This window comes from Diuraphis noxia, unplaced genomic scaffold (genome assembly GCF_037042655.1).
Source record: "Diuraphis noxia isolate RWA-SAM2 unplaced genomic scaffold, SU_Dnox_SAM2 contig0011, whole genome shotgun sequence".
In the NCBI taxonomy this organism is placed as follows: Eukaryota; Metazoa; Arthropoda; class Insecta; order Hemiptera; family Aphididae; genus Diuraphis; species Diuraphis noxia.
This window is the reverse complement of record NW_028301721.1, coordinates 18,396-138,130: the sequence shown is the minus strand read 5'-3', so window position 1 is coordinate 138,130 and position 119,735 is coordinate 18,396. Positions and strand designations below refer to the sequence as shown.

At 32.1% G+C, this 119,735-nt stretch overlaps 5 protein-coding genes and 1 long non-coding RNA gene across 6 annotated transcripts; 3 read left to right on the top strand and 3 right to left on the bottom strand.

Moving 5' to 3' along the window:
- The first annotated feature begins 21,102 nt into the window (after positions 1-21,102).
- Positions 21,103-23,082, top strand: LOC149054122 (uncharacterized). The gene has a single exon (XM_089230634.1). The coding sequence runs from the start codon at positions 21,103-21,105 to the stop codon at positions 23,080-23,082; it is 1,980 nt and encodes a 659-aa protein (XP_089086760.1).
- A 1,485-nt stretch (positions 23,083-24,567) lies between these two features.
- Positions 24,568-30,786, bottom strand: LOC149054121 (uncharacterized). The gene has a single exon (XM_089230633.1). The coding sequence runs from the start codon at positions 29,758-29,760 to the stop codon at positions 24,568-24,570; it is 5,193 nt and encodes a 1,730-aa protein (XP_089086759.1). The 5' UTR covers positions 29,761-30,786.
- Positions 30,787-31,846: 1,060 nt separating this feature from the next.
- Positions 31,847-34,078, top strand: LOC149054120 (uncharacterized). The gene has a single exon (XM_089230632.1). The coding sequence runs from the start codon at positions 31,847-31,849 to the stop codon at positions 34,076-34,078; it is 2,232 nt and encodes a 743-aa protein (XP_089086758.1).
- An 18,957-nt stretch (positions 34,079-53,035) lies between these two features.
- Positions 53,036-53,530, bottom strand: LOC107171868 (uncharacterized). Its single transcript, XM_015522125.1, has one exon. It carries the CDS (start codon positions 53,528-53,530, stop codon positions 53,036-53,038), a length of 495 nt encoding a protein of 164 aa, XP_015377611.1.
- Positions 53,531-57,164: 3,634 nt separating this feature from the next.
- LOC107171866 (ATP-dependent DNA helicase PIF1-like) lies at positions 57,165-57,829 on the bottom strand. Its single transcript, XM_015522124.1, has 2 exons — positions 57,644-57,829; positions 57,165-57,566 (listed from the first exon to the last, which is right to left on the bottom strand). The coding sequence occupies exons 1-2, from the start codon at positions 57,827-57,829 to the stop codon at positions 57,165-57,167; spliced, it is 588 nt and encodes a 195-aa protein (XP_015377610.1).
- A 3,186-nt stretch (positions 57,830-61,015) lies between these two features.
- Positions 61,016-90,504, top strand: LOC149054119 (uncharacterized). The gene is made up of 3 exons (XR_016192343.1): positions 61,016-61,092; positions 83,315-83,347; positions 90,411-90,504. It is a non-coding gene; the product is annotated as an uncharacterized LOC149054119 (long non-coding RNA).
- The last annotated feature ends 29,231 nt before the right edge of the window (positions 90,505-119,735 follow it).

Here is a 119,735-nt window from a genome sequence, read left to right as displayed (position 1 = left end):
GTGTGTGTGTGTGTGTGTGGACACATAGCGTCGAGTTTTGTATTCTTGTTTTACCGTTCGTAAAAGGCGCATGGCAGCTCAGCATTTTTTAAAGGCTTTTAATAACTTTTAATAACCTTTTATATCGTGTGATATTGTTGTCCATCAGAAGATTCTATTCTTATTACGACAAAGGCCGCTCGCCTCCTGTTTGGCAGTTCGTTATTCATTCCAGTTCGGTACGTGGTAATCTTCCTGTTACTACATCAAGTGCAGCTCGCAGCGTGTGTGGCAGCTCGTCGTCCAGTCCAGTTCGGTCCGGAGATTATCCTTCCCCCTTTGTGTATTATTTATTGTACGATCAGTTGTCTCCCCCTTTTTATTATATTATTTGTATTAACTCAGCATTTGCTATATTTTTATGTATTACCTCCCAGTAGATTGGCCATCACTGGTGGGTAAATGTTGTCAATATTTCATATTAGCATAATTAATATATATATTTAGAGGTCTTATAAAAAGATATTGTTCTATTTTTCAATCGTATACCATATATTATGTTCACTATCCCTTAGCAGCTTTCCAGTTTAGGTGCAAGTCGCAGACGCCAACCTCATGGCAGGAGCAGTTGTGGCGAAAACAATATCAATAAACACATCGTAACTGTATTATGCAACAATGTTAAAACATGGGCTTTTTGCCTTCTTATTGTTACTATATTATGTGGCAATCAAATAGGATAAATTATTTCTATTATAAAAAAATCAAATATACTATTATTTAAACGGGTTTTGTAATATACATATTAATAGTGTTTTAAATTTTTAGAAAAACTTAGGAATATAAAATACAACCAGATAGATGGAAATTTCACATAATTGTTACTAACCTGCAATCTGCATAAATCTGTCTTCAGAAAAAATAGAACATTAATTTATGAAATTAATAAAAAATAGTTTCCTTGTTCCACCAAAAATCATAAAATTAAACTAAACTCATTAATTAATGAAGATAGGTAGGTACCTTTATTAATATAGGTGTGTAGTTAATATTAAATTAATAAAACAATGAATAACTTTGATCATATTTTTTTTTAATTTAATTTTTAAACATGGGTAGGTACTGCTTACTTTAGCTTACTTGTAAACTATAAATTTACTACATGTATAATTATTTTATACAACACCTATAACCACGTCGAAGTGTACATTATCTATATTTCTTAGATAAATGCATCGTTCAGTATGATAAATTGAGGTTTTTATTAAAAAGTTGCCAAGTATTTGTTACTGTTGCATAAACGTAAATTTATGGTTTTAATAATTGAGTTGCAGTAAAAATCTCAACATCAGATCCCCAAATACCTAGAAAAAAATCAATTTTACATTATCCAAAATGATTTTAACAAATAAATATTTATAAATTATAAGTAATAATTATTTTTTGATAATTTTATTGAATTAATGTTGGTATTATATAATAAATCTTACCATCATCATCTATTTTATTTGTTTCTAAATAAATTCCTATTTTATCATCCCCGCCGACGTATTGACTGATATTTATTTTAGTCTTAACCACCTAGAGTAATTTAAAACAAAATTGTACAAGCAAAAATGTTTATTGTTTCTGCTGAATCACTTAAAAAATGTCCTCTTCTTTTAAATTTCAGGACTTCAGTTAGGTTTAGTTTTAATTGTTTGCATTTAACTCATTTAAGAATCTGCCATGGTTTTGCAATTGGATTAAATACTCGACGTTTATCTATTACTGAAAGCCTTGTACGCACTACATCCTCATTATCGACCATTTTATTATTTATTTGTTTTTCAGTATCAGCTTTATTTTCATCAAATTCTGCTTCCGTCATTGTTGTTAGTCCATCACATTTTATTCTTCCAGCTTCTTTATTTACCTCTTCATATACTTCTTCATGCAGGTCTTCAAACTCCTTCATTCATTTTTTCATTGTTTTCCTTTATTAGTTTTTCTTCAACATTATTTATTAAGTCCACATCCTTAATACTAGAAGATTCTTTAAAATACTTTAAGTTACTTAGATGTTGTTTTTTCGCTAAAATTTTGTCCTTGGATTTTAATGTATAGTATCTCCTTTATTAATCGATACAATAGTATAAGGTCCTTCCCAAGGTACATAATTCCAACCACCCTTTCGGTCATCTCTCCTTAAATTTCTTACTAATACTTTATCATTTTCTTTAATATATAACCGGTGTTGTGCCGCTTTCCATATGACAGCCGTTGTCGTTTTTGAGCCTCATTAATATTTTTTTTTGCACGGTTTTCCATGACGTTCCTCATATTTATCATTTTATTTAATGTTTTATCAAAATCATCTTGGTTAAATGCATTTTCTATTGAACCATTATCACATTTTTCTTCTTCGTTTTCCGAACTATCACCAGTATCATCAACATCAATTGGGAGTATAGCTTCAAGTTGGTATAGTATTTTAAATGGAGAATAACCTGTAGAGAAATGTTGTGCAGTTAGATGAGCAAATAAAACTCCCTGTAAAATAGAAGGCCATTTATTTACATTGTTTAGCAGTACTTTGAGTAAACAATTTTTAATTGTTCGATTTTGACGTTCAACTAAGCCATTTGCCTGTGGATGGTATGCTGATGTAACTCTTTGTTGTATCCCAGTGAAGCGCGAAAGCTCATCATTTAACGAATTTAAAAATTCTCGTCCTTGATCGTTAATTTGAATTATGGGACATCCATGTCGACAAATGATATCATCATATAGAAATCTCACTACCGAAACCACAGTTTTATAAAATAATGGCCTAGCTTCGGACCATTTCGAAAAGTAGTCGATTGCCACTACAGCGTTTTTATATCCGTCAACTTCTGGAAGCGTCATCAGGCCAACTCCAATTTGTCGGAACACCTATAATATTCAACTATACATTTTTATTTATTCTATTATAATTCTAAATATTTCATGTTTTTAAACTGTTTGTAATAATTTTCTTATTAATATTTTGCTAAACACAATGCAGTATAAAATAGTTTTATTTCAATGTCAAACATAAAAAAAATTCAATTTACATTATAATTTTATTTATTAAAATAAGCGCATTTTGTAGAGCATTTTTATTTTTATTAAGAAGTCAATAGAAGTTTTTATTGAATTAAAAATTTTTTTAAATTTTTTTAGACATTTTTTTAGTTATTTTTTTTTTTTTGATATTAAGGCAAATTTTTAAGACATTATGTCGTATTTTTTTATGAAATTTTTCTTATTTTTTATGACATTCAAGTCCGTTCTCTATACTACTCTACTTATTACCATATATAATTTGAATATTTTGTCCTCATTCCTCATCCCTATAGGCTTATAAGCTATAATTACGCCCCTAAATATAACCTTAAATTATTTATAATATCATCACCTGTTTTGGAACTTTGATAGATTGTAATTCTGGAACAATTTTCAAAGTAACTGGATTCACTTTTTGGCAAGCTTCACATTCTTGAATAAAAGTACGAACATCATCAGCCATATGAGGCCAAAAGTATCTAAATATTGTGACATAACAAATAATTATTTCAAGAATACTATATACTTATATTTTTCTTCTTCTTCTTCTATCTTCTATATAATAAAATTAAGTGGCGGGATATTCGTGATCATTTTTCTCAAGAGATATTAGACTGATTCAATTTTTTTTTTCAATACATTATTTTCGTCGAAAAGAAGAACGTGTCGTCAATTCTATTCGTGTCGGAACGCCACTGGTAGGTGTTAAAACGGGGATTATGAGATTTGTGATGGAAATTATATATATATTATATAAATTATTTATTGAACATTTGCCCTGGGTTACTACATTGTTTTATAGGAATTATCGCTATATTGTTGGTTGAAAACATATTCTTATAGATCTGTTGTTATATATACTTATTTATGTTATATATAACATAAATGTTTATGTTATTATTATGGGAAAAAGAAAATTTATTGGAAAATCTTCATATATTCTTTCAAAAAAAAACAAAAAGTACAAGAAAAAAAACGAAAGAGAAGTAGATGAATCTCAAGAAAATGTTGAAGATGGTATCACTAATGTTTACAGTAGTGAACGAACCAGACAAAGAAAATCAAAGTTAGAACAATTTTTAAAAATGAAAGCATTTTCATACAATCCAGAAACCGACAATGAATTCGAAAATTATATTTCAATTGGGTTAATGGATAATGAATGTACTTATTGTCAAGCATTAAAATACAAAAACGAACCAACTGGTTTATGTTGTGCAAATGGAAAAATTGAACTACCAATCCCAAGGAGTCCAGTTGAACCATTGTTATCATATTTAATAAGTAATACTTCTATAGGAATAAATCAGCTGATAAATTAGAAAAAACTAAAGGTAACATAGGAGAAATCGTCAAAAACAAATTTGCCGATATCATTGGAAAAAATAGACAGGGCTCTCTGGACATTGAATTCACTCCTTCTGATATAGTGAACATTGAACATGAATTACGCCCCGATCACATCTGTTGACGTAGAACGGTCATTTAGTCAATATAAGAGTGTTCTCCGACCAAACCATCGCAATTTGTCATTTGCAAACCTTCAACAATATGTTGTTTCGCATTGTTATGTTAAAGAATAATACTAGTTTTATATACCTACATCGTTTGTATTACTTTCATTTATAAAATATTATTTTTTGTAATTTTCAATATCTACTAATAGGTTTTTTCGATATACTTTTTAACTTTTTTTTTACATATTTTAATATTTTTTTTACATATTTCGATAAAAATAATTACATATTTATGTATATATTTTGATTTTTTTATTATAATAAAATCCGTTCCCTAATTATAACTAAGAACTCTATTTTAAATTAACCTCAAATGATTTTTTTAACCTAATAATTTTGTTTTGAAATTTAAATTTTTCCAAAAAACTTGATAACTCATTGCTAACATTTCAGATAAATCATTTGATTTTCCACTTTAATCATAAAATTTTATGAAAATCTTATAATAAAATTAGTAAATATATTATACACTTATTAATTATTATCTGGTATTCTCTGCCTATTATAGTACATCGTAAGTTGATTAAATTTTTAATAATTATTGTATTTTACACGATTTACAATATGCATCATAAATATATTTAAAATTTAATGTTATTTTTATATAATATTCATTATAATTTAGATAAGAAATGTAATTTAATTTTTTAATTAAATACATTCAATTTTCCGAGTTTTTAAAACAAAAAAAAACTATTGGTTATAATCTGTTATAATTAAATATTAACCTTAAACTATGTGTTTGTAATTTATAATTCTATGCATGGCCTGATAGTAGACATATAAGTTTGAAAATGTTATAACTAAAATCTCTATTTCAAATAAATCACTTGATTTACCATTTTAATCATAACATTTGATGAATATTTTATAATTATAAAATATAGTATACACTTATTAATTATTATCGGATATTCTCGGTCGATTATAGAACAACGTAAGTTGATTTAATTTGAAATAATTATTTAATTTTACACGTTTATAGCAAGAAGTGTAATTTTATTTTTAAAATATCTGCATTCAATTTTCCGATATTTAAAAAAAAAAACTGTTAGTCATAATTTATTAGAATTAAATATAAATCTTAAACTACGTATTTATAATTTTTTTAATTCTGTGCATGGCCTGATAGTGAGATATAAGTATGAAAATGTTATATCTATGAACTCTATTTCAAATTTATTGCTAATGATTTTTCTACACTAATTAATATGTTTCGAAATTTATATTCTACCGATAAACTTGAAGATTCATTGTAAACATTTCAAATAATTCATTTGACTTTCCACTTTAATCATAACATTTGATGAAAATCTTATAATTAATAAATATATTATACACTTATTAATTATTATCGGGTATTCTCTGTCTATTATAGTGCAACGTAAGTTGATTTAAAATTATATAATTATTCAATGTTACACGATTTATAATATGTATCTTAAATATATTTAAATATAATCTTATGTTTATATAATATTCAACATAATTTAGATAAGAAGAGTGATTTCAATTGTTAAATATCTGAATTCAATTTTCAGAGCTTTAAAAAAAAAAAAAAAATTGTTAGTTATAATCTATTAAATTTAAATATATTCTGATAGTAGACTAAGTATGAATATGTTATAAAAATGAAATCAACTTCAAATTAAGTTCAAATGATTTTTATACCCTAATTATTATGTTTCGTAATTTATATTCAACCAATAAACTTAAAAATTCATTGCAAACATTTCAAATAAATTATTTGATTTTCCACATTAATTATAACATTTGATGAATATTTTATAAGTACAAAATATATTATACACTTATTAATTATTATCTGATAATATCTGTTTATAATAGCAAATAGTAAGATAATTTAATTTTAAATAATAATATAATTTGAATTTAAATTATGTTTAAAGTTTAATCTTATGTTTATATAATATCCAACATAATTTCAATAAATAGTGTGATTTTTTTTTTAAATATCTGCATTCTAACAAAATACAGCCGTTAGTTACAATCTATTAAAATTAAATTTTAATCTTAAACTACGTATTTATAATGTTTAATTCTATTCGTGCCCTGATAGTAGACATATAAGTGTGAAAATGTTATAACTAAGAATTTTATTTCAAATTAAGTTTAATAATAAAATATATTAAACACTTGTTAATTATTATTAACCGGTATTCTCTGTCTGTAATAGGTCATGGTAAGTTGATTTAATTTTAAATAATTAGTTAATTTTACACGATTTAGTAGTAGACATACAAGTATGGATATTTTATAACTAAGAGTTCTATTTCAAATAAAGTTCAAATGATTTTTCTTCCCTAATTATTATTTTTCAAAATTTATATCCTACCGAAAAACTTGAAAATTCATCGCAAACAGTTCCAACAAATCACTTGATTTTCCACTTTAATCGTAACATTTGATGAATATTTTATAATTATAAAATATATTATACACTTATTAATTATTATCGGATATTCTCTGCCGATTATAGAACAACGTAAGTTGATTTATTTTGAAATAATTATTAAATTTTACACGATTTATAATACGCATCTTAAATATATTTAAAGTTTAATCTTATGTTTATATAATGTTCAACATAATTTTAGATGAGAAGTGTGATTTTATTTTCAAATAATTTTATTCAATTTTTCCGATTAAAAAAAAAACTGTTATTTATAATCTATTATAATTAAATATTAACCTTAAACTACGTATTTATAATGTTTAATTTTATATATGGCCCGAGAGTAGACATATATGTATGAATATATTATAACTAAGGAACGGATTTTATTGGAAATACATATTTTTATTAGAACGGGATATTTTAAATCTGATAAAAAATATATACGATTTAGATCATTCTAATTAAAATAAACCCAAATATATTTTAGTATAAATACATATTTTTACATATTTGGTAAATAGTACCAATAAGTTACTACATATTTTAGTAATTTTTAATTCTCGACGACTTAAACATTATCTGCTTCGTCTAAATTAACAAGATTAATCATTTTTTACGACCACCAAATATTATCGTTAGGTCTCATAATGGCATTTACGTACTTATTTCCGGCACGTGGCATGCCACTATATAGATTAGAACTAGTTCAGTTAATGTCGATCTTGGTAATGCCGGACGATATAAATATAAAAAAAGGAAGTGGTACCTACATACTGGACAACCGCTTTTAGTAGCATTCGTAGTTTTTACGCGAAATCTTGTGTAATAGTTGACGTCTAGTTTCTAATTTTTAAGATGCCAAAAGTTGTGAAATCGAAATAAAATCTTAGTTTTATTTAAAAGAGTTTCCTAACGAGACATTTAAAAGTGATGGAGAAATATTATTATGTTAATGATTTAATTTTAAATAATTATATAATCTTACACGATAATTATAATATGTATTGTAATGGTTTTTACGCACAACAGAAAATAAACGTACGCACCAATTTAATATGAAATAATGAATTTATTTATTAAATTGTTAGTAAAAAATATTTAAGTATATCTATAAATTGTAAATCAAACACTGGTTATATTACGACTAATCGTACCATGCATGTAAAATGCTCTGGTTAGGTATACGTAGGCTCGGTTCTAACTACTACTGACTGACCCTCTGTGTGTTGTCGAGACGGTGCCCCGTCTCACATCAAAAACCCTTATTCAGCGGTTCCCACGGTGGCAGCGTCGAATGACACACACACTTTGCATTTTGATTATAAAAAATACCTCTATATATGTATTAACATATAGATGTATCAAAATCAACTGTGTCGTAGTTATGGGTTCTTAACAGTATCTTAAAGGACCATGAAACAAAAAAAATGACTATGGTTCAATTAATAGATAATTAGTTAATATAACTAACAGTGGTACTAAAATGTGTATACGTCGATTCGTTAAGGCACTAGAGCCAAAGAGAGATAGCCGCGTGACGTCACAAGATCACACAGCGCGGCGGCGGCGTATACTTTTACACGGGAATCGCCGAATCGGTCTTGGTTATTTTTTGTTATATTCAACAAAAATTAAAAATTAAGACAATTATCATAAGTCTGTGGGTCTTAATAAATGTTAGTGTACGTTTTGTCGTTTTACTAAATTTAAATGTACGTAATTAATTTTTATTACCTTTATTAACTATGATATTAGAATTTAGAATAGAAATTGATGTAATATTATTTTGATATATCACATAAATATATACTTTTACATAGATGATTAGATGGATATAATATATTTATTGTTCTAAAAACTAAAAATAACATTCAGAACATAATATATTACAAAATAACATAACATAACATATTATAAAATTAAATTGTAAATCTCGAATATCTTTTAGACCGTATTTCTTTAATATTTGGTCTTGGTATTGGAGCTATGGACTTAGGAATTTCAATTTCTTCTGGTATTGTTATGATATTATATTCGTTCGTTTTTTTTTTTTTGCCAAATCAAGCACTTTTTCCATAATTTGTTTTCGCCAATCATTATCAGTACGCTCATATACATTTTTTATTGTGTATTTCCCTAACGGTTTCGAATATACCATTTTATCACCTACTACTTGTTTATTTGTATTGTAATTATGGTCCAATATAGCCATGATGGATCTTATGTACATACCTCTATATTTTAGATGAATTCGTTTTGGCATGTATTTTAGCCTTACATTATGATAAGATTCCAAGCGGCCAGTATGCACAAAATGTTTTGCATGTGGCAAATCTTTTATAAAATCTTTGGCAGTTATAATTTTTTTTAATGCATAGTATGATTCATTATTGGATTTTAACCATAATTTTTTATTTATTTCTTCGTCTGTTAATGGATCATGATCGCATGTTTTTGTTACTCCATTTTCTTCCCATTCATGTTCATTTTTTATGTGATGTAGTAGAGACGTGAATTTTTCAACTAATAATTGACCGTCACCTTTGCAGTTTTGTGAAGCCCACCAAAGATGATTATTAATACTACTTTTCCATAAATATGCATCTTCATGTTTTTTTTTCTAAGGTTTTCATTTTTTTCATCAAACTTTTAGATAGGTGCCACACATCAAATTCATGTTGTATTTCAGGATGTTGTGTTCTAATGTAAAAGCGAATTCCTTTATGACGATCAGTAAGAAACAATTTAATATTAAAATTTTGGTTTTTGGTCAGATCATCAAGTAATAATTCACAACCTTTTCTTTCTAAGTCTCCTTTTACCATACCTTTTTGAACAAGTTTAAAGTCGACTATTTTTCCACTACGTAAATCCATTACTGAATAGATGCAATACTTGGTACAAAAGCCTGGAGAGTCATACTGCCCATCTCCAGCTAACCAAATATCATTTTCTGAATTTTTAATACTGTAAATAGTACTTTTCTTTGGATTTTCCCAAATATTACAGATGACTGGTCCAGTATAACACTTAATTATTTTATCATAAACCGGACGAGAAAAAAATGATAGTTTTAATGAATCACAGAAAGCTACCATTTGTGTGTACAGAATTCCGGATAAAGTCAAAGCAGATCCAATCAATATATTTCCTAATGGACGTTTATTACTCTTATTTTGTGAACGCCAAATTAATTTATGGTTTCTATCACATATAGTTATAACAGATAGTAATGCCCCTTGGATATAATGTTGGACGGATACAACTGTAGAATTACATTGACGGCAACGATTAAAAAGTGGCAATAAACAATCCCAAAATACAAAAAAACAAGAATTATCTTCTATATTTGATGATGGTTTTTGCTGTGTCGGTTTACATTCATAAATTTCTTCTTCTTCTTCTTCTTCTTCTTGGTTTTCTATTTCAAAAGATATGTTATTTGTAGGCTTATAAAATGTGTAGCATTCATTGCCTAAATCACACTGTACGCCTTTTTCATTCGGATTATCACTGAAGTAAATACAATTAGGATCATCAATATCTAGTACATTATCGTCTTCGGAATCAGATTCATTAAAATTGTTTATCAAATTGTCAACTTTTAATTTTTTTATCGATGTGTTTGTTGAATTTTGTTTAGATAAAATATCTTTAATATCTTCTTCGTTTCTTTTTCTGGATGTTCTTATACTCCGAGGTGTTTCGGGTCTAAGATCATCGACTTTGTAGATAGTTGGTATAGAATCGGAATTTAAATATAACTTTATTTTTTCATTTGACAGTAACTGTTTTTGTAGTTTACTCGATTCTGTAAAATCTTTTTCTTGAAAATGTTTTGAACATATTCTAGATCCACTACCCGGGACAAAATCTTTACGTTTACAAAACACTAACCATTGTTTAAATCTAAGTGGTGATTTATTTCTTTTTGGAAAATTATAAAAATGTATATTTTCAGATTGGCTGCAAGTTGCCCTTTTCTTATCATTATTCGAATTGCATCCAAATACAGAACAAAGAACCATTTTATCCCTAAAATAAATTACACCATTTTATTTTAATGTGAATAATTTTTAATTTTAATGTATGTACTTTAATATCAAAACATAAAATATAATATAATATTAACTGATATGGTTATAACTTATAACTTATAGGACATAAAGATAATATTATAAAATAGGGGCATGTACATATTAAAATATATTTATGAATATTGTATGTTTAAAAATTTAACTATAAGAAGTATTCTCATTAATATTACAAATATTGAAATATTTATATTTTATATAATAGTTTATTACATAATTATGTATGATAAATGATAAAAAGCTTATAATATAATATGTTTACAGTGTACATGATTTATAACCAACATAACAACCGTCTTGTTCCGGATATTTCTGCCGAATTTTATTTACAACACACGATGGAATAACAATACGATTACCTATATAAAACCAAAAATTTAATCACTTGTATTTATACGTTCCTAAACATATTTAAAAGCATTTAAAATTTAGTTAACATATTGCATTATATTATCAGTGGACTTGTAGTCATCCTACCTTTTCCTATAGAATTCCACGAGTTTATCCAATAAGTAAATTGTTTATAACAAATATACCTCCACATCTTATTTGTTGGTTGTGATGAAGATAACGTTTTTTTTTCGATTTAACAATGATTTGTTGTCGTGTAATATTGAGAATCTAATAAACGTAATAAAAAAATCGAGGAAAAAATTAAAAAACTGAATCTACTTTGTGTTATGTAGGTACCTAATCTATGACTTACTTCTTCATCTAAAATAATTTTTGAAAATGAGCTTATCTCCGTTATACATGTTTTTTTGTTACTATGTTGTAGTAATTTATGTAATTTTTCCAACTCAAAACAACAAATACACTCTTGGTCAGTACTAAACCTAATACATTTATTACATAAACACCAATCGTTTACATTAATTTTTGAACGACCCTCTAATTGTTCTTGTATATCGGGTTTATTTTTACCAGGCTGAATATCAGCCATATCAATATCGTTCACAGAGGGCTCAAAACTATATGGACGTATTGACATTTTTAAATATTTGTAATACACTGTCAAAACAAATAAAAATTTTTATAAAACATATTTTGCTTATGCGAGAACACTTCTTATAAATTATAATATAATTTAACATAATATAGGTAGGTACTACCTATTTCAACTTTATATAAAATATATATGTAATTAACAAATTATTATTATTAATAAATAAAATAAAAATGTTTATAATTTATAATACATTAGTATATTACTTTACCTCGTAAAACAAAATTCCAACGATGAAAATTCGAAGTTGAAAAACATGTCCGTTTACGAAGACGTATAAACGTAAAATGCGGTTGATCGACGTTCGTAATCGTAAACATAGAATAAGTCTTATTTTAGATAAAAACATAATTAACCAAATAGTGTATTTGTATAGACATGTCTGTTCATTGTTGTGTTTACGAAGTTATTTATAATATAAATATTGAATATAACAAAAGTTATAAATAAATAATCTAGACCGCGTCGGCGATTCCTGCATAAAAGTATACGCCGCCGCCGCGCCGCGTGATCTTGTGACGTCACGCGGCTATCTCTCTTTGGCTCTAGCGCCTTAACGAATCGACGTATACAAATTTTAGTACCACCGTTAGTTATAGTAATTGACTAACTATTAATTAAGCCAAAATCATTTTTTTGTTTCATGGTCCTTTAAATATGTTTAAAGTTTAATCTTATGTTTATATTAAATACAACATGATATAAATAAGAAGTGTTATTTTATTTTTTTAATATCCGCTTCTAATTTTTCCGGGTGTCTAAAAATAGGTTACAAATGGGTTACTGTAATGGATGGAATTAAATTTGAATCCAATGATATTATATCATTGTATACCGTATACGAAAAACGATTTTGAGCGAAGACGTTTTATCTGTCTAGGATATATTATAGATTATTAAAAATTTTCAAATCTTAGATTTAAAAAGAAAATTTTTTATGAATTTCTAGTTTGAAATAATTTGCGAATTTTCGTGATTTTTGTGATTTTTACATATGTTGTCAAAATTCAAACTTTGAATGCTTGTAAAAAAAAATTGTGACTACGAATTTATTTTATTTTTCAATTGCTATTGTAAAAATATGATAGGAGCTATGTATTAAATTGTCAAATCTTAGATATAAAAGGAACATTTTTTATGAATTTCTAACATAAAATAATTTATGAATTTTCGTGTTTTTTACGTATGTTGTCAAAATTCAAACTTTGAATGTGTTTATTGCCTTTGATAATTTAGTATTGAGCTAATTTCCATTATTTGGTCTATTCACATGCAAGATAGTTTTTATATAAAATGCAAATTATACATTATAAAAAAAATATATCCCAGAATACCTATATTTATAAAAATATAAAAGTATAAAAGTCAGGTACGCACTATGAATAACGGGCTCTGGGCCTCTAGCCTCGCATCAGATTGGCAATACAGGACTCACTTCCTCGATGCACAAAACATTGTAATATTAGTCTGATGTAGGTTATTTGTCTAATCAAAATAACTTTTGATTGAACTTTAACCAATTGTTTTTTTAGTATACACAGATTTATTTGTAATTATTTATTTTTATTGAAACGAAAACCTTAAATGATAGAAGCATTGTAAAAATATATAACTAAAAAAAAAAGGAATGTGTAAATAGACCTTTAACTACTTTAGTGTTCGAGCGCCTCAGTCGATGTATAGCCAATACGTCTATGAACCGGTCGTGCCGTTCCCCCGCCCGTCTAGCATGCTGTCACCGATAAGTGAAAACGCACGTCCGCCGTAGACTCTGTGAAACGTTGACCTAGTTAGTTCAGTGTTGCCATATTTGAGGATTTTTCCTTTTTCTGGGGATTTTTGGTGTTGTTGGAGAAAACAGTGAGGATTTATCTACTTTTGAGGAAATCTGGAGATTTTTTCATAAATTTGTTAAATTAATAATTAATCTGAAGAATTTTGAATTTTTACACAGGTATGCAAGAATTTGAGTCGTCAAAATATCAGCGCTAATTTCTTATCACCGGGCCGAGTTTTTATCACGTGACCAAATTGTCAAAATTCATATCTCACGAGTCACGAATCACAATATTATCAATTATCATTATCCTACTTAAATACTTAATAGTTAATACTTTCCCATTTTCTTTTTAGTCTTATTAGACGTACTTAGTACTAGTATTTACTACTTAATACTTAATAGTTTCCTACTTATTACTTAAATTGGATATTTTAGGGACTGTTTTAATATGTCATCGAGTGATGAAGATGCATCTAGAGGCTGGCCAAAAAAAAAACAATATGTTCATAAATACAGAAGTGCTTGGGAAAATATCCCAGAATTTAAATGCATCAGAAGCAAATTTTATAGTGGGGATATCTGGGGATTATTGAGTGTAAATTTCGAGATTTATGACATTTTCATCTGGCAACACTGAGTTAGTTACCCAACGATCTTTGTCAACGTACGGTCCGTCATTCTGTCGTTGCTCTGGCCGGCTTGCGGTTAAGCGTTGCCTGTGCTTCTGTGATCGCGACTTGATTTGCCGTTCACGCGACGCGTGCCGCCATATCAGCGCCGTAATAATCGTATTATAAATATCCGTTGCCGTAACCTCCATAGGCTGTGTTTCGCCGCTCCGTTAATCGTATTAGTGTCTTTGATACGGTGCCCGGTCGTCCGACATAGATTATATTCACGTGTTGTTCGTGCGACCTGTGGTGATATTGTTATACGGTCGCTGTTTGGCAAGCAGCTGTGAATCGCCGGTAATACGCGTGCGTTCGGTTATGATTAAACCGAACCCACACCGGTAGTCTCTGATATACGTCATCTTAGCCGCCGCACCCAATGATGAGTGCTACGTGTGGACTCAATCGTCAGTGGTCATAGTGTCGCCGTACCTGTTATCAATTCAGAGTTGGCAACCACCAAGTGATCACCAACGGTCGCAGGAGACGCGCGTAATTATTGTCATAATATCTTGTGTTGTATTATTCTTTATCATAATCCGGTGTTGATTATTATTATGATTACCTATTATTACTATCATATGTGTTGATAATACTATTTATTATTTACTTATTGATTATTTTATGTTATTACTTATACCTTGTATTCCTATTGATTGGTACTGAGGCGCCGGTACCGAGTCACTAGCGAATGATTATATTATTATTATTTCTTGTATATTTCATCAATAAATTATTGTATGTGCCTTGCCATACGTGCACGTTATATATCTCAGAGTATAGTTGATGAGGTCTTAGTCTGAAAATCCTAATATCACACTGGTCCTGGTATTCCTTTAAACTGTTGACTTTCGTTGATGTAGTCAATGAAGCCGACCACTAAATTCGTAGGAGCTTCTTGACTAAACATTGGTAGCAGAGCGTGGTTAAATTAATAGTATAGTCACATCAGCGATTGACACCAGTGAATAAATTTGGTTACTTGATTAGTGTGAGTACATGTTTGTGATTTTGGGTTGTTAGTTACGCGTTCTTCTGGGTAATTATTCTGTGTTGTAGTACGCACCAATTGGGATTGCTTCCTTTCTCAGCTCACACATTTATTGTGTATAGGTACTATTGTTTATGCACATTATATAACACCTTATTGCTTATTGGTGTTACATTATTATAGTAAAGTGAGTTTTATATTTAAATATTTTTAATTTATATATATTGAATTAATATGGTAGAGACAAGCGAAGAAAAGGCTGCTCGTGAGCAAAGACTAGCAGTTAGGGCTAAGACTATTTCAGTGCTTAACCGTGAAGGTACTATTAACCGAATTAAAGCATTAGCTACGACAGCGGCTCGTGTCAATGATAATTTAGAGCTGTTACCTAATTTTTTAATTGCTGCTGGTGATCTGGATTCATTATGGACTTCTTTTATGTCACATAATCAAGCTGTTTTGGATGCATTATTGGATTTGGATCTTACATCTGAGTTCTCTACACATTTAGAAACCGAGATTCGTTCTCTGTACATTAGTGTTGTAACTGTAGTTGAACAACACACACCTAAAAATGAAACTGTGTCATTGGACGGTAGTGCCAATGGGTCCATACATCATGTGCCTGGCAGCACCTCAGTATCCCGTCTACCAGAAATACCATTACCCTCTTTCAGTGGTGATTTGATCGAATGGCCTGTTTTCCGCGACCGGTTTCTTGCAAGGGTGGGTCACATTCCTAACCTGCCAAATATTGATCGGTTTTATTATCTCCTTGGTTGTCTTAAGGGCGATGCTCTTTATACTATTAAAAATATTGCGGTTACGGAGAATACTTATAACCTAGCTTGGTCCACATTATTTGAACGGTATGATAAACCTAGACAATTAGCGTCACTTATTGTGGACAAACTTATTTCAGTCCAGTCTCAGTCTCAAGAATCATTGGATGGACTGAAGCAATTTCTGATCCTGTTTTCCGATCAAGTTGCCATGTTAAAATCGTTGAATATTCCTGACTTGGGGGAGTTCATCCTGTTATGTATTATAAATATAAATAATAACATAAACGTATTATATAGACATTTATTGTTGACAGTATAAATCGTAATGACGTACAATATATTTCTACTCGCTAATAACCGATGGACAGTCCCCACCGATCGTAATATGATACTTATGATTATTGTTAGTATAAACAGTATAGGTGTAATATCATATAATATAAATGCTGAATATGCAACATCTTTTTCCTTAAAAAAAAAAAAAATATATATATATAAGTAGTATTTTGTGTATTGCTTAATCGCTATGTTAGTGTGTTAGTAAGTTTAATTACATTAATTATAATCACTTGGAGAATATCGCTGAGGTGGTTTTCTAGATCTAATTGGTCTGGGTGTTTTATTTATTATTATAGTATCAGGATTTTGTTTTGCACCTACGGTTTCGATATTTTCAGTATTTTCATTTATTTGTCTAGTGGGTGTAAGTGAAATTGAATTATTCGCTGGTGTCAGCGATTTATCAATGAGTAATTGATCATTGTGTCTCTTCCAAATAGTTCCGTCATCGAGCTCTACATCGTGTGTATTACAACTAATGGATTTGATAATTTTACCCTTTTGCCATTTATTGTTATTATTCCTATAATCTCTAGCTAAAACATTATCACCTGTATTGAATGATACTATCCTATTACCACCATTGTTTATTTGTGATATTTGTCGTTCAATAACCACTTCACTTGTATTCGGCATTAACGCGTCAAATTGTAAACGTGTTGATCGACCTAACATTAGTTTAGCTGGCGTTTCTCGTGTTGTTGAATGAGGTGTATTACGATACATCAAAAGAAATTTATTTAATTGGGATTGTGCAGTCGAGCATTTTTAAAAAAAATTTTTTATTGTTTTGACTGCTGATTCCGCACAGCCGTTTGATTCTGGGTGAAATGGAGCGCCTGTCATATGCCTTATACCTAGATTTTTGCAATATGCTTGAAATTCAAAACCAGTGAAACATTTTGCACCATCTGATGTAATTGTTTTTGGAATTCCAAATCGTGCTATCGTTTCTGAAAATTTTTGAATAACAATTTCTGCTGTCATAGAATTTATTTGAAATACTTCTAACCATTTTGTGGTTGCGTCAACAATGACAAAAAAATATTTATTTTGAAATGGACCAAGAAAATCGCAATGCACTCTAGTCCACGGTTTTTCTGGCCATTTCCAAGGTGATGTTATAGATTTTGGCGGATTTTGCCTGACATTAATACAATTGTCGCAACTTTGTGTGATATTTTCGATTTCTTTGTCCATTCCTGGCCACCAAAAGTATGATCTCGCTAAACTTTTCATACTGGAAGAACCCATATGACACGAATGAAGTTCCTTGAGTATATTATTTCGAAATTTAGCTGGTATAATAACACGGTAACCCCATAATAGACATCCCTGTTCCACTGCAATTTGAGTTTTTCGTAAATTATATGAATTAAGTTCTAAATTTTTAGAAAAATCACTATTCCATTCTCCTGTTTTGACTGCGTTTAATACTTTGGCGAGAATTGTGTCTCTACTTGTTTCAATTTTTATTTTAGACCAGTCTAATGTGAAAGGTGATTGTTCGTGAATAAAATTAAGACTAATACATTCTTCATTATGATTTTCAATTTTTAATTTTGAACTTTTTATTCGTGATAAAAAATCGGCTGTATTATCTTCGGATTTTACATATTTTATGTCGAAATCGAATGATGATAAAACATAGGCCCATCGTTGTAATCTATTAGCCGCGTAAATTGGGATACCTTTCTTATCACCGAAAATATATATTAACGGTTTATGGTCGGTTTCTAATAGAAAATGCCTACCATATAAATAGTCATAAAATTTCGTAACCCCGTAAATAATTGCTAAAGCTTCTTTTTCAATTTGTGGAAATTTACATTCTGACTCAGATAGAACTCTTGATGCATATGCTATAGGTTTTTCAGTACGATCTAGGTACACATGGGAAAGAACTGCGCCTAGTGCATAAGATGATGAGTCTACAACGAGTTTAATCGGAATATTATGATCATAATGTGCCAATACGGGTTTCGAAATTAAAATTTGTTTGACTTTATTGAATGCTTGGTCACATTTTGGTGTCCAATTCCATTCACTGCCGTTACGTAAAAGAGTGTACAATGGTTTTAAAATATTTGCAGCGTTTGGAATAAATTTTATATAATACGTAACTAAACCTAAAAATGATTTTAGCAATGTTTTATTTTCTGGGACAATGGCATCGTTTATAACATCTGTGTGTTTTGTTAGTGTGTGTAAACCATTTTCATCTAACCTGTGACCCAAATATTCAATTGACTTTTGCATAAATTTGCATTTATTCAACTTTACTCTTAAACCTGCATTTGACAATACATTTAGTAATTTGTCTAAACGAGCATTGTGCTCTGTGATAGTGGAACCTGCAACAATAATGTCGTCTTGGAATATATCTATGCCCTCAAGACCTGCTGTTGAAGTTTCCATAGCTTTTTGAAACTCCCCTGCTGACGACTTTATTCCAAAAGGGTTGCGTGTATAGCTAAATAAACCTTTATGTGTGTTAATAGTGGTATATTTGCGATCAGATTCTTTAATAACCATTTGTTGGTATGCGTCTTTTAAATCTATTTTCGAAAAATATTTTGAACCACTAATATTTGCATATAAATGTTCTATTTTTGGAAGAGGGTATTCAGTCCCTTCTAATACCGGATTTATTGTTATTTTAAAATCACCGCAAATTCTAACCGTGCCGTCTGGTTTTAATATTGGTACTATTGGAGTTGCCCATTCGCTGTGGTCGACGGAAACTAAAATATTGCTTTTGATTAAACGCTCAATTTCGGTTTCAACTTTTCCCTTTAATGCTAATGGAATAGACCTATGTTTGTAAAATTTAGGTACTGCCCCCGCTTTGATATTTAATGAAATTTCGTATTTGTTAAAAGTGCCTATTTCATCTTTAAAAACATTGTTATATTTTTTTATAATACTATCGACACTTACGTCATTTTCAATACTAAACAAGGTAAAACATTTTATGTTTTTTATATCATTTCGACCTATTAATGGAGGACCACCATTGTCGATAACATAAAGGCACATTGTAAATTTTTTATTTTGGTACACCGAATCGACAAATATTTTTCCTATCGGTTTAATGTCGTTGCCGACGTAATCAGATAGCGAAATGTCATTTTTTTTTAATTTGATATGACTAAACAGTTGATGATATAATCTTTTTGAAATTACGCTATGTTGTGAACCGGTATCAATTTCGAAGCTTACATTATTGTTTTGTACAATTAAATTAACTGTAAACGGTTTTACCGCTTTATTTTGAAAATTTTGATCAATTATGGAAAAAAAAGTATTCGAAAGATCATAATTAACTGTTTCGTCATCATCATTATTATCATACAAAAATTTATTTTGTGTTTTTATATTTTTCTTTTCTTTCTTACCCTTTTTACATACGGTGGACAAATGACCTTTTTCACCACAATTGTTGCACTCGAAGTCCTTGTATCTGCAGTCTTTTTGAAAATGATTGGAACGGCCACAAATCCCGCATTTGATTTTTGACTCCTTGTATGTGTTGAACCCCTTCTTGGCAGTATGTCCATTATTTTTTTGTTGGTACTTCAAGTCTGCGTATTCTTCTTTTTTCCAGCCACTCTTGTCATTTATTGCAGCTTCTTTGGCTGTCGCGATTTCCATTAGATTTGAATATGTAACTCCAATTTTTGAGGCATCCTCTTCTAACAGACGATCTTGGATTGGTCTTGAACCCATTCCGACAACAAATATGTCTCTAATGACTGTTGTTAGTTCCGACGAAAACCCACATTTTGAAGCAAGATTTTTGACACGTGCACCCCATTGGCACACCGATTCATCTTGTCTTTGTTTAGCTTGATAAAATGTATACCTAGCCGCGAAGTACGATTTTATTGGTTTGAAATATTTGTTCAAACTTTTCATTAGAGTTTCATACTCAACATCGTTTGGCGTGCTAGGAACACATAAACTAAAAAGTACTTTGTGAATTTCCTCACTGACTGATGATAATAGAATGGCTCTTTTTTGAATATTATTTTCGATGGCATTTGCCAAAAAAAAAATTTGTCAATTTTGACTCAAAAATTGTGATATCCATACCTGTTTCAAAGTTTCCAGGTGACCCAATAACTTGATTGAAGTTCGTTATGGATTCTGTCTTAGGAGTTGCCATTTTGTATTAGTATGAATACAATACTTGAAACTTCTAATGCACTAGTGATTACGATTAAATTATTATTTTCTTCGTTGCCAATTTGTTATGTATTATAAATATAAATAATAACATAAACGTATTATATAGACATTTATTGTTGACAGTATAAATCGTAATGACGTACAATATATTTCTACTCGCTAATAACCGATGGACAGTCCCCACCGATCGTAATATGATACTTATGATTATTGTTAGTATAAACAGTATAGGTGTAATATCATATAATATAAATGCTGAATATGCAACACATCCTATTCGCCTTGTCTGTTCGTGGCCTATCGTTGTCAACGCGCAAAGGTTTTGAGGCTGCTAATTCATGTGAATTCCCACTAGTTTCGGACTTGGTCACCTATGTCAAGTCACGTATTGCAGTCTTAGAAACTTTCACACAATCGAGTAACGCGCGCAGTTACAACCAACCTCAGGATAAGACCAAACCAATTCATCGACTTGAAAATAAAAGGTCTAAAGTTGCCTTGTTGTCTTCACACGCCCCTGTCGCATCTATTTCCAAATGTCTTTTTTGCTCTGGCGAACATTCTACAGTTAAGTGTGTAACCTTTTCTGACATGTCTATGGATGATAGATATCAAGCGGCTAAGGACCGTAAAATTTGTTTCCGATGTTTGAATTCTACTCATTGGTCGACTCGCTGTTTAGCGAAGACATGTCCCAAGTGTAATGGTCGTCATCATGTTTTACTCCATCGCGATTTTGAATCTTCCCGAAAGCCGTCATCTTCCACTGATCCTCCAGCCGTCCACGTTGGGTCACTGGATCGGCCAACTGTTTTACTCGGGACCGCCCTCATACATGTTCGTGATTACTGTGGTCGCGCCCAACCAGTCCGTGCATTGATCGATTCGGCCTCACAGGTCAGTGTCATGACCTTGGCGTGTGCGGATCGCCTGGGTTTAAAACGTTCCAAATGGACAGTGCCTTTAACGGGTGTTTCTGGTGTTCAAGTTCCCAAGTTGAATGGTGTGGTCCATTGTACCATCGCACCGCGGTATGATGAGAATACGAAAATCCAGGTGACAGCTTGGGTCCTGCCCACGATAACTACTAACATGCCATCTCGTCATCTGCCCAAGCAGTGCAAACTTCATTTTTCGCATTTGGCTCTAGCTGATCCTAGTTTTGATCTTCCGGCACCTGTTGACTTGTTGTTGGGAGCCGATGTGTTTGCCCAGATATTAGACGGAAAACGTGTTGTCATAGACAATTCATTAACCACTGCATTCGGATCTTTATTCGGGTGGATTCTAATCGGCCCTGTCCCTGAACAAGAGCCCGATCGAGTCTGCTCAAATGTTGTGTCACTCACGGTATCACTTGAGAATCTGGTCGAACGCTTCTGGCGTGTTGAAGAACCTGACTCTGCTCCAGTTACATTCACTGAGGAAGGCAAGTGTGAAACCATCTACTTGACCGAACGTGTGCGTGATGATAACGGTCGATTCGTGGTTCCGTTGCCCTTCATGGAATCCGGCAAGGAAGAACGTTTTTTAGGATCTCGACAAATGGCTTTGCGTCGATTCCAAAACCTAGAGTGGAAACTTCAAGCTAATCCAGCTTTGAATCAGGCATACTCAGCTTTTATGAGTGATTATGAATCACTAGGGCATATGTCTATCGCTTCCAGTCCTGGTGACTACTTCATACCTCACCATCCTGTCTTTAAAGGTGATGTTGCAACCAGTAAAATTCGAGTGGTATTTGATGCTTCGGCCACTACTTCATCCAACCGTTCCATGAATGGTCTTTTTACTGGTCCAAAGCTTCAGCAGGATATTGTTGATATCATGCTCCGATTTCGTATACATCAATTCACCTTCACAGCAGACGTGTGTAAAATGTATCGACAAATACTGGTACTTCCACAATATCGGAAATACCAACACATCTTATGGCGTGTGTCACCGTTGGATGAACTTAAGGAGTACCAACTGAACACGGTTACTTACGGAGTGAACTGTGCTCCTTACCTAGCGTTGCGAGTTCTGAAGGACCTTGCCGACAATGGTTGTGCAGAGTTTCCTGGTATCAAACAGGCATTAACTCACCAAACTTACGTTGAAGATATTTGTGTTGGCGCCGACAGCACAAGCCAACTGTTGACATTGAAATCTGTTCTGAGTACCGGTGGTTTTGAGCTGAAAAAATGGTCTAGTAATGATCCTCAGATTCTAGCTACTTGTTTGCGTCGACGATCCTGACTAGCGGTTGTCGTCTGACACACGGTCCTCGGGATAAAGGCGGGGCAGGGCAAATATTAAATAACAACAATTTGAGTTTTAAAATATACAAATACTAGCATGTATTGTTCCACATGAGCAGTAGGTAATTGAATATGAAACAATATTACAATATTAATACGGGGGGGGGGAAACGGTGATCACCGACTGAGCTGCCTCCCTGGCTGGTGTCTTGAGCTGATGGACTGTAGATGCTGAGCTGCTGAACTGGAGATGCTGAGCTGCTGAACTAGACCACGGGTGCGAGCGGATGCCCCGTTGTGTCGTGGAGCAACGAGCGGTTAGCTGCACACGTGGACGCTAAGTATGAAAGTAGATAAAACTACACGGAGCTGTTGTTATGAGCTTAACGATTCACAACTGAATCACAGACTGGACGACGACAGTCAATAGGCCGAACAACCACGATGTCTAAAGAACTTTAGAACACGTTTTCCGGAGCACACTTCCAAACGGGAAAAGATGGCTGACGGACGAGCGAGTAGAGCAAAAAAAAGAACCACAGAGCTGTTGTATACTCGTTGAGCAAGAAAAAAGAGTGACGCGGACGACCGAGCTCGCCTGCGCCGAGCGCCGGTAACGGTCACCGGTAGTGTTGCCAACATTGCGGCTGCTGGCGCGCAGCGCCCACGAACATGGTTACTGATTACCTATTCGATTACCGTGGTGGTCAACACAGCGCGACCACCGGCGGCGGCAGCTTCATATCAAACGGATCGAACATACTCCCCCTTGCAAGTTCAGCGAACTTGCAACAGACTTCGATCAACCATGATATAGGTGGCCGAGCAAGTGACCACTTGAACAGAGCAATTGAGCTGTTGAACGGAGCAGTTGAACGGAGCAGTTGAACGGAGCAGTTGAGCAGTCGAACGGATGAACGGAGCAGTTGAGCTGTTGAACGGAGCAGTTGAACGGAGCAGTTGAGCAGTCGAACGGATGAACGGAGCAGTTGAGCTGTTGAACGGAGCAGTTGAACGGAGCAGTTGAGCAGTCGAACGGATGAACGGAGCAGTTGAGCAGCCCAGAGCAATGATCGGGTTTTTTTACAAAGGGGCAACATCATTAACAGTCTTTTTTTTTGCAAAGAAATAAATAAATTTAATAACATTAACAATGGTTAGAGCAATAGCTGGGCTAGCATTACAACATTTGACAATAGGAGCAAAAGTTAATTAATATCACAAACAAAGTCTTTAGTTACATTTTTTTTTTATATACAAATATTATAACAGCTTAATACCTGAAAATATAACAAAAGGTAAACAATAAAAATTACCATACCTCACCTGATACCCGAGGCAGAACAGCCGACGCAACAACCAGCAGCAGGCGTGATGATGGCTGGTAAGACAATTAATTATTAACATAATGAGCATAGCAATAACATACAAACATAAAGTGCAAATGGATACAGAAAGCAGGGACACGGGGGAGTCTCAATATCTACGGATCTGTGGGGAGAGGTACTAGTTTCACCACCGGTCTAGTAAACACCCCTTGTTTGGTCATAACTTTAGCTACCCGTACCACCTTATCGGTTCCTGGATACACCTCAATGATTCTTCCTAATGGCCACGATAGCGGGGGCGCGTCATTAACCTTGACGATAACCATAGTACCAACTTCGAGATTGGTATCAGTCTTCGTCCACCTACCACGAGCTTGGAGGGTGTTCAAATACTCTCGAGACCAACGTCGCCAGAAGAACTGGAAGGACTGCTGGAGGAGCTTCCAGCGAGCCTGCAGTCCCACTTGTGCACTGACACTGACAGGTTCTGGGATAGACAACAGAGGACGACCAATCAAAAAATGACCGGGCGTTAAACATTCTAAATCATTTGGGTCAGATGATGCTGGTACTAGGGGGCGCGAATTCAAGGCAGCCTCTACCCTACACAACACCGTTGTGAACTCTTCCAAGGTCCAAATTTGGGAATCCATTGCACGAACAAGCAATGACTTCGCCGACTTAACGGCAGCTTCCCAAATTCCTCCAAAATGGGGAGCACCAGGAGGGTTGAAATGCCAGTCGCACGCAATATGACCTGACAACTGATCTCTACTATCCGGATTGTTGACCAAAAGACGCAGCTGCCTCGCCGCACCAACAAAATTGGTGCCACAATCAGAATAAATGGACGACGGTAGACCACGGCGAGCAACGAATCTATCTAGCGTCAACAAGAAGGCCTCAGTCGAGAGAGCAGACACTGATTCTAGGTGCACCGCTTTGGTGGTCATACAGACAAAAACCGCAATGTAAACCTTTACGATGCGCGCCTTTCGCAGACTGAGTTCCTTCATCTGTAAGGGACCTGCGTAATCTATGCCGACTATTGAAAACGGATGAGCTTCTCGGACCCGGAATCCTGGCAAAGCAGCCATGATGGGTTGTGGATGATTAGCCGACATTTTCGCACATAACACGCATTTGCGAATCACCCGATGAACTGTCAGGCGAATGCCGATGACCCAAAATCGCTGCTGAACGAGAGCGATGAGCAACCGCGGTCGAGCGTGACATGCATAAAGATGCCAATGACGTGTAATCAGAACCGCTAAGTGAGACTCTTTCGGAACTAACATAGGATGCTTTCTTCTCTCCGACCAATTGGAGTTCTGCATCCGTCCGCCAACGCGGATTATACCGTCTGAATCTAAGAACGGGCACAGACGGGCTAGCGCTTTGGACTGGACCGGGCTCCCCCGACGCAGGCCAGCTACTAGATGACTCAAATAGCATTCCTGAGCGCTTCTAACGATCACGAGCATAGCCTCATCCAATTCAGATTGTTTCAAAAACCCTAACTCAACCTTTCTCTTTTGACACAACCGAATGAACCGACGTACCTGAGCTACTACGCGGATCATCTGATGAAAGGAGGAGAACCGAATAAACCATTCGACCGGAGGATCTTCACGAGTCAATAAACACACTGGTTTTACTTCCGGCAGCTCTCCCAATTGTAATTGTGGGATTTCCTGAGACCAATCTTCAACTGGAGATCGCAAGAAGGTCGGACCCCGCCAATAGAGCTTGCATCGCCTAAGCTCGTCAGGGAGGAGACCTCGAGACGCGCAGTCAGCCGGATTATCCTCGGATCGCACATGTTGCCAGCGGCAACTAGGTACTGCGGACTGGATCTGAAATATCCGGTTCGACACGAACGTCTTGAACGACGTATGCGGGATGTTCAACCACGATAAAACTATGGACGAATCCGACCACGCGAAGACATCAGAAATTCCCAACCGGAACTCCAAAATGCGCTTGAGCCTGGCCAACCATGATGCAAGGAGCAATGCACCACTTAACTCCAGTCGTGGTATCGTCATGGTCTTCATTGGGGCTAGCTTGGTTTTAGCACCCAGGAGGTATGTGGCCGTAGCTCCGGACGGATCAGTCACGCGGAGATACGCTACCGCCGCATATCCCTTCTCGGAGGCATCACAGAAACCACAGAGAACGTAACTACAACCAGTATAGCAACCGATGTAGCGTGGGATTTGGATGTCCACCAGCCAACCCAGTGAATGGTAGAAGCGGGTCCAATCATCCACGATATCCGTCGGGATCCGACTGTCCCAGTCAACCTGCGCGAGCCACAGGCGTTGCATAATCGTCTTTGCATAGAATATCGTTGGCGACAGCATACCTAGCGGATCAAAAATCCTGGCGATCATGGACAGGACACCTCGCTTTGTGAGAACCAATTTAAAGTTGTTGACGGTGAAGGAAAAATAGTCCAAATCATGGTTCCACAACATGCCTAACACATGCGTGGCATTATTTTGTTCGAACGATAACGGGCTTCCAGAACGATCTTCCGGATGCAGATGGTCCAACAACTCAGGAGTGTTGCTAGCCCATTTGCGTAGTTGTAAGCCGGATCTGGCGAGAGTCTTGATCAGGTTGGACTGCAAAGCTTTGGCAGCTTCCAATGACTCCGCGCCAACACATATATCATCCATGTACGTTTGATTGTACAACGCTCCCTTCACGTCTGGCTGATCTGCGCATTCCGTGTCGGCGATGTAGCGGAGAACCCTCAGAGCTAAATAGGGAGCACTATTTATCCCATATGTGACGGTGTTCAGGGTATACTCTTGGACAGCGACTTGAGGTGATTCGCGCCACAGGATGTACTGATATCCTCGATATTGCGGCAGTACCTCAATCTGTCGATACATCTTACAAATGTCCGTTGTGAATGCCACTTTATGCACCCTGAACCCAACCAGAACATCAACAATGTCCTGTTGTAGCTTTGGTCCTACCAACAAACACTGGTTGAGGGATATTCCCGAGTGACACTTCGCCGAAGCATCAAACACTACTCGAAGCTTGACATCATCCCCTTCAACCTTCTGGACCGCATGGTGCGGAATATAATACTGTCCGACACCCTCTGCCCGGGTCATATGGCCGAGTTCCTCATACTCGGACATGAACTTGCGGTAGGCTGCATATAAGATGTTATCTGCCGCCAACTTCCGCTCTAGCGGCAGAAACCGATTGAGGGCTACCTGCCGAGAACCCGGAAAGGACTTCACTGGTTGACCTGAGCGAAAAGGAAGTGGAACAGAAAATCGGCCCTGCGAATCCCTGTTGACTTCCGAGTGGAACAACTCTTCACACAGACCATCTTCCGTGAATTGCTGCGGAGCTGCGTCCGGTTCCTCTACTAACCAGAATCTTTCCATAAGAGCTTCCATTGAAGACACCAAGGACACCAACATCGACTGAGCTCCAATATCTGGATGTTCTTGTACCGGACCAATCAGGACCCAACCGAAGACCGAGCTGTACACTGATGGGAATCCTGGGCCTAACGAACTGCTTTTATCATTCCAGACTTGTGGAAAGATGTCGGCGCCGATGAGCATATCGACGGGAGCAGGTTTGTCAAAACTCGGATCTGCCAGAGTCAAGTGGCTACACTTAGCCCGGACCTGAGCGGGTAATTGCCGAGCTGGCATGTCGGTAGTGATCGAAGACAGCACCCAAGGTTTGACGCTTATTGACGGCGTAGGGCGATTTCGTGGCTGGATCGTCAGCTGAACAACGCCATGTACATCCGGTACCCTTTGACCAGACAGTCCTGTGACGGGTACTGTCCAACGTGATGGTTTGAGTCCCAAACGCTCACAGCATTTTGATGTTATCGCGCTTATCTGCGAAGCCGAATCGATTAGCGCACGTATAGTGCGGCAACTCCCCACTGTGTCTTGTACTTGGACCAGAGCTGTCCCTAGTAGCACCGTTGGGGATTGTTGCCGACCAAGCATGGCAGCTGGAGCACTGACAGGCTTCGAATCCGAGTCACGATGTAGCAATGTATGATGACGGCGCTTACATGTGGCACATGATGACGGACGCTTGTATGACATATGACCTTCACCAAGGCAAACCATGCACAGACGATGGGTACATACGACCTTATATCGTTCATCGACAGACAAGGCCTTGAATTTTGAACAGTCAGCCAACTGGTGAGCACCAGAACACGAGAAGCACTTCGTGGAAGATGACCTTGCTTGGGTCGTTTTGGACGATGTAGGTTTGGCAGCTGCTGAAGGCTTAGCAGCTACTAAGGTTGTCTTAGCATCTCGCCGGAAAACAGGTTTCTTGATACTGGCCGGTTTGGACGAACTTCCTGACGGCTGTACACCAGCATTCTCGATAACCTGGATCCTTGCCTTCACAAACTTGATTACACTCTGGATCGATGGATACTCTTCAGTATTCTCAGACTCGAACTGACGTCTAGAAAATGTAGGTAAGCACCGAGCAGCCAAAGAAAACAACAAGAACGATGCTAAATCTGGAATCTGAAGCGATTCCAAGATCGCAATATTTTCATCAAACACTGACAGGAACTTCTGCAGAGCAGCATGATTCTCCGAACTTGCGACAGGAGCGTTTATCAATTTGTCAATGATTGATGACGCCAACCTGCGCGGTTTGTCATAGCGTTCGGCCAACGCCTCCCAAGCGAGGGTGAAAGACTCGTTCGATATGAAAAACCCTTTGACCACTTCCTGAGGATCAGGGTGTAGACACCCGACCAAATAATAAAACTTGGTTACATCAAGAATCCTGTCATTATTGGCTACCAAGTTTCCGAATAAGTCCCTAAAGGCTGGCCAGTTCTGGCATTCACCGTCGAAATATGGCAGGGGAATTTCGGGTAATCTCATAGGTGCCAAAGGTAAAGGCGCATATGGTGCTGGATCAACTTTGGACGACCCCGCAGAAGTACTCGAATTGTCACCAGTGGTCTCATACGTCACTCGCTGAACGGTACCAACGCTCACACCTAAAACCGGTTGCGCTTCATTCCACACAGCCTTAATTTCCACTACTAACGATCGGATCTCAACATCCAACCCTACCGGAAACTCTGTCAGCAAATTCAAATTGGATAGGATTGACAACAAATCATTATTTTCTACCTCGAAACTGGCCCACAATGCATCCAGGTCCTGAATAGCAACAGCTAACTGAGGCCGAACAGCCTGGTTAGTTGCTAAACTAGTAGCCAGTTGATGAACATGGCGAATCCTAGCCACTACACCATCTCGACGCAGTATCGTTCGCTCCTTGGCTCGAGCATCCCGTTCTACGTCACCCATGTTACTAATACACTAGTAAGCACAGAGGCGCCTAACCACAATAATCAATCGAAGCAGAATATGATTAGTTGTTGAACGTCAATACGATACAGAACAGATCAAATGCAAGAGCACGAGCAAGCTCAACCAATTAAAATAATCAATATGAAGTCACACAATGCACAACGTTGATCAACGACGCCAAATGATAATGATTAAGCAGTAGCAATTAAATTGGTTACTTAAAAGTCAGAAGACTTAATTGATATAGGCAACACCTATGCCATCACCAACCTACACTAACTATACAATTGATAAAATACAATTATAGATCAGACGGTGAACAACGTCAAACAATAATAAACAAATCAACTAATAAAAATATAATGTGAAAGTTGGTGTAGGCAATAACTAGACAAGCAACTAATTCAACGCTAGCTCACACTCAATAAACAACTAATGACAGTTAAGACAAATTAAAATACTCGGGGAGCACCTACTATTATAATTTAATCAAAAAATCAGGTGTGACCGAACAATGCAATACTAGTTATAATAATTAAATTGATTAGAATAACTATGAACTAGAGAAATAAACAATTATGTAACATATAACCCTTACACTTCAGTTGAGCAACCTAAAGAGGATAATATAATAAAAACAATAAAGTAATAATATTATTATATAAAGTTATAGTACAGTACCTGAGCAATGGCACGGCCCACGACGCACACCTAAATCTTATGCTATACAAATATATAATAAATATAATAACTAGGTGAAAGTGCTACTATTAAGACTCAACTGTCAACAGCAGACAATAAAATAATAATAAACAACCCAATTAATTAAATAAACTATAATCACTAAGATAGGTGTTCACTAGACCAGCAGTCAGTAAGCAAGGACCTATAGCTATACCCAATATTAAAAAACAATAAATAAATTCAACCCAGGGAGCACCGGTATGATAACATAATTTATCTAATAATTATTGTAATAGGTAACTAAGGTAAATTTAAATTAATTAATTATAATAACAACCTAGCCGCACGAACACGGTTACAGTGAATATAACTCAACACTAAAATAATAAGTTTAATTATTATATATAATGTAACAATAACTGAGCAGTCGGTTGAGTTAAATTCTTATACCTATATTCTACTGAAAAGTACCCACACTATATATTATATTAATATTGAGACCCCATAATCACAAATATAATATAATAATAAGCAAGCTAGTAATCTTAATAGCTAAGAGCACTAAATAGGTAGGAATTAGGAAAGGGATAAATAAATTTATACACTTTAAACTCATATGCTATAGCTACAAACAAAATGCACTACTCACATGTATCCTGAGTACCAGATCTGTTGATGGACCAATCAACCACGCTCTGCTACCAAATGTTTGCGTCGACGATCCTGACTAGCGGTTGTCGTCTGACACACGGTCCTCGGGATAAAGGCGGGGCAGGGCAAATATTAAATAACAACAATTTGAGTTTTAAAATATACAAATACTAGCATGTATTGTTCCACATGAGCAGTAGGTAATTGAATATGAAACAATATTACAATATTAATACGGGGGGGGAAACGGTGATCACCGACTGAGCTGCCTCCCTGGCTGGTGTCTTGAGCTGATGGACTGTAGATGCTGAGCTGCTGAACTGGAGATGCTGAGCTGCTGAACTAGACCACGGGTGCGAGCGGATGCCCCGTTGTGTCGTGGAGCAACGAGCGGTTAGCTGCACACGTGGACGCTAAGTATGAAAGTAGATAAAACTACACGGAGCTGTTGTTATGAGCTTAACGATTCACAACTGAATCACAGACTGGACGACGACAGTCAATAGGCCGAACAACCACGATGTCTAAAGAACTTTAGAACACGTTTTCCGGAGCACACTTCCAAACGGGAAAAGATGGCTGACGGACGAGCGAGTAGAGCAAAAAAAAGAACCACAGAGCTGTTGTATACTCGTTGAGCAAGAAAAAAGAGTGACGCGGACGACCGAGCTCGCCTGCGCCGAGCGCCGGTAACGGTCACCGGTAGTGTTGCCAACATTGCGGCTGCTGGCGCGCAGCGCCCACGAACATGGTTACTGATTACCTATTCGATTACCGTGGTGGTCAACACAGCGCGACCACCGGCGGCGGCAGCTTCATATCAAACGGATCGAACACTACTATTCCACAAGATGATCGTGTCCAAAGAATTTTACAGTTCGACGACCCTGAGGCAGGAGTGGTCAAGGTTCTCGGTTTAAATTGGGACTCTTCCGAAGACACTTTTGGCTTTGAAGTCTCTTCTTCGTGTGATGTCATGACCAAACGCGCCGTTCTGTCAACCATTGCCAGAATCTTTGATCCAATTGGCCTTATTGCTCCAGTAATCTTCTATGCCAAGCATATATTGCAGAAAATCTGGAAGGCAGGTTTAGGTTGGGATGCGCCACTTCCGTCCGACTTGACTGAGGATTGGAAAATCTTTGTCCAAGATCTCCATACATTGACTAAAGTCAAGATTCCGCGTTTTCTGGCTACAAAAAATGGTTCCCATGTCCAGCTCTGCGGCTTTTGTGATGCTTCAGAGCAAGGCTACGCAGCAATCGTCTATCTTCGTTTGATTCAGCCAGATGGATCGGTCTCCATTTCCCTTCTAGGGTCCAAGACAAAAATGGCGCCCATGAAGAAGATCACTGTACCTCGACTTGAATTGTCTGCTTCTGTTCTATTGGCACGATGGATGGGTCGCGTCAAAGCGACACTTGAACTTCAACTCGTTATCACTAATGTTTTTGCCTGGTCTGACTCACAAATAGTTTTGTCTTGGTTGATCAATCCACACTCCTTGTTCAAAATATTTGTCTCTAATCGAGTGCACCAGGTGCATCAATTGTTACCATCGTGTAAATGGGGATATGTACGAACTGACGATAACCCGGCTGACTGTGCTTCGCGCGGAATGCAGCCCTCAGCCCTTATGCAGTTCCCCCTGTATTGGTATGGGCCTAAATTTTTACGTCATTCTGAAGATACCTGGGACCTTTCACCTTGTATAATGTCCTTAGAAGAACTGCCTGAAACAAAAGGCGTTTCCTTAGCTGTGCAACTCGACACTGAGGGTGAATGGTTCTCACGTTTTTCTTCATACACCAACATGCTCAGAGTCGTCACATGGATGCGTCGTTTTATCGGATTATGTCAAGGTAAGACGTACTCCAATGCCTTTCTATGTCAATCGGAATTGACTGATTCCCTAACAGTTCTTGTCAAAGCGTCTCAATTACAGACACTGGGGAAATTGCTACACAATGTGCAGCATGATCAAGCGCCACCTCGAACCTTTGCAGTGCTCCGCCCATTCATTGATCCATGTGGCTTGATTCGTGTCGGTGGTCGTTTGGCACATGCTGATTTAACAGAAGCTCAAAGGCAGCCAATATTACTGTCGAAGACATCTTATCTTTCGTTACTTATTGTCCGGCATTGGCACCTTGTGACGTGCCATTCGGGACCTAGAGTTATAACAGCTTTAATCGCTCGTCAATTTTGGATTGCGTCTGTGCGGTGCGTGATCAGGAAAGTCATTGGCTCATGTACCATATGTGTCAGAGCAATTGCTCAAACTCAAACTCCCCTCATGGCTGATTTGCCCGCGGTACGTGTTCAAGCTTGCCGACCGTTCTCCCGTGTTGGGATTGACTACGCTGGTCCCTTGCCAATGCGCGAATGCCGCTTGCGGAAGGCAAGACAATATAAAGTGTATGTCGCTGTATTCGTATGCATGGCCGTGAAGGCGGTGCATTTAGAAATAGTATTGGACTTGACTACTGATGCGTTCTTGGCCGCATTCGATCGTTTCGTTGCGCGACGTGGTCTTCCTTACGAAATATTTTCAGACTGCGGGACCAATTTTGTTGGAGCGTCAAAACAATTGCGTCAATTAGTGAACAATCCTGAAAATCATCACAGACTGTCTTCCCACTCTGCGTGTACGTGGATTTTCAACCCACCAAGTGCTTCGCACTTCGGTGGATTGTGGGAAGCTGCCGTATGCTCGTTCAAGACTTTGTTAACCCGTGTCATGGGTAGTCATAATCCGTCACTCGAGGAACTGTCTACCATTCTATGCCGCATCGAAGCGATCTTAAACTCGCGGCCACTCACTCCGATGTCATCGTCGCCTCTTGATCTCGGCTACTTGTCTCCGGGACACTTTTTAATTGGACAACCTCTGCTCGCTGTTCCTGAACATCATATACCCGAGGACAGCCGGAAAATTGTCAATAAGACAACCAGAGCCCTCCTACAGCTTGGCGTCTAGGTCGGGTCTTGAGTGTCATGCCTGGAGCTGATGGCGTTGTGCGTGTAGCTAGAGTGTTGACGGCCCAGGGTGAGCTTACCAGGCCAGTTGTAAAATTGGTGCTGCTGCCCACAGAGTAGTTGCCTTTTTTTTTTTTGAATTTGAGTAATTTAGTGTCCCATGTTATTTATTTGTGCTTGCTGTGTCGGGGTAATTGAGTTATTCTATTCCTTAGTGTCTGCCTGCTGCTCACCAACCATTCTGGATTGTCAGGTTGACCACATCAATTATACTCGGGGCACACCCTGGCAAACCAGGTTAATTGTTAAACTTTGAATTTTATTTATGTTATTACTCATGTGTTATTTATGATGTCATCACTTGTATTTATAATCTCAAGATTTTGAGCTATTGTACTATTATCTTATTATTTTTTTTCGTACCAATGTCAGGCTCCGCGACCGTTGCTCGTTCTCAATCTTCAATGCTCCAGCGCCTGCCACGTCTCATGAAAACCAGGGCTTTTCATTGGGGGAGGATGTTCGAGTGCCTCAGTCGATGTATAGCCAATACGTCTATGAACCGGTCGTGCCGTTCCCCCGCCCGTCTAGCATGCTGTCACCGATAAGTGAAAACGCACGTCCGCCGTAGACTCTGTGAAACGTTGACCTAGTTAGTTACCCAACGACCTTTGTCAACGTACAGTCCGTCGTTCTGTCGTTGCGCTGGCCGGCTTGCGGTTAAGCGTTGCCTGTGCTTCTGTGATCGCGACTTGATTTGCCGTTCACGCGACGCGTGCCGCCATATCACCGCCGTAATAATCGTATTATAAATATCCGTTGCCGTAACCTCCATAGGCTGTGTTTCGCCGCTCCGTTAATCGTATTAGTGTCTTTGATACGGTGCCCGGTCGTCCGACATAGATTATATTCACGTGTTGTTCGTGCGACCTGTGGTGATATTGTTATACGATCGCTGTTTGGCAAGCAGCTGTGAATCGCCGGTAATACGCGTGCGTTCGGTTATGATTAAACCGAACCCACACCGGTAGTCTCTGATATACGTCATCTTAGCCGCCACACCCAATGATGAGTGCTACGTGTGGACTCAATCGTCAGTGGTCATAGTGTCGCCGTACCTGTTATCAATTCAGAGTTGGCAACCACCAAGTGATCACCAACGGTCGCAGGAGACGCGCGTAATTATTGTCATAATATCTTGTGTTGTATTATTCTTTATCATAATCCGGTGTTGATTATTATTATGATTACCTATTATTACTATCATATGTGTTGATAGTACTATTTATTATTTACTTATTGATTATTTTATGTTATTACTTATACCTTGTATTCCTATTGATTGGTACTGAGGCGCCGGTACCGAGTCACTAGCGAATGATTATATTATTATTATTTCTTGTATATTTCATCAATAAATTATTGTATGTGCCTTGCCATACGTGCACGTTATATATCTCAGAGTATAGTTGATGCGGTCTTAGTCTGAAAATCCTAATATCACACTGGTCCTGGTATTCCTTTAAACTGTTGACTTTCGTTAATGTAGTCAATGAAGCCGACCACTAAATTCGTAGGAGCTTCTTGACTAAACATTTAGTCTTGGCTCTTAATCCTGAATCCAAGTACATAAATTATACATTTGTATCTGTATATTTATGAATTATTTCTCTAAATACATAGAAATTGTTGATTTACTTTGTTTTAAAATTAATAAATGTTATTTGTTTATTATAATCATTTATGTACTACAGCAATTGAAATACACCATATTGTTTAAAAAAAAATATTTATTTTGTAATTTACTAGTCAATCTGATATGAAAATTATAAGTTATTTTAAATAAATACATAATATGTACTATGTATAATTGACAAATAATAAACTTAAATCAATTAACAAATTATACAAAATAATATCTTCTTAACATAAAGCATAAAGCATTGGGTTTTCCAAATTAATATAATTTTAGTTACTTAAGTTACATAGGTACCTACATATCAATATTAAACATAATTGATTGAAAGATCAATATGACATGTTTCACATAGGTAAAAAAGATAAAGGTACCTTTCCTATATTTATAGTATTATTGGTTTTTCAAATTTTATCTGTTCTCCATTGAGTTAACATCTTACAGAGTTACTTTTAAATATATTAACTTACTGTTAGTTATAAAAGTTAAATATTTTATTTCATTAAAAAATATGGGTAAGATGGATAAATTTTCAAGTTCATTTGAACTATTTTTAAAAGTTCATAAAAAAAAACTGTATCTGATGTGTTTGAATCAGAATTTTATAAAGAGGGCTATTTATTTTTATTTTAAATCAAAGAGACAAATATTGATTATGATTTTTTAGATGTTATGGAGGTTGGATTATTTGTTGAAAATGTAAGCTATTATATAGCTAGTTTTGTGAGTAGAGCAATTGAAAAAAAAATTAACTGTGAAAACTGTAAGAAAATGTTTTACATAAATACATCTGATAGCAATTCAAATAGAAGTCGGTAGCTGCTTAGTCAAAAGAACTGTGGAGCATTGTATAAGACCAGTCATACTATTATAAAAATATGCTTGGAAACGGAGTTTTTAGAAGCTATTACAATGTTAAAAATTACAAGCAGACAGTTTTGTTTTTAACTACTCAAGTTAAAATGAATTTATATCAATACAAGAGAAGTTTCCAATTAAGTGGCTGTGATGATAATCATTCTATTGTTGATACACATAAAGATAAGTTGCCTAAGTTAGTTATTCAGAAACCTAACGAAATGACCAGAACAAAATAAGATCAAAGTATACCAAACTGATACTTTTCAAAAACCAATGACTGTCAATGAGGCATTAAACAGTGAACATATTATATTCTGTGATATTATATGATAAATAAATAATAATATTGAATACCCATTTGGTTTTTATTATAAAATTAATTTTTAAATCGTACTTTAATTCAGAATAATTAGGTTTAATAATTAATTGATTTTAGCTTATAATAATGATTAATATTTAATATTTAAAAAAAAAACTCCTCACTTTGTTATCAGTTTTGGAACAACAATAAGAATCTGATGGTCTATCCATTTATTTATTATTTAAGAGTTTATCTACTAATACGTGATAAGACCGTATACCAGGAATAAGTAACCAGTAGGTACCTACTATATTTTGTAACCATATTGGTAAATTGCAAAATGTTATTTTTATACTTTATAGCTGATACATTTATAGCTGATTTATTTTATGGTATAAGTGTAATAATGCATGAAATGCCTATACAATTAAGGAGATCTCCTTATTATAAGGAGCACAAACATCGAATAATAAGTAGATACAGAATTTCAGTAGCAAATTATTAATGAAAGACTCATTTTGAGTCATTTTGCTGGCTCCCCCAATAAAGATTCCTTGTAGCTTATTAGGGGTTGTAACATAAAATATGATCCATGAGCACATCTCAGCACAAACGAAATCTTTAGTAGTTAAAATTTAAAGTCTAGAGATGGGATGCCAGGAAATTGTATTTTTTAGATTCTGAGCGGAGCGATGAATGTATTGATTTTACCATGATGTGTGTTTTTTTTTTTTTTTGTTCTGTCATCACGTTTTGGGGCAGTAAAAATGCTTCGATTTTTGACTTCAGTACCTCGTTCGATCAGAAAGTGAATCTAGTTGGTACTTTGGGGGGTCAAAAGTAAAAAATTCTTAATACTTTTCTTAATAATTGAGAGAAACAAACTAAAAATTAAGGGAAAAACGGGAAATTTTACGCACACTCATTTTTCGACAAAATCGATTTTGGTTTTTGATGTAACTTTAAAACAAATGACCATAGATACATGAAATTTTCACCTAATGTTTATATAAGTATATTCTATCCACCATTCAATTTTCAAAAAATTTCGACTTAAGTTGAACTATTAATAGGCATTTCAAATTTTCGATCATTAATAGTTTTTTTTAAATTAATATCGATAATAATTTATTTGTTAGGCAGAAAAGCTTGAAAATTTAATACAAGGCTCTTAACATATTGTTACAATAGCAGTTGAAAAGTAAAAGAAATTCGTAGTCACAATTTTTTTTTATAAGCATTCAAAGTTTGAATTTTGACAAAATACGTAAAAATTACGGCAATGTTCAAATTATCTTAGATAGAAATTCATAAAAGTTTTTCTTTTTAATTCTAAGATTTGAAAACTTAATACAAGGCTCCTAACATATTTTTACAATAGCAGTTGCAAAATAAAAGGAATACATAGTCACTATTTTTTTTTTAAGCATTCAAAGTTTGAGTTTTGACAACATATTATGTAAAAATCACGAAAATACAGAAATTATTTTAAGCTAGAAATTCATAGGTTAGACAGTTCGGCTGGTTGTGATTATAGTGATTATATTATTATAGGAAATTGGGATTTATCAATAATATTTTGTAATTTCCTATAAATCTATAAATAGGAAAAATATGTTTTGTACAGTCGTTGCCAGATATATTGAGCAGGCGGCGGCGGTACTTTTCGGTGTATCCCAAACTAGTCGCGGTGTGTTTTGACCGCGCGGCGCACCACAATTGCGTACCCCTGGGCCCTGGGTCTTTCGTTATCGCGCCGCCGCCGCCGATGCCTGCTCAATTTATCCGGCAACGACTGTTACCATTATTTTTCTGTACATGTATAAATTGTTCTTGGAAATGTCACTACCTATATAATACACCTAAATAAGACGTCTTGTATGGCGTGTCTTGGCGATGCGGGTTGCGATAACTGTTAAACATACTCATTACTCATAAGTTAATAATATTTTATAATTTTTAAATGACAAATAAATATTTTAAAAGAAAAAAAGTTCCAAATAGTTCGGCCACGGGCCCGGGGCCCATTGTTATGATTTACAGGGGGCCCGGGGGTTCTTTGCACCCCTAGCACCCCCGGTTGTTGCGGCACTGTGCACAAGTATTATTATTCTTGCGATTAGGAATTGCTATTATTATTATTATTATTATTATCGTCATAATTGCTGCGCGCTAGATTAGCAATAACTGGATAATCTACAAAGTTATGTCTCCACACACTGCTTCCCCCCCTCTATTCGAAAGTTCAGTTGCGACACAATAGCTGCCGGTCGGATTGCACCGTCGTTCGAGGAAGACGTGCCACTAGCGGTACCGACAGTGCAACCTGTACCCACATAATTGTGAATACCCCTAATTATGCGATACTGACCTGCCCCACTCACACAATACGACGTCCACAACCAGCGGCTGGACACCACCGAACATCGTCTCAAAGCATTTTTTTCTTTTTCTCTTCAAAACCGGTGAGTGGGCACAACGTCTGAACGATCACGGCTATCGACTCTACCACATCCGTCTCGCGTCTACGTTCATTACATTTTGTCCAAGACCGGCTAATCAACGATATGATGGGCTAAGGACACTACACGGGCCTAATGAGGACCAGAGTTCCGGTCAGCTACTATTTTCGGCAGCACGACGGGTGATGCCACCCGCTTGGGTGTTGGCGGTTACTCAGCCCACCCGTCCCGCTGTCAAAAGGGCCACAGCTCAACACGTCCGGTGTAACGTATCAACATAATATTCCCCCCCCCCCCCCAGGTCCTTCTCACTTATGGCTGTTATATTATATTTCTTTAATTATTATTTATAATTATTATTTTCGTTTCAATATCAGGCGGTAACCCAATGGTGGCCATATTATTATTACTCTTACATTATTATTAAGATCACCACAGGTGATGGCGGGCCTCGTGGGCCGACCTGGTATTATTACGCACTAGTCGTGTGTGCCCTATTCCTATAACTGCCGTGTGCCAAAACAATTATGATTTCAAAACTTTTTAAATATTGTAATCTTGTGTGCGGGAGCCACACCATACCATTTAACCATTATTATTGTCGTGTTTGTTGTTTAATATAAATTATTACTATTATTATTATTACCCTAAATTCAGTTTTTATTATCTATTTACTAAATGGCGTTTCATTACCCCATATAGGGTTAAAACCTACGAGTTCCGCCGCAACAATCTCAGGTTTGTTGTGCGGCGCGGCTCGTAGGTCACAGCTTGAGTGTTCCCCTCACGTTGTGGGTGGTGTGCGGGGCCCTCCGAAAGCTCCGTATTCTCACAATTTTTTTTTATAAGCATATAAAGTTCAAATTTTGACTAAATACGTAAAAATTACGGCAATATTCAAATTATCTTAGATAGAAATTCATAAAAGATTTCCTTTTTAAACCTAAGATTTGAAAATTTTTAATAATCTATAATATATCCTAGACAGATTAACCGTCTTTGCTCAGAATCGTTTTTTGTATACAATGATATAATATCATTGATTCAAATTTAATTCCATCCATTACAGTAACCCACTTGTAACCTACTGTACAGCAGAGCGACATACATGACTTACCCGCTTTTTTAATTATTATTTTGTAAACTTAGTGCAACCAATCAGTACTACAGCTGTTGAAATCTGTTACTGTTACAGTCAGTTATAGAAAAGAACCCATCTCTGTATATGTTATAGTGGCCATTGATTATCTTCTAAGTGAATATGAGTTTTATTGAAACAAATACTATTATGAACTAAGTATTTTAATTTTGTTCATATTAATTTGCTGTAATTAACTAATAAATCATGAATAACCTAATCTTAAATTGTTTATATCAATATAATACTTATACCGTAAACCTAAATTTAAATCATGTGGTTGCTTGACTTCTATCGTTTGATTTTTGTGAAATTCTACGAAATTAAATGTTTTTTAGGTCATATTAGGTCATCCATATAATAAAATTTGTGTGTATTGTGATCTAATAAATAATATATTTATTATTTTCTTTCTAGTTAATTCGACAGATGCAGAAAGTAAGTGAATATTGTAGTATTTTTTTATAATTTTAATTCTTAAATAAAATTTGTGTGATTTGTGTTTGATAACTTTTGTAAAGATTACCATTCTCAAATCTTTACTTACTTGATGTGTACTATTGTAGTTATGAATCCATTCAGTTAGGCTATTCACCTTATTCAACAATATTTTGACTCTTGATTCATGAACTATAAAAAAACTATGTTTCGTTTGATTTCAAATAAATCAATTAACTTTATATTTTAAAAGTGTTTATATGTATTAATCGATTCATGGACACTTCCCCATCTGCCATTTCCAATGACAATTTTTTTTTTACAAGCATTCAAAGTTTGAATTTTGACAACATATATAAAAATCACGAAAATTCGCAAAATATTTCAAACTAGAAATTCATAAAAATTTTTCTTTTTAAAACTAAGATTTGAAAATTTTTAATAATCTATAATATATCCTAGACAGATAAACCGTCTTCGCTCAGAATCGTTTTTCGTATACAATGATATAATATCATTGGATTCAAATTTAATTCCATCCATTAAAGTAACCCACTTGTAACCTACTGTACAGCAGAGCGACATACACGACTTACCAGCTTTTTTCTTTTTTTATAAATATCGATAAAAATGTATTTGTTCGGTAGAAAAGCTTGAAAATTTAATACAAGGCTTTTAACACATTGTTACAATAGAAGTTAAAAAATATTAAATATTCGTAGGCACGATTTTTTTTTATAAGCATTTGAAGTTCAAATTTTGACTAAATACGGAAAAATTACGGCAATGTTCAAATTATCTTAGATAGAAATTCATAAAAGTTTTTCTTTTTAATTCTAAGATTTGAATATTTAATGCAAGGCTCGTGACATATTTTTACAATATAAGTTGCAAAATAAAAGAAATTCACAATTTTTTTTTTACAAGCATTCAAAGTTTGAATTTTGACAACATATGTAAAAATCACGAAAATTTGCAAATTATTTCAAACTAGAAATTCACAAAAAATTTTCTTTTTCAATCTAAGATTTGAAAATGCTTAATAATCTATAATATATCCTAGACAGATAAACCGTCTTTGCTCAGAATTGGTTTTTGTATACAATGATATAATATCATTGATTCAAATTTAATTCCATCCATTACAGTAACCCACTTGTAACCTACTGTACAGCAGAGTGAAATACATGACTTACCCGCTTTTTTAATTATTATTTTGTAAACTTAGTGCAACCAATCAGTACTAAAGCTGTTGAAATCTGTTGCTGTTACAGTCAGTTATAGAAAAGAACCCATCTCTTTATATGTTATAGTGGCCATTGATTATCTTCTAATTGAATATGAGTTTTATTGAAACAAATACTATTATGAACTAAGTATTTTAATTTTGTTCATATTAATTTGCTGTAAATAACTAATAAATCATGAATAACCTAATCTTAAATTGTTTATATCAATATAATACTTATACCGTAAACCTAAATTTAAATCATGCGTTTTCTTGACTTCTATCGTTTGATTTTTGTGAAATTCTACGAAATTAAATGTTTTTTTGGTCATATTTGGTCATCCATATAATATAATTTATGTGTATTGTGATTTATTGAATAATATGTTTATTATTTTCTTTCTAATGAATTTGACAGAGGCAATAAGTAAGTGAATATTGTAGTATTTTTTTATAATTTTAATTCTTAAATTAAATTTGTGTGATTTGTGTTTGATAACTTTTGTAAAGATTACCATTCTCAAATCTTTACTTACTTGATGTGTACTATTGTAGTTATGAATCCATTCAGTTAGGCTATTCACCTTATTCAACAATATTTTGACTCTTGATTCATGAACTATAAAAAAAACTATGTTTCGTTTGATTTCAAATAAATCAATTAACTTTATATTTTAAAAGTGTTTATATGTATTAATTGATTCATGGACACTTCCCCATCTGCCATTTCCTCGTCACGCGTTTCCCCGTAACCACTTCCTCATAAGATATTTCCCCGTCCAATACGTTTCCCCGTTCGACAGATCCCCGTCTATTATAAGTATATTCATAAATATAAAATATAAGTAATAAAAAACAAAAAATTACTATAAAATATTTTAATGTCGTAGTTCTGAATTATGAGCGATTCCAATTATTCAGTAGGTACTCATTTAGATCACGTTCATCATTATGTAGACACGATATTTTCTATACGTCTAAATTTCACTATTTTATTGTTATATGTTTTCAACAAATATTTTTCGTATTATATTTTTATGAGGATTTGAAATTTAAATTTTTACAACATTGGATTTTCACTGGATTTCACATTTAGTGATTTTCTTATTTTGTTGTAACTCTAGAAGTCTAAAACAAATGACCGCAGATACTTGAAATTTCCACTGAATGTTTATATAGGCATTTTATATATTTGATAAAATTTTCAAAATATTTAGATTTGTTTTGAGCTCTTTACTGACATTTTAATTTTTCAACTTTTTTAGTTTTTTTTTAAATATCGATAAAAAATTATTTGTTCGGTAGAAAAGCTTAAAAATTTAATACAAGGCTTCTAACAACTTGTAACAATAGCAGATGAAAAATAAAATAAATTCGTGACAATTTTTTTTACAAGGATTCGAAGTTTGAATATTGACAACATACGTAAAAATCACGGAAATTCATAAATTATTTTATGCTAGAAATTCATAAAAAAATTTCCTTTAATATCTGAGATTTGAAAATTTAATACATGGCTCCTATCATATTTTTACAATAGCAATTGAAAAATAAAAGAAATGCGTAATCACAATTTTTTTTTACAAGCATTCAAAGTTTGAATTTTGACAACATATTATGTAAAAATCACGAAAATTCGCAAATTATTTCAAACTAGAAATTCATAAAAATTTTTCTTTTTAAATCTAAGATTTGAAAATTTTTAATAATCTATAATATATCCTAGACAAATAAACCTTCTTCGCTCAGAATCGTTTTTCGTATACAATGATATAATATCATTGGATTCAAATTTAATTCATCCATTACAGTAACCCACTTGTAACCTACTGTTCAGCTGAGCGACATCCACGACTTACCCGCCATTTTAGTACTTATATTTTATTAATTATACTACACATATTATTATATTTACACGATCTCGGTATGGTTTGAATATTTCAGAAATAAATACAATATGGACGGGGAAATGTCGTACAGGGAAACGTATTGGACGGGGAAATATCTTACGGGGAAGTGGTTACGGGGAAACGTGTGACGGGGAAATGTCAAACGGGGAAGTGACCAGATACTGTATTAATCAATCCGTATCTATGATATTACGGTAGGTCAACTAATAATATCCCATAAATAACAAATAATTATTATTTTCTTTTTTAGGTATTGTTGATCGTACGTGTAATATATTCAATTTAAATTATAATATGTAAAATGTATTTATAGCATGAGTTTAATTTTTCAACAATATTAAAAACAATTTTAATTTTATTAATTTTTATCGTACTTGTCTATGATTTATTTAGGTATTTAAATTTATTAAAAACTAATATCTATATATATATATATATATATATATATATATATATACTACTATATACAATGAAGTCGCTTTTTTTTGTTCGGGATAAACTCCGAAACTACTTATTCAATTGTCAAGCAATTTTTTTTAAATTAAAGAGGACATCACAGAGAAGGTTTAAGGCAAAAAAATAGTCCGATTAAGTTAATAAATAATTAGTTATTATTAATTAAAATAAACGTGTAAATTGTATACCTATATATTGTATACTACTAATAACTAAGGCAGGTATTGTGCGCTCGCGTCGCCTGGCAAATATATAAACATTGTTATTTTATTAACTGTTAATTGTTGGCTGGTTTAATCATTTAAAGGCGTAATTGATTGTACTACTTTCATTTTTAAAATGCTTAGACTAATGTTAAACATTGGTCGATCTCAGAATGATGCCAAAAGAATGCGTGTAGTACGTAGAGAATGACAGTCAAATAATGACGAAGTTGTTAACGACAGAGATTAATGGTCGAGAAAAGATTATTCTGCTATGAACTATGAGTTAACGGTGGATTTCAAAAATAACCCATCAGTTTTTATAGGAAATCCTACAATTACATAAAAATATCATAAATGCCCATAACGCTCACCCGAATAAGGTGAGCGTCAAAAAATAGAAATGAAATACAAAGAAAACAATGTGCAAAAAGATCAGACAATTGAAATGAAATAATTATTAAAATATTTTTCGCAAAACTTATAATATTAATAATTAAAAATTGAAATGCAATATTTCCCCAAAAATATTTTTCACAAAACTTATGAAATTAATAATTAAAAATTGAATTGCAATAATTATTAAAATATTTTTTATTTTTTTTACAAAACTTATGATATTAATAATTAAAATTGAAATGCAATAACTATTTAAAAGAAATTGATATACCTTAGTTAAAGGAATTGAAATGTATAATAAAACAATGGATACAACTATCAAAGATTTTAATAAATTACAAGAAAATGAAATGCAAAATGAAATAGAAAAATCAATATTAAATAATAAAATATTTGTTAAGTTTTGTAAATATGAATACTATATTACTAATAATAAAAATATTAAAATCATGAAATATAATCTAAATGCAATTCCTATTTTAAAGGAAATATTATAATCGTCGATAATGGACACAATATTTCTGGAAATGGAAAGCCTTATGCTTCTAAAATACTAGAATCACCAACTTGGCTCGAAATTTGTAAGATAGCTAATGATTTAATAATTACAACAGGTACTTTTTTATTCAAATATCTTCATGATATTTGTGTTTTTCAAGATTTAGGAAATATTAAAATTTGTTGTCTTGACATGGGAGGTAAAGATTCCGATCACAAATTGCTTAGAATATAACTAAATAATCGTCATTTTTTTAATAGAAATATTTCTAATATAAATATCTTAATATATTATATTTAAATAATTTTTTTATAATTGTCAATAAATTCTAAACATAAATGTCCACATATAGGAGGATCATTATAGTTTTGAAACTTGTCATTGTTATACCACAGATTATCATCACCTAAATAATTTAAAATTTCAGGAGGAGGAGTACTCGAAAATGAATCAAAATATATTTTATTTTTTTTTATTTTTTTCCATGCAACCCAATGAGAACCATTTTGAGTAGAATTATTTAAATTAAATATCCCACATTCATTTAACCAAGGTTTTTCAGGTAATTCATTTATCATGAAACAACCTCTAAAATTTTTTATATTATTTCCAAATTTTATTATATTAAAATTACTTAACGGTTCAGTATTTATATTTTTTACTTTACTCCAAAAAGTTGTATAACAACCTGGATAATTTTTAATGTTTTTTCTAAATGTTGATATATCGAAATTAATCATTTTTTCAATTTTTTTTTTTATTTGTCTTCCATCCAGAACCTTTATTTTTTTCCATTTCCTTTTTGTGTCGAATTATTTCCTCTTCTATTTTTTTCATATGTTTACTATCTTTATAACTATCATACAATGCAATAAAAGCTGGAGTAGCTACTGCTGCAGCTTCTAGAAAAGGTAAAATTAATGGTAAAAATCCACCTTTAATTTGCTTCGGTGTAATCTCCAACCTTACTCCAGAATTTTTTTCTTGGCATTTTTTAATTTATCTATTTGATTTTGATCTAAATAATATTTATTTTCTCCTTTATATATTTTATCACTAGCAATATGAATTGTTGCATTATAATTTTTTTTATGAGCTTCAGCCAACTTTTTTTTATGGTTTTCAGTTAATTTAAAATGCATTTTATTATACAAAATATTTATTTAAAAAATACTAAATTTTATTAAAATATTAAATTCATTCCTAAATATCTTTTTGTTTTCATTACATTTGCAGTTGTCAAAGCAGCAATTTTTTCATTCAAAGAACTATCAGAAGCATAAAATCTTTCCATTGCTTTTTGTTGTAAATTTTTATCAGCGATATGTCTTGTTTTATTATCTTTATGATCTTTATAAAAATAATCATGTTCTCTTACATATTCGTCTAACTTGTTAAACGGGGGAATATTTTCATCTAAATTTGTAAATGGTCCTAGATAATTATATCCAGTCCAATGTATCGGAGGTAATTTTGAACAATTTAAAAAATCATTAAAAAACCCTGAACCTTTTATAATATCCTTTGGTAAATGTGAAATATACGACATTAAATATTCTACACCTTTAACGGGAATATCAATTATCTTTTCTATTTTTTTAATACAAAAATTAAGAATTTCAAGTTTTTCATCATGATAAGTGTTTTTCCCCGATCTTTCTGCAGGTGATATAATATGTAGTCTGTCAATTAATTGTTTAATATTATATTCTAACTTATTTGTTGATTCTTTTGGTAAATTTAACAAAGATTGTAGTAAATATTCAACACCTTTTTTGGGAGTATCAATCAGTGTTTCCATGTTTCGTTTAAAAAAATGAACAATACCAAGTTTTTCATTATGAAAACCATAATTTCCCGCTATTTCTTCTGCTAATATAAAATATAGTCTGTCAATTATTTTTATTATATTATCAATATAAATAAATTCAATAGGATTATTTGTATATTTTATTAAACCTTCTCCTTTGGGTAAACTTTGTGATTCTTTCAGTGTTGGTGATTTATCTTTTTTTGATGTTTTTGGTTTACTTTCTTTAGTTTTTATTGATGTTAGTTTAATTTTTTCCCAAATAGGTTTAATCATTTCATTATATTTAGCACTTCCACTTGATTTAGGTTTTCCTGTGTTAATATCATTATTTTGGTATATTGAATCTGTTTCAATTAATATTTTTCATAATTTTCAAAATCTTCTTTTGTATAAAATTCTGATTTTGTAACATCTGTATGAGTTAATAATCTCCACATACCTGGGGTTAGTATATGTTTTTTTCCATTAAAAATGATATCATCAAAGTCAAATATTATAGGGTATTTTCCGATCATGAATTCATCAGTTTTACTACTATGATATAATCCAAATGGATTAATACCTCTAGCTTCATTTGATAAAGTTGGTAAATATTTTTACGCATTTTCACCTAATATTATTATATTTTTAGGCTTAGGAGATTCATTTGTTGTTATTCGTGGAGAACTTTTAGGTGTTTTCATAATATCTTGATATTCTGTTAGTCGTAATAATTCTGGATTACGAGGTTTATAAGGAGTTGTATAAGTAGGTTTATAAGGAGTAGGTATTATCATTTTTTGAATATCATTATCAGTTTTAATAGCAACCTCTTTAACATCATTAACAGATGATTCAACATTTGATAAGGCTTTTAATATTGGTTCATAATGTTTTACTTTTTCTTCTGATGTATATTTATCGTTTAAAACTGTTTTTCTATAGTTATTTTGTAAATTTTTTTTAAGATTAATTATTTTTTGGATTTCTTTTGGTGTATATTCAACGTGTGCCTGAATAGGACACGCGTAAGTATTGTCACCTTCATCTTCATCTTTTTTTTATAAAATTTAACTTTTTTTCGGATTGTTCTAAATCTGTTTTTTAAAAGTTTTTTTGTAAATTTTGTCTAAGATGAATAATATGTTTCATTTTTTCTGTTTCGTTTTCTATGTTATTTCCTACCTTGGAATTGTTTTGGTCTTCAAATGTTATTTTTTTTTTAAATTCATTTTGAATTTGTTTGATATCCATTTATTACATAAAAAATAATTTTCATCGTTCATCATACTTAAAATATCATTACCTTTATTGTCATAGATAAAATTTTTTATTATGTCTATTGTTATGAAACCATATGTTTTTATTTTATTTTTTTTATCATATGTTTTACAATAAGTTCTAAAAATGTCTTTAAATTTGTCTAATGGTATAATTTTGCTAATAAAATCGGACCATATTTTTTCAATATAATAATTTGACTGATTAAAAACAATTATAACAGTTAAATTATTTCTTATTGTTTTTATATCTACTAAAGTATAGCTTTGTGTTAAATAAATAACACTAATATTCTTTGATCTCGATCTTATAAAATATTCCATTATCAACTTTTGATCTTCTAAAAAAAAATCATCAATAACCACTACACTATTAGGTTCACAATCATCAACAGATATTATATCACCATCAGAAAAATGAATGTTTATAGAAGATATTCCATCAAATATTTTTTTAAATTTTTTATAAACTGGCTGATCAATATTTTTTTTTAAAATATATAGATTTTTATATGGAATCCAATAACTTATAATCATATTATACAACAAAGTTGTTTTACCACAGCCAGATGCTCCTACCACTAAAACTCGTGAAGGTATTTCAAATAAAGATTTTTCTTTACTATCATCTTCAATATATTTTTTTACCATTAATTTATTCATTTAAATAAAAAAAAATATATATATTTGCTATTATAAATAATAATGTATAATATTTTTAAAAAATACGATCAATATTTTGAAAGATCTCGATATAAAACTTTTTTACCTGTGAATAATTCACAACTTAATACACCTAATAAAACTACAATTTTTAGAATAGATAATATGGATGATTTTCTGAGCATTAAAGATGCAAAGTTTTATATTTATGGTAGATATTTGCAAAAAGTTGGAAAAGATTATCCTAAAGAATCAAAAATACAACTAATTGATGGTGTGTTAGATTTTTCTGTGGATCCAAACGGACCAATTATAAACTCAGGATTTTCAAGCAAATATAAAGGTGGAGGTCGTTTTAATTTTATGGGTAAATTATCACAATTCGGATTAGGATGGTTTAAAGACCAAATATATCCTGTTTTCCTAGGTGATATGGAAATAATTTTTACGAGAAATACAGATGATGATGCATTGTTAAAAAAACTTGTTATAGGAACAGAAGATGGAAAAATTATTATTGATGAATTTACACTTAGAATTCCAATTTTAGAATTCAATCCTATGTATAAAGTCTTATTGTTAAATGATTTAAAAACAATTTCTCAAGAAAAAAAATATATTTAAATCATGGCAATGTATTGAAGAAAGAAATATATCAGGAAAAACTATAAAACTCGATTTAACAACTCAATATCGAAGTCTTAATAGTCCTTTGTTTGCCGGTGTGGTATTTCAAACAAACACGTTAAATACTCAAGAACATGATCATTGTGAATTTGATCATTGTAAAGTGAAAAATTTTAGGTTTGAAATAAATGGAAGACGTTATCCTGAAGAAACTCAAGATCTAGATTTTAAGAATGAAAAATATTGTGAGGCTTATGATAGTATGATGGATTATAAAAAAAACTTTTCATAAAACTCATCAAGAACTTCCTTTGATGTATAATGATCCAAACGATTTTAAAACATTTAGAACAATATATCTTGTAAACATGACTAGACAACCAACAAATATTTCTGCAACTAAACAAAATATTATTTTACATGTGGATTTCAATGAAGATTTACCTAAAAGTACAATTTGCTATGTATTTTTCGTTAGAAATGATGAATTTTTATTTGATATTGAAAAAGGAACAATTGAAGAATCTTTTACTGATTAAATTAGATAATAGATTTACACTTCTTTTAAGAGAATTATTTTCATGTCTTTCTGATAACAATAATAGTACTCCACCTATTTCTGGAATAAATTTTTGTGTTTTCAATAGAAATATTTCTATTGAAAAATAATTTTAATATTTATTTTGTTTTTCTTCAATTATATCAAGATAAACAATAAAATCATCACCAAAATTAACAATATCACCATTTTGATCAAGAATATATATATTTATCTTTTGAATTGTTCTTAAATTTACTTGTCTGTACATTATTGGATTACATCTTATACAAAGATTATTTGAATCATAATAAAAAACAAACAAAAGTTCCTCTTCGATAACTTTTTCATCAATAGATGAAACAGACTTTTCAATTATGTTGCGATGCACTTCTAATAATTGTTTATTTATATTATTATCTAATTTTTCAGAATCTCCTACATGTTTATATAAAAAATTATTATCAATCCCTAAACTTAATTTTAAATTTTCGTCTATCAAACAAGTATTTTTTGAAGTTAATTTAATAAAATTATTATCATTTAGTAATTTGATATTTGAAGGTAATAAACTATTCAATTGATCAATTGAATAGTTACCTTCAATTTCAGTTTTATATATTTTATCAGATTTTTTTGTTTGGCTAAATATAACAACGTTTATATTTTTAAAAAAACATTGTGTATAAAAAATTGGTTTGTTTGATCCTGTTATTTTATATTCAATATCAGGAGCTAGTTTCCATGAACCGGGCCATACCTTATTTATAGGGATTAAATATTCCATATAATCAAAACCTAAACAATTTGATAAATATTCATCAAAACTTAGACCGATTGAGGTTGTAATATTTAAAAAATCATCACTTAATTCAAGACTTATTTTAGGAAAATCATAACAATTCATTAAATTTTCAATTTCATTTATTGTGTGTATTCCTATTGGAATTTCAATCTTCGGTATTTCACAATTTCTACCTAATCTAATTGTACATTCTTGATCTATATTTATATATTTTTCTTCAGAAGTAGGACAATACATTAAAGTATTACCAACTAATGAAAAATCAAATTCTGTATTTTCAAATCCTAAATTTTTTTTAAATTTTTCATCTAATTTATAATAACAAGGAGATTCAATTTGAATTTTTTTATTATTATAATATATAAATACCGGTTCAATTAATTTATTTAAATATGACATGCTATATATACCTCTTTTTATATATATTTCTCTATGTTCAATTTCTATTTTACAATCTGATTCAATAATAATCAAATTTAAACTTTTTAAATACATTGATTCTAGACCTATTTTAAATTTATTATTATCATTGAATTCTGGTTGTGGTAAATGAATATAACCATTTTTTTTTACTTTTATAAATACCATTTAAAAAAGTTTTTTTTTTTTTCACCAAGACATATGTAAATATGTATACCATTGTAAATTTACAACATCACCTGAAATTGAACATCCCGTCACCAATAAATCTATAAATCAAAATATTTCAAATAATACAGACAAATTTTTATTAGCTAAAGAAATTCATAAACCAGCCAGATTAAGATTTCCTAAAAGAAGGATTATCATGGGCTGCTGATTTAGTTATAATGAGAAATTATTCAAATGAAAATGAAGGTTATTGTTATAGAATTACTGTTATAGATACTTTTTCAAAATTTGCATGGGTATTTCCACTCAAAAATAAAGATGGTATTAGTGTTTCAAAAGCATTTGAAAAAATAATAAAACAAGCTAAATCACAAAAACATCAACCACCAAAATTACTACATGTTGATAAAGGCTTGGATTTTGTAAATAAACATTTTAAACAAACTTTGGAAAAATATAATATTCATATGTATCTTACACAAAACGAAGAAAAATCTGCAATTATTGAACGTTTTAATAGAACATTAAACGGAAAAATGAGAATATATTTTGAAGTTCAAAATTCTAAAAAATGGATTAAAATTTTACAAACATTATTAGATGAATATAATTTCAATGATATACATAGAGCTATCGGTATGAAACCTTGTGAAGTAAATAAATCTAACAAAAACAATGTTCTACACAAATTATTTTCTACAAAATATCAAAACTAAATCAAAAATTAAATTTAGTGTAGGCGATAGAGTAAGAATAAAAGCTTTTAAAAAAAATTTGGTAATAAAGATAGTAATAATTGGACAAGAGAAATATTTATAGTTAATGCAATTTTAAACACAAATCATATAACCTATAAAATTATAGATTTAAATCTAAAGAGGTCTAAAGAGGTCGAAGGGAGTTTTTATAACGAAGAAATGCAAAAATATGGAATATAATAAAGAATGGATGGATTAAATAAAATTGTACCCATAGTTAAAGAAATTGATAACAATAATAAAATGAATATCAAAAATTGTGATAAATGTAACTTAACACTTGATAGCAAAAATTGGGCTGCTCATTTGAAATCTATTCGTTATCAATATCATCAAGCCATATGGTCCTTAGACTCTTTCTTTGAACTAGTGCTTTTTCGCATATTTCATTAAACCATGGCTTCTTTATTTTTTTCGGTTTACCCAAAACTGATTCCGATATTGTCTTTATTGAATCTCTCACTTTTTTCCATCTTTCGTCAATTGACCTTATACTATCAAAATGAATGGTTCTCAACTGTTCATTTAGTCTGTTTTTAAAACCCCGACTCTTCTCTTCGGACGCTAACTTTGATACATCATATCTGTCCAGAATATTCCCAGTAGATCGAGCGGGATTTTTAAGTTTTACTTTAATTTTTCCTTTAACAAGAAAGTGATCGGAGTCACTATCTGCCCCTCTTACAGTCCGAACATCTTGAATACAGTTGCTGAATCTCAGGTTTATTAGTATATGATCAATTTGGTTTATATATTTTCCATCCGGTGAGCTCCAGGTACCTTTATGTATCGTTTTATGTGGAAACATTGTGGTTTTAACTACTAGACCTCTTTCAGTTGCCAAGTCAATTAGTCTTAGTCCGTTGTCATTACTTGTGTTATGTAAGCTATGGCTACTGTAGTGATCACGTCGCCTACAGGTATCAGTAGTCAAGGATGATGGTTGGAAGGTGACTCTTGAGTTAATTATACAACGTAGAATTCTTCTTAATTAGATTAATTGTCTATTTATTGTGGTAAACCATATATTTATTTATAACATGAAAGCTGAATGTAAGTTAAGTATTCTGAATGATAGAATAAATTCGGTTTGATTCGAATATTTTCTAAGTTCAAAATATTGTTTATAAGAAATTTTCTAAGTCCAATGAATTAAATTAAACAACAGACTGGCGTGAAGGTGCTCTGGCTAGTCTGGTCAAGTCGCGTCTGAATACAGGCCGTTTCGGGGTCCCTTATATAGTGCTACCCTCTACTCCCCATAGTCTACTTGCTCTTGTCGCTGTTCTCACGGATGTGGTAAAGTTATCTAGATTGACGGAAATGCCACTCGCCCACGTACGAGCTAAATGCGTATCCCATGCGGCTACAGACTTCGATAATTTATATTATTATTAACATTATTATTATGTAAAAATATACATTATAATAATACATTATGACATTGTTTCTTGTAACTTTTGTAATGATGCATAACCCCACATCCTGTGCACACCTATCAAGATCTTTTATAGTCGTCTAACCACATGATTTCGTGTTGCCCTAACGTTAATGATTTCCACGAAATGCTTTCTCTCTTATAATTACAAAGTTGGTCGCATCCTACCCTATCTTGGTTCGGCTGGTACCTAGTTGACCGTGAACTAGACAATGCGGGACGCTAGTCTATAGCACTACCAATAACTGGTCTGAATGTGGTCTCTTTCCCAATTTTCGCATTCATATCACCAAGTAAAATTTGAATTATTCTCCTTGGTATTGTGTTTAGCGTGGCCATAACATTTTCGTAAAAGAGGTCCTTTTCCTCTTGTCGTTTGTCTTCTGTAGGTGCATGTAAGTTAACGAAACTAATATCAAACCATTGTGTCGTCATAGTTAGGATTGATATTCTAGGGTTTACATCTCTGAAGTCCTTTATAGCTGGTATTAGGCTCTTATGTTGACGCGGCTTCGGCGGCATCGATGACGGTGGTGATCCGCGGAAGACCGGTCGCTAATGTGTGGTGATGAGGTGAGTGTGACGGTGTAAAAATAACACAAGAAAAGAACAAACAACACAGTTGGTCACTACTACGTTTATTGCGTTAAGATAGAGTAATAATAATAATAATAATGTCCGTCTGATTGACGAGCAAAGTGTCGGCGGGTATTCGTCGATGCGTATCGCACGGAGATCGATGAACGAGCGAGAGCCCGGCGGCGGCCGGTACTCGTCCGGCGCGACTTGTCTTCCCGTCCCGCCTAGCCTTTGGGGCGTGGATGGAGAGTTGACGGTGCCGCGTCGTTGTCACCCGTGGTGGTGGTTGATTAAGTCGTAGACCGGTCGCAACGGTGCCTGTACTTTGTACTGGCTGCCGCTGCGTACCGTGTCAATGTACTGCAAAGCCTGTACCGAATTGTCTTTGGTCATTACACTTCCCATAGAACACTGTCGTGTCTTGAATATCCACTGATCCTGAATCATTCCATCTAATTTCCTGTAGAGCCACCACTTTAAGTCTATATCTTTCAATTTCAGATACTACACCCTGTGCAGCTCCCGTCTTAAAAAGAGTGCGAACGTTCCATGTACCAAAAAGTAAAGCATTTTTTCAGTTTCCAGTCGTTTTTCCATTATCTCCACTTATCCGAGGCAAATTTGTATGTACCTGAACACAAAGTTTTTTTACAAGGCAGGGTTGTTAGCCCTGGGCCTCACCCCCAACCTGGAGGACCAGTCCACACCACCTAGTTAAAGGCAGTGTTGGACTATTGCGATGCACTGTCAAGGGCACGCCACCTTCCCTACGCCAAGAATAAAATACAATTTATAATATATAATAGTAGAGCATGTAGTTTATTATAATACAATACAGCTTAATATCGGTATGATTAATTTTACAATCTAATATTCAACAATGTGAGCAAATTGTATATTTTTTTTGTGACAATAGAGAGAACAAAATAACGTTTTAGTATTCGTACATTTTTATCGAACAGACATTGTAGAATATAATTTACAGATCAGGCGGTTTTCACCCGATTTTTCTTCAACGATCCCCAAAAATTATCTAATAAATCCCAATCGCTACCAGGAACTGCTGTGAACGTTGCTGATTAAATCATTTTTAATGATGGAAAATAAGTCATAGTAAAATAATAGACCTTATACTCGTAGACAGAGCATCCAGTAGTATGCGGGTTGGTGGTGTGGTTATTCCTAGCATGCCTGCAGTAATGCCATTTATTTCGACCTAACCTAACCTAACATTTTTATTCACATTTGCCATATAACATTATATGGTGATATTATAACAAATCAAAATAACTAAGTAATAATAATAATAATAACACAGTTAAATAATATTAAAGTCTATTGATATATTCTCCGACGATGCATATACTAGAATACTACGATACAATAAATTTTACTATTGCAGCAAACCTTGTTATGTTTTTGGGCATGCGCAGAAGATAATTCCACAAATGTGCAATGCACCCTAATTTTCCTGCGAGAACTACCATCATGCTCCGTTTATGAGTAAAAATAGTATCTACCTTCATAATTTTCAGGGTTACGTGGCCCAACAACATAATTTAATATGTTTGATTAAATAATGGTGACTAAATACATGCTTATGGCGTATTAAATATTGAAGTAGCTAAATTAAGGATAGTTAAAATAAGTACAATTAAATTGCATTGAAAAAAGTTACCTCGCTATGTTAAAAAATAAAAAATAATTTTTTTTTAAAAACACACTTTCCTATAAAACCATATTTAAAAAATAATATAAATATATATATTAAATTGAACTAAAAAATATTTTAAAAATTGCACTAAAAAGACAAAAATAATTTTCGGTACTTAAAAATAATGAAAAATTTAAAAGTGTGTGGGGCATCATACAAAACATTTAAAGCCGAGCCAAGTCTCACATACACTTCTTTGTTCAAACCTGTTTATAAGATAGTGACTGAGTGTATATGTCAAGTGTAAGAGCACCACACACTTTTAAATTTTTCATCAGTAAATTTTTCATTATTTTTAAGTACCAGAAATTATTTTTGTCTTTTTAGTGCAATTTTTAAAATATTTTTTAGTTCAATTTAATATATATATATTTATATTTTTTTAAATATAGTTTTATAGGAAAATGTGTTTTTAAAAAAATTTTATTTTTTATTTTTTTATTTTCTACTTTTTAGTTGAAAGTAATTTTTTTTTTATTAAACGTTTAAAAAAGATTTATGAAACAAATTTCTGATATTTAATAAAACGAATCAAACTACTAATGATTATGATTGACGATGTTGTCTCATTCTTTCGATTTCATCCGAAGCGTCAACGTTACAGGATGTCTTTCCCGTTATTTTTGAAGCGTCCAATTCTTCGATACGAAATCCATCGAGGCTACGAACTCTGCTAATGATGACGTACGCTTGACCTTGTACTAATAGTTTCTATCCCAAGTAAACGACAGCATAATTGACTGAGGTGCCCTGCATTTTATGGGCTGTCGAAGCACATGATAATATTAAAGGCAGCATACGGCGCTCGGCAGTTCCGTAACTGAATTTTGCAGGAAATTGTATTGATTTTGGCTTGATCAGGTGGATCCCATCCACGCCAAAATTCACCATTACGCCCGGTATGTCCTGCTTGTAGATCTGACCTCTGCGGAAGCCACCAGCCAATTTCAGTTCCGTTACGATACCTATTGCTTCATTGACCAAGCCTTTTTGTACATCGATGTTAGATCGCATCATCACTTTTGCTCCCACAAATATTACCAGCTCTCTCGGCAATCCTCCGGTCTTGTTGATGTCATCCGATATGACGGTGTCGATTGAATTTTTAGCGGCCTAGTGGCATCGACCAAAGAATCTTGAGCTCGAATGGTAAACATTTTGACATTTTTTTCTAGAAAGTATTGCAGTACTTTATTATTGTGGGCCTCCACTTGCTTGTTGGTCGGGTAAATGCGCATAGCCTTCTCTACAGAGAATTCCCCGTCCATCTCTGTACTAACCCGACTCATCAACACGGACATGTGACTTGTCGCTAGCTCCCCAATCCACAGCGCATTGAGGACGTCAATGAAAGTTGTATCACCTTGCTGTCTCATATTTTACGTCAGCTCAATCAAAGTAAATAATTCCCACAAATGTGTAGCCGGTATCATGTGTCTGGGCTGACGGAAAACTGGTTGTCCCTTCACTGGCGGTATCTGTATCAGATCGTCAAACAGCAATACATTAATTCCTCCGAACATTTCCTTGGGACTCTTTAATTGCCGCAGTCAAGACTTGATCATGCACAGAATTTCGTATGGCACCATAGAAATTTCGTTAATGAAAATAAACTCAACATCTTTCCATTCTAACCGCATGTGTTGAAGATATCGACCAAACAGTAGTGGCAAATAGGAAAGTTTTACCTGTTCCTGCCTGACCGGTTATAAACAGGTGGAACCGATTGTTACTTCCTTCCATCTGATCGGAAATACTCCTCGTGGGAAATACTCCTTCAAGGTTTTTTGTTGTCCAATATTCATTTAATTTCATCGGCACGTTGTTGCGAATGTTGCTGACGATCACACAGTAAGCGAGCTTCTCTTTCTGCCAGGCTTTCATTGGCACGATGTTGTACGATTGATTGTCGTATAGTCTCCAAGCGAGCTTCTTGTTCTTCCAGGCTCTCATTTACACGTTGCAGTGAAGTTGATCGAGTTATAATCGTTGTTGGCGCTGCTCTGTTGTTTTGGTACTTCTCCTTTGCCTCATATATTGGCTGTAAGCATCGAGTCTGATTCGTTTAACAATACGATCTTCATTATCCCTGTTTATTACGAGCTTTCTCCAGTCGTCGTTTGCGTTGAGTGGCCGTCTCACTCATTTTTTCGGATAATTCTCCAGTGTACTGTAAACCTAAAGTTGATGGCAGCGAACTCGACGAACAGCGACGGTGATACGAGCGCGCGCGATGAAAAATTTAAAAGTAAAGTTAAAAAATTTAAACATAAAGTTGATAATATATTTTTATATTTTTGGTAGATAGTAGTTGTTATGGTTAGGTTATTATATTATTATATTACTAGCTGCCCGTGTGCCTCGATTCCGGGCGTTGTGGAAGCCGCCTTCGGCGCCTTCGTGGTGCTAAAGCGAAAATCGTTTCACCGGGAATTCAAAAAGAAATTAAGCCATACCGAAAACTGTGACTTTGAGTGTCTAGCGGTCTTTCTTCTTCTGGTGTAATACACTAATACCGTGTCCTGTCGCATGCCCGGTTCTGTTTTGACTGTATAAGCAATTAGGAAATGCGAATAATTGTAATCGAATGTCTAGCTATCAATCATCACTGTATGCAAATCTTTGCAAGATATGGCATCCACGTATGGCGGATTGCAGCATGTCCCGTCGCATGCAAGATGTAAGTGAAAATCGTGGGCCTGTGGCTTTTGAGTGAGTACTGAGTACCGATTTCGGTGCAAGTCTTTTGTGATAAGGATTATAGGGAACAAATGCAGTTTACAAAATTATCAAGTATAGTGGCTCCCTTCGCCTGCCGGCTCCGGTCGCCAAACTCGAGGTCCTCCGGACCTCGAGTTAGATGGGGGCTCGGCCCCCAAACCCCCCGGGGCTAAAATAGCTAACCTAACCGGGGAGGGGGTTGGCGACCCCTACGGGGTCGCGGGGGGGGCGAGCATCCCTGCCCTTCGGGCAGACGTGTAACCTAACTTCACCGCCCTTATCCCTTAACTTAACCTAACCGGCCGTCTGTTAAAGTATTATTATATAGTGGCTACCTCGTGATCGATCCTAGTAATCATCAAACAGTAATATTTAATACGAAAATAAAACATTATCAGTTCTATTACCTTTTGAAAGTCGTTAATTATAATAAACTGTAACTTTCAAAATAATGATTTGCGAGAATTTTTGAATAAGACTTTTGTGTTCAGTGCTTTAAACACACACACATTTTGGAGGGGAAAAATCGAAAACATCGCGTGGGAACTAAACTGCATTTAAACAGATTGAAAATTTTGTTACGTTTGTCTGCTGCTTTTGGTTGTCAAAAATTGTAGAGCGATAGCTGTATTTGATTGTCTAGTTATCAGTCATCAAATCACTTAAGTAGGCAATCCGACTGCGATGGATTGCGGACCCCGTTACGTGCGTAGGTATAAGTGAAGGAAGGAAATAAAGTTTATGGTCAATATATATATTATGTACCTACCTAATAATAATGATAAAATCCGCGCGAAAACACGAAAAGTGATAGCGGTAAGAGGGAGAAAAGAGAGCGACGTCGCGAATATAGTCGTGGTGGTCAAGTGAAAATCGATTCACCGGAAATTCAAAAATTTAAGTCATACCGAAAACTGTGACTTTGAGTGTCTAACGGTCTTTCCTCATCTGGTGTAATGCCGTGTCCTGCTGCATGCCCAGTTCTTTTTTGAATGTATATACAATAAGGAAATACGAATAATTCAAATAATTGTAATCGAATGTCTAGCTATCAATCATCACTGTATGCAAATCTGTGCGGGATAGAACATCCGCGTATGGATTGGATGCATGTAACGTCGCATGCCCGGTTCTTTTGTGCGTGCAAAATGAATAAACGCATAACGTAAAGTATAATTGTGTGTCTAGCTTTCAGTTCTCAACCGGTAAAAATTAATACGTGTGCTGGGCATACCTCCTAACGTCGATAGTTTGATATTGTATTATTTTAGGAGAAACTGTTTAAGCCGAATCTCAATTGAATAAAAAGGTTAATGCAACCAGGTATTTAGGTGTCTGGTTGCGAACGATGTGTGTAGTAAGTGTAATTGAAATGTTCCATAAACTTGATAATAAATGCTATACATTATTTATATAGACACCTGGTTAGGTGTATCACAACATTATTATTGTTTATAGGTAATTAAGTACATAGTTGTTAGATGCATATTGCATATAATATGTGTAGCCTATAAAACATCAATTAAATGTAATGTATCCTATTATATATTATAATATAATATGTGTGTTGTACACATGCTTATAGTTTTTGGTTTTAATATTATCAATCACAATCTTTTACAATTTTAGTTTTAATAAGTAGTACCTAATAGAATAATAATAATAATAATAATAATGATTGATAAATATGATTATTGATGATTTGATAGACATTTTGAACAATATTAAAATACATAAATTAAACACTGTACTTAACGTTGCAATTCTTAGTCATTAGTTACCTATATTTAAAAAAATAAAAATAATAATTCTAATTAATTAACCAACTTGTGCGTTGACAGCAATACATAGATATCAAACATAATATTATACATATACAACGAAATTGAAAATCAGTTACAAACATTGGCCATAGTAGGTATGTGCTTTTGAAATTATAATAATTTGTGTATGAAACTTACTATATTTTAAGATCACAAAAATAAATTATTTAATCAATTTAAATTTATATATATATGCATGTGTGATATCAGTTAGAAATTCAGAATGAATAATAATAAAGTATTAAGTGAATTAAGAAATTAATGAATATAACAAATAAAATGGTGTGCATGCCGTGTAGAAATTCTTATGATTAATAGAGTATGGTTTAGTCACAAATTAGTAATAAGTATTAATACAATGATGATTTTTTTATTGTGTTTCTGTTACATTTGCATTGATGAAATGAGTAATATAAAAGATATTCCATTTATATATGTGTTTTTCTTCAAGGGTGTTCCTAGTATATTTTTTTTATATACCTATATAACCAAACCTAACTTATATTACAATTATATACACATGTCATCATAAGTTCGAACAAATTACTGCTGGTAGTTGTGTAGCCTATAGGTTATTGAATAATACTGAAAACAACATATTGTATGTTTTAAGGAATTGGAAATTATTTAGTGTAACCAATGGCTTATTTTAGGTAAGGGTAGCCTAAAAGTATTGCAATAAAATAAGTAAGAAAAAATGTAGGTAATTTGTCAATCGTACTTATTAGTTAAACATAGGTATCAATTAATTTTATTAAATTTTAAATTTTGATATATCATTAAACACAATAAAATTTAAAAAAGTTATAACGTACTAAAATGATACCTATTTATAATATATATATATATATCATTTATAAATTATAATACATGTTTGCATGCCAACTACATAAAAATGATGATAAATCATACAATGTTTTAAGCATATTAAACTTGGTAATACAATATATCATCAGTATAAATGTATAATATTACATTTATTGTAGTGTTTTTATGTTTACTTATTATTACTTACATGTATGTAACAGCATTGTCATAAACAATTGACCCACCAAGCTCCTACTTAAACTCTTATCTATGAGTTAAATGTATTGCAATACACATGAAAAATGTCTATCCAATCCGTGCATTCAAACTACTTATAATTTTATTTATTAAAATGCTGGTTGAATAATAAAATACATTATTGGCACAATTTTTAGTCATACCTCCTTCGGTTTACCAGAAATATTGTTAAACAATACAAATACAAACATACATAGGTAGTGTAGTGTAATGATATTTACATTTTTTTATTAATTTGTGCGTTTACTGCAATACATAGAAATCAAACATATTATAAATACAACAAAATTGAAAATCAGTTAGAAACACTGGTCATGGTAGGTATGTGTTTTTGAAATTATAATAATTTGTGTATGAAACTTACTATTAATCAATTTAAATGTATACATATACACATATATATATATATATATGCATGTGCTACATCAGTTACAAATTCACAATGAATAATAATTAAGTGTTAGCTGTAGGAACTCTTATGATTAACAGAGTATGGTTTAGTTACAAATTAGTAATCAGTATTGATACAACGTTGAGTTTGTTCATTGGGTTTTTGTTACACCTGCGTTGATGGAGTCATTTCTAGATTAATAAAGAAAATGATCATACTCATAATTATAAGAGTTTTTATTCATGGGTGTTTTTTACTTATACTACAAATAATATATATACCTCTCATTTATAATGAATAGCATAAATTCAAACAAATTACTGCTGGTGTTTGTGTGGGCTCTAGGTTAATGAATAATACCGAAAAGAGTGTAACCATTAGCTTGTCGTAGATAAGGTACCCTCACAGGTTTTGCATTATAATATTTTAACCATAGTTATTACAACATTTGTGGAATTTCAAATCAATTTATTATTAATTTTATAATAACACACAAATAATAATATCACAATTGTATCTTGTTTTAAAAGTTGTTTGAAATATTGCTTGAAAAAAAAAATTAATATGTGTAAGCCAATGTATAGGTATAAGTTAAACTTGGTAATACATATATCAATACAACGTTACATGTATGTTCTAAGAAATTGAAATGTATTGTATTTTTTTTATGTTTACTTATTATTATTATTATTATTATTATTACTTGCACATTACTTACATTACAATGTCATAAACAATTGACACATCAAGCTCCTACTATGTCTTAAGTATGAGTAAAATGTATTGCAGTCTGTGCATTCAAACTACTTATATTTTTAATTATTATAAAATGCTGATCATGTATTTAAAAATGAGATGGTATGCATTGTCATAAAAATGTAAATGTACCTATTGCTTAGGTGCGTTAATTTATAATAGCAATAATATATAATTTTAAATTATTAAATTAAATAATTACATTACATAATACATCATATGCATGAGAACATTTACAATTTATTAATTAAAGTATATAAGTAGTAAGTGGGGCACTTGAGGACACTTTTCCTAAAAATATCAGTAAAAGATCACAAGATTGATTTTCATCAGAAAATCATCAGAAAATGTAAACTTTATCAGAAACGCTCGCTTTATCAGAAATAGAACACAAAATGAAATAAATCATAAAAAGATCAGTAAAATGTAATTAAACATAAAAAGATCAGTAAACTGTAATAAATCATAAAAAGATCAGTAAACTGTAATTAATCAGAAATAGAACACAAAATGAAATAAAACATAAAAAGATCAGTAAACTGTAATTAAACATAAAAAAGATCAGTAAATTGTAATTAAACATAAAAAGATCAGTAAACTGTAATTAAACATAAAAAGATCAGTAAATTGATTAAATCACAAATAGATCACAAAATGAAATAAAATCCTCAAATACAAAATCTTTCAAAAGAAATTGAATATCTTATTTAAAAAAAAAAAAATAAAAATTATAATAAACAATGGCAAACATAAATTCTATAAAACATTTAAATAAACTTCGAGAAGAAATGAGAAACTGTGTAGACAAATTTAATAAGCTACAAGAAAATGAAATGCAAAATGAAATAAGAAACTCTATATTAAATGATGAAATCTATGTGAACTTTTGTAATCACGAATACTATGAGGATAGTGGATTAATTAAATATAATCTAAATACAATTCCTATTAAAGGAAATATTGTAATTGTCGATCATGGAAACAATATTTCTGGAAATGGAAAGCCTTATGCTTCTAAAATACTAGAATCCACCAACATGGTTAGAAATTTCTAAGATTGCTAATGATTTATTAATTACAACAGGTACTTTTTTTTACAAATATCTTCATGATATTTGTGTTGTTCAAGATTTAGGAAATATTAAAATATGTGTCCTTGGCATGGGAGGTACACACACTAAAACCAAAATGCTTAGAATATAACTAAATAATCGTCATTTTTAATAGAAATATTTCTATTAAAAATATTTAAATAGATTTTTTATAATTTTCAATAAATTCTAAACACAAATGTCCACATATAGGTGGATCATCATAGTTTTGAAACTTGTCATTGTTATACCACAGATTATCATCACCTAAATAATTTAAAATTTCAGGAGGAGGAGTACTCGAAAATGAATCAAAATATATTTTATAATTTTTTATTTTTTTCCATGCAACCCAATGAGAACCATTTTGAGTAGAATTATTTAAATTAAATATCCCACATTCATTTAACCAAGGTTTTTCAGGTAATTCATTTATCATGAAACAACCTCTAAAATTTTTTATATTATTTCCAAATTTTATTATATCAAAATTACTTAACGGTTCGATATTTATGTTTTTTATTTTACTCCAAAAAGTTGTATAACAACCTGGATAATTTTTAATGTTTTTTCTAAATGTTGATATATCGAAATTAATCATTTTTTCGATTTTTTTTTTTTATTTGTCTTCAATCCAGAACCTTTATTTTTTTCCATTTCTTTATTGTGTCGAATTATTTCCTCTTCTATTTTTTTCTTATGTTTAGTATCTTTATAACTATCATACAATGCAATTAAAGCTGGAGTAGCTACTGCTGCAGCTTCTGGAAAAGCTAAAATTAATGGTAAAAATCCACCTTTAATTTGCTTCGGTGTAATCTCCAACCTTACTCCAGAATTTTTTTTCTTGGCATTTTTAATTTATCTATTTGATTTTGATCTAAATAATATTTATTTTCTCCTTTATATATTTTATCACTAGCAATATGAATTGTTGCATTAGAATTTTTTTTATGAGCTTCAGCCAACTTTTTTTTATGGTTTTCAGTTAATTTAAAATGCATTTTATTATACAAAATATTAAATTTTATTCAAATATTAAATTCATTCCTAAATATCTTTTTGTTTTCATTACATTTGCAGTTGTCAAAGCAGCAATTTTTTCATTCAAAGAACTATCAGAAGCATAAAATCTTTCCATTGCTTTTTGTTGTAAATTTTTATCAGCGATATGTCTTGTTTTAGTATCTTTATGATCTTTATAAAAATAATCATGTTCTCTTGCATATTCGTCTAACTTGTTAATCGGGGGAATATTTTCATCTAAATTTGTAAATGGTCCTAGATAATTATATCCAGGCCAATGTATCGGAGGTAATTTTGAACAATTTAAAAAATCATTAAAAAACCCTGAACCTTTTATAATATCCTTTGGTAAATTTGAAATATACGACATTAAGTATTCTACACCTTTAACGGGAATATCAATTATCTTTTCTATTTTTTTAATACAAAAATTAAGAATTTCAAGTTTTTCATCATGATAAGTGTTTTTTCCCGATCTTTCTGCAGATGATATAACATGTAGTCTGTCAATTAATTGTTTAATATTATATTCTAACTTATTTGTTGTTTCTTTTGGTAAATTTAACAAAGATTGTAGTAAATATTCAACACCTTTTTTGGGAGTATCAATCAGTGTTTCCATGTTTCGTTTAAACAAATGAACAATACCAAGTTTTTCATTATGAAAACCATAATTTCCCGCTATTTCTTCTGCTAATATAAAATATAGTCTGTCAATTATTTTTATTATATTATCGATATAAATAAATTCAATAGGATTATTTGTATATTTTATTAAACCTTCTCCTTTGGGTAAACTTTGTGATTCTTTCAGTGTTGGTGATTTATCTTTTTTTGATGTTTTTGGTTTACTTTCTTTAGTTTTTGTTGATGTTAGTTTAATTTTTTCCCAAATAGGTTTAATCATTTTGTTGTTTCATTTTGTCTGTTTCGTTTTCTAAGTTATTTCCTACCTTGGAATTGTTTTGATCTTCAAATGTTACATTTTTTTTAATTTTATTTTTTAATTCATTTTGAATTTGTTTGATATCCATTTATTAAATAAAAAAAAAAATTTTCATCGTTCATCAATACTTAAAATATCATTACCTTTATTGTCATAGATAACATTTTTTATTATGTCTATTGTTATGAAACCATATGTTTTTATTTTATTTTTTTTATCATATGTTTTACAATAAGTTCTAAAAATGTCTTTAAATTTGTCTAATGGTATAATTTTACTAATAAAATCGGACCATATTTTTTTAATATAATAATTTGATTGATTAAAAACAATTAAAAAAGTTAAATTATTTCTTATTGTTTTTATATCTACTGAAGTATAACTTTGTGTTAAATAAATAACACTAATAATCTTTGATCTCGATCTTATAAAATATTCCATTATCAACTTTTGATCTTCTAAAAGAAAATCATCAATAACCACTACACTATTAGGTTCACAATCATCAACAGATATTATATCACCATCAGAAAAATGAATGTTTATAGAAGATATTCCATCAAATATTTTTTTTAATTTTTTATAAACTGGCTGATCAATATTTTTTGTAAAAATATATAGATTTTTATATGGAATCCAATAACTTATAATCATATTATACAACAAAGTTGTTTTACCACAGCCAGATGCTCCTACCACTAAAACTCGTGAAGGTATTTGAAATAAAGATTTTTCTTTACTATCATCTTCAATATATTTTTTTACCATTAATTTATCCATTTATATAAAAAAAATATATATATTTGCTATTATAAATAATAATGTATAATATTTTTAAAAAATACGATCAATATATTGAAAGATCTCAATATAAAACTTTTTTACCTTTGAATAATTCACAACTTAATACACCTAATAAAACTACAATTTTTAGAATAGATAATATGGATGATTTTCTGAGCATTAAAGATGCAAAGTTTTATATTTATGGTAGATATTTGCAAAAAGATGGAAAAGATTATCCTAAAGATTCAAAAATACAACTAATTGATAATTTTCCTGCATTTTTATTTACTAGAATTGAAGTTAAAAAACATGGTAAAGTCTTGGATGAAATCGAAAATCCAGGAGTTGCTAGTACAATTAAAGGTGTGTTAGATTTTTCTGTGGATCCAAACGGACCAATTATAAACTCAGGATTTTCAAGCAAATATAAAGGTGGAGGTCGTTTTAATGTTATGGGTAAATTATCACAATTCGGATTAGGATGGTTTAAAGACCAAATATATCCTGTTTTCCAAGGTGATATGGAAATAATTTTTACGAGAAATACAGATGATGATGCATTGTTAAAAAAAGTTGTTATAGGAACAGAAGATGGAAAAATTATTATTGATGAATTTACACTTAGAATTCCAATTTTAGAATTCAATCCTATGTATAAAGTTTTATTGTTAAATGATTTAAAAACAATTTCTCAAGAAAAAAAATATATTTTTAATTTTAAATCATGGCAATGTATCGAAGAAAGAAATATATCAGGAAAAACTATAAAAATCGATTTAACAACTCAATATCGAAGTCTTAATAGTCCTTTGTTTGCCGGTGTGGTATTTCAAACAAACAAGTTAAATACTCAAGAACATGATCCTTGTGAATTTGATCATTGTAATGTGAAAAATTTTAGATTTGAAATAAATGGAAAACGTTATCCTGAAGAAACTCAAGATCTAGATTTTAAGAATGAAAAATATTGTGAAGCTTATGATAGTTTGATGGATTATAAAAAAACTTTTCATAAAACTCATCAAGAACTTCCTTTGATGTATAATGATCCAAACGATTTTAAAACATTTAGAACAATTTATCTTGTAAACATGACTAGACAACCAACAAATATTTCTGCAACTAAACAAAATATTATTTTACATGTGGATTTCAATGAAGATTTACCTAAAAGTACAATTTGTTATGTATTTTTCATCAGAAATGATGAATTTTTATTTGATATTGAAAAAGGAACAATTGAAGAATCTTTTACTGATTAAATTAGATAATAGATTTACACTTCTTTTAAGAGAATTATTTTCATGTCTTTCTGACAACAATAATAGTACTCCACCTCTTTCTGGAATAAATTTTTGTGTTTTCAATAGAAATATTTCTATTGAAAAATAATTTTAATATTTATTTTGTTTTTTTTTTAGTAGGAAATGAGGGGTGGGTGGGTCCAATACACCCAGCCCTTTCTTTCTATTGAAAAATAATTTTAATATTTATTTTGTTTTTCTTCAATTACATCAAGATAAACAATAAAATCATCACCAAAATTAACAATATCACCATTTTGATCAAGAATATATATATTTATCTTTTGAATTGTTCTTACAATTACTTATTTGTACATTATTGGATTACATCTTATAAAAAGATTATTTGAATCATAATAAAAAACAAACAAAAGTTCCTCTTCGATAACTTTTTCATCAATAGATGAAACAGACTTTTCAATTATGTTGCAATGTACTTCTAATAATTGTTTATTTATATTATTATCTAATTTTTCAGAATCTCCTACATGTTTATATAAAAAATTATTATCAATCCCTAAACTTAATTTTAAATTTCCGTCTATCAAACAAGTATTTTTTGAAGTTAATTTAATAAAATTATTATCATTTAGTAATTTGATATTTGAAGGTAATAAACTATTCAATTGATCAATTGAATAGTTACCTTCAATTTCAGTTTTATATATTTTATCAGATTTTTTTGTTTGGCTAAATATAACAACGTATATATTTTTAAAAAAATATTGTGTATAAAAAATTGGTTTGTTTGATCCTGTTATTTTATATTCAATATCAGGAGCTAGTTTCCATGAACCAGGCCATACCTTATTTATAGGGATTATATATCCCATATAATCAAAACCTAAACAATTTGATAAATATTCATCAAAACTTAGACCGATTGAGGTTGTAATATTTAAAAAATCATCAATTAATTCAAGACTTATTTTAGGAAAATCATAACAATTCATTAAATTTTCAATTTCATTTATTGTGTGTATTCCTATTGGAATTTCAATCTTCGGTATTTCACCATTTCTACCTAATCTAATTATACATTCTTGATCTATATTTATATACAGGGTGATTCTTTTATCAAACAACACTCATTATTTGAAAAAGTATTGACTTTTTTCAAATTTTTTTTTTTTCAAAATTGTAGATTTATGCTGTTCTAGAATTGTATATCTTTTTTATATTTTTCACCCTTATATTTATTAGGTAAACCACTGTCAACTTTTGATTTTCAAATGGTAACCTATACTTAAAATTTCATAATTGAATAAAACTATTTTTTTCATTAATTAATACGTTCTAATTTTCATTTTTCGTTAATCCGTTGATGAGATATTGCTCCTCAAAGTTAGGTGGTTTTGGGAGATAGTTATAGTGTGTAAATGTGTTATACCACTTATACCTCGTCAGTAGATACCACAGCTATCAGGATTTTTATGTCCCAGGGCAAAAGATATCACACTTTTCAAATCAATTCAAGTAGTAGGTACAGTAAGCTTAAGTTGTGCCCCTAAATGTATTTTATAATACCCATTTGACTGGGTGTAATGTAGTTCGCCCCACTGGTCATAATAATACTTATCTAATATAAAGACCAGAAGTTAAAAGTAATAAATTCGATATCATTCGAACCCAAGATATACCTAATAGTGATAAATGATATTAATTGTACCTACTAACTCGCTACATTAACTTATTGTCATGATGTCATATTTTAAGTAATCGGACCATTAGTGTCACTCGTGGTGCCGTGGTGGCATACCTACTCACGTCGTATACCCCCGACGACCCCCCTCCATATCTATGGAGTACGCCGTAACCATAGACATAACATGCCGTGACGGACTACGGATAAGAAGACAGAACAACACGGGTAATACGATATGGTTTATTAGGCTGATTTGCGATTAGGTAAAATCGTGAGTAAAACTAATTTTGATCAGCTGTTATTTGTTTTGTACGCTGTGGACGATTAAAGTCTGGTACCATGGTTACATGATATGGAAGTAAACCTTATACCTGGTTAACGTAAATCACATACCAACAATACGTTGAGTGAATAAACGGTTATAATTTAGGTTAAAATGTTATAAGACAAGTCATAACAACAATATTTGAATCGTGAGTCGGTAATAAGTAATAACTAATCAAGTATTTTATTTGCTAATACTTAACAATTTTAAATGTTTAAATTTTAATGGTGAATTTATAATATTATTAGTTCTTGTATATACTTAAATTATAATATTTACCACATATTGTATTTTATTTAGTAATTTAATTAAACATTTAAGTACCTAAATTGGTTAATCTCACGTGAATTGGATACTTTGCAAGTGCATTTGTACAATGTACCTATTGGTAAGTTTTACTAGTTGATAAATGCAAGCAAAAATTAAAATTAATAAAACAATCTATCTCATTAGCTTAAAGAACACTTAAACTTCACATACCTATTCAATCACAAGCGATGAGAAAAGTTGTACAGATGCAGTATGTAGAATAGCGCATGCCAAACAGGCCTACTATAAAAAAATAAATCTTTTACCTCAAATAGATTAAGTTTGGACAACAGAAAATCACTTATAAAAGGCTTTGTGTGGAATGTAGATCTACATATATGGAGCAGATATTGGGACACTACTGAAGACTGAGAAAGTCAAAATAAAAGCTTTTAAAGTATTATTGTTGGAAAACGCTGAAATTCAATAGACAGAAAAGATAAAAAAATTTTGAGGTATTTAGGAGAATCAAAAATCAATACGGAGTACGCTAAGATTGAGAAGAAAAGCATGGATCGGACACGTTATAAGGAGGAAACCTGTAAAAGGAAGGGCTAGAACTCCATTTCTGAAGCAAGTGATTGAAGGTACTAGAATAGGAACATACTGAAAGTTGAAGAGGAATGTAAGTGGAGAGGGACATCAAAAATCATTTAACCGATTTTCGGAATGAAAAAAAAAATGTATTGAAAACTAAAAATTGTGCTAATGTTAAAGCTTTATAATTTGTATGCTAGTTTATAATTTAAATTAGGTGACAACATCAATCATTACAACTTAAAAGATAATGTACATAGATATAGATATTTATTTTGTGTTTAATATGTAGATTATGTCCTAAATCAAATTAAGAATTTTTAAGTGGCTATGTGATTAATAATTATTTTATTTTTATTTTTTACGGACAAGCCCTTTAACAAAAAAGATATAATAATCAAAACATCCAAAAACATTAGTCTACTGTGTTACATTGTATAATGTCATAATGATAAATACTAAATTATTTCTGTCAATGATTGGTGTTGTCACCAAATAATAATTAGTACTAAATTCAAGTTAGAATATTATTAATACCATTTTTAAATTTTACTTTTTAAGTCTGGGGTGATTGAAAAGTTTGTTTTAATTTTTTGAATACATGTTTTATCTTTACTCATATTTTGCATATTAACTGCAAAACGAACATTTAGATTAAACTGTATCATCATTTTGAAATAGGTTTTTCATAGTCCTAGGCTTATTAAAGTAAAATTGTTTAACGGTTCATAATAATATCAGTATAATATGTGAGGAATTTTGTCGTGAACAGGGTTCAGGGCTAAACAGAACCTAAAATCATCAAATCAAACGCTTAAAAAAACATTTAAATAATCAAAATTAAGCAATCTAAAAAATGGTTATTCTCTCCATAGTTTTTGTTAGTGGTTATCACTTGCATCTTATTAAAGTAGAAAATATACATTAAAAAATTTAAAACGTGGGGTGCTATAATATTTTATATTTTAAAAACATTAAATTGAGGGTATTTCACTATAATAATGATAGTTAAATCTAAAAAAATAAGAGGTGCTAAAGACCCTTTTGCACACTCTAGTTGTGCCAATGGTCTCAAACCCTGTTCGCGACATTGAAAATATGATTTTTTTTACATAAAATATAATTATAAAAATTGATCAGTGCCATATATGTATATTTGGACGTATGTCATTGTTTATTTAAATAGCTACATATTGATTAAATTCATGTGATTGGTCAAAAAGACCTAGTCCTACAACGTATATTACAACTATTGAAGCGATGTATGGTGAATTATTTATATTATACTAATATTTGATTTGAAATTGTAAATGTATTAAATTGAAATTGTAAACATAAAAAAAAATGTTGTTTATACTTAATATTAAATTAGTTCAGAGTATTGTATTTCCAGATTTGTAATAAACATATGTACCATAGTGTTATGTACTTGTCTAACTTCTTTATTCAATGTGCATGTGCTCAAATGATACTTTATATGAGAAGAGGTACAATATTTGATTTGTTAAAAAACAAAATTATCATTAAAAAACTTAAATCCTAATAGGCATTTACATGTTCAAAGTATCCATATGGTAAACAGCATTAAATAGATATATTAAATCTATAATAATAATTAACACATTATTTTGTATTAGTTAAATCTACCAAAGCTATACACAGTTATATGTATATTATATGTATAAAAAAATAAATTAAGTTACCTATTAAGTTAATTTATTGTTAATATTATGCCATTAAGGTCCATTATTAGATATGGTTATTATATAATATATTGTACATTTATTATTAATTGTTATTGCACTCATTTATCATTGAAAATACCATTGGTTATTACTTTTGATAATACCATAGAATACCTAAATAACTAAAATTAATTTTGCCAATAGTGTGTGTAGGATGGTAGGATGGTAGGATTAATAAGTTTGAAGTCGTATTCAGTGCTTACTGTTTAGATTTTTGTTTTTATTATTAAATTAAAAATCTTAAAATTAATGAACTAAGCAAGTTCGTTGGGGTGTGAATGTTTGGTGTGGGATTATTGATGAGTATTTAATTGGTCCATATTTTTTTGAGGAAAATCTTAATGGCAATAAGTATCTTGGTTTTTTGAAAGATGATATACCCATACTATTGGAAAATATTTCACTTCAACAGCGCTTGAATTTGATTTGGCAGCAAGATGGTGCACCAGCACATAATACCTTGGCTGTACGTGCATACCTCAATAAGATGTATGGAGACGATAACTGGTTTGGAACTCACAGCCCCATTATTCAATGGCCACCTCGTTCCCCCGATTTGAGTGTTCTTGACTTCTTTTTTTGGGGCCATCTAAAAAATGAAGTGTATAAAGAAAAATGCAATAGTGTGGAGGAACTTAAACAAAGAATAAGAGATTGTTGCAACAAAATTGAAAACTCAATATTGAAAAAATCTACTTCCTCTGAAGTATTAAAACATTTTTGTTTAACTGAAGATGGCAAGCAATTTGAACATAAGCTAAAATATAAATAACATGTATTTTTTATTCAAATTGTATACAAATACATACATGTATATTTATGTATGTATGTTACATTTTTTCCATTCTTAACCAAAGTTTGTTAAAATTTATATTTAATATGAATTCTTATACTTACGAACGAATGAATTTTTGGTAGGCACATGTACATCAAGTTAATAAATTGGTCTTGGAATTTTATTGAAAATAACAAAATAAGTAAGTTGATAAATTAAACATATTTAAATATTTAACTAGAGCTCCAGTTAACTAGATCAGCTAGTTCGTTAAAACTACAAAGGCACAGAATATTATTTATTATGATAATATTATTGTGAAAATGTGAAATTTATTAAGTTTACTACTGTAGACTGTAGTACACAAGTAATTAGTACTTGGTAGTATCGGTCGCTGACGCCATAGCACCATGCTATAAATTATACTGACCAGTAACGAGTAACAGACAACGGAAAATAAATTACTGTACACTACAGCAGTGATTTAAAACAGTTAACAGTTGTTACAACTGTAGTACAGGCTGTCTACTAGAGTAACAAAAACGGGATTTTATTTGTGACAAATAAACAGTAAGTTACTATTTATTTTGTAAATACACATATTGGTAACACTGTATTTTCTTTATGATAGACAGTTGTTGTATTAGTTGTAATGATAAACCATGGACAACACTACAACAGTAACTTTTATGGACTAAACACTAAAATAATTCTGTATTTCCGTATGTTATTCTATGGTGTGTTGGAGCATAGAATAGAGATGAGATCGTGATCGAAGCTACAAACAGAAGCAGACCAATAATAATAGTAATATTATGATCGTGTGTTATTGTATGTAGGTATTATCGGCGATCAGGTACAAAGATTATCGCCGCTATATCTTGGGTTGAACGATATCGAATTTATTACTTATAACTTCTGGTCTTTATAATTGATAATAATTATTACGACCACTGACCATTGACGTAATCACCTTCGTGGGGTGAACTTCGTGTCTCCCTGCAAAATGGGCATAATAAAATACATTTAGGGGCTCTAAGTACTTTATGAACTGATTTGAAAAGTGTGATATCTTTTGCACTGGGACATAAAAATCCTGAAAGCTGCGGTATCTGCTGACGAGGTATAACACATTTACATATTACGATAACTATCTCCCAAAACCACCTAACTTTGAGGAGCAATATCTCATCAACGGATTAACGAAAAATGAAAATTAGAACGTATTAATTAATGAAAAAAATAGTTTTATTCAATTATGAAATTTTAAGTATAGGTTACCATTTGAAAATCAAAAGTTGACAGTGGTTTACCTAATAAATATAAGGGTGAAAAATATAAAAAAGATATACAATTCTAGAACAGCATAAATCTACAATTTTGAAAAAAAAAAAATTTGAAAAAAGTCAATACTTTTTCAAATAATGAGTGTTGTTTGATAAAAGAATCACCCTGTATTTTTCTTCGGAAGTAGGACAATACATTAAAGTATTACCAACTAATGAAAAATCAAATTCTGTATTTTCAAATCCTAAATTTTTTTTAAATTTTTCATCTAATTTATAATAACAAGGAGATTCAATTTGAATTTTTTTATTATTATAAGATAATAATACCGGTTCAATTAATTTATTTAAATATGAAATGCTATATATACCTTTTTTTATATATATTTCTCTATGTTCAATTTCTATTTTACAATCTGATTCAATATTAATCAAATTTAAACTTTTTAAATACATTGATTCGAGACCTATTTTGAATTTATTATTATCATTGAATTCTGGTTGTGGTAAATGAATATAACCATTTTTTTTTACTTTTATAAATACCATTTATAAAAGTTTATATATTTTTTTTCTAATTTATTCAAAATCAATTAAATGCATTGATTTTCCTTTGTTTAATTTTTTCATTCCTTTATAAATAAGATTAAATTTTGTTTTCGAATTTTTATATAACGATATATTTTCATCTGTCATTTCATCATTATCTAAATATCTATTTGGTAAAAATACTCTAATTTTATTATCTAATACAACAGTTATTGTTTTACCATGCTCTGTATCAAAATATTCGAAAGAAGTCGCCTCATATTTTTTTCCTTGTTCTAATGTATCTAATTTTACAAAATCATATTGAGTGTTGCCGCATTTATTTAAAGATGCTTTAAAATTTTCCATTTCTATTATTTATTATAATAAAAATAAAAATTTTTAAACATCGAAACATTAAAACATACATTTAAGCATAACAACATAACTATGTAAATCAATTAATTATGTTCACGTTCACGTTCACGTTGTTCTATTAGTTGAATTATTTTGAATTATTTAATAATTATTATTATTTATTAATATATATTATTAATAATTATTTGATAATTCAATTTTTGATTGTTTGATCAAATTAGTAGGTAATGAAAAAACAACATAACTACGTTGAATAATTACGTATAACTGTATAAGTATAAGATGAATAATTACGTATAATAATATTTACGTATAATAATAATATATAATATATCATCGTTTGTGTAGCTAGACTGATTATTTTTTTTTAACATCCGTTATTGCAGTGTTATCTAATATATAGGGTGACAATAATACTTATTGTATACATTTATAGGATGTTATCATTTGTTGAATACCAATTATATTATTTAAATAGAGTGTTTTATACCATTACACATACTTGAGTAGTGTGGCTCAATGGGTAAGGCGTTAGGCTTTGAATGCATTCATAGTAGGTTCGATACTGGCTGGGGGGAATTTAGTCGTGATAATTACAATGCTACAACATGTGGCTTGTTCAACTATATGCTAAGTATAGTTACAATGATGGTGGAAGTAGTCTCTGCTGTACAGACGTTTGAAAAAAAAAAAAAATAATAATAATAATAATAAAAAAAAATGTTAGGTTCGGATGTCTGTACAGCAGGGACTACTTTTGTAAATTTTTTGCATTTTTTTTTTCAATTGAAAATATTTGTTATTATTATTAAATATTTTAAAGTCTGATAATTCATTTAATAATTGATATTATCAAGTCGGAACAGCACAGATATTATTTATATACTTATCTACACTACATACTAAAAGTTTACCCCTCACTTCATATTTTTGATTTAAGTATAACTCCGGTAATATTTATGTTAGAAAGTTCATTTTTGCTTTAAACATTTTTAATTTTAATTCTCTTTAAGTCCCCCTCATAGTCTGATAGTCTAAAATTATTTCCAAAGATTTTTGGAAAAATCAAAAAATTTTTTGCAATATAAAATGAGCGATGAATTATTACAAACTATACATTGTCTTAAATGTAAAAAAAGAACAAAAAATTTAAATCCTATTAAAATGCAAACAGTTAATGGTCGATGGAGAATTTCAACAAAATGTTTGGATTGTAAAAAAAAATAAAAGTAAATTTACAACATCATCTGAAATTGAACAACCCGTCACCAATAAATCTATAAATCAAAATATTTCAAATAATACAGACAAATTTTTATTAGCTAAAGAACTTCATAAACGCGATGAATTATTACAAACTATACATTGTCTTAAATGTAAAAAAAGAACAAAAAATTTAAATCCTATTAAAATGCAAACAGTTAATGGTCGATGGAGAATTTCAACAAAATGTTTGGATTGTAAAAAAAATAAAAGTAAATTTACAACATCATCTGAAATTGAACAACCCGTCACCAATAAATCTATAAATCAAAATATTTCAAATAATACAGACAAATTTTTATTAGCTAAAGAACTTCATAAACGCGATGAATTATTACAAACTATACATTGTCTTAAATGTAAAAAAAGAACAAAAAATTTAAATCCTATTAAAATGCAAACAGTTAATGGTCGATGGAGAATTTCAACAAAATGTTTGGATTGTAAAAAAAATAAAAGTAAATTTACAACATCATCTGAAATTGAACAACCCGTCACCAATAAATCTATAAATCAAAATATTTCAAATAATACAGACAAATTTTTATTAGCTAAAGAACTTCATAAACGCGATGAATTATTACAAACTATACATTGTCTTAAATGTAAAAAAAGAACAAAAAATTTAAATCCTATTAAAATGCAAACAGTTAATGGTCGATGGAGAATTTCAACAAAATGTTTGGATTGTAAAAAAAATAAAAGTAAATTTACAACATCATCTGAAATTTAACAACCCGTCACCAATAAATCTATAAATCAAAATATTTCAAATAATACAGACAAATTTTTATTAGCTAAAGAACTTCATAAACGCGATGAATTATTACAAACTATACATTGTCTTAAATGTAAAAAAAGAACAAAAAATTTAAATCCTATTAAAATGCAAACAGTTAATGGTCGATGGAGAATTTCAACAAAATGTTTGGATTGTAAAACAAATAAAAGTAAATTTACAACATCATCTGAAATTGAACAACCCGTCACCAATAAATCTATAAATCAAAATATTTCAAATAATACAGACAAATTTTTATTAGCTAAAGAACTTCATAAACCAGCCAGATTAAGATTTCCTAAAAGAAGGATTATCACTAAAGGTATTGATGAGTCATGGGCTGCTGATTTAGTTATAATGAGAAATTATTCAAATGAAAATGAAGGTTATTGTTATATAATTACTGTTATAGATACTTTTTCAAAATTTGTATGGGCATTACCACTCAAAAATAAAGATGGTATTAGTGTTTCAAAAACATTTGAAAAGATAATAAAACAAGCTAAATCACAAAAACATCAACCACCAAAATTACTACATGTTGGTAAAGGCTTGGAGTTTGTAAATAAACATTTTAAACAAACTTTGGAAAAATATAATATTCATATGTATCATACTCAAAACGAAGAAAAATTTGCAATTATTGAGCGATTTAATAGAACATTAAACAAAAAAATGAGAATAAAATTTGAAATGCAAAAATCTAAAAAATGGTTTAACATTTTACAATCTTTAATAGATGAATATAATTTTGATGATATACATAGATCTATTGGTATGAAACCTTGTGAAGTAAATAAATCTAACGAAGACCTTGTTCTACGCAAATTATTTTATACAAAAAACAAACCTAAATTAAAAATAAAATTTAGCGTGGGTGATAGAGTCAGAATAAAAGCTTATAAAAAAACATTTGCTAATAAATATAGTAAAAATTGGACAACAGAAATATTTATAGTTAATGAAATTTTAAACACAAATCCTGTAACCTATAAAATTATAGATTTAAACAATGAAGAGGTTGAAGGGAGTTTTTATAACGAAGAGATGATAAATTCAATATTTTAATGTTTGAATTGTAGAAAAGCTGCCCTGAGAATTCTCAGGGCAGCTTTTCATATAATAATAAATCTTTAGTTCTTTCTAATCGAAATTATTCTATTAAAAAAAAATTAATCATTTATTTATGATTTCAAAAATCATAAATAAAAACATAAACAATTTCGTTTAATTGTAACCGTATGGTATTGTATCATAATCTGTTAATATTATTCTTTTATCATAACCAAACGAGAATTTTTTTGTAACTTTTTTATTAACTATAGTTTTAGTAAGTGTATCACGTGTTATTTGATTATATTCTAGTTCTATATTATTATCTTTATTTTTTTGTTCAATTAATTTTATCATTGATTCACCGTTAAGTTTTAACAAATTTTGATAATTCAAAGTAAACCCCTTTATAACTGTTTTAAATTTATTATTGTTTGTTTTATAATAATAACTTTTAGGACCCGTCGATGCCCAATCTGTTATATATACATTTTCACCTAATTCATCAGTCCATTCTCCCAACATTGTTCCTGTTGTAACTTTATTATAACCGTTATCAATATAGAAAATAGAATCTGTATCAAAATAAACTACAGCTCTACCTAATTTATCTAACATTTCATATAATCTTAATCTCGCACTAGAGGTTGTAAATAAAGCTATTAAAATATTTGTATTATGAAAATTTTCAACGTAATAATCTTTATAATTATAACACATTTGTATCATATTGTCGTTTAATAATTTTATATTTATATTTTCTAATCTATCGTCTAATAATATCTTATAGAATCGCTGTGGGTCTGTAACAAACTCAGTTTTTTTCATATTTTGTCTTTGTCCAAATTTTCCCCATAAACTATTTAAACACAGTTTTGCTACAGCTCGTCTACCAGGATTATCACCTAACTTATCTTTATCTAATAAAATACCCATTTTATCGAAAATTGCTTTTATATACTCATCATTAGAACTATAATTATGTTTTGAACTTTCTAATTTTATTTTCATAAATGTATCAATATAATCTTTAAATAAATCCGTTGTTTTTTCTTTAAAATTCCATACTTAATAAATTTTTGTTATAATGTAACCTTTTTCCAAAGCTTTATTAACTTCGTCTGTTGTCCATGTTCCTATAAATTGCCTTTCATTTTGAGAATGATTACATTTTTGATTTTGATCTACAGAACATTTATAACATAATGGAAATAATAATTTTTCATTTTTTTCCATTTTTATTTTTACTGGAAGTACAGGGTGATAAAGATTTTTTGGAGGTAAAATTTTACATTTAATTAATCCAAACCAATTTTTATCATATACTTTTGGTTTCAATATTTTTTCAGGATGTCCAACAGGATAATAATCATAATAATTCACAGTTGGATATAAACTACACACATCAATATAACGCATTTTTGTATTTTTTACTCTTAATTTTGTAGCATTTGTTCTACCTCCAAAGAAAGCGTCTCTTGGATTAATAGGTTCAGCTATATCAGCTTTTTCCATTTTTTTGTATGTATTACTATTTATCCAATCACATTCCCATTGTTCAACAAGATTAAAACCGGCTTTTTTTATTGATGTACTTCTTTCAATTGTTTTTTCATACAAATCTTCCATTGTAGCATGATTTATATTATTTATAGTTTCTCTATCTTTATAACATTTAGTACAACCGTGCCAAAAACATCCATGATATTGATAAACTGTTTTTGATTTATTATCAAATCCGTCTACTTTAGCTCCTGCTATTTTTTTTTCACCGCCATTTAATGCATGTAAGATATTTTTATTATTAAAATGTTTTAACCACGTTATCGATTGTTTTGAATATTTTTCATTTTTTTCTTTATCAAAAACAGCTATAGTATCTTGTAACAAATATTTTGATTTATAAATAGACATACAAACACCTGCTATAGTCGTATATTGAAAAGGATCTATATTAGCTATTTCCAAAAACTGTTTTCTGAATTCTAAACAACTTCTTCGTAAAATATCTACATCTGAATTACAGTAAGACTCTAATTCTTCTTTAAAATTAAATATATAATTTTCCTTAATTTTACTATCATACCATTTTTCAAATTCTTGTTTATTCTCTGTTTTCATTGTCTTATATCCGTAATATTCTTTATCAGGTAATACGCCTATATAATCTTTATTTTCCACTGTATTAAAGAAATGTGGGAAGTAACCTTTTTTCAACTCTTTAATACCAAAAGTTTTGGGAAAACTACTAAGTGGAGCTTGAATAAAATTACTACTATCTTTTATTTTTATATTTAAATATTTAATTTCTAATAACATTAGTTTTGTACCACTATAAATTGTAAATGGTTTTAGAGTGTTATCAACCAAGTATTTTAATATAAATTGTGAATCGTATCCTTTTGCGTAATGAGCTATGAATGTATAACCCTTATATTTAGAGGATATTATATGCTTACAAAATTCTTCGTTTGTATCAAACATAATTTTATTTCCATCAAAATCATGTGCAATTATTTTATTTGCGATATGAGTTCCTGTTTCTTGTTGAGCTTCATAATCAAAAAACATATATTTTTCTGTGTAAGTACAATCTTGATATTTTTTACTACCTTTATAACATTTATAACAATCATCACGATCAATACATTTACCTCCTTTTGATATTCTAGGTTGCATATAACATTGGTGTTCATTTATTTTCACTTCTTGTTTACAATTTCTACATTCACTATATCCACATAAATGTTCCTTATTTCTTAATTCTATTTTATTACATTCAATACATTTGTAAACATATTCACATATATTATTATGATTATCTAAACATTCTTGATTAAAACAATATCTATTACATTTTTCACAATATATTCTATTTTTCGTACTACATAAATGTTCAAATCTCGTACCAAAATCTGTACATAATTTACATACATTGTATTCTTTAACACATTTATGTTTATCTTTATTTTTATATGGTTTATCACACTTTTCACAATAATAAGACGATCCGTAGAATCCTTTAGCTGATGTAATAACATCAAAATGATTACCATTTTTATACAAATAAATTTTTTTTTTTTTATCATCGCCCTTATAAATTAAAGTATTTAAATTTTCAGCACAAATAACATTTATTTGTATATCTAGTGCAAGTTCCACATTCTTAATATCATTCAATGTAAAACCTTCTTCGTTATATTCTGTTAACATATTACATAATTCTAATGCTAAATCTTTTTGAATTTTTCTACCTTTTCTCAAGTATATAATATCATTGGGTTTTAATTCATGTCCTAAAATATTATTTGTTTGAGTAGATAATGCAACAACAATAGCTCTGGGACAACATAAATTATCATTGTTCTTAATCTGAATAATACTATTTTTCGTTTTTATATTTTCTGATAAATTTATTATTTTAGTTCGATTTGAACCTCTTGGTATTTTTACTAATTGAACTTGAAAAGTAGTTTCTGTAATATCAATTGTTTCAGCTGAAGTTAATATTTTACCAATTGATTGTTTTAAGTTTGATAAAAAATTATTAAAATAATAATAATAATAATAATAATAATAATAATACGGAACAAATTATTTAAAAAAATATTCACGCCAACCGTCGTCGACGACCGTCGACATTTCGACAACGAAGTACGAAAAGAGAGAATGAGAGAATAGATGCGCGAGTGAGCGAGCGGGCGGCGACGCAAAAGTGGGCGGCGACGGAAAAGAACGGGAAGCGTTGTGATTGGTCGTCATGGAAGAAACGCGGAGTTCAGGCAGCGCCCCAAGTGGGATTTGTCGGCGATTTTAGCGTTTTATTATATAAGATTTTACCTTTACTTCCTCGGAGATGACTTTGCACACCCGTCATCGCCTACCTGGAGGTCCATGCCCCAAAATGACAACGGATTATTGTATTGTCATCCAAGACCAAGGTCTATACCAATTTTCAGAATTTTTCATCGTCAAAAGTGTATCAAATCGAACGCGCATGATTTGATTACAGACAAACAGACGTGAAAGTTACCTTAAGAAAAGTGTGTAAAAAAACAAAACTGTCTAGTTTGTGGATGAAATATTGAAGCATATTTTTTTCTATTTTCCTATTTTTCATTAACATCTAATTTATACTTGAATATAAAGAAAGTATGCATAGCTGATTAATATAAGCTCTGTGAGATTCAAATAGGTATAGAGATTTAATTAAAATGTTTCATAAATTATGAATAAATGGTTAAATCTATTGAATAGATTAAATTTTTAAGAGTTATTGATGCATATGATATAGAATTGGAAATTGTCACGATGATTATTTTTACAGATCTAATGAAACAATACAAAAAGTTTATAAAAAGTATGTACAATTTGTAAAATAATAATCTGGTGTTAGAACGATGTTATAATTTTTTTTATTATATAATACAATATATACACGATAATAAATAAATAAGTATGGGGGTGTAGTGGCCGGGTGGATTAAGGCGTCGGTTGCGATGCGCACCATCGCCGAATCAAATCCCGGTCATGGGCGTCATCGCTTTCCAGGCAGTTCACGCTGTCTGGAAAAAGAGGCCACCGTCCCAAACCCGGGCTTTCTCCGGGTTGAAACTCTTTCAAATATTATTAACTTTCTCACATCACCTTTTGTTAATGACCATATTGTCTCACTCGCGTACATCACTATTAGTCAAAAATAGCTATGGTATAAGCGTATCTTTGATGTCCATGATATTAATTTTGATTTTAGGAGCTTCATTATACCATTGATTATAAATTATAGTAACACCTGCTCTCTCTCATGATTCTTTCATTTATTTCTTGGTGCATATTGTTCTTGTTATTGACGTTTACTCCTAAATACTTGAAGTTGTCTACTGCTTCGAATATCCAATTGTCTACCAATAGGTCGTTCATGTTTAGATTGGTCCTTAACATCACCATGTATTTAATTTATTTTTAATTTACATTTAAGCTCATTGATAAGATTGCCTTAAGTAGTCTCTCGGTTGTCTGGGCAACTTCCTCCCTAGTATCTCCCTTCACCAAAATATTATCTGCGTAAGCCAACATCACTGATTCTCCATTTATCTTTATTTTTCGTTCTTCATGGATATCTCTTGCTATTTTCAAGAACTAGGCTTTTCTCTTTTTAAAATCTCGTTAGTAGTATTTTGTTATATACTCTTTCAGTTAAGCCCGAAAGGTATATTTGTTGTAAGAGTTCGTTCACTTACGGGTTGTAAATCAAACACTACACACAATCTGTTTATCTTTAATAAATTATTTTATAAATTATTTTATTATAAGAATATTTTAACGACACAATATTGTACGAATCGGTTACTTATTCACGACTACTCTTGCTTATTCTACATTCTTGTCTTTGCGACGCAGTCACTTACAAAAAAAAAAACATATTGCTTACACTACTATACATATATTATTATTGTTTAATATGCTTACTAATCTAAAGTGTGTGCAAGGGTTCCTAACACCCCCGGGGTTAAATGAAAGTTCATTGCCTTTTGCAAACTATATTATCCTAGGCAATGGATTTTCATGATTTGGAGTGTTTACAGTTTCATATATATTACTTTCTATTGGGTTTTTTACAGAATTAGATGTTTTACAATGTTTGTTTTTAATTATTAAATATAAAATTATTGTTATTACTAAACCTGTACTGATGATAATTACTGTAATAATTATATATAATCCATTACCTATTTTGTCCATAATGTTACTACTTGTTTTTGTGTAATTTAATTCTTCTAGAGATTTGGAATATTCTATAAGTTTGAATAAATTCTTTTTTACTATAGGATTACCTTTATCTGGAATAATTTGATTGTTTAAAATTGTATTTGTAATGTTTAATTTAGTTTTCCAGTCAATTTATATGTCTAGTTGTGGGATAAAGTCTTTGTACATTTTAGTGGTTATTTTTCTTTTTGCTATAAACAATGTCCCATCATCAGTATTGGCTTCACATTGATTGTCCAAATCTGAAATACCCGTGCCGTTTATACTTACTACTATTGTTTCTGGATTATTTTTACATTTAATGATAATATTATCCCTAATCGTAACATATATCCAAGAATTTTTATTGTCTAATCTATGCCATATGCTAAAATTAAAATTAATATTTTTTAGGTTGCACAAATTAGGCAATATACCTGGCTTTCTAAATATTGTTAGCTTACAAGATATATCCAAATGATGTAACTGTTGATAATATGTACATAATAACATATTCATCATTTGTTTACATTTTGATACTTGTATTTCGCTTAATTCTATCTAGTATAATCTAGATTTGTCTATAGCTATATAATAAGATTTCGGGGCTATCATTACATAGTCGTTATCGTATATGTTGACAGGTAAAGATATGTTTTTATATAATCTAAATTCGTAATTTTTAACTAAAGGTATTTCTATGACGAAAATTAATACATTTTCTATACAAAGTATAGTTTATATACAGGGTGATTTTTTTATCATGAACCCCTCATTATTTCAAAAAGTATCAATGTTTTTGAAAATATATTTTTACAAAGTTTCATGTTGTTAAAAAAACAACGTTTTTATGAAAAAATTATATTTTTTAATATTTTTTATCCTTATAATTTTTTAAGTTTTTACTTTTTTGAATGACAACCTAGAGTTTTAATTTCATATTCCAAAGCAGAATATTTTTCTAAGTATTTTGATACGTAAAAATCGAATTTTGGACGAGTAGTTTATGAGTTATAAGTATTTAAAGTTTAGACAAGCGGAGTAGTGGACAAACATTTTGCGGGGTAACCCCGTACCACTCCACTCCGCCAATCAAAACTTTAAATACTTATAACTCATAAACTACTCGTCCAAAATTCAACTTTTACGTATCAAAATACTTAGAAAAATATTCTGCTTTGGAATATGAAATTAAAACTCTAGGTTGCCATTCAAAAAAGTAAAAAACTTAAAAAAATATTAAAAAATATAATTTTTTCATAAAAACGTTGTTTTTTTAACAAAATGAAACTTTGTAAAAAAATATTTTCAAAAACATTGATACTTTTTGAAATAATGAGTGGTTCATGATAAAAAAATCGGCCTGTATATTATACTATATTAGTTGTAATTAATCGTAACAATTCTGATATTCCTGAATTATCTAAATCTATGGTATGCCTTCTCCTATGGGTAATTGTGTTTTAATATCTTTTAACTGATTTTTAAGGGTATTATTATCTAATATACTAGAGTGAACGAAAATTTGTAGGGACATATTTATTATGTTTACTGAATTTTCTGTTTCAAATGCGTATTGCATTAACATTATATTTAATAATGATATTCTTTCTTCTAGTGCTGTTTTAAAATTTAAAATACCTAATGCAGCCTTTTCTGCTTGCATTTCATCTAGTAGATAACTGTATTTGTCGGCTAAATTAATTTCATTTTTATTTATTTCTAATAGCGATGAATTTACGTTTGATATGATTGATTGTATGATTTGTATTTGTGCATCGGATAGTTTAGAAATGCGCGAATTTGAAATTTCAAGATCTCTTATTTTACTGTAAAAATATTCTGCATCGGTGTCGTCACATACACCAAATAGGACGTTAGATACTCTCCCAACTAAATTGATTAGACCTCTCTTGGTACGGTAACTACTTTTTGGTTGGTCTATAATTTTCATTACATGTTCTTTATTACTACTAATTTCTGATAAAAAGTTATATGCCTGGGAAGAAAGTTGTTGTAAAGAATCTATCTCAAGTGATTTACTCATTTCACAGGACTCTTCAAAATCTTTTATCATTTTACCAATTTTATTGTATTTTTCATTATAGTTCGTAATATTAATATAGGTTAAGAAGCGCCAGTGAGAGTTGTATATGCGTAAATTGTTTATTGTGTGAAAATTAAGAAGAAATAAAGAATAAAAATTTAAGAAAAATTGAAAAAACAAAACGATATAATACGGCTTTGAATATTTTAATAAACAAATTTATGAGTAATTATTATATTTGCATTTTGCGTTATGAATTATTGAATTTTAATTTGCAAGTTTTATTTCATTTTTGTGTAATTTTATTTCTATTCTGCCTCGTTGAATTGTTATATTTTCGTTGTTATTTAATTGTATTACATTGTAAGGGCCCACCCATTTTGGTCCTAACTTTCCCTGCTGTTGGTGGTTTTTTACCCATACTTTGTCTCCGACTTTTATATTTACTTGTAGTTCTTCTTGATAGTACTTTTCTTTGTTTTCTCTTTATTTTTTAGTATATTATTTCTGGCTGATTTACATGTTTCCTGAAGTTTTTGTTTTAATTCATATGTATAATCATCATAGTTATATCTTGCTTGCGGTGTTCGACTTAATGTGTGAGGGACTGTAGAGGTAAACCGTAAACAAGTTCATATGGTTGATGATTAGTTGTTGTGTGAACTGTTGTATCGTATACAAATATAGCAAACGCTACATAATCAACCCAATCTGTTTGGTTTTTATTGACATAGTGCCTAAGGTATTCTGCCAGAGTTCGGTGAGATCTATCTCTAAACCGCCATTGGATTGTGGATGGTATGGTGTAGTATTCATTTTTTCTATTTTAAGTAGCTTGCAGCATTCCTTGAATATATTACTCATAAATTCAGTGCCATAATCAGCAACAATCGATTCAGGTATGCCATGTTGACAAAAAAATTTTTCAACAAATGTTTTTGCTACTGAGTTATCATCATGAGTTATTAATGGAAATGATGCTGAAAATTTGGTCAGGTCGTCTTGAATGGTAAGTATATATGAATGACCTTCATTTGTTATTGTTAACGGTCCCACAATATCGATAAATATTTTTTCGAACGGTTTTTTGGCTGTTGTTGTAATTACCATGGGTTGTTTGATAGTCCTGTTCATGCTTTTGTTTTGCTGACACGATTGACAAGAAGCTATGCATTTTTTAAAAGTACTTTCCATTGGTGATGTAATTTGATTCGCTTGATTTCTTTGATTGTCCTTGACACGCCTGATGACCGCCAAGTGGAGCATTATGAAATTCTTCGATTATTTTGAGCTTTTCTTCTGCAGAATATTCGATGTCGACATAAATCATGACTTTTATTTTTGAATTTTTGAAATGTACCTAATAATGGCTCGAACTTTCTCCCAGTTTAGTTTATCAAGTTCATTGCCGACTCTAGGTAATCCGATTTTTGTAATGCTGTTTTCATCGCAAAAAGTTCGTAGATTAATGATGCATTTATAAAATGTTTCAAAAGTAGTTGTTTGTTGGCATAAATCTTTGGTGTTTATAAATGCTAGAGATTTTTCATTGTGTTGAATATGTGCGACTTGCGACTTCTGTGATTTCTTTGTTTTGTTCTTTTAATGTTTCAATTTGACCGAATCTTCTTCTAAATTCTAAGGCTAATCCTTATGACATCTCAAAATGTCTTGATACACAAACTACAAGAGTTATATCTTCAGGTGCCTCGAATATATCACCCTAGATTTCGGTCACATTTGAATTTGTTATTAATGTTTTCTGTATATCTTCTTCGAATTGTTCATATGTTTTTGTTCTGTGGTAATTTACATTTTATAACTTGTCGATTTTTGCTATTCGACTTGGAGCATCTGCGTTTGTGTTTTACGTCCCTGGTTTATATATGATGTTATAGTCATATTCTTCTAATTGTAGTCGCCACCTGGTCAAACGAGCTCCAGGATCTTTGACTCCAAATAACCACGATCATGGTTTGTGATCTGTCACAATGTTGAATTTGCACCCGTACACGTAGTGTTTAAATTGTTTAACTGCCCAAAGTATCGCCAGTAATTCTTTTTCGGTCGTATCATAATTGGTTTCCGCCTTATTTAGTTTGCGTGACGCATACGCAATTGGCAGATCCGAGCCAATTTTACCTTGTGATAAAGTAGCTCCGATTGCAATATTGCTTGCATCTGTGGTGATATTAAATGGTTGATTGAAATCAGAGTATTGTAAGATTGGTTCATTTATTAAAATGTTTTTAAAATAATTAAACGATTCTTGACAAAGATCTGACCAGATGAATTGTTGATTTTGCTTTAGTAAATTAGTAAGTCGCTTAGCTTTCTTACTAAAATCCTTGATAAATCTTCGATAATATCCGACTAGACCTAGGAAAGATTTTACGTCTTTTGTATTCATCGGTGTGGAGTAGTTTACCATGCATTGTATTTTCTTCGAGTCTGGTTTCACGCCTTGCTCTGTGATTACATGTCCGAGATAGATTACTTCTCGACGAAGGAATTCACATTTAATCGGTTGTAACTGTAGTCCATGTTTTCTGAATCTTTCAAATATTTAACGTAAATTTCGTTCATGTTCTCTGATTGTTGTTCCTATCACAATCACGTCGTCTAAATATACGAATGATTTCACACCATTTAAGCCAATTAGGATTCGGTTCATCAACCTTTGAAAAGTTACTGGTGTGCCTTTTAATCAAAAACACATTCTATTGAACTAGAAATGACCTTTTTCCGTGCTGAAAGCGGTTTTGTATTTATCTTCTGGTTTTAACGCTATTTTTACCCACTTGCCATGTCAAGGCATGAGAAATATTTGGCTTTTCCTAACTGATCTAAAATCGTTGATATGTCTGGCATTGGAAATGCATCTCCCACAGTGATTTTGTTAAGTTTACGAAAATCAATGACCACCCTATATTTTTGGATACCTGATGCGTCGGTTTTCTTTGGAACTACTAATAATGGAGCGTTTCATGGGCTGTCGCTGGGGGTAATTATTCCATCTTGTTCAAGTTGTTCAATTTGTTTATCTATTTCTTTTTTTTTGAGAATAAGGGAGACGATATGGTCTGTGAAATATGGGTTGGTTTGTTGCTGACATTTTGATTTCATGTTGTATTGTTTCTGTGCAAGATAATGTATCTCCTTCAAGAAAAAAGATATCTGAATATTCGCTGCATAATCTTTCAATTGATTCTTTTTCTTCATTGTTCATGTGATCGCATCTAAGATTTTCTTTTAATAGTTGAATACGATTATTTCCATTTTTTGGAACTTCCTTACTTTGAGTGAATTTTATAGGTAATATTTCAAAAGTTTCATAAGATAATTCGTTTAGACTTGGAATTTTCACAGTTTGTCGATTTTCTGTTGGATTTATTACAGCAATGGGTGTTTGATTTTGTTTTATTTCGTTTAAGACATTTCTACAGATTAAATTATGTTCATTAATATTTTGGGCATGAATAAGAATATTTTGTGAATCAGTTGTAGGTTCGTTTAATATTCGTATAGGAATTATCGCTTCGCTTCTGGCTGATATGGTTGTTGTGGCATTATCAGGATAAGTTATTTCCTCCTGATCTACATTTATGATGATTTTGTTTTCCTTTAGAAAAGGTTCACCCAAAATTCCAACCCCGTCAATCGGAAATGACGATGGTACCACATGAAATTCGGTTTCAAAAGTTTGGTTCTTATCTGAAATCGTAAGTACAACACTACCCATAAGTGGCGCACCCAAGGGGGGGGGCTTTGGGGCTTAAGCCACCCCCCCCCCCCCCCCAAAATTGTTTTTCATTAAATTATATATTATTATAGCAAATAATATAATAGTATAATAATGATAAATGATAATATTATATTTTCAAATTGTATTATGTTAGATAGTAGATACACACATATATATAATAATAGTTCAATATTAGGCGATAAGGTTTGTGGGAATCGCCGTTTTCTTATTTCGTTGAAAATTTTAGATTTGTAGATATTAGCGAGTAGCGAGTAGCGATTATGTAGGATCGACTTTGATTGGTAACTTCGATAACAATGATTGTTATGACTTTCGACTGTCTGTCGTGGCATGAAAAACTCGTTTAGATAATTCAGTCTGTTCGATTTTTTCTCTGTGATCGCTGTGTGCTGTGTTGAATGTGCTTATGTGTTATGAGTAAAAAAAGCTGAGTTAAAATGAGTCAAAAACGAAAGAAACCTGAAGTTGGTACTAGTAGTAGTCTTCTTAATTATATTACTATTAAACCAAAAATGTCAACAAACAATGAACCGCCCAGTCCTCAAAAACTTTTCGCTTCACCGTTACCGTCAAGTTATAAATATAATTATAAATATTAAATACATAATAATAAAACATTATATGGCGATATTAAATAAAAGTGATTATTTAAAAATTAGTTTTAATTGTTTACTTGTGTGTAATTATTAAGCCCCCTCCAAACAAAAATTCTGGGTGCGCGCCTGCTACCCATAGTGTTGACTAAGCGGTCGTTTATTTCTTGTAATTGATAAATGTTAGTATCCGAAACTAGAACTCCATCGTGTAATACGTCAAGCCGGATAAGGTTTAGTTTTGCGCCGGTATCTATTAGGAGTTTTGTACTTCCTGACGTACATTGTGAGGCTTGAAATATTGAGCGTATATCGATTCCACCGATTTTATATCGATTCCGCCGGCTACTGTTTAAAATATCTACATATCGATTCCGCCGTCTATTAATTCCACCGGCTACTGTTAATATTATTTACATATTAATTCCACCGGCTACTGTTAATATTATTTACATATTAATTCCACCGGCTACTGTTTATCCCACCCTTGTAATTTGTAAATGTATTTTTAAAATTACAGTCCTACATAATATACAAGACTATACAATTTAGACTATATTATACATTTTAATATTTTATAATATATTCACATACACGAATTAATTAGAATATACATTTTATTTTTGAATTATACAATTATTATTTTTTTATTTGTATTATGTACTATATAAAATACATATACAAGGGGGGGGGATAAACAGTGTCCGGAGGAATCAATATGTGAATATTATTAACAGTAGCCGGCGAAATCGATATGTAGATATTTTAAACAGTAGCCGGTGGAATTAATAGTCGGCGGAAACGATATGTAGATATTTTATACAGTAGCCGGCGGAACGATACAAACCTTTTTTCTAAACAGGTATTTTCGGCGGAATCAATAATTCCCCTGAAATATTGCATGGTCGTCATGTAATTTTATTGTAAATGGTAAGGTTCTTATTGTGTTTGGGCTATTATTTTTAAATCTTTGACCGGACGACTGCCCGAGGCGTTCGGTCCCGATCCGTTTCCCGAATAATTTTGTTGATTTCCTTTATCGCTTTCTTGTTGATTATATTTTCTTTCATCTGCTCCTTTTTTTTTATAGCATTTTTCTATGGAATGACCAGCTTTTTTACAATATGCGCATGTCTCTTGCTTTGTATTTGAGTTTTTTGGTTTTCTGTTTTGCCCTGTGTCTATGTTACGATTTGCATATCTACACTCATTCGTATTATGATTACTTTTTTGGCAGTTTTTGCAATATTTATTTGTGCTATTAGCGTTAGATTTATTTTGAAACAAACGTCGTGTTTCTTTATTTGATAAAAATATTTTTTCTTCTTCTAAGCTTACTTTCATAGCGTCTTCTAAGGTGGAAGGGTTTCTAGATTTTATGATATTTCGGATGCTGTTTGGTAATCCTTCAATGTAAGTAGTTAAAATAGTTTCTTTGATATAATCGTGCACTGCTTTAGCTTCCGCTATTGTTATTTTGCTTGTACTAACATTACACAGCTGATTTAGTAATTTCTCGACTCTTGAGGAATATTCTTGAATAGTCTCTCCTGATTTAAATCGAGTTGTGGACAATTCTAGACGAAGGTAACCTGGAGTTCGTTTAGCGCAATACGTAACTGTTAATAAATCCCTAAGTGAGTCCCATGATTTGATCTCTCGATGTTGTGTTATCGCAAAAGCTTTACCTGCTAATTTTGTTAAAATTGCCTGCAAAAGAATAGGGTGACATTCCTCATCTGCAGTCTTAATCACAAAGTCACATGCACTAAAGAATGGATATACATCCTGTGGATTTTCTCTATTAAACTGAGGTACGAGTCTTATAGCTGTTTCTAACGAAAGTACTGTTTGTTTATTATTTGCCATTATGTTCGTTGGTTTTAAAATAGTGTTTTTATCGTTTAAGTTTAATTATATTAATGATATTTTATCAAGAAAATTTAGATTTGTATTTATATTTGTTTTATTTTGTAACCTAGTTAATGGTTTATTAGACGGGTTATCAGGTACAACCGTTCGGTGGGGGACGAAATCAGGATCTAATTCAAGTGAATCAGAATTGCTACCCTCACTATCACTCGTATGAGTTGACATGCATTAATATTCTTATAGGTTACAGTAATACTAGTATAGTTCTCATGCTTAACGTATATATGATGTTGACTGATATGGCTGATTATCAGTAATAGCTTGTCACAATGTAAACACCGTAGCTGCTTTCGTGACGTTTCTGGACGCTCAGCGCTCCCACTCCGTTGGTTTGACCTACTCTGATTTTCTGTCACGGCTAAGGATAACGACGGCGGCGTTGACGACGACAGCGACTCATGATGGATGATGAGTGAGCGTCACAATCGAAACGATTTTAATATCGATGTTATGCATCGATATTATCATATATCGAGTTTAATATCGATGTTGACGATTGCGATGTCGCAGAAAACCTTGAAAATTCACAACATTTCAAATTAATCATTTGATTTTCAACTTTAATCACAACATTTGATGAATATTTTATAATTATAAAATATATTATACACTTATTAATCTTTTTATCGGGTATTCTCTGTCTTTAATAGAGAAACGTAAGTTGATTTGGATTTAATTAATTATTAATTTTATACGATTTATAATATGAATCTTAAATATATTTAAAGTTTAATCTTATGTTTATATAATATTCATCATAATTTAGATAAGAAGTGTGATTTTATTTTTCAAATATCTGCATTTCATATTCCGAGTTAAATAAATAAATATATTATATATAAATATAAAATATATTATAGACTTATTAATTATTATTGGGTATTCTATGTCTATTATAATACAAGGTATGTTGATTTAATTTTAAATAATTATTAAATTTTACACAAATATTAATAAGCATCTTAAATATGTTTAAAAATTAATTTTATGTTTATATAATGTTCCACGTCATAATTTAGATAAGAAGTGTGATCTTATTTTTTAATTATCTGCATTCAATTTTACGAGTTTAAAAAAAAAAACTGTTATTTATAATCTATTATAATTAAATATTAACCATAAACAAAAAAATATTAACCTATTTATTTATAATTATTATCTGATAATATCTGTCTATTATACCAAATAATAAGATGATTTAATTTTAAATGATTATTAGTAGTATATATATATATCATTCCTGGCGCACTTTTATTTTATCAGTAAAAGATCACAAAGAAAACAATGTGCAAAAAGATCAGACAATTTAAATGCAATATACAATCGCAAAATATTTTTCATAATACTACTTATTAATAATTAAAATTAAAATACAATAATAATTAAAATATTTTTCATAGAACTTATGATATAAGTAATTGAAAATTGAATTGCAATATTCTCCAAAAAAAATTTAGTAATATGTTAATAACATCAGAAATATCATAATTAATATTCCTTCAATAAAATATCATAAATTAAATAATTTATATAAGTTCAGAATAACATCAGAAATGAAATCGAAAAATTTTGAAAAAAAATAAATTGAAATACAAATGCAAAATAAAACTATCATTCAATTACATAAAAATATCATAAATGCCCAAACGATCACCCGAATAAGGTGAGCGTCAAAAAATAGAAATTAAATACAAAGAAAACAATGTGCAAAAAGATCAGACAATTGAAATGCAATAATTATTAAAAAGAAATTGAATACCTTAGTTAAAGGAATTGAAATGTATAATAAAACAATGGATACAACTATCAAAGATTTTAATAAATTACAAGAAAATGAAATGCAAAATTAAATAGAAAAATCAATATTAAATAATAAAATATTTGTTAAGTTTTGTAAATATGAATACTATATTACTAATAATAAAAATATTAAAATCATGAAATATAATCTAAATGCAATTCCTATTAAAGGAAATATTATAATCGTCGATAATGGACACAATATTTCTGGAAATGGAAAGCCTTATGCTTCTAAAATACTAGAATCACCAACTTGGCTCGAAATTTGTAAGATAGCTAATGATTTAATAATTACAACAGGTACTTTTTTATTCAAATATCTTCATGATATTTGTGTTTTTCAAGATTTAGGAAATATTAAAATTTGTTGTCTTGGCATGGGAGGTACAGATTCCGATCACAAAATGCTTAGAATATAACTAAATAATCATCATTTTTTAATAGAAATATTTCTATTAAAAATATCTTAATATATTATATTTAAATAAATTTTTTATAATTGTCAATAAATTCTAAACATAAATGTCCACATATAGGAGGATCATTATAGTTTTGAAACTTGTCATTGTTATACCACAGATTATCATCACCTAAATAATTTAAAATTTTAGGAGGAGGAGTACTCAAAAATGAATCAAAATATATTTTATAATTATTTATTTTTTTCCATGCAACCCAATGAGAACCGTTTTGAGTAGAATTATTTAAATTAAATATCCCACATTCATTTAACCAAGGTTTTTCAGGTAATTCATTTATCATGAAACAACCTCTAAATTTTTTTATATTATTTCGAAATTTTATTATATCAAAATTACTTAACGGTTCGATATTTATATTTTTAACTTTACTCGAAAAAGTTGTATAACAACCTGGATAATTTTTAATGTTTTTTCTAAATGTTGATATATCGAAATTAATCATTTTTTCGATTTTTTTTTTTATTTGTCTTCAATCCAGAACCTTTATTTTTTTCCATTTCTTTATTGTGTCGAATTATTTCCTCTTCTATTTTTTTCTTATGTTTATTATCTTTATAACTATTATACAATGCAATTAAAGCTGGAGTAGCTACTGCTGCAGCTTCTAGAAAAGGTAAAATTAATGGTAAAAATCCACCTTTAATTTGCTTCGGTGTAATCACCAACCTTACTCCAGAATTTTTTTTCTTGGCATTTTTTAATTTATCTATTTGATTTTGATCTAAATAATATTTATTTTCTCCTTTATATATTTTATCACTAGCAATATGAATTGTTGCATTAGAATTTTTTTTACGAGCTTCAGCCAACTTTTTTTATGGTTTTCAGTTAATTTAAAATGCATTTTATTATTCAAAATATTTATTTAAAAATATTACATTTTATTCAAATATTAAATTCATTCCTAAATATCTTTTTGTTTTCATTACATTTGCAGTTGTCAAAGCAGCAATTTTTTCATTCAAAGAACTATCAGAAGCATAAAATCTTTCCATTGCTTTTTGTTGTAAATTTTTATCAGCGATATGCCTTGTTTTAGTATCTTTATGATCTTTATAAAAATAATCATGTTCTCTTGCATATTCGTCTAACTTGTTAATCGGGGGAATATTTTCATCTAAATTTGTAAATGATCCTAGATAATTATATCCAGGCCAATGTATCGGAGGTAATTTTGAACAATTTAAAAAATCATTAAAAAACCCTGAACCTTTTATAATATCCTTTGGTAAATGTGAAATATAGGTACAAAAATAAATATTCTACACCTTTGACGGGAATATCAATTATCTTTTCTATTTTTTTAATACAAAAATTAAGAATTTCAAGTTTTTCATCATGATAAGTGTTTTTTCCCGATCTTTCTGCAGATGATATAACATGTAGTCTGTCAATTAAGTGTTTAATATTATATTCTAACTTATTTGTTGTTTCTTTTGGTAAATTTAACAAAGATTGTAGTAAATATTCAACACCTTTTTTGGGAGTATCAATCAGTGTTTCCATGTTTCGTTTAAACAAATGAACAATACCAAGTTTTTCATTATGAAAACCATAATTTCCCGCTATTTCTTCTGCTAATATAAAATATAGTCTGTCAATTATTTTTATTATATTATCGATATAAATAAATTCAATAGGATTATTTGTATATTTTATTAAACCTTCTCCTTTGGGTAAACTTTGTGATTCTTTCAGTGTTGGTGATTTATCTTTTTTTGATGTTTTTGGTTTACTTTCTTTAGTTTTTGTTGATGTTAGTTTAATTTTTTCCCAAATAGGTTTAATCATTTCATTATATTTAGCACTTCCACTTGATTTAGGTTTTCCTGTGTTAATATCATTATTTTGGTATATTGAATCTGTTTCAATTAATATTTTTCATAATTTTCAAAATCTTCTTTTGTATAAAATTCTGATTTTGTAACATCTGTATGAGTTAATAATCTCCACATACCTGGGGTTAGTATATGTTTTTTTCCATTAAAAATGATATCATCAAAGTCAAATATTATAGGGTATTTTCCGATCATGAATTCATCAGTTTTACTTATATGATATATTCCAAATGGATTAACACCTTTAGCTTCATTTGGTAAAGTTGGTAAATATTTTTGCGCATTTTCACCTAATATTATTATATTTTTAGGCATAGGAGATTTATTTGTTGTTATTAGTGGAGAACTTTTAGGTGTTTTCATATTATCTTGATCTTCTGTTAATCGTAATAATTCTGGATTACGAGGTTTATAAGGAGTAGCTATTATCATCTTTTGAATATCATTATCGGTTTTAATAGCAACCTCTTTAACATCATTAACAGATGATTCAACATTTGATAAGGCTTTTAATATTGGTTCAGAATGTTTTACTTTTTCTTCTGATGTATATTTATCGTTTAAAACTGTTTTTCTATAGTTATTTTGTAATTTTTTTTAATTAATTATTTTTTGGATTTCTTTTAGTGTATATTCAACGTGTCCCTGAATAGGGGACGAGTTAGTATTGTCACCTTCATCTTCATCTTTTTTTATAAAATTTAACTTTTTTTCGGATTGTTCTAAATCTGATTTTTTAAAAGTTTTTTGTAAATTTTGTCTAAGATGAATAATATGTTTCATTTTTTCTGTTTTGTTTTCTATGTTATTTCCTACCTTTGAATTGTTTTGGTCTTCAAATGTTATTTTTTTTTTAATTTTTTTTTTAAATTCATTTTGAATTTGTTTGATATCCATTTATTATATAAAAAATAATTTTCATCGTTCATCAATACTTAAAATATCATTACCTTTATTGTCATAGATAACATTTTTTATTATGTCTATTGTTATGAAACCATATGTTTTTATTTTATTTTTTTTATCATATGTTTTACAATAAGTTCTAAAAATGTCTTTAAATTTGTCTAATGGTATAATTTTACTAATAAAATCGGACCATATTTTTTTAATATAATAATTTGATTGATTAAAAACAATTAAAAAAGTTAAATTATTTCTTATTGTTTTTATATCTACTGAAGTATAACTTTGTGTTAAATAAATAACACTAATAATCTTTGATCTCGATCTTATAAAATATTCCATTATCAACTTTTGATCTTCTAAAAGAAAATCATCAATAACCACTACACTATTAGGTTCACAATCATCAACAGATATTATATCACCATCAGAAAAATGAATGTTTATAGAAGATATTCCATCAAATATTTTTTTTAATTTTTTATAAACTGGCTGATCAATATTTTTTGTAAAAATATATAGATTTTTATATGGAATCCAATAACTTATAATCATATTATACAACAAAGTTGTTTTACCACAGCCAGATGCTCCTACCAAAGTAATAAAACTCGTGAAGGTATTTCAAATAAATATTTTTCTTTACTATCATCTTCAATATATTTTTTTACCATTAATTTATTCATTTAAATAAAAAAAAATATATATATTTGCTATTATAAATAATAATGTATAATATTTTTAAAAAATACGATCAATATATTGAAAGATCTTAATATAAAACTTTTTTACCTGTGAATAATTCACAACTTAATACACCTAATAAAACTACAATTTTTAGAATAGATAATATGGATGATTTTCTGAGCATTAAAGATGCAAAGTTTTATATTTATGGTAGATATTTGCAAAAAGATGGTTAAGATTATCCTAAAGAATCAAAAATACAACTAATTGTTTTAATGTTATGGGTAAATTATCACAATTCGGATTAGGATGGTTTAAAGACCAAATATATCCTGTTTTCCAAGGTGATATGGAAATAATTTTTACGAGAAATACAGATGATGATGCATTGATAAAAAAAGTTGTTATAGGAACAGAAGATGGAAAAAATATTATTGATGAATTTACACTTAGAATTCCAATTTTAGAATTCAATCCTATGTATAAAGTTTTATTGTTAAATGATTTAAAAACAATTTCTCAAGAAAAAAAATATATTTTTAATTTTAAATCATGGCAATGTATTGAAGAAAGAAATATATCAGAAAAAACTATAAAACTCGATTTAACAACTCATTATCGAAGTCTTAATAGTCCTTTGTTTGCCGGTGTGGTATTTCAAACAAACAAGTTAAATACTCAAGAACCTGATCCTTGTGAATTTGATCATTGTAATGTGAAAAATTTTAGGTTTGAAATAAATGGAAGACGTTATCCTGAAGAAACTCAAGATCTAGATTTTAAGAATGAAAAATATTGTGAGGCTTATGATAGTTTGATGGATTATAAAAAAACTTTTCATAAAACTCATCAAGAACTTCCTTTGATGTATAATGATCCAAACGATTTTAAAACATTTAGAACAATATATCTTGTAAACATGACTAGACAACCAACAAATATTTCTGCAACTAAACAAAATATTATTTTACATGTGGATTTCAATGAAGATTTACCTAAAAGTACAATTTTCTATGTACTTTTTGTCAGAAATGATGTTTTTTTATTTGATATTGAAAAAGGAACAATTGAAGAATCTTTTACTGATTAAATTAGATAATAGATTTACACTTCTTTTAAGAGAATTATTTTCATGTCTTTCTGACAACAATAATAGTACTCCACCTCTTTCTGGAATAAATTTTTGTGTTTTCTATAGAAATATTTCTATTGAAAAATAATTTTAATATTTATTTTGTTTTTCTTCAATTAGATCAAGATAAACAATAAAATCATCACCAAAATTAACAATATCACCATTTTGATCAAGAATATATATATTTATCTTTTGAATTGTTCTTAAATTTACTTGTCTGTACATTGTTGGATTACATCTTATAAAAAGATTATTTGAATCATAATAAAAAACAAACAAAAGTTCCTCTTCGATAACTTTTTCATCAATAGATGAAACAGACTTTTCAATTATGTTGCAATGCACTTCTAATAATTGTTTATTTATATTATTATCTAATTTTTCAGAATCTCCTACATGTTTATATAAAAAATTATTATCAATCCCTAAACTTAATTTTAAATTTTCGTCTATCAAACAAGTATTTTTTGAAGTTAATTTAATAAAATTATTATCATTTAGTAATTTGATATTTGAAGGTAATAAACTATTCAATTGATCAATTGAATAGTTACCTTCAATTTCAGTTTTATATATTTTATCAGATTTTTTTGTTTGGCTAAATATAACACCATTTATATTTTTTTTAAAACATTGTGTATAAAAAATTGGTTTGTTTGATCCTGTTATTTTATATTCAATATCAGGAGCTAGTTTCTATGAACTAGGCCATACCTTATTTATAGGGATTAAATATCCCATATAATCAAAACCTAAACAATTTGATAAATATTCATCAAAACTTAGACCAATTGAGGCTGTAATATTTAAAAAACCATTAATTAATTCAAGATTTATTTTAAGAAAATCATAACAATTCATTAAATTTTCAATTTCATTTATTGTGTATATTCCTATTGGAATTTCAATCTTCGGTATTTCACCATTTCTACCTAATCTAATTTTACATTCTTGATCTATATTTATATATTCTTATTCAGAAGTAGGACAATACATTAAAGTATTACCAACTAATGAAAAATCAAATTCTGTATTTTCAAATCCTAATTTTTTTTCAAATTTTTCATCTAATTTATAATAACAAGGAGATTCAATTTGAATTTTTTTATTATTATAAGATAAGAATACCGGTTCAATTAATTTATTTAAATATGAAATGCTATATATACCTTTTTTTTATATATATTTCTCTATGTTCAATTTCTATTTTACAATCTGATTCAATATTAATCAAATTTAAACTTTTTAAATACATTGATTCGAGACCTATTTTGAATTTATTATTATCATTGAATTCTGGTTGTGGTAAATGAATATAACCATTTTTTTTTACTTTTATAAATACCATTTATAAAAGTTTATATATTTTTTTTTCTAATTTATTCAAAATCAATCAAATGCATTGATTTTCCTTTGTTTAATTTTTTCATTCCTTTATAAATAAGATTAAATTTTGTTTTCGAATTTTTATATAACGATATATTTTCATCTGTCATTTCATCATTATCTAAATATATATTTGGTAAAAATACTCTAATTTTATCATCTAATACAACAGTTATTGTTTTACCATGCTCTGTATCAAAATATTCGAAAAAAGTCACCTCATTTTTTTTTCCTTGTTCTAATGTATCTAATTTTACAAAATCATATTGAGTGTTGCCGCATTTATTTAAAGATGCTTTAAAATTTTCCATTTCTATTATTTATTATAATAAAAAATAAAAATTTTTAAACATCGAAACATTAAAACATACATTTAAGCATAACAACATAACTACGTAAATCAATTAATTATGTTCACGTCGACGTTTAGTGTTTTTACGTTGTCGTTGTTGATTTTCACGTTCACGTTCACATTCACATTCACGTTGTTCTATTATCTTTTTTGTCACATTGCGGAAATAAAGCATATTCTTAAGTTTCTTAAGTTTCTTGATTTCTTGTTCATATTCTTCACACTGTTTTTTACGTAGTTCGATTTGAGATAATACCAGGTCAAATACATTATATTCATTATAATCACTATTACTATCACTATCACTATCATATTTACTATTTTCACGTAGACAATGTTGATTTTCATGTTTACATTCGATGATCAAATTAGTAGAACTATCACTATAACTTTTAACTTTTTCATTTCCCATTTCTATTATTTATTATAATAAAAATAAAAATTTTTAAACATCGAAACGTTAAAACATAGGTTAGGTTAGGTTAAAACATTTATCAAAGCATAATAATATAACTACGTTGAATAATTACGTATAACTGTATAAGTATAAGCTGAATAATTACGTATAATAATATGTACGTATAATATTAATAATAATATATAATATATCAACGTTTGTGTAGCTAGACTGATTAGTTTTTTAACATCCGGTATTGAAATTCAATAATTGAATATCTTATAATATATACATATATATATTATGAGGTTTTTATTAATCGAATTATTTAAATAGTGTTTAAATATCATTTATACATGTCCAAGTGTTGTAGCCTGGTCAGTTAATGCGTTTGTTTTAAATGTGTTCTTAGTAAGATCGTAATTAGTGGGGAATGTGTGGCGCCGCATATTCTCCTGCTTATTTAATCACGCTTTGAAGACGTTTACAGTAAATTGGATAGGTGTAGGCGCCCACCTATCTAGTTCTACTGAAAAACTGTAGTTGACGATCAACAACACTTGGATAATTTCTCCCTCCCACGATAGCTTTACAGATATCTGTAAAAGAGTTCCGGCCTCCTTTTTTCATAACGGGTATCTGTAAAGCTGGGAATGATTTTACCGATTTTTGCATTTTTTTTTTCAGATTTTTTTTCAATTGAAAATATTTGTTATTATTATTATTATTATTATCATTAAATATTTTAAAGTCTGATAATTCATTTAATATTTGATATTATCAAGTCAGAACAGTACAGATATGCTTATCTACACTACATATTAAAAGTTTACTTCTCACTTCATATTTTTGATTTAAGTATAACTCCGGTAATATTTATGTTAGAAAGTTCATTTTTGCATAAAACATTTTTAATTTTAATTCTCTTTAAGTCCCCCTCATAGTCTGATAGTCTAAAATCATTTTCAAAGATTTTTGGAAAAATTAAAAAAATTTTTTGCAATATAAATATAGAATGAGCGATGAATTATTACAAACTATACATTGTCTTAAATGTAAAAAAAGAACAAAAAATTTAAATCCTATTAAAATTCAAACAGTTCATTAACTGTCTATAGAGAATTTCAACAAAATGTTTGGATTGTAAAACAAATAAAAGTAAATTTACAACATCACCTGAAATTGAACAACCCGTCACCAATAATTCTATAAATCAAAATATTTCAAATAATACAGACAAATTTTTATTAGCTAAAGAACTTCATAAACCAGCCAGATTAAGATTTCCTAAAAGAAGGATTATCACTAAAGGTATTGATGAGTCATGGGCTGCTGATTTAGTTATAATGAGAAATTATTCAAATGAAAATGAAGGTTATTGTTATATAATTACTGTTATAGATACTTTTTCAAAATTTGTATGGGCATTACCACTCAAAAATAAAGATGGTATTAGTGTTTCAAAAACATTTGAAAAGATAATAAAACAAGCTAAATCACAAAAACATCAACCACCAAAATTACTACATGTTGGTAAAGGCTTGGAGTTTGTAAATAAACATTTTAAACAAACTTTGGAAAAATATAATATTCATATGTATCATACTCAAAACGAAGAAAAATTTGCAATTATTGAGCGATTTAATAGAACATTAAACAAAAAAATGAGAATGGATTTTGAAGTTCAAAAATCTAAAAAATGGTTTAACATTTTACAATCTTTAATAGATGAATATAATTTTGATGATATACATAGATCTATTGGTATGAAACCTTGTGAAGTAAATAAATCTAACGAAGACCTTGTTCTACGCAAGGTTTTTTATACAAAAAACAAACCTAAATTAAAAATAAAATTTAGCGTGGGTGATAGAGTCAGAATAAAAGCTTATAAAAAAACATTTGCTAATAAATACAGTAATAACTGGACAAGAGAAATATTTATAGTTAATGAAATTTTAAACACAAATCCTATAACCTATAAAATTATAGATTTAAACAATGAAGCGGTTGAAGGGAGTTTTTATAACGAAGAGATGAAAAAAACAATATTTTAATTGTTATTTAATTTTTCTATATTTAACGCGTGCCCCATTCGGGGGCAAAATGATATAAAAAAATATATGAAAAAATTTAAAAAAAAGATAATTTATATGTTGAATTTTGTTTTTTTGAATATCATGATAATACTGAAATAATTAAATATAAAATGGAAACATAAAATTCCAATTTATGGAAATATTTTCATTATTGATCAAGAAGATTATAATACTAGAAATCCTTATATTTCTAAACTATTACATTCACCAAGTTGGTTAGAACTTTGTAGAATAGCCAATGATATGATAATTACAACAGGTAATTATAGACATCGTTTTCTAGAAGATGTTAAGGTTGTTCAAGATTTAGGAAATCTTAAAATGTGTAAATTTTTTATGGGATCTTAATATTAAAATAATATTAAATTAAATAAATCGACTATATGTTTCACATTGTTTTTAAATGACATGAGTTAAAGGAAGTGATATCTATAATACAACAGACGAGAGGTGGGATAGTAAGTAGGTCAACTCTTATCTGTTTTTAAAAGAATATTTTTAATAGAATATAATTTAAATATAAATAAATATGTTCCTTTTAAAGGTTCTTCATATATTCCATTACCTAAAGATATTTCAAATTTAAAAGGTGTTATAAATGTTCAAAATGAAGATGATAAATGTTTTCTTTGGTCAATACTCTCTGCTTTACATAGTAATGATGTTAAAAAAGATGCACAAAGAGTTACAAAATATAAAAAAAATGGGAAAATGAATTTGATGAAGAATTAAAAGGTATTGCTTTTCCAGTAAAAACCACGGACGTTCCAAAATTTGTTAAAAAAACAGAGGATATTTCTATTAATATTTACTATCTAGAAGAACAAGAACAATATATAAATATAATTTTACCACTAGAAATAACTTAAATTGAAAAAACTAATCATATAGATTTGTTGTATTTAAGAGAGGATAATGAGAATAAAGGTCATTATTGTTGGATTAAGGATTTATGGAAACTTGTTGGGAGTCAAATTACAAAAGATGGTCATAAAAGAAAGTTATGTAAAATGTGTTTAAATAGTTTTGATACAGAAAATAAGTTAAATAAACATAAACATTATTGTGGTAATAATAAAGCTGCTAAAATGATTCTACCAGAACCTTTTAATAAAACTTTAGAATTTGAGAAGTATAATCATTCTTTTAGAATCCCTTTTGAGATTAATGTTGACTATGAATGTACACTCGTACCAATATACACTTGTCAACCAAATGATAAAGAGTCTTTTACAAAATGTTGTCAGAAATATATACCTAATAATTTTTGTTACTATATTAAATATAGTAATGGTGTTTATAAACCTCCTGTAGTATATTCTCGTCCAAATGTAGCTCAAGAATTTTTAAGATGGATGTATGATGAAGAAATAGCTATTTCAGAAATATATGATAAAATAGTTCCTAAAAAATTAATGACTGCAAACCAAAAAAATAATTTTAATAATTCTAATAAATGTCATATATGTGAAAGATTATTAAGTGAATTACCTCCAAGATTAGAGAAAAAATTAAAAATCTTTCACAATGCTATTGAATATTATAAAGAATATAATGATGATGAAAATATTAAAAAATATCAAGATCTAATGAAAAAATTAATAAAAAATAAAAACATTAATATGAAAAAAGTTTGTGATCATGATCATTTGACAGGAAAATATAGAGTGGCGGCTCATTCTATATGTAATCTTACTTATCAAAATCCTAAATTTATCCCAATTGTATGTCATAATCTTTCAGGTTATGATGCTCATATATTTATAAAAGAATTTGGGAATGATGACAATGATATAAAATTAATTCCAAATAATGAGGAAAAATATATTTCGTTTTCAAAAATTATAAAACGTACAAAAGTTTTCAAAGGTGAAGAAACAATATTAACAACAGAATTAAAATTTATTGATTCATTTAAATTTTTTCCAAGTTCTTTAGATAAACTAGCAAATAATCTTGAAAAACATCAATTTAAAGAACTTAATAAATATTTTCCTAAAAAATATTTAAATTTAATAACTAGGAAGTTAGCTTATCCTTATGATATATGGATTCTGAAGAAAAATTTAATGAAAAATGTTTACCACCTATAGAAAATTTTTATAGTTCTCTCACTGATAAAAATATAACCAAAGAGGAATATGAAAACTCACAAAAAATTTGGAAAGTATTTAATATACAAAATCTTCGTGAATTCACCAGATTATATAATAAGATTGATGTTTTACTATTAACAGATATAATAGAAAATTTTAGAGACATTTCTTTAAAAAATTATAAATTAGATCCTCTGTGGTATTACACAAAACCAGGATTTGCGTGGGATAGCATGTTAAGAATGACAAAAATAAAATTAGATTTATTAACAGATATCGATCAAATATTGATGTTTGAATCCGGAATAAGAGGGGGCTTATCTCAATGTAGTCAAAGATATTCTAAAGCAAATAATAAATATATGGGGAAAAAATTAAATACTCTTAAGGAATCAATATTCTTACAATACTTGGATGCAAATAATCTTTATGGATGGGCAATGAGTAAATATTTACCTACTGGAGATTTCAAATGGATTGATAATCTGAATAATTTTGATGTAATGAATATTTCTGATGTATCACCTAAAGGTTATATTTTAGAAGTTGATTTAGCTTATCCTGAAGAACTTCATGATCTACATTCAGATTTCCCTTTAGCGCCAGAAAGACATTTTGATGGTGAACAACTCCCAAAATTATTAACAACTTTGTATGATAAGACAAAATATATAATACATTATGAAACGTTAAAATTATATATTAAATTAGGTTTAAAGATAGAGAAAATTCATAGAGTGTTAGAATTTAGTCAATCTCCTTGGTTAAAAGTTTATATTGATTTCAATACTAATCTTAGATCAAAAGCTAAGAATGAGTTTGAAAAAGAATATTTCAAATTAATGAACAATAGTGTTTTGGGACGTACTATGATGAATGTTAGAAATCATGTTGATATAAGATTATGTTCTAATGTGTCAAAACTAGACAAATTAATTGTGAGACCAAATTTTGATAGAAGGACAATTTTTACAGGAAATTTAGCTGCAGTCCATATGAAAAGAACACAAATAACTTTAAAACAACCAATTTATATAGGAATGTGTGTTTTAGATTTATCTAAATTATTAATGTATGATTTTTATTATAATATACTAAAGAAAAAATGTGGAAATAGAGTTAGATTGTTATATTATACTGATACAGACTCATTAATAATAGAAATAAAAACTGATGATTTCTATCAGGATATGAAAATTAATTTAGATCATTTTGATACATCTGATTATCCAAAAGATAATATTTATGATCTACCTTTAATTAACAAAAAAGTTTTAGGTAAGTTTAAAGATGAGTTGAATGGAAAAATTATGACAGAATTTATAGGTTTAAGATCTAAATTATATTCACATACAATTTTAGATAGTGAAAAAGAAAATAAAAAAGCTAAAGGTGTTAAAAAAAATGTAGTGAAAAATAAAATATGTTTTAATGACTTTAAGAATTGTTTATTTGATAAAACCCCAAAATATGTTAAACAAAATTTATTTTGAACAAAGAAACATGATATTTTTACTGTAGAACAAAACAAAAAAGCTTTAAGTGCTTAAGATGATAAAAGATTTGTTTTGGAAAATGGTATTGATACTTTAGCTTGTTGACATCATAAAACAAATATAGATAAAAATAATTTTGTAAACCATCTTAATACATTAATTAAAAATCAAAATAAAAAAGATTGAAAATATAATATAATAAAATATTTTGCGATTATATTTGCATTTCAATTTTCAATTATTAATATCATAAGTTCTATGAAAAATATTTTAATAATTATTGCATTTCAATTGTCTGATCTTTTTGCACATTGTTTTCTTTGTGATCTTTTACTGATAAAATAAAAGTGCGCCAGGAATGGTATATATATACTACTATTATTAATAATAATAATATTCAACATAATTTAGATAAGAAGTGTGATTTTATTTTTTAAATATCTACATTCAATTTTCTGAGGTTAAAAAAAACTATCCGTACCGCGCATCTAGCTAGGCCCCCCCGTTTACGAGAAATCTCGTTCCACCCACCCTACCGCTGGAGGCCCAATTTCCGACGAACAGCACGTTGTACGTTCGAGCGCGGTAGCTGGTCGCACGCAGCTTGTCAAGACGAATCCACAGACACCTCCACCTTCGAGGTCCGACAACCAACGGCTGAGTTATAGTCGTTTTTGTTTTTTTCCCTATACCCAACACAGCCGCCCAAAGCCACCCGTGTTGAAACGGGACTTCCATGGAACAGCTGTCTGCTTACGGAGAAGAACCGATACCACGCAAAGAAGAGACGGGGTACAAATAGTGCCGTAATCGGGCGTCATCGCGGTTGCCAACACATTACCCTAATGGGGAACACAACTGTTCATTCGGTAGACGCCACACGCACACTAAGGGGCACGCCCCTTCTAAAATGGCCTCTCAAAACGAAACCGTGTCTCAACTATCATTAGTAGCTCCGCACAACCTAATCCCATCAAAACCGAAATCTAAATGTCCCGGGTGTGGAAAGGATTTTGTCTCTTTAAATGGACACTTGGCAAAAGCTCCCGTGCCTTGCGCAGCAATCAGAGCCCAAAGACTAATCGATGAAACGCCAGCGACATCCGGGAAACACCAACGTAGCACCCATCCGCATTATCCAAGCCATGAATCCACAATCAGTGGCATTTGTAGCCAACATATCTCAAAATTTGATTCAGGAAGCAGACTTCTTCGCCAATCAATTCGAATCTTACATAGTACTCAATCTGAACATAAGCTTGTTATGATCCCGAAGGTTCACGACAATAAAAAACGTACTATTATGTAATTTAAAATATAAATATAGTTTATTGTGACTTTAAAAAATAAGAATAGCGAATTTACAGTTACGAACGTTCTGTTACTCTAAGGCTCTGTATTAACACTGACTGTCCTCCACTTTTGTGCGTCGGCCTACGGCCAGCCGGACGTCGAAATCCCTTAGTCGGCGAATTCACGTCGACGAGCCGTCGGCTAACACACAATTCCTGACAGTCGTCTTACTTATCATACTAATATATACTCGTATTGATATTATACATCATAATATTCAGGTGTTAGTAACAATATATGTATATATCACTATATTCATGATATTACCCCCTAACTCCAAGAGGTGACATATACGGTATTTACTTCTAGTGGAGTGGGACCTAGTTGGAAACTGGATGACGCAATCGGATGGCACCATAGGAAATTTGTGATCGTGTAAAACCACGCAATTTTTTAAAAACTCTACTATGAATTGAATAGATGACTGTGTGAGTCACAATCAACTGCGTGAGTGGGTAATTACTACGGGTAATTACTATAATTTAAATATTTAACCCTAATAAGTTCAAAAAAATAAAATAAGATTTAAAACATATCTTGGGGGGTCATCATCCTCCCACAAATACGCCACTGGTAGAGTCCGGGGTATCATAATATTGTATCATTTGAGCATCATGTGTTTTAATAAAATTTATCAAAATTGAGAAATTTGGTAATATTCATACCTATAAACTGTATTTTATTCTATAATCTAAATGTACTAAATACATTTTTAAATGTTATTTGTTGGTTTATGATTGTTGAAAATTTCAATATTGTCATTAAAACATACACTCAATCAAAAAATGTGATATGAATTTATTTTTCAGGAGAAATTCAAGCTGAACCAATAACTTACTTCTGTAATGAAATGATTACCAAAGACGAATTCAAACCTTTCTTTACAAAAATATTAAATCTCGAAAACTTATTTAACGATTAACTTATTGTATTATTATAAATATAAATTAAATCAATTAAGAAATATTTAAACTTGATTCTTGTTATATTGTTAAGTTCTTGTAAACTCCCAATTGATGTATTTTAAGTTATGGCAAAAATTAATTTACACGTTTATAACATTAATATTTTGAATTTTAATAATTACAATTCAATGGATTTTTTTGTTCCACAATGTTTTACAACAAAATATATACATTTATGACGAGGGAGAAAAACTGTTTTATTTTTTCCTGATAATTATCATTTATGTCCAGGTCTTAACCTATATTTATATTAATCTTTAAAATATTTCTTAATTAAAAATAAAATTTATAAAATTCAATCTATAAAATCTATCCATCATAATTGTTATTGTCCTAATTTAAATAATATAACATAATGCGTACTTCCAATTTTTGTTCTCCAAATTTCTAAAAGCTACACCTATATATATATATATATATATATATATATATATATACCGGGTGATATCTCGCCCCATTTTTATGCTTAAATTATGCATATATTCAAATTCTGATTTTTAGAATTTTAAAGTGTAGTTAAAGACGATATTTTTGAGTACTTAGATTTTTAGCAGCTTTTAAGGACTATCATGTAGCGATACTAACTTTGGTTTTCCAAATGAGATTCTATATGTTTTAAAGCAAAATGGGATTCAGATAATTTTTCTGACAATTTTGACATATAGCTATCATAAATCGAACGAAAACTTCCAGAGTTATTCTACTTGAAATACTAAGGTATAAGGATAAAAGTCTAATACTTAAATACCGACGTTGTAAATGGATACGATAACTATGATTCGGTATACAATATAAAAATAAAATATTTGTTAATAATCACTACTTATTACTAAACGGCCAAGTATTAATATGCACCTGACAATTTTCAAAAGAAAAGAAAATATGTATAAAATAATATCCTTTTAGGTTAGGTTAGGTTAGGTTAGGTGTAGTTCAGCGGTGGCTGTCATAGTGGTCGGACGTGCTTCTGTGTCGCTCCCGTCTTTTTCTAAGTTTTCTCCGGAACTAGCTCATAGTTTTTTACGCGCTAAGTCTCGATCGACGCAGAATTTGATTCTCAAGCGATCGGTCCAACCCGCGTTTAAATTGATTGATTCTCCGCCGAGAAAACTCGATTCTTGCGGTCTACAAGTATATTTGCTACCGTGTTACGCAGACCACGGTATTTTCGCATAAAAAGTGCGCGTTCGGGTCGGTGTCGGTTTTGAGTCGACCCGATTAAAATCACCCGCACCCCCCGCATCTTTTGACGTACCGTGCGCCAGCTAGGCCACCCCGCACACGGAGAATCGCGTTTCTCCCACCCACCAGCCCGTAGTCCAACCGTCGACAATCGACAAGCGGTACGGCCGCGCGCGGTGGCTGAACGTACGCAGCTCGTCGAGACGAACCCTTGGATACCTCCATCTTCGGGTTCCGACAACTACCAGGTGAGTTCTAGCAATTTTAGTTATTTCCCTATCCTTCTACACGGCCGCCCAAAGCCGCCCGCGTGAAAACGGGAATTCCGGGCGGTCAGCTGTTTAGCCGGGGAACAACCGACGCCGAGCGAAGAACTGTCGGGCCACTACTGACGGAGACATCCGTCCGGCGTCATCCGTCCGACGGCGGGCTTTTCAAATTTACCTCCAACGGAGGAAACTTGGTTTAGCCGCAACGCAGGCACCAAGCCCCGCAGAAGGTCGGGGCAAAGTGCAAAGTCGCGATTTGGGGGCACAGCGTGGACTCCCCCTATCAGTGGCCAAATCCCCCAACTCCCCCTTCCAGATTTTTGGTCTGGGATAGGGACAGTTCCGGGATAGGGACGGTGAAGGGTAGCCTAGGCCAGCCGGGCCAACCGAGACCGCCAGGCGGGAACCGATACCTTCGGATTTGGTTCCTCCCGCGTCTAGGGCAAGCGAAGTGGTAGCAGCAAAGGGGGCAAGGGTCACTGGACCTCCCCCTTGCCATGGACCCCTCGGGTGCCTCTGGTGTAGGGAATGCAAGTTCCGACACTGGGGAGGTATCGATATGTCCAGGTGCGGATGTAGTCAAGACTACCTTGGCCGACAAATTAATCGCCAGCAGCAGTTCAACAGCTCAGGCGGTTCAAATAGAAAAGTTGACGGAGATGTCGGTGGAACAACTCAGTGATGTCCTCGAGAGCAAGGCTAAGACGGAGAAGGATTGCTTTGAGAGAGTTGGCAGGAGGTTATACACGATGTTAGAGGCTGTAAGGGAGACCAAGAATGTGGCTAAATCTGTTCAAACAGCACTTGCCGAGGCCATGACTGCCTACAGGCTAGCAGTAGGCGTTCGCAAACAACAGCAACAAGTGGCAGAGTTGATACAGAAAAAGAAGATGGACGTACCTCCGCCTATAACCGAGACTCTGATGAATCCGGTGAGAGAAACAGGGTCACGCACGGTGCCCACGAGTATTGCTGACGTGGTTGTTGCACATACAGACGACGACACCACAAAATCCATACTTGCAAATATGGTTCATGAAGTACAGGCTCTGAGGAAGGAAGTATGTGCAATCCGGACGGCACAAGATCAAAGCGGCGGTGACGCTGCCGACACCGGAACCTGGGTGGATGTGGTGAAGAGGAAAGGGAAGGCCAAAGCCACAGCTGCAGCCACACCCCTAACCAACGCGCCCGACGTGAGAACACGGCCCACCGGGCCTACCGTTAGACAACGCCCGCCGGCAATATTGGTAAACGTAAGCGCTGATGGCTTCCCGGAACTAGTCAAGAGGATCCGCGGGGGGGTTAACCAGACAGTTTTAGGAGACAGCGTGGTTGGCATGCGACAGGCCAAGTCCGGGGGCCTGCTAATTGAAGTACGCGGCGACCAGGCTAGGGTCGAAGCGATTCGAGCAGAGGTCGCCAGATCTGCGGGAGCCGAGGCTCATGTGAGAGCCCTCCAACAAAGGGCATTGATCGAGGTTCGCGACCTCGATCAGTGGACCAGCTCCAACGAGGTCCACGAAGAGGTTTGCAGAACTACCGGTGCTTTACTAGAGGCTGTAAAGGTTATAAGCCTAAGAAAGGGATTCGGCGGCTCCCAAATTGCACTGGTATCCCTACCGCTGAGCGAATCGCGCGGATTGGTCAGCTCCGGCCGACTGCGGGTCGGCATGATCAGCTGCCGAGTTAAAACGGCTGAACCTAAAGTTCGATGCTTCCGCTGCCTCGCCTACGGGCACACGTCTAAGGCGTGCGACGGCCCGGACAGAACGACGTGCTGCCGGCGCTGCGGAGAGACCGGACACAAGGCGGCCAGATGCAGTGCTACTGATCTCGACGCGAGCACATTTGCCAGGGTGCTGCAGGAGTCCAAACCCATGCCTAGCGCTGGGTCATATCGCTCGAGAGGAGCGACGGAGGACCAAAGCACATCCAAATGATTCGCGTCCTCCAAATAAACGTTGGAGTATGCAGGGCTTCGCAAGACCTCGCGCTTGCGACGGCCAACGCGAAAGAAGCAGACGTGCTAATAATCTGCGAGCAACACCGTGACCGCGGGGAGGATAACAGATGGTTTCCCGATGCGAATGGCAGGGCAGCCATCGCCGTTCTGAGCAACATCTCGGTCGATGCAATCGGCCAGCCGTCGCCTGGCTTCAGATGGCTGGAGATAAAAGGCTACAGGCTTTACAGCTGTTATATCTCACCAAACGTAACATTCCTGGAGTTCGAGGCCTTCTTGGTCGGGCTCGAGGTCAGCGTAAGGACAGCCACCGGACCTGTGGTGGTGTCAGGCGACTTCAACTCCAAGTCCCCGGAGTGGGGCAGCCCCAGTGAGGACCGTAGAGGACGAGCCTTGGCGGACCTAATCGCAGCTCTAGGTCTCGCCGTCCGGAATGAGGGTGGACAGCCCACATTTGTTAGGGGTGTGTCGGAGTCGCACCTCGACCTGACTCTGGCAACACAAGCGGCGATAGCAAGTGTAACAGATTGGGCTGTAATGGAGGAAGAAACACTGAGCCTACACAGGTACATAGGGTTTAAAATAACCACCACTCGCGGCCAACAGCGCGAGCAGGCAAAGAAGGGCTGGGCGTACAGCAAGTTTGACCACCAAAAACTAAAGGACAAAATGCACAGCGGGGCACCGAGTCCTCCCGTCGATGCTCCCAGCATGTGTAGACAAGCCATCAAATGGTTAACCGAAGCATGCGATGCATGCATGCCCCGCGTCTCCGGGACATTCAAGAGACGCCCAGCGTTCTGGTGGAACGACGACATTGCTAACCAGCGTAAGGCTTGCCTTAAGGCAAAAAGGTCGTACACCCGCAAGCGCAAGAAGGCAGGCGAGGCAGGAAGCACACGGGAAAAAGAAACCTATAAGCAACAAAGAAGAGCGCTGTCCGTGAAAATAACAACTGCCAAAGATAGGAACTGGAGCGAACTATGCGGCCAGGTCGATAGTGACCCATGGGGCACTCCGTATAGAATAGTAATGAAGAGGCTGGCCCGCAGAAAGCCAATACCAGGACTGGAAATCCCAGGCCGTCTCGACTCGATAGTCGACACGCTCTTCCCGCACAGGCCCGCAACTGGGAGAACGATCGCGAATGTCAGTGAAGAGGAGCTCCAAAGGGCTATGTTCACGGAGACCGAGGTAAAAGCAGCAGCACGGGGCCTACCGAACGGAAAGGCACCTGGACCGGACGGCATACCCAACGAAGTACTCAAGACGGCAGTGGGAGCACATCCGCGGTACTTCAAGGAGGTCTTTAACGGATGCCTAAGAAGCGCCTTCTTCCCGCCGGAGTGGAAAACGGCAAGACTTGTGCTGCTACACAAGCCAGGTAGACCACTTGAAAACCCGTCTGCATACAGACCACTATGCATGTTGGATACGATGGGCAAGCTATTCGAGAAGTTGTTAACACAGCGACTCCGCGACCACCTACGGAGAACTGGGAACCAACCTGAAAATCAGTACGGTTTTAAGGAGGGCAAATCCACACTGGACGCCATGGCGAAGCTACAAACTGCAATACGCAACGCAAACGGACGTACAAGTGCATATAATCGGTATGTCGGCATGCTGACATTGGACGTCCAAAATGCGTTTAACAGCGCCTCCTGGACCGCCATCATCAAGGCCCTGGAAAGAACCGACGCCCCGAAGTATCTGCAAAACGTTCTCGGCCAGTACCTATCGGACAGGCACATAACAGTCGAAAGGCCGGACTGCGGGCCAAGCGTCATACAGATGAGCTGCGGAGTTCCACAGGGCTCGGTGCTGGGACCAGACCTGTGGAACCTAATGTACGACGGGCTGCTGAACATCGAGCTACCCAGCGACACGGAGTTGATTGCTTTCGCTGACGACGTGGCTATTGTATGTACGGCTCCGGTACCCTTCATACTCGAGGAGAAACTCGGCAAGGCACTCCAGGACGTGGTGACATGGATGACCGACAACGACTTAAAACTCGCCCTACACAAGACGGAAGCAATCGTCTTCACAAACAGAAATGTACGCAATACAATGACCGTTGAATTCCCGCCGCACAGCTTCGCGTCAAGCCGCAGCATCAAGTACCTCGGGGTGCAGTTCGACCCTAGGCAGCGGTTCATGGAACACGCCAAACTAGCGGCGAAAAGAGCGATGGAGGCGAGCAGACACCTCGCCCAGATTCTACCCAATCTCAGGGGAGCCAAGCAGAAGACCAGACGCGTGTTGTCAACGGTGGTGACATCAAGGCTGCTCTACGGAGCACCTATCTGGGCCGGAAAAATGTCAGCCGAAGCAATGGCCACCATGGAGTCGGCATACAGGAGAACGATGCTGAGGGTTGCCTGCTGCTACAGCACGACGTCATATGATGCAGCTGCCGTAGTCTCCAGCATGCCCCCCCTGAAGCTGCTGGCAGAAGAGAGGAGGAGTATCTTTCTGGGGACCCAGAAAGAGGCAGCCAGAGAAAATCTGCTGACCGCATGGCAGCATCAGTGGAGCACTTCGGGAAAAGGCAGATGGACCAACCGAATCATCGGCGACGTATCCGCATGGTACCTGAGGAAGCATGGTGAGGTGTCTTATCACCTAGCCCAGGTGCTGACAGGCCATGGGTGTTTCGGCACGTACTTACACAAGTACTGCAAGCTGGCGACGGACGCGTGTGCACAATGTGGCATAACGCCGGACACCACAGAGCACGCCGTGTTCCAGTGCGACGCCTGGCACAAATGGAGAACTGAAGCCTGCATCTATCTGGAGGTGGACAACATGACGCCGGAGAATATAGCAGCTATCATGCTGAGCTCGGAAAAATCATGGGAGAGAGTCAATTCCTTGTTCACGAGAATAATGATGTGCCGAGAACGAGAGGAGCGAAGAGTGCAGCGAGGCGGAGCATGAAATGACAAAGAGGAACACGAGACCACCAAACTGGCTGGCTTCTGACGCCGGGTTGAGAAGATCAAAGCGAGGAATCACAAACAACTAGTATAAGTTAAATTTGTTGTAGGCCAATCGGCCAAAATAGGAGGGGTAGAGCCCTCCATTTAGTTGTACAATATAGATTGTAACTCCGTAAGTAGGGTGATTGTCCCTGCAAACGGTGGCATTATGTGTGTATTGTTTTTCAATAAATGATGGGGGCCAGGAGGAAGTAATACTAACGTAGTTCCCTCCTGGTCCTCGGTTTATATTAAAAAAAAAAAAAAGGTTAGGTTAGGTTAGGTTAGGTTAGGTTAGGTTAGGTTAGGTTAGGTTAGGTTAGTTCAGCGGTGGCTGTCATAGTGGTCGGACGTGCTTCTGTGTCGCTCCCGTCTTTTTCTAAGTTTTCTCCGGAACTAGCTCATAGTTTTTTACGCGCTAAGTCTCGATCGACGCAGAATTTGATTCTCAAGCGATCGGTCCAACCCGCGTTTAAATTGATTGATTCTCCGCCGAGAAAACTCGATTCTTGCGGTCTACAAGTATATTTGCTACCGTGTTACGCAGACCACGGTATTTTCGCATAAAAAGTGCGCGTTCGGGTCGGTGTCGGTTTTGAGTCGACCCGATTAAAATCACCCGCACCCCCCGCATCTTTTGACGTACCGTGCGCCAGCTAGGCCACCCCGCACACGGAGAATCGCGGTTCTCCCACCCACCAGCCCGTAGTCCAACCGTCGACAATCGACAAGCGGTACGGCCTCGCGCGGTGGCTGAACGTACGCAGCTCGTCGAGACGAACCCTTGGATACCTCCATCTTCGGGTTCCGACAACTACCAGGTGAGTTTTAGCAATTTTAGTTATTTCCCTATCCTTCTACACGGCCGCCCAAAGCCGCCCGCGTGAAAACGGGAATTCCGGGCGGTCAGCTGTTTAGCCGGGGAACAACCGACGCCGAGCGAAGAACTGTCGGGCCACTACTGACGGAGACATCCGTCCGGCGTCATCCGTCCGACGGCGGGCTTTTCAAATTTACCTCCAACGGAGGAAACTTGGTTTAGCCGCAACGCAGGCACCAAGCCCCGCAGAAGGTCGGGGCAAAGTGCAAAGTCGCGATTTGGGGGCACAGCGTGGACTCCCCCTATCAGTGGCCAAATCCCCCAACTCCCCCTTCCAGATTTTTGGTCTGGGATAGGGACAGTTCCGGGATAGGGACGGTGAAGGGTAGCCTAGGCCAGCCAGGCCAACCGAGACCGCCAGGCGGGAACCGATACCTTCGGATTTGGTTCCTCCCGCGTCTAGGGCAAGCGAAGTGGTAGCAGCAAAGGGGGCAAGGGTCACTGGACCTCCCCCTTGCCATGGACCCCTCGGGTGCCTCTGGTGTAGGGAATGCAAGTTCCGACACTGGGGAGGTATCGATATGTCCAGGTGCGGATGTAGTCAAGACTACCTTGGCCGACAAATTAATCGCCAGCAGCAGTTCAACAGCTCAGGCGGTTCAAATAGAAAAGTTGACGGAGATGTCGGTGGAACAACTCAGTGATGTCCTCGAGAGCAAGGCTAAGACGGAGAAGGATTGCTTTGAGAGAGTTGGCAGGAGGTTATACACGATGTTAGAGGCTGTAAGGGAGACCAAGAATGTGGCTAAATCTGTTCAAACAGCACTTGCCGAGGCCATGACTGCCTACAGGCTAGCAGTAGGCGTTCGCAAACAACAGCAACAAGTGGCAGAGTTGATACAGAAAAAGAAGATGGACGTACCTCCGTCTATAACCGAGACTCTGATGAATCCGGTGAGAGAAACAGGGTCACGCACGGTGCCCACGAGTATTGCCGACGTGGTTGTTGCACATACAGACGACGACACCACAAAATCCATACTTGCAAATATGGTTCATGAAGTACAGGCTCTGAGGAAGGAAGTATGTGCAATCCGGACGGCACAAGATCAAAGCGGCGGTGACGCTGCCGACACCGGAACCTGGGTGGATGTGGTGAAGAGGAAAGGGAAGGCCAAAGCCACAGCTGCAGCCACACCCCTAACCAACGCGCCCGACGTGAGAACACGGCCCACCGGGCCTACCGTTAGACAACGCCCGCCGGCAATATTGGTAAACGTAAGCGCTGATGGCTTCCCGGAACTAGTCAAGAGGATCCGCGGGGGGGTTAACCAGACAGTTTTAGGAGACAGCGTGGTTGGCATGCGACAGGCCAAGTCCGGGGGCCTGCTAATTGAAGTACGCGGCGACCAGGCTAGGGTCGAAGCGATTCGAGCAGAGGTCGCCAGATCTGCGGGAGCCGAGGCTGATGTGAGAGCCCTCCAACAAAGGGCATTGATCGAGGTTCGCGACCTCGATCAGTGGACCAGCTCCAACGAGGTCCACGAAGAGGTTTGCAGAACTACCGGTGCTTTACTAGAGGCTGTAAAGGTTATAAGCCTAAGAAAGGGATTCGGAGGCTCCCAAATTGCACTGGTATCCCTACCGCTGAGCGAATCGCGCGGATTGGTCAGCTCCGGCCGACTGCGGGTCGGCATGATCAGCTGCCGAGTTAAAACGGCTGAACCTAAAGTTCGATGCTTCCGCTGCCTCGCCTACGGGCACACGTCTAAGGCGTGCGACGGCCCGGACAGAACGACGTGCTGCCGGCGCTGCGGAGAGACCGGACACAAGGCGGCCAGATGCAGTGCTACTGATCTCGACGCGAGCACATTTGCCAGGGTGCTGCAGGAGTCCAAACCCATGCCTAGCGCTGGGTCATATCGCTCGAGAGGAGCGACGGAGGACCAATGCACACCCAAATGATCCGCGTGCTGCAGATTAACGTCGGGGTATGCAGAGTGGCACAGGACCTGGCCCTGGCCACTGCATCTAATATGGACATCGACGTGATAATCATGAGCGAACCGTACCGTTGCGGGATCGAGACTGACGGATGGTTCAGCGACACCGGTGGAAAGGCGGCCATCTTTTTATCAAACCCCAGGCTGCAGGTACAAGCTGTCGGCCCAAAGGACAGTGCGGGGTTTAGATGGGTTAAAGTGGAGGACTGCACTGTGTACACTTGTTATTGGTCTCCCAACACCGCTTTCACTCTATTCGCGGACTTTCTTGACAGGCTAGAGGGAAGCGTGAGGCAACAGACAGGGACCGTCATAGTCGCCGGCGACTTCAACGCGAAGTCACCGGTATGGGGCGACCACAATGAAGAACCCAAGGGGCGTGCACTCGTCGATATGACCGCTAGTTTGGGCTTCATTGCGTGCAACACCGGCGACAGACCGACATT

What these genes read in the sequence shown, in the direction of transcription:
- LOC149054121 (XM_089230633.1), bottom strand. Translation starts at nt 29,760, where the DNA reads ATGGGTGACGTAGAACGGGATGCTCGAGCCAAGGAGCGAACGATACTG.
- LOC149054120 (XM_089230632.1), top strand. Translation starts at nt 31,847, where the DNA reads ATGGTTACTGATTACCTATTCGATTACCGTGGTGGTCAACACAGCGCG.
- LOC149054122 (XM_089230634.1), top strand. Translation starts at nt 21,103, where the DNA reads ATGCAACACATCCTATTCGCCTTGTCTGTTCGTGGCCTATCGTTGTCA.
- LOC107171866 (XM_015522124.1), bottom strand. Translation starts at nt 57,829, where the DNA reads ATGAGACAGCAAGGTGATACAACTTTCATTGACGTCCTCAATGCGCTG. An exon ending in TGGAGGCCCACAATAATAAA is followed by an intron (nt 57,567 to 57,643) that starts GTACTGCAATAC and finishes CGATGCCACTAG; the next exon opens with GCCGCTAAAAATTCAATCGA.
- LOC107171868 (XM_015522125.1), bottom strand. Translation starts at nt 53,530, where the DNA reads ATGTTTCCACATAAAACGATACATAAAGGTACCTGGAGCTCACCGGAT.